Here is a 116,007-nt window from a genome sequence, read left to right on the forward strand (position 1 = left end):
CACGTCGAGGACGCGCGTTTTGCTGACAAAACGCACGCTTTTGACGTGTCAGTGTGCAATCAGACGCCCGAGCAGGCGTTTATGAATACTTTGGCTTGCCATAAGTATAAACCAGACTTTACGCGTGCGGTGTGAAACCGGCGTCAGGAGGTGAATGAATCATTTCTGTTTCCGCTAGGCTACAGACTGCATAGCCTTGGGCGTATTCCAAACGTCTTTTTTGCGCCCTTGAAGGGAACTTTGGGAAGGGGATGCCATTTGTAGGGATGTTCCAAACGAAAGTGAACAACTGAATCCCTTCACGAAGGGCCCTTCCAGAAGTCCGTTAGCGAAGGGAACATGCCATGGTCACTTCACTGAAGTGATTTCCGTTTGTGATCTTTAGGAGATCTTGCGATGCATTTTAAAGCAAAGTTGGGGTTGTTTCATTTTAATGTAATACAAAAAAATTTAATTGACATTTTTAATGCCTAATACAAAATATTTTTCATCAGTGATAGATAGCCTATAATTTAAGACGGTAGTGTAAGCAAGTTTAGTTAGAAAAAGTTTAATAGTAGCCTAAATAAGACGCAATTAGGCAATATTATAATAATAATAAATATTTATTTGCAACAACTGATGGAGTGCTGAATGCTGACTCGGGAGGAGAACTAACAGACTGCAAAGCAATGAATTAATCATTTGGTGTTGGTTGCTTGATAGTTTATATAATGTGATCAGTGTTTGCGTAAATATATGTGTTGGGGAATTTGGATATTAACATGTAACATTTTAATTATATTCTGCTGAAATGAACGAAATGACTTGGAAAAAGGATTCGTTCATTTTGCTGAACGAGATTCAAAGATCCGAGTCAGTAAAATGATCCGAACTCCCCGTCATACAAGAAGTATACAATATTCTGACCAATCACCGTAGAGTGCGCTGTGAATAGGACCAGAACCGTAGGACTTCGCCTCAAAGAAAACGGCGCGAAGTTGGCACTTGGGAGCGATACCAATTTCACTTTTATAGGGGGATTCGTAAGCGCTGTACTGTTATTGACGTACACTTGTAAAACGAATGCAAACTTAATGAGGAAATTTTTATATTGTGTAGCGTTAAATAGGTACACATTTCGCTTAGGACAGTCATCCAACAGGTTTTGTTTTCTTAAAGAAACCCCATGCAGTGCTGACGAATGAAATCGCCCAGAAGAAGGAAATGTGGAGATCTCAAACAGAAGATCAAAATATGTATACAGGATCTCATTATTGTTCATAATTATCACAAGAACGCGTTTATTAATCGTTATTGTTCCCCTCTGAGTGAGTCGGTAAGTTCTAAATAGATAATAGTTTTGAAAAATGTGTACGAAGCTAGTTGAGTTAGTTTAAGCTTCAGATTAAACGAATAAAAAACTGTTCCCTTGTAACGTTACTACGAAAACATGTTTGGACATAGATTTATTGGCGAGTTATTTGTTTCGTAAATATATAAACTCGAGTTAAGTTACAGTTTTGTTGTCAGTGCAGGTGTGTTTTGAAAAAAAAACGTGACCACAATGTCTCAAGTGACCCTTTTGGAAGAGGTCTCTCAGTGGAACCAGGAGACCTGTCAACAAGAGCTCAAAACGGTCCTGCCCAAACTAGTTATATCCTTTCCTGACTTCCTTCACAAATTCATTTCACTTGTAGTTTAAGGCAATGTGTGAAAGTACATATACTTGTATTTGATTGTTTAGGACTACCTTAGTGTCATTTATGTAACCAAGCGAGTAAGATCGGCCTTGACACTTAAACGCCATGCATCATGACACTGACAGCTGGGAAGAGCACACAAGTAAGTCTGAGCTGTCATTAATACGCAATTGTTTTAGACCTGGGGCCAGTTCCATAAACTTAGCCACCATGTTAAGACTGTGTCTCAAGAACTAGTTTGACCAACTAGCAGTTAGCAAGGGTTATGACCAGTTTTGAAGAAAAAAAATTAGATGATTAACTTTTTAAGACTAGTCTAAACAGTTTATGCAACTGGCCCCTGGTATGTCTCTGGTGGACCTCCAAACATAAGCTTCTTTATGTATGATATATATTAACCTCTGTTCTAAGTTAATTTTGAGGAATATCTAAGCAAATAAGTTAAAGCAAAAGTGCAAAATAGGAGACCACATGATAAATTTAATTAAATTATCTTCAATAGGCTCTTGTTTTTAAATTGTGGAAGCTTTCATTGCCTTTCTCAGTAAATGTTTTATTTTTATTACCTACTTTGTTGATTTTTTATTTTTTTAAATCTCCACAGATATTCTTCAAATAATCACAAGCAGGTTCCTCCCTCATCTTTCTTTACCTGAATTAGAGACGGGGTGTTTCTCCACTGTCTTGCCCAAGGTTTGAGATTTAAATGTCGGTTTTATAGTTAGGCTGAGCATTTGTTTCTTTTTGAGTACTTTATAGCTCATTTAAATAAGTACTTGAGTACTCAAGGTATCATCATGATAATGAAACAGTTTTTAAAAAACCATACTGTTGATGGCAATAATATATATATATTTTTAAATTACATCGCTGTAATTAATAATACTTTTTAAAAAAATGCAACAGCTGTAAGGAATAAGGTTGTTTCATACAACACAGTTGTAATGAATTATGTCAGATGTTGCATGTGCTAAAGCTGAAAAGTGATTAAACACCGGTTAAAAATGAAGCTTCTGAAAATATTCTATAGCCTGAAATATTTAACAGGAAGCCTGTTTATATGTGTTGTCATGTATGATCCACAGGTGGTAAAAGTGTTTGCCAGTCTTCTGGAAGAAATCAGCAAGCAAATTGGAGGCCTCTCTAGTCAGAACACAGAGCTGCATGTGTTTTTGAGAAATATTTTGAAGGTCTGAATATGGAATATTGAAATTGAAATCAAAATTTCTTCATTTGCTGGTCAAAGTGATTTCTGCTGTTGTGTTTTTGCCAGCTGATGGTCCAGACACTGGAGTCTCTCTCTGGCTGTGTGCGTCGTGTCTGTTCCTTTGAAGAGTCTGTCTCATTTGATGCCATTCGCTCTCTGCCCTCTTGCATTCTCAGTGTCCTAAAGGACACCTTCCAGCACTGCAAGGTACCACATTATTTTTTATATAGTGCACTGGACATATTTTTACACCATCAACTAGGGCTGCTTGATATATTGAATGCGATATTGTGTAGCTTGTCAGTGAACTACGGCTCTGTGTATTAAATGCTGCTCCATTTGAAAACAGGTGATGGAGATTTACTGCTAATCACGGAACCAGCTTTATTGACAAGATGTGCAAGACAGTTGCATGCAATATAACCAGACGATTATATCGATTATTTTTATTATTATTATTAGGATAGTATTATTATCTAATTAATATTTGGGCTTATTTGTCCCATCATATTTCTTTTTACGTGTTTTTGTTTTTTTTACAGTGTTGCGCATTATAGCCAATAGGGTTGTGATGGTGAGGAAAATTTCCCACCAGTTAATCGACGTGTGACAACACCAGTAATACAGGTGTCATGGTGGTTCCCTCTTTTTCTCGCATTCCTTCGGGTTTAAATAACTTGTAAAAGTGCCATGTGCATTTTACTTTCACTTTTAAATTAGCGGCCATTCTGTGTCAATTGCTTGAATTCCATTCAACAACAACAAAATACAACGTAGAACATAGAACTTTTATTAACAAAACGAATAAAAATACACCATGCTATATGCCTAATATAAAATAACAAATAATTTACATAAAGTTAAAATGGGTAGCCTATACAAAACTGAAAATCAGTAAAAACTGTGGAACCAAATAAATAAGAAACGTAGAACCTTTAGAAAAAATTTATTTAGTTACCACTTGTAGTGCACTTGAATCCATCTTTCATATACTAGTTCACTCAAGTGTACTACAAGTGATAACGAAATACATTTTGTTAAAAGCGCATTTTAGTTCATGTTCATGGTGTCCCAAAATAGCACAGTTGAATAATCTTAGTTGATCTTAAATTTATCTTAAGAAGTACTAAAGAATAATTTTTTGTATATTAAGTACAAAATTAGTGCGTGAAAAAATAGAGCACTTTTAAGTACAATATGGAAGTGTACTTTTTTTTTTTTTTTAACCTGGGCATCATGTTATAGGGACTACTGAACAGATATTTAGAAGTTGATTTTAAAATTCAAGGTATTTAAAATAAAAATAAGGCATTGTAAACACTATAAATGTGTCCCACCAGGTAATGAAAAGTTTCACACACACTTGTGGTCTTCATCATCACTTGAACACTTGGGCCAAATACAAGAAATACGTCATACAAGTAGTCAAGTGGTCAAGTGCAAAGACCGCAAGTGTGGGTATTTGAACAAGGCATTTGTAAGTACATAATTAATCAAATTAGCACAATGATATCGTGTATCAGCGATCTCACAGGCTGGCTATAGTACGGTATGACTATGGGGCATATCGCCCAACACTGCTGCTTTAAATGTGTTTGTGAACTGCAATAGTGGTTATGCAGAGAATTTAATTTTCTGTAAATTTCAGTATGATGTTGATGTGTTTATAGGACAGTGAGGTCATGTACAGTGGAAGGCTGTCATTGGTGGGCGATCTGCTTCAGAGCCTGTTTAAAGAGGCCTATTCCTTGCAGAAGGGCTTGATGGAACTGTTGGACAAAATTAACTTGGAGGACACTGCTTCTGAAGAGGAAGTGTCGGATATTATCACAGGTTTGTGGTATCTGTGTGAGCAATCTCAAGTGAAAAGATGGATGCACTTTTCAATAGTTATTTTAAATTTTGTGTTTGGCTTGCAGTGATTCACAGTCTGCTGGACATATGCTCAATCATATCCAGATTGGACATTGCGCTACATGCAAACACATGGAAATTTATCATAAAGTGAGTATAACGTGCATCATGAAACCTTAAATCTGCTTTTAATAGAAACAGATATTTTATGGCAACGTTGCATATGAAGAGGAATTTTATGTGCTGAAGTAAAAAGGAAAGTCTCACTTTTGCTGCATGATTTAAATGCCAGTAACAAGAGTCCAGTTAGAAAATGTTACACGGCCAAAAAAACTTTTTGTCCCAAACTTTAGCCTTAGAAATGATCAGACATTATAAATTGCACAAAATACTTAATTATCTAATCAATCTAAAATCTCTATGAAAAATAATATAAATTTATGTAATGACAGTTTGTGTTTGATTTCAGACAGAGTGTGAAATATCAGTCTCTTGTAGAAGATCGGCTTCGACACACTGACATAGCCTTATCGTTGTGTGAAGACCTATATACATCTGTCCAGAACTGTCTTGAGCTAGCTCAACAGATCCAACAGGCAGGCCTACAGGTAGAATCATCATCAGTTAAATTTTTTAACAAAACTGTGCGTTTTTTTTCTTCTTCCTTCCAGAGATAGTGATTGTTTTGTTTTTATTGGTCTCTGTGGTATTTTCAATCACAATAATGGTGACCTAGAATCATTTATCAGGGACTTTTTGTTGGATATGTAAAAATAATAAACTGTTTTTATATAAAAGGTCAGCTCATATCTGACTTCCTCCTTTTGTTTCTCATAGGAAGTTGTGCACTGTCCAGAATACAAGCTTTTCCAAAAAGCAACAAAGATGTGTAGGTTTTTTGCCAACACATTATTCCACTACACAAAGGTAACTGAAGGGAAAGTGAAAGTTAAAAAAACCTCAAAGACATCAAAACTTGTTAAAATTATTGTAACAGTCTGAAATAGTTATAATGCTCTGTTTTTTGTCATATGATAGGAATTTAAAGCATTTCTTGCCAAGTCATGCTGTCGATTTCACCAGTTGTATCTCCAAATCCACAGGTAAATGAAAGATATATTGCAAGGTCAACATTCATAACATGGGTATTTCAAGTAACATGATTTTAAAATCAATATTTTTCCCCTCTTTGTTTTGTCTATTATGTCTAATTAAGCTTGTGGTTTTTCCCTCCTCAGCAAGTTCCCTCCCTCTGTGTGTGCCCCGTCTGTGCCCTCTGCCCTCAGTGAGGAGTTGAGAGTGGCGGTTCTGGTTCCCATGGATGCCATGCTGACACAGCTGCTCTCCTTCCGACCCTTTGCAGAATCTGTCCTGGAACCAGTTCACCGTGAGCTGCTTCTTGCAAACTATTATAACAACTTCCAGGGTCCTCTTGAACCCTGGAACATTCCTTTAACATTTCCTCCAAAAACGTTGGCTCGTACATTAGATCACCTAACCTGGTCATTGAAGTTTTTGTTCTGTTTGTAATGTGAGTTATGGATCACTGTCTGCAAAATCTCAGGAGGGTGAAAATAATTGTTGATGAATTTCTCTCACGTCAAGGACATAGTTACATAAAAATTCAGAGAGACTGACTGTCCATGACACATTGCTGAGTGTATATCCTGTGCATTTCCAGGTCACTTAAACTGAATTAGTGCTCATGCCCTTTCATTATTACAGGGCAGTTCATCTGACATTGCAAAACATCCAACATAGTAAAAACAAAAATGTATTCCCATAACATTTTCATTGGTTTCCTTTTTTTTAGGTAAATCATTGCCATCTTGTACCAATTCATTCCATTGTTTTAGTACAGTCATGCCTTAGATGTAACTAAATTAAAATGAAAGAAAAAAATAATAAAACTTGACCACAGTTCAAACAAGGTAGCTAATTTTAGATTTTTTTTTTTTTTAAATTGCCAATTAGTTTTTCTTGTTGCTTGTGCATTTTAGAGTGCAGTACAGAGCTTTGTCTACCACAGTGTCTGCTACTGGTGAATGTTCTGGGTAAACTCTCCTCCCAGCCAGAGGAGGTGCTGCGGCTGTGGAGTGATGGCAGCCAGTTTTCGGAGGAAAATCCCAGGTACTTTACACTTGTATAATTTAGCAAGATGAAACTGGCAAACTTGTCAACAGTGATGCAGTTGAGCGTAATTTTGAGTTTTAGTATCATTAATAATACAACATTCCCTGAATTGTCTTTGCATTTATTGATAACGTTGATTGATTTATTGATAGTTTAATTTAGGGCTGTCGCGATTCGTCGATTTTATTCGACTATTCGATTTGTAAAAATCATTTTTTTTACTCTTATCGACTAACCGGCAAAATACCGGAAGTGGCGCATTTCACAGACGAGAATCCATAAAACACATTATTAGACTGTTTTCCAAGGCTGCATGATATAATAAACCCATTTAAAAATCATAATTAAGCATAATTGTGAATTCACAAATGCTATGATTTAATGAAATAATTATATGCTCTTTAATTATTTACATGCATGTAGGTTACGTACGTGCGTCACACAGCGGCTCCGTTCACAGTAGTTCCACAGAAACTGTTAACATTTACATGTGTGGAGCGTCCCAAACTCCATTTCTACATGTTGTTGTGAGTTTGGGTTTATTATAACGTTCATCTGGGAACGCAACGTGCACTGTTTCATCAGATTTGTAAGGTAAATCATTTATAAATCTACGCAAACACAGGAGAATACATCAGTTTCAAAATAAAAGCTCAAACCCTCACTCTGAGTTTACACGTTTTGATGTCCACATATTCATTTAATTACAGTGGCTATAGTATTTCTGTCCTAAAGAAATGGCCAAATATTAAAGGCCTTTGCTGTAATGCATGATGTACATTAGCTCTATTGTTTATAATACATTATGTATTTTAACAGTTTTGTTCAATAAAACCATATGATTTATTGCATTTGATACTTTATTTGAACTAATTATTATTGCCTAATTGCTATTATATATGTATTTTAAGTCATTTTAAAGGCTGTTGTTCACTTGCATCTATTTTTATTACCACAGAAAAATTTATTATAATTATAGGGCCCTATGAAATCCGTTTTATTTCCAATTCAGTTTTTTTCTATACTCTGTTTTAATGGTTAAATCTAAATGTTATTAATCAAAAAGCCTGTCTAAATTTCTGGATTCCATTTTAATGGTTCCATTCAATTTTAATAATCAAAAGTGTCTCCAATTAATTGATTTTTATTTAAAAAAAAAAAAAAAAAAAAGTATTTATTTTATTTTTTTTACATTTTTTTTTTTCAGAAATACTGCACGTTTACATTTTTCTCCTAAATAAATTCTGGTAAATACATTCTTTTAAAACCTCTTAACTGTCACTCACATTTTTGAACATAGATGTGAAAGTGAACTATCCAAACTTAATTTTTTATAATTCATGAACGAAAACATTTTTTAACATGATTTTGATGTTTCATTTCCATGGTAATGCAATGTCTGATTTTAAAATGGTTTTCAAAGGATGAATTTTGAGATTTTAAGTTTTCAATTGAGATATAATTTCTCATGATTTCTAAAGAGTGATAGAGGAAAACTTTTTGTGACAAAGGTCAGAACTCCTGTTATGATTTAGATTTTTCAGGTGCACTCTTGCACACTAATGACAAGTGGGTCCACCGGTTGACCAGTGACAGTTAACAGGTTAAAAAGTGTTTCTTGATTATAATTTTATTATTAGTAGACTAGAACACGTGGATATGTTGTCATTCTTACACTATAATACTGAACTTTGAAAAATGGTGCCTACTTAAATTGAGATTGTTTTCTCTAGGTGCAGCATTTTTGGCTCAAGTACATAATGCCAACAAAATCTGTCTTTCTACAGATGGTCTGTGTTTGAGGCAGTGTTGCAGAGTTTTCGGCGGTGTATGTTGGAGCGTGCCGTGCCGGTGTGGTTGCCGGGGGTAATGCTGCGAGGGCAGGCTCAGGGTAGAGTCAGTCTGCACCAGCATGTGTGCGCGCATATGTGTGCTTGTGTGGCTGCTCTGCCTGCTCAGCACTTCGCTCCATTGGTCAGTGATCCCTTTTGTTAAATTTGTTGAATTCTGATCAAGTGTTATATAACAAAGCTTGTTTTTTTTCTCTCTGGATGATGTGAAAAATAAAATATACTTAAAATCTTTTGTTTTGAAAAGACAAGTTGCATTTGAGCTCGACTTAAATCTTGACATAATTATATTCTTATGCTATTTTTGTGATTACTAAGATGAACATGGTTCTCTCAAAGAAAACATTGAAAGAAGTTATTAATCATTACTTTTAATATTAGCTTTTAAATAAATTTTATTTATGCCCAAAGTGGTGTTAGAAATTGAATGCTGACATTAAATTGTGACAAAAATGTAATCAGAAAAAACATCATATAATCTTGTTGTCCTCTCTGTTTCCTGCTTTCAGGAGCGGTCATTATTAGCCACTGTATTGCAGGCAGAAACGCAGACGGCTGTTTTGGCCACAGATGTCTGGTGCTTCCTGGCACGGTAAGTGCAGATACACACCCATGAGTGTAGACCATCGGACGTCTATGACTACTACTTTCCAGAGCTGTCACAGAGACGCCAAGCTTAAAGAATCAGGGGACATTCCTGTTTTTAATCTTTTTAGAAGTATAAATTTCCAAAGTTTTGTCATCGTGGTTGAGTCATTCAATACTTTCTAAAACGCCCTAAATAATATTGATAACCATGCTATGCTTAGACGTGTCTATACAAGTTGGAAAACGTCTACTGCTCTAAAGAATGCAAGAAAAACATGCTTATATACAATATCAGAGTTGTGTTCTTTCGGTCTCTCTTCAGGTATGGCACAGCCGAGTTGTGTTTTCATCATGTTCTCCTTATTGCTCACCTGGTGAGTGGAATGTGCTGGGAATGTGACCTTTTTTGTGCTCTTGTGGTTTTCTGGAAATCTGTCTGGAATGAGGGACCACAGGGGGCCCTTTTTCTCTCTTACACCCTGACTGAGATGACAGTTGGTGTCAAAATGAGCATGGGGAAGAACACACCTGTCTATCACAACAGTCTTGTGCTATTTTTCTTGTGTGCTTGGTATTCTTGTAAATGTTGTTAAGTGTTAGTGAACAACTTATTCTATGGGTTCTATACACAGTATGCTTATGGATAAACACACACAAAGTTCTCATATGCTTACCAGGTCTGCATTTATTTGATCAAAATTACAGTAAAAACAATCATGTCAACTTAAACTTATTTTTTTAAACAACTAATCAAAGGTTGGTAAGATGTTTTTGAAAAAAGTCTTATGTTTGCCAAGGCTGCATTTATTTAATCAAAAAATGCAGTAAAACAGTAATGCTGAACAGTAATGACTTTTAAAAATATATTTCAAAGTATAATTCCCAGTATTCTTTCATGAATAGGAACTTAAAAAAAGAACACCATTTATTTGAAATAGAAATCTTTTGTATCGTTAAAAATGGTTTTACTGTCTTTTTTTTATCAATGTTTAACACAACATTGTTGTGTGTGAGATCTTTACATTTGATTATTAGAGAAAGTCCAAATACCTTTGTTTTCATTCATACCGTGCAGTTTTGCTTCAAGACTGTATTTTTTCTATTCTGTATCCATACAGTTTAATTTTTCTGTTTTAAAGATACTAAATACTCTTTTGACCCTTTGTAATTCAATTTTTGGAGAGTGTTTAGAATTTCTTTAAGTTCTCTTGGTTTGAACATTATGTCTGAACAAATTTGTAGAAAGTCTCAGGTTTTTGGTAGTTCACTAATTGCTTCCATGACCTGTATTGTTGTTGTACTGTCTAGATAAGGTCATGTCCTGGAGAGGGTTATCAGCTGTTTCACTTGGCCCTGCTGCTTAGACGTTTGCTATTTCTCATGACACCAAAACACCAGGTTAGTTTCTTTTTCTCTACTCCAGATGAAGAAAATGAACAACTCTGCAGAAAAAACTTCCTCAGAACATTGCTGAGTTTGTAATATGGTTTATTTCTGTTCCCACAGTTGTTTTGGTTTTGTAGGTAGCAAAATGGTACATTTAAAAAAAAATTTTTGTGACAGGTGGAGTTTGTGGAGCATTTCCCTCCTGCTCAGGAGGAGAACCTGTGTGTGTGGCGCCACACTCTGCTGAGGTGTCTGTGCACAGAGGCACATATGCGGGTGGAGAAAGAGGTGCTTTCTGGGGCTTCTGTTGTGCTGCAGGAATGGCAGAATAACAGCTACAGGATGGGAGATATACCGAAACTTGTGAGAGAAATAGTGACATTGGCGCCACTGAACACACAAACTTTATACCTAACAGGATGCTTGCTATCTTTTTGAATTACACAAGGACTTGATTTTAAAAACATCAAAAATGCTGGCATATTATAAAAACAACGTCACCACTAACAGTTCATTACCCAAGACATAATTGGGTAATGAAGAGGAAACAGACAGTCTTCGATTAGGGGTGGCTCGATACCACTTTTTCACAAACGATCCCGATCTTATACCAAAAATTAAGTATTGGCCGATACCGATATCCGATACTAGCGCAGTTTTTTTTTTTTTTTTTTCAGTGTAGAATTTCTATACCCCAATGTGTGTTGAACCGATCATCACACAGTCTACTAAATATAGACAACTTTCTTATAAAGAAAAAATAACAAACGAAAAAAATATATAATCATAATCTATGACAAAAATACTATTATAAACTAGGTTAGTGGATAATTCAGTAGCAAAAGTTACTCTAGAAAAATCATGAGTGCACAATAATTTTATAAAATCTAAACTTAGTGAAAAAAAAATATTTTGCGGGGAACAAATAAAAGCGAATAAGTGTTGGACTAAATCTAGTAAAATGTTACACATTGCTCTTTGTATGGATGTAAAATACATTCATGAAAAAAGTTATATTATATATTCAAATATAGGGCCAACTATAAAATTAACAGACATTTCTTTTAAATGTATAGCACAGTAATGAGGCAGCAACATGATAGATTATTAGTTAATTATTAACAGCCTTTCTTGTTCATCTTATCTGTCATTAAAAATGAACTAATAATCTGTCATTGTGCAAAAGTATTATAATACGACAAGCTCCAATATAGAGCGCACAAAGCGCTTATGTGCATCTCCTGCGCAGAATGATGCGCTTGAAGCAACATGGAGTCATAGCGTGCAGCGCTCCGCATAGAAATCTGTTACTTTTAAATCTCAGTTACTGTGTTCGTGAAGAACAATTCATAGTGCTCTCTACTCCAGTGTTGTGATCTAACATGGTAGAAATGAACACGATTTAGATACAAAACGAAATTCCAGCAAGATAAAGTCCTTTTATGCAAAACCATATATCTTTATTTGCAGATCAAGTATAATATTAGGAACATTGAATCATCTTGGAGAGAGTTTCATCGTCTTGACTGTTGTAACTGAACGCGACACGCAGTTTGAATGCTGAATGGAGGATGGACAGACAGCTGCAGCGGAGAGAAGAGTTTAGATGAACTTGACTTAAATATTCATCTGTAGCCTACCTCACATTAAACTGTGGAACGGCTTCAGAACACTTGGAATATAGTGCACAAAAACTTTATGGTGCTCTATGATGTTTTTGTGTCTTTCGTGAGGCTTAACAATAACACAGAATAGTATACGCAGAATATCGGATATGGATCGGTCTCGTCTGACTGATACCACGATCTGGCAGAAAATGCCAGTATTGGAGTGATACCGATACTCTGTGGCGCCTGCAGGTGTACGGCTGTATGCACTGTGCGTACCATGAGCGCTCAGACTGTCCTGGGATTTGCCCCGCAAACATTTCAGTAGTAAATTATAGGCCCGTTTGTCCCGTATTTCTGTCGACTGAACCAGCCATGCCATTAATAATGAATGTATCATTCTTTTGTATGCTAAAGTCAATTTCTGCTTATAAACATTGCGTCAAATAGAAAGAGAAAATCGTGCTACACGCGCTTTCATGAGATCGGATTAGACTACAACAATTAATTTGTAGCCTATTTTACAAATGGGAATACAACGAATTCATGACAATGTTTTACATTCAAGCTACCCGTAACATTTATAGTGAAAAGTTCTTTAAAATCATCTGGAATGCAATGAAGTAATTTTTAAAGCTGTTTTGCTGCATGGATTAAAAATAGGCTAATAAATAATTCACATATCAGACAAAATTGCGTTGCAGAAAATCCTTCAAATTTTAAGGAATTCAGAGCAGAGCAACATAAAAATCAGAAAAAATATAATCAGGCCTGTTTTAGGCTTTTCCTTATTTTTATATTTTAGACGGTGATGAAAAATGACTCGCTATCTCCTCATTGGACTTGCCTTTAGAGAGAAATGCATCTTTACGGATTACATAATGAAAGAGTTTTTGTTTTCGATTTTAATTATTTCATTTTAAAGTAGTAATTTAAAGCTTTCTATAGATATATTTATCATATTTGTGACTCAATTTGTTGAGTTTCGGTTCATCATTGTGAAGCGCCTGTTTTCCTATTTATTTTAGTAAAAGCACAACGTTTTGTTGATATTGTGAATGCACACAAATAACAGTAGACCTTTTACAGTTCCGAATGATTTATTACTCTTACCTTTATAAGCAAAAATTATGGCATATTTGAAGTTGTTTCCACTATCAAGAAAAAAATGCAAGTGACCGCTCTGGCGCCTCCATGTCCTGCAAAGTGCGCTTCAGCTTCCACTCTTGCACCTAGCGCACATTTATATAGTTCAAACATTTAAACTAACATTGTGATATGCTTGAACTGTTTATATCTATTGATTGTATTTTAGGCAAGTCGTAATGATTTGAGAAAGTGATCACTGTCTGCCGCTGGCCGCTTGGTCCTTACTTAAAAAAACAAACAAACAAAAAAAACCTTACATTTAACGAACAAAAAGTGCTCCAAACGTTTTTATAAATTAGCTTTATAAAACACGAAACGAAATATAATCACTTTACCATTACATACTACCGCACTACGCACCCCCCCCCCACCCTGTCTGTGCGTACCCTCGGAAGAAATCCTGCAGGCACCCCTGCCGATGCTGAATATCGGATCGGGGCACACCTAGTTCGATCCACATTCAAAACAATGAATGTGTTTTATGCCTCAGTCTTACCCTGAACAAATCCTGGTGAGGGTTGTTGTAGATTAAAGTTTTGATTATGGACACAAAACAAAACCATGCACTTATACAGTTTGACCATGGGAAACTTTGTTTTTTTTTATTGTTGTTTAAACACTTAAGATTTTATTGTGTTGTAGATTGACGCATCCACAGTATGTGAACTCTATCTGACATCCTGCCTTTTAAAAACCATACTGGCCTTTAAGATAAACGTCTTGCCCAGGCTTGGTTTTAACTTTGTTTCTCCTTGTGATTCAGAACCGTATACTAGGCTGTGTGCTGATGTTGATGGGAGGAAGCAACCTGCAGCCTGAGTGTGTGATAACTTCTGTGAAGATCATCTCTCAGCTGTGGAGTCGCATGAGTAGCAACCAGGTGATCAGATTTCACATATGCATAACTGTTCAAAATTTTGGGGTCAGTACAGGGGACATCAGATGCAAAATTCACTTTTACATGGTTTTTGAACATAAATGTGTGTTGGCAGTGTGTGCACACAACCATCCTATAATGATAAAAAATCCACCTAGTGCTTTTTTTTTTAAATCCCCAAAAATTCTAGGAACGGTCTCAGATCAAGCCATTCACAGATTCTTGGCCCCTCCAATGACTGTTGAGAAACACTGCCATTGACCCGCCCTGAGTGAGCTGCAAACAGTTCACCATTGTTTTGATGCAGGTGTAGACAAGAATGTCTCCTAAGCAGTTGAGGTGTTCTGTTGTTGGATGTAATAATGAACATGGCCGTCGTCATTTATTCCCAACATCTGAGCTGCTGAATACACAGTGGATTGTTTTTGAAGGGAATCCCCCCCCCCCCCATCTACCTAAATGCATTTGTTTGCGCGAATCATTCGTGATCCAGCCTGACCTACAGAAGAAGCTATTTTTTTATTTTATTTTTTTTTAATGAATCTTTGCAAATCACCTTTCCTAGTAATGTGCTAGCTAGCAAGTTCCACGACGAATGCGGCTAAAGTTTACAGTCTCATGAGAATGGCTTGTCACCCCACGGAAGAGAGGGGCGGGGTGAGCAGAGCTTATTAGCATTTAAAGGGACATGCACCGAAACGGCTCGCAGTGAACAGAGCTGTTTTTGTTAAAAAGGGTGGTGTTCTACTCTACCATTGAGAAATTTTAACCAAAGTATGTTGTAGACTTTTCATGAAGACCCTAAAGAATCATACCAACTTGTGGAAAATAGGCATCTGATGTCCCCGAATGTTTTTGAGCAACAAATCAGCATATTAAAACGCTTTCTGAAGTGTCATGTGTCACTGAAAATTCACATTCAAAATTCAAAAAATTGAAAACGGTTATTTTGAATTTAATAATATTACGCAGTATTACTGTTTTTACTGTATTTTTGATCAAACAAACGTAACCTTGGTGAGCATAAGATACTTTTCAGAAACATTTCTTTCTTTCTTAGTCTTACTGACTCCAAACTTTTGAGCAGCACCACTTAAAAGGGTGACATGTTAAAGTAAAGAATCTCATTCACATGTAAGCAGATTAATATTTTTTCCCCACTATTCATCTACTATTAGGTGCAGGTTCATCCTCCTCTCCAGTGCACTGTAAAGTTACTCCTGTCAATATCAGCTGTTCTGATCAAAAGTATAGAGCCACATGTCATTGTTCAGGTGATATTTTAACATTTACTATTTTCTTAGGGCCTTCATTCTATTTCTTTTAAAGCTTTTTAGATCTTAGTTCATTTTGATGCAAGTTGGGTTTTTTTTTGGTTTTTTTTAAACAGGCTGTTTCCTGTTTGAGTGGGTTGACTAGCCAGAAATGCCCTGATGACCTTCTTTTAGCTGCTTTGGAGTTCCTTGCTTCCATGGGAAGAGTGTTTATTTCTCCAAATATTCAGGTAGAAGTGGAATATGAGTGTTAAAAAAAAAAAAAAAAAAAAGAACCTGTAATTAGCTCTCTCATCGGGTCATTTCATTGTGTCTGCATATGTATGACTGCAGTGCCAAGTTTTGCCAAGAATCAGTGGTTTGTTTAATGGTCTCCTGACTCACCCATCCTGGCTGATCCTCCATCATGTCCTGGAGGCCTTTGGCCTCTTTGCAGAGGTGGGAATTTCCCCATATCCCCATTTTTTTAAATTTTTTTTATTAAATAACAGACAATATCTTCAATTGTTAAAGTTGTGTTCGAGTAATTCAAAAGTGAATGTATAAGAAGTTCTTGAAAGAAAAAACTGAGTCAAAATAAATACTAATAATTCTGATTATAAAGGGTGCATTTAATTCAAGTATAGGTGAGTCCTATAATGTAAACCTAAGTGATAATTTTCTCTATCAACTATTTTTTATTATTATATTTATTTGGTAAAAAATAAATCTGAAATCAGATCCCTCTTTATCTGTTTTTAATCAACAGTTTTGTAATCTAGTTCAAATGTCTCTTTTGTAACTTAAGATAACCAACCATGAGGAAGTGATTTCTCAGACATTGACATCAGAGGAGATCAAAACCAAAGTGTTAAACTTCCTCAGTAAGGTATGGAATGAGAGATACGTAGACTTTAAAAAAAAAAAAAAAGTGTAATTGTCTTAAGTGCTCCTTATATCGATTAATGTATCACTTTCTACAGACCGTCTCACACCAGGAGTCTGAGGAAGCAAGACTAGAGCGTCTGAAGGAGTGGAGGAGTATAATAGAGAAACACATTGAGCAAATGGAGCGTGAGACCAGCTCACCTGTACACACACCACTTACTGAGGAGGTGAGTGAGAGGATGGCTTACTTTATTGTCTGAAATACCTAAGGAACAAATTTTTACTAATTCTGCTATTCTTTACCTGTTCAGCCATGTCTGAAGAGGGCAAGACAGGAGACAGAAGTAGAAAAGGAGTATGAGCGATACCTCCAGACAGCAGAAAGTGCCTTGAAAGCCCTGCAGGCAATCGTGGGGCCAGACCACAACCCGTCCCCGCCACAGTGGATCAGAACCAGACTTGAAGTCTTACAGACACTGATAACTCAAATCAACACCACTGCAATAGAGCAGCCGTGACTCAGCTACAACACCTCTACCTATGGCTGCTTTTAACATAATGCTGTCTTTGTTCCATGTCACTACATTTACTAAAGTCACCCAAGATATTTGTATAAAAGTTGTATTTTTTTAAGTTTATATGGAAAAGAGTCACTCCAAAGATCATTACATTTATTAAACTTCATTAAGATGTTTTGTGGATTTTTTTTTTAGTCAGTGGCTTTGTGAGTGATTGACACTGAATACTAAAGTCTAAAGCTCTGCTTTTAATGGTGCATTCACAATGTCATAATTGCTGTAATTTCAAGATTATAGTATATTCAATAATTACAGCTCTGATGTTTCTGAGATCTCCAACTTGATCTCGCAATTGTGGTAATTCCAACATGGCCGGAACACACTATATTAATGCCAACATCCTATTTTGCCAATTAATTTTTTGTGGTTGTTGCTCTTAAAAAAAAGCATGCAGAAATTGAAAATGCTTGTAGTTGATTGTGGAGGGGTGGACTTTAGGCGAACAAAATGATAGGAGAAATTCTGCATACGTAACCAGACATTTTCACTGGAAGATCATGTTTTGGTTAAACACAATGGAGTGAAAAAATATTGTTGACAAGATGTATAAATTGCATTTACAAAAAAAGATGAATTCTCCTCTCATGCCAACTTAACAGATGTAATAAAAAGCCCAATTGCTATTTGGTATGCAAATAAATGCAGTTAAATCTTTTAAATATTACAATGACATCATAGCTGCCTGTTAGTGAACATTCTAAAACCTAATTCACACTGCAGCAGCAATTGCCAGATTACATGAGCATTTGTTGGAAATTATAACATACTGTCCAGACATTCCTGACCTGACAAACACTGATAGAATGTTCAGTTGGTAAAAACAAACACAGACCAACAGGCCTAACACACAGTTCTGAAATCCATCAAACATGTCTGCTGGCCTCAGTTAGTGTCTGTTGATGGCGTGTGACCTAGCCTTAAGCCAATGGGAGATTTTTTTTTAACCAAATTTCATAGTCAATATTAAATCAATTTCACCAAAAACGATTCAAAGCAGGTCAAATACCGTAAAACCATTTTATTTAGTCAGCAGCTGATAATACAAATAAATTATGCCGGGCTCTCACCCAATCTAATGAACAAAATTAGAGTCTATATATTTCTTCTCAAGTTGAGGCTGTCTGTCCTCTAAGGCTCACTGAACAAAAACACAAAATAAAGCTGTATGGCACAAATAAAAACTGACATTAGAAGTGGATGTATTTCCAGGTTATGTATCCCTCCTCAGTGCAACATGACTGAAGGACTTCTAATAGGATTTGGCATGTTTAGGTCCATCATGCCATCTTGAAAAAGCTAAACAAGACAGAACCTTTTTCTGTAGCCAATCAATTTCTATGGCGACAGTAGACTGATTATCCCACTGTACTGGGTGGGGGAATCTTAAAATACACGCTATCTTAAATCGTAGTTACTAAATTTTTATGTTGGTCTTTAGTGATAATATCATGATGGCATAATGTAACAGTGTTCTTGTATTGGAATCTCTCATATGGCTTTCTGTAGAGGACCACACTGATCACCAGGCATTCTCATCTTCCCAGTTGAGGTCATCACCCCATCCTTCTGCCTCCGTCTGTAAAGGCAAACAAAAATACATCTCATCAGTTCATCATATAATTATAAAGCCATGAAACAGACGCTTGGTCACATAGATAAACTTACCTCAGTCAAGTCAGCAGCAGCAAACTTGGTAGTGAGGCTCAGTGTATCTATTGATGGGTCTGATGTTGTGTGTCCCATGATGGGTTCTCTGACCGAGCTCTCCACAGGGAGCAGAAGAGATGAGGAAGACAGCTTTATATCTGGGACCATGTCTGCAAAGAAGTCTAGTTCTGGATCTGGCTCTGGCTTCTTCTTCACTGCAATTGTGAACTCCTCCCCGAGACATCCAGCTTCAGAGCTTTTGATTGTGCTTTTTGGCTTGGGCTCTAATGCTAAACTTGTTTTGCTGGGTTTGAGGGTGTCAGATGTCTGGTTCCAACCGGTGTCCCATGATGAGGTATGGTTATGATCTGGAGCGCTTTTGACACTAGAGTTCAGTTTGAGTGCTTTTGACTGCCTTGAAGATCCGGCGCTAGATTCAGTTGGAGATAACACCTTGCTTTTTGTTGATGTCTTTGGTGCAGAGACTGGTAAAGGAGTCGAGGGTGACTGATCTGAGGTCACTTCTGAGTCCTCAAAGTCATCCCAGGGTTCCTCACTTTCATGCTCATTGTGAGCAGAGTTGCTCTGACCTGGGACATCTGCTGACCGAATGCTAATCTGGACTGACTGGGTCTTGTCCTTTTCTGCTTCCTCTGTGTCACTCCAGTTAGGCCAGTCTTCGTCAGATCTCACCGCTCCGTTAGTTTTCGTGTTGTCTGCAGCTTGTGTGCCCATTCTGTAGCCATTCAACGGGAACGACATCTCGCTGCTAAATACTAGAGAGTTCACTTGATTCAGAAGGGTTGTACATTCAAACACCAAGTAGGGACAAACAAATGCAATTCAAGAAATCTTCAGCCTTTCTCTTCAAATTATTGGTTCAGAAAATATACTGTTAAGAATGGCTTTAAATATCAGTTGTGGCATACCTGCTCTCTCTGCTGTGGTGTGCTGGGCGCTGGTCTTTTCAGTTGCTTGGAAGGAGTACATATTTTCCAAAACCACCTTTTTGTCCTCTGAGCCCTTAGGGAACAGATTTAGGACCTTTGGTGGTTGTGAGACATGGGGATGCGATGGTCCAACAATATGCACAGGTGATGCTGCAGAGGAAAAGAGGTTTGAGATCAGTAAGATTTTTTTAATGGTTGGTTTTAATTAGTGCTGTCAAACGATTAATCGCATACAAAATAAAAGTTTTTGTTTGCATAATATATATGTGTGTGTGTTCTGTGTATATTTATTATGTATATATACACAATGGGGCAAAAAAGTATTTAGTCAGCCACCAATTGTGCAATTTCTCCCACTTAAAAAGATGAGAGAGGCCTGTAATTTTCATCATAGGTATACCTCAACTATGAGAGACAAAATGAGAAAAAAAAATCCAGAAAATCACATTGTAGGATTTTTAAAGAATTAATTGGTAAATTCCTCGGTAAAATAAGTATTTGGTCACCTACAAATAAGCAAGATTTCTGGCTCTCACAGACCTGTAACAACTTCTTTAAGAGGCTCCTCTGTCCTCCACTCGTTACCTGTATTAATGGCATCTGTTTGAACTCGTTATCAGTATAAAAGACACCTGTCCACAACCTCAAACAGTCCAACTCCAAACTCCACCATGGCCAAGACCAAAGAGCTGTCAAAGGACACCAGAAACAAAATTGTAGACCTGCACCAGGCTGGGAAGACTGAATCTGCAGTAGGTAAGCAGCTTGGTGTGAAGAAATCAACTGTGGAAGCAATTATTAGAAAATGGAAGACACACAAGACCACTGATAATCTCCCTCGATCTGGGGCTCCACGCAAGATCTCACCCCGTGGGGTCAAAATAATCACAAGAACTGTGAGCAAAAATCCCAGAACCACACGGGGGGACCTAGTGAATGACCTGCAGAGAGCTGGGACCAAAGTAACAAAGGCTACCATCAGTAACACACTGCGCCGCCAGGGACTCAAATCCTGCAGTGCCAGAAGTGTCCCAGCTTTCCTGTAGCTCAAATAGTAGAGCATGGCGCTAGCAACGCTAAGATCATGGGTTCGATTCCCAGGGAAAGCAAGAGCTGATAAAATGTAAAAACTGTAACTTGAATGCAATGTAAGTCGCTTTGGATAAAAGCGTCTGCTAAATGCATAAATGTAAATGTAATGTAAATGTCCCCCTGCTTAAGCCAGTACATGTCCGGCCCGTCTGAAGTTTGCTAGTGAGCATTGGGAGAATGTCATATGGTCAGATGAAACCAAAATAAAACTTTTTGGTAAAAACTCAACTTGTCGTGTTTGGAGGAGAAAGAATGCTGAGTTGCATCCAAAGAACACCATACCTACTGTGAAGCATGGGGGTGAAAACATCATGTTTTGGGGCTGTTTTTCTGCAAAGGGACCAGGACGACTGATCCGTGTAAACGTAAGAATGAATGGGGCCATGTATCGTGAGATTTTGAGTAAAAACCTCCTTCCATCAGCAAGGGCATTGAAGATGAAACGTGGCTGGGTCTTTCAGCATGACAATGATCCCAAACACACCGCCCGGGCAACGAAGGAGTGGCTTCGTAAGAAGCAGTTCAAGGTCCTGGAGTGGCCTAGCCAGTCTCCAGATCTCAACCCCATCGAAAATCTTTGGAGTCCGTGTTGTCCAGCGACAGCCCCAAAACATTACTGCTCTAGAGGAGATCTGCATGGAGGAATGGGCCAAAATACCAGCAACAGTGTGTGAAAACCTTGTGAAGACTTACAGAAAACGTTTGACCTCTGTCATTGCCAACAAAGGGTATATAAAGTATTGAGATTAAATTTTGTTATTGACCAAATACTTATTTTCCACCATAATTTGCAAATAAATTCTTTAAAAATCCTACAATGTGATTTTCTGGATTTTTTTTTCTCATTTTGTCTCTCATAGTTGAGGTATACCTATGATGAAAATTACAGGCCTCTCTCATCTTTTTAAGTGGGAGAACTTGCACAATTGGTGGCTGACTAAATACTTTTTTGCCCCACTGTAAATACACACACATACAGTATATATTTTGAAAATATTTACATGTACGTACATGTCTATTTATATTCATATAATTTATAATGTGTATATAATATATATAAACAAACTTTTTCTGAAATATATACACATGTATGTGTGTGTATTTATATATACACAAACAGCACACATATGCAAACAAAAACTTTTATTTTGTATGCGATTAATCGCGATTAATCGTTTGACAGCACTAGTTTTAATATATATTTGATCAAAAATGGAAGTAATATTAAGAAATATTACAATTTAAAATAACTGTTTTCTATTTTAATGTATTTGAAAATGTAATTTATTCCTGAGATAGCAACGCTGAATTTTCAGCAGCAGTCTTCAGTGTCACATGATCCTTCAGAAATCATTCTAATATGCTGATTTGATGCTCAAAAAAATATTTCTTACTGTTATCGATTGCTGAAATCAGTTCTGCCGCTTAGTATTTTTGTAAAAACTGTGGTATATTATCCTTCTTTTCTTTGATGAACAGAAATTGTGTTCAAAAGAACAGCGTTTATTTTAAACAGAAATCAATCTGTGAATAAATGTCTTCACATTAGTAGATGATTATAGACAAATAATTATTTGAGTTTAATTTGTTTGTAGTCCGTGTGATTAATTTTAAATATTTGTTTTAATATAGTTTAGTATAGATTTACTTTCTTTCCCTAAGAGAGGAACTGAATGCACTACTAGAAAACAAATATATATCAATTGTATATAAAATGATGCAGCAGCGTCCTCCAGTGGCCTCAAAACATAACATTTACATTCAGTGTTTCCACTAGGTTTATGACTTGGGGGAAGGGGGGGGGGATTTTTCTGGATATCTTTTTAAATGGTCAAATGAAATTTTATTAATCAAAAACCATGTCTAATTAATTAAAATCATGAAACTTAAACAATTTAACATCAATTTATTAAAAGTTTAACAAAAATTACATGTTTAGGGCCCAATTAAATGTTTTATTTTTTCCAACCTTATGTCTTATTGTTACCAAATTCTGTTTTAGCATGTGTAATTATTTGAAAGTATAAAAACAAGTTTCATTTATTCTTACAATAGCCTTATGATTTTTTCCCCCTCAGAAATTCTGTTATGTATTTACATTTTTAAGGCATAAAACATTCATTTAATTTATCTTTTAATTAATGAAAATTAAACAAATCTTATTTTTTGGAAAATAAATGGGATTTAATTAAAACATTGAAGAAATATAGTATGATTATTCCTTAAAAATAAGGTTTTAGTAGTAGTAGTAGTAGTAGTAGTAGTAGTATTACCAAAGACTATAGAATAGACTTTGGTATTACTTACATTCTACTGAACAATAGTAATATATTTCTGCCGCAATGTCTTCAAGTGAAACCGAACTTTTATTTTGACGGCTTGCCGTGAATACCTAACATTTCTGTGTGATATGAGGATAGTTTTACTCAAATGAAATGGTCAAATGCTCATGAAGTGACTCTCAGAGCAGTTTTGGAGATGTTGTTCATGTATTTGTCCTCATTTAGTGAGGCGGCAGAAGTTAGTATCACCACAAGCCTCATGCGCGCTTCTGTATGAATAGTAGACAAAACCGCACGTCTGCGCCACACATTAACACAGCGAAATGCGGAATTCATATTTAAATAGTCGTTTTGCGGCTTAATATTTATAAATACTAGTGGGAGTGTGCTCACTTGTGTGTGTGCGCACGCATCGGGGCGGAACTCCGCTGTGCACGATACAGAGAGCGCGATCATGTAACGTAGAGACCGAAATGGCATGCCGTCGTGTAAATAAGATAAATAACATAAGGCTATTTAGTTTGTTTAATAAAAGAACGAGGTATAGACCTGTTCTATAGGAAAGGTAACTTTAAATGACTTCTGTTGTGATCTGGCGCTCTAGAGAAAATAAAATTCAATAAAATTAACTTGACCTTCAAGGGCCGCCCCCCTAATATAATGGCAGGGGAAACACAGGTTAATACACCAACTTAAGCAGCCTAAATGTTTTTTGTTTTTTAGAAATAGAAATTAATCTCAGTTAAAGTGAAAGTCAATCAAGCTAACTTCTTATTGTCATTAATAACTTTAGTAAAATATGCAGAGAATTAGTATACTCCCTCTCATTATAAAAGTGCATTAACAGACAGTGTCTTACTCTCTGGGGTGACCTCTGTGGACTTGGTGAAGTTTGGTGTAGTCCGTTTAAAGACTTTGGTCCTCTCCCCACCAACAACCACTTGGGCTCCCAGCAACGGGACAAGCACAGCCAAACTCTGTAGTGTCATAGCGACGAGTGAGTCATTTGTATCTCTCATTCCCAGCAAAACCTGCAAGATAAAGTGCGGGAAATAACTGACACAATCCCAGTATCAACTTAAAAACATCCTCACTTTACTCGAAAGAATTCAGTACACAAACATTGTCACAGTACCTGAGGAAGAATCTGATTTTTCAGTTCTTCATGGGGAAAGAACTCAGCATAGATATGAATGTGGGAGAGAAGCACAATCCTGACGTGCTCCTCGTTCACTTTATAGAGCTTAAGGAGCTGAGGAACCACGTATCTCCGATACAAAGACAAAGACAGAAGACACTCCTCACCAGGGCTCACACTCGAGTCTGGATATCAGAAAACAGTCAGTCAACATCGTAACTGAGACCAATGCTACTAAACAAGTGTACAATACGCATCTCCTAAAGCTTTACTGATTAGTTCTACCTTGCTTAGGCCGTAAGAGGTGAGGAAGGAAGCTTTTGACAGCCATGGGCTCAGCAAACACCAAAGAATTAAGAAACTTAGGAGCCAGACGTGTAGCAATTAACTCCTCTGGAAGGTTTTGAACTCGGTCCAAGAGAAACCTACAGAAACACAAGAGTTATTTAAGCATGTCAGCCTTCTAGAGTAATAAAATCATGCATTTGAAAGGGAAACTTGCTTGAAGAATTCATTCTTCTCCTCTTCATTTTTCAGGGTCAAACTCTTCAGAAAATTCATGACATCTAAGAAGTCATTTCTATAAGAATTAAATATTGCAAAGTTTAGGCATTTAAATCATTTAATTATCTTGATAATCTTACTTCAATAGAGGTGAAATTAACATTTGTGAAATTAAATTGATTTCAAAAGAGCACTATTGATCAAAAATTTTTTTACAAAAACATTTTTAAAAGCCAACCTGAAGAACTTGTGAGTCAGCAAACTGCTGAGAGATGGGCGAGACATGGAGTCAGGGGTCAAGAGGCTGGCCTGCAGCATGTCTTTTAGACTCTCCAATAAATCATCTGAGACTGAGAAAAAAAAGTTTGGGTGGAGGAGCACATGGAGGTTATAAAGATGGTGGAGCGGACATGGAAAAATAAATAAAAATGTGGAAGAAACAGGGAATGGAAAAACATTCCACAATTTAGTGAGTGAGACTAAAAGAAAAAAACAAAAGATATCACAAAAACAACAGAGCATATGTTTTCAGTGAGGCCCTATTCCAAAAAACAACAACATAAAAGCCAAAAGGTTGCGTCACCATTACAGTGCACATGTGGATCATTTTGTTCTTTGAAGACATCATAACCTGCCATGAATGGAAAACTTGTACCCGGCATGTAAAATCATTTTGCACGCAGTTGTCAGTCCATTAACAATTATGTCACAATGTCTATGCAGTAAGGGCTTAGCAACTGCCACAACAGGATGAATCCTAGACACACTCAGCCTGCTTTACATGCGTCTGTTGAATTAAGAGTCTTACTAACCATGTCCCGTCAGAAGTGGAAGAAGGGCCTCCACCATCACCCCAAATGAAAAAGCGTCTCGGGAGTGGGCATGCTTGTCGGGAAGAGTTTTGAATCCTTCAAGCTAAAAAAAAAAAACAAACAAAAAAAAACAAAACATTATTATATTGCTGAGACATAATGATCAGGACTGTCGTCAGCCTTTAATTTTGTCCCAGGCCTTGTAAATTCTGGCAACAAATCGGAATATGATTATATATACACACTACCATTCAATTAATGTTTGGGGTTGGAAGGATTTTTATAATGTTTTTGAAAGAAGTCTCTTATGTTCACCAAGGCTGCATTTATTTGATTAAAAATACAGTAAAAACAGTAATATTGTGAAATATTATTACATTTATTTATTATATTTAAACAGCTGTTTTCTATTTTAATATATTTGAAGATGTAATTCGTACAACAGCAAAGTTGAATTTTCATTCTAATATGTGACCCTAGACCACAAAACCAGTCTTAAGTCGCTGGGGTATATTTGTAGCAATAGCCAAAAATACATTGTATGGGTCAAAATTATCGATTTTTCTTTTATGCCAAAAATCATTAGGATATTAAGTAAAGATCATGTTCCATGAAGATATTTTGTAAATTTCTTACCGTAAATGTATCAAAACCTCATTTTTGATTAGTAATATGCATTGCCAAGAACTTCATTTGGACAACTTTAAAGGCGATTCTCTCAATATTTAGATTTGTTTGCACCCTCAGATTGCAGATTTTCAAATAGTTGTAGCTCAGCCAAATATTATCCGATCCTAATAAACCATACATCAATGGAAAGCTTATTTATTCAGCTTTCAGATGATTCATAAATCTCAATTTCGAAAAATTGGCACTTAAGACTGGTTTTGTCGTCCAGAGTTACATATGTTGTTTTGGTACATCTTCTTATTATCAATGTTTTTGCTATTATAAAACAGTTATGCTGCTTTGTTGTACATTTGTTTTCTCAGGATTCTTTGATAAATGGAATGTTTAAAAGATTAGCATTTATTTGAAATAGAAATCTTAGTAACATTATAAATCTTTAATGTCTTTACTGTCAATGCATCCTTGCCGAGTCAAAGTCTTTATTTCTTAAAAAAACACAAATATGGTTCCTACCTTCTCCTCAGGAGGAATGGCACCATTTTCCCTCACATTCTGGATACTTCTGAGAAACTGGAGGAAGTCACACATATATAGAGAGTTACATTACTTAACTTTGTATATATTTGTTATTAAAGGTATTTAATCAATTGTAACAGAACCATGCCATTAAAAATTAATTTTTCTTTAATGTATGTACAAGGTATTAATCAACACTTAAAGCAGTTACGGATGTTACCTCTGGTGTTGCCTCTGAAAACTTGCAGACAGTTTCCATCCCCCCAAGTTTCCAATGGCCATCTTCACTGACAAATACTGAGGATATGCACACATTGTTGTGACTTGATTTGCCCTAAGAGACCAGAGAAAGAGAAATGATTTAGTGTTTAAATATTATTAAAAATATTTAAAACAATTAAATGTCTTACCCTATCATGTAGAAAGACTAGTGCTTGCAGCAGGTCATAGAGGCCTGCGCAGATCTCCTCTGGAGTAAGATTGTCTAGCAGCCGTTTTAATGGTTGAACTGGTTCTGTCACTAAATGTATACCTCCATCCTGCACGGAGCATGACAGGAAGCGAAGAAGACATGGGTGCCTTAATGTCTTCAAATGCTGTAAAGGAGTAATTTGGAAATATAAGTGTGTTTTTTATATATATATAATTTGTATTAAGTGACTTTACTACTATATACAGGTATATTGAGAATTATGAGTAGGTGTGTCCAAACCTTTTACAGGCAATGTATGTCATTGGTGCGGTTACACATCAACTGTTTACTTTTACCTTGGCAGCTTTATTGACTTTATCTTCATTGTCTTGCTTATGCACAAAGACGGAGGCAGGCTTGCCATCCCGGAGGAGGGCAGAGTACATGGTAAGACCAGACGGCAGTGTCAGCAACGGCTCTTCCAGCACACAGCTTGGCAGGGCACTGCTCTCAGCACCCATCCTTACACTGAGGTGTTGTGGTCTGCCTATCACACTGACAGTGAAAAACATAATGAGTATCTGTCTGTACTACAAAAAAACACTTTATACTCCAACAACACTTGCAGAATCACACTGGACAAGCTCTCATCGTCATACATTAGATTTATTTGCTTCGCTTGTTAATTGTTACTCGGTATTCGTGAGAAACTTCGTGAGTTTGTGTGCCGATCTATTCCTTATACAGGACAGCTGTACAGCGAGCAGGCTACCTGTATGGCGATGTCACCTCGCAGGACGCGAATTGCCTAAGAAAACCAGTTTTCCTTTCCAGCAGACACCATTATTGCAAAAAAAACCTCAGCGTTTGCTTTCCGTTAACTTCGACCAAGTCTTTGTGCCGCAGACAAACACTTTAAATTCATTTTTTTTCTACAACAAATCAGTCGATTTGACAGACTGCATCGATTATGGCACGATGCACAACTTCCTGTTCGCAAACGGTAAACACCGGCTCTTCCTGTTATAGATTTGGACGAAACCATCTCGCTTTACAGGGGTGACTCTGTCTCTTAATAACGAAAGGGGAAACATCTTTTAGGACTGCTTTTTTTTTTTTTTTTTTTAGCTCAGCATTTTACGCTCAGCATTCCATTAAAAAAAATTCCATTTTTCACTCGGTTGCATATGAAGGAGGTGTTTAAAGTGCACTGTATACATTTAGTCGACGCGCATCCACCGAAATACTCTCAATGGTTTTCCCCATCGGTGGTGTGAGACAACGCAGGTTGACCAAACTGGACATGAGCGATTTTATTGCTGAATGTTTTTTATTTGCTTATTTGCTTAAACTTATTATTTATAAGTAGTAGTAGAAGTAGTAGTAGTAGTAGTAGTAGTAGTAGTAATAATAATAATAATAATAAATTAAAAAAACTGGTCTGGAAGATAGATTAAGGAAAGAAATAGTAATAAAAGTATGCGTGCAATGTAAACACGATCATTTTTAAATAACCAAAAAAAAAAAAAAAAAAGGAAAATATTTAAATGTAAGGAATGTTTATTAACAATTGCAAATAAATAAATAATCACAAACTTGTCTTTAAATAGTAGGCTAGTAGTTAAATGTCTAAACATATTCATTCTGTCATTTCAAGAATTTTGTTTGATTTTTGTTTTGATATTTATTGCTAGAAAAACAAAATGACATAAATCATGAGCAGCTGAGGAAGAGGGGGGGGGAGACTGGAGGGTTCCCCCTCGGTAAAAAACGGGACCCCTCGCCGGGCCCTTGGAATCGTCCTGCTTTCTAGAAAGCTTTGCTTAAAAGAATTTGAGATTATTTGGATGCTAGAGACGAAAAATGCACCCAGAAAATCCAATTGACAGAAATACATTTCCTAAAAATGTTGACATCGATGTATTTTTATGTCTAAGGTTTATTTCCCCATGTGCACCTGGAAGTTGGAACATTTTAATTGAAATAGTCTGTGATGTCAACCAGCGAACTTTGTAAATGTTCTCGACAGGCACACACAGTGAGGGGGAATGTGCAAGTCTGTTTGCCCATGTGAATCACCGCACCCTTGCAAACGAGACGATTACTAATTCAGCACTGACTGTATAATTGGACCGACAGGGGAACACCAACGCGTTCTGCCTCTATATAAAAGTGAAGATCATTGCAGGTGAAAAAACAGAGGCTCTCTTAGGTGATTCCAACAGTGAACAACCGAGATGGCCACATATCTGTCCTTACTGCTGCTGTTTGCATGTGCCTCCACAGGCTCTTCAGATCCAAGTAAGATCCATCTATCTATCTATCTATCTATCTATCTATCTATCTATCTATCTATCTATCTATCTATCTATATATCTATCATCTGTTTTATTCTGTAAATATAAATCTATCTATCTATAGATAGATCTGTTTTATTCTGTAAATATAAATCTATCTATCTATCTATCTATCTATCTATCTATCTATCTATCTATCTATCTATCTATCTAATCTGTTTTATTCTGTAAATATAACAGTGAACTGTTTTACTTAAAGCATGCACTGATTTGGTGACTGTAAATAATTAACTCATCTCTTGTTGTTTGTCTCTGTGTCTAAATGTACATGAGTTTCTCAACATACTGAATTCTCAGTCAAAGTCTGTTCTCTGTAAAGTAAACACTGTTCTCTGTCCAGATAGCTGTAGGGGTCGTTGTGGAGAAGGCTACTACAGAGGAAGTTTGTGCCAGTGTGACTACGAGTGTCTGAGCTTAAATGAGTGCTGTACAGACTTTGCGCAGTTGTGTACTACAAGTAAGGTTTCATGTGAACTCTCCTCTGGGGCTGTTTCTGTAATATTGGTAGTCTATATTCTTTGTAACAGTCTGTAGAATCATTTTGGTGAGACTGCACTGCTATTCTTTCTGATCACAGAGGACTCATGCAAAGGACGCTGTGGGGAGCCTTTTCATAGGGGCAATCCATGTCACTGTGATATTGACTGTTTCTCATTCAATCAGTGCTGCCCTGATTATGAGAACATGTGCTTGGTGGAAGGTAATAATGTAAACTACAAAGAGTTTTTGTGTGTAGTAGATAAAAGAACTACAGCATATTTGAATCAAATAATACCTAAATAAATTATCATTGATAATGCTGCAAACGCATGTGTGGTTGTAAATAGATTTGCAATAAATTATACTAATTGTATGTTTTGATGTGATTAACACACTGATTGCAAAAATATATTAACAGCATATCGCACTTTGGGGTCAGTAAGATTGATAAGATTTTGCACAATAAGATTTTTGTTTTTGAAAGAAGCCTCTTATGCTCACCAGGCTTCAACGCTTCATTTATTTGATCAAAATACAGTAAGAACAGTAATATTATGAAATATTATTACAATTTAAAATAACTTTTTTTTTCAATAACAGCATTATTACTTCAGTCTACTGTCACATGATTCCTCAGATGAGAATGTTGAAAATGGTTTTGCTGCATAATATTCCTTTTTTTTTTTCATTCGGTGATGAATTAAAAGTTCAAAAGAACAGCATTTATTTGCAATCTTTTCTAACAATGTAGAAGTTGTTACTGTCACTTTTAGACAATTTAATGTATTTAATGCTTCTTTCCAGAATAAAAGTATTAGTTTCTTTAAAAAAAAAACTCATACTGACCCCAAACAATTGAATGGTAGTATTTGTTATTTATTCATTCGAATAATTAACAACAGGAATGTGGAATTAGAGATGTATCCACCCATTTGCATGCATCTAATCTTGCCCTGATTTTACGCTTATATCTCTGTGACTGTCACAGATACTGCCTTAAAACCAAGAAAAACTGCCACCGCAGCTCAAAGGACTGCTAACTTATGCCTAAACATAAAGAATAAAAAATCTACAGGTATAATTACTGTAGCTTTGTCACCAATATCCAAATCAAAGTATCTTTTGCTTCATGTAAATTGATTTTGTAGTAACGGTACTCTTCAAGTAGTGACGTCTTCTTTTTTCTTTTTTTTTTGGTAGAAACCTCTAATGAGGAGATGACCAATGATGAAGGGATGGGAGGTGAGTCTTTCTCTTTGACTCTCTTTATCTTTTTTAGGGCACTTGTTGAAAAGGGAATCATAATCTAGGTTACTTTGACATTTGATTATTTATGACAATAGAGAAAGCAGATGACTACAGCAGACAACATTTTTTATACTTAAGATAATTGCTCATTTGGAAAGACACACCTCAGTTTTAGTCAATATGGTTTTGTGACCACAGGCAAAACCATTGTACTCAGTTGAAATAACTTTGTTTTCTTATGCCGAAGCAGAAGAGTTAACAATCCCTGAGGATGAAAGTGAGTCCACACCTTCTGAGGGCCTTGGTGAGCAATAATAATCATAAGCTTTATTTGTCAAATATGCAAAACACCACAAAAAGCAACATGTTCACAAAGATATGTTGATGATTACAAAATTAAACATTTTATCTTTTATTTTGTTAAACTCATGTCCTAGCAGAGACAATTTTTCATGTGCATTTAGTAGTTTTGTCCTCTACAGATGCAAGCAGCATGCTCCCTGCTGATGAGAACCCAACAGAAGGTCCATCAAGCACAGCACCAACAGAGGGTCCTACTAGCACAGCACCAACAGAAGGTCCATCAAGAACAGAACCAACAGAGGGTCCTACTAGCACAGCACCAACAGAAGGTCCATCAAGCGCAGAACCAACAGAAGGTCCTCCGAGCACAGCACCAACAGAAATTCCATTAAGCGCAGAACCAACAGAGGGTCCGTCAAGTGCAGAACCAACAGAAGGTCCTCCAAGCACAGCACCAACAGAAATTCCATTAAGCGCAGAACCAACAGAGGGTCCGTCAAGTGCAGAACCAACAGAAGGTCCTCCAAGCACAGCACCAACAGAAATTCCATTAAGCGCAGAACCAACAGAGGGTCCGTCAAGTGCAGAACCAACAGAAGGTCCTCCAAGCACAGCACCAACAGAAGTTCCATTAAGCACAGAACCAACAGAAGTTCCATTAAGCGCAGCACCAACAGAGGGTCCTACTAGCACAGCACCAACAGAAGGTCCATCAAGCGCAGAAACAACTGAAGTTCCATCAAGCGCGGAACCAACAGAAGGTCCTCCGAGCACAGCACCAACAGAAGCTCCATTAAACGTAGAACCAACAGAGGGTCCATCAAGCGCAGCACAAACAGAAGGTTCTCCAAGCACAGCACCAACAGAAGGTCCATCAAGCGCAGCACCAACAGAAGGTCCATCAAACTCAGAACCAACAGAAGGTCCTTCAAGCTCAATGCCAACAGAGAGTCCTACTAGCACCGCACCAACAGAAGTTACTTCAAGTGCAGTACCAACAGAACATTCCGTCACTGAAATGACTACCAAGGCACAGAATGAAGACCCAAAGGAATTATCTCACAAGGATCCTAAAGCTACCCCTGTCCCAAAGAAGACGCCATCCGCTCCTGCTCCAGTGAAACCAACAATAAAACCCATTAAACCTAGCATAGACAAGAATGACAAATCCGAACCAAAAGAACCTCTCAAGGATCCTAGTGGCATTGTTCCAGTCAAACCAGCGGAAAAACCTCTTAACCCTAGCTCAGACAAGAATGGCAAAACAGATAGTATTAAAGATTATCAAGCTGGTAAGAGCTTTCATCCTTTATAATTATTGTATATTTATCGTTCATGCTTAATATTTATTATTTTGTTTCCACTAAGAGCCTTCATGCTTCCCCTTCCCATCTGAACACTGCGCCGACACTCTAATGCTAGCATGAATTTTTCAAATTCTAGTTATGCTTTGGTTCTTAAATAATTTTATTACTTTGTTTTTGTAAATAATTAAAATATTTTTTTTTCTTTTGCAGATGATTATGACACTAACCTCTGCAGTGGGCGTCCAGTCAGTGGTTTGACTACTCTCAGAAATGGTACCATTGTGGTGTTCAGAGGTCAGTACCAGATGCACGCTTGCTTTATAGCAACACTTCATTTATTTTGGTTCAAAGCATTTTCTTTTCCATTTTCAGCTGTTAACCGTTAGAACAGTGTACAAGGGGAAAAACACATTTCATTAATCAAAAATTAAAATGGAAAGTTCTAAAGTGTAGGGAACTGTGAAACCAGATGTTATTTGTGAATAAAATGCCACTTTCCCTTTCTTCTCTACAGGACATTATTTTTGGACACTGGACAAACAGAGAAATCCTGATCCTCCTCAGTTAATTAAAAAGGTGTGGGGAATCCCATCTCCCATCGACACGGTTTACACCCGCTGCAACTGCCAGGGCAAAACCTACTTCTTCAAGGTTGATACATAGTCATTAGACAAAACACTTCAATTCACTACAGACTGACAATCACAGAAAATTATAACAGAAGTGGTGCTCGACAACATCTGATATGTCCTGTTTGTGTTTATTTCACAGGGAAGGAACTACTGGAGGTTTGAGAACGGTATGATGGATCCTGGCTTTCCCAAATCCATCAGCCAGGGCTTCGGACAGATTGGCCATATCACAGCTGCTTTATCTATACCAGAGTACAGAAGCAGAAAAGAGTCTGTAATCTTCTTCAAAAGAGGTGAGAACTGAAAGAAAAATGTACATGTACATTCTGTAAGCATACTATGGGTGCCCATTTTTATTAGGTGGGTGTCAGAGTCTGTCGCTCCAAGACTTTCCTCTGTCTTTGACTTTAAAATTGATTTCTGCAGGTGGAATAGCACAAAAGTACACATACCAGGTTACTCCAAACTGTGGGAAAAAGCCAAGAATTCCTGTCTTTACAGTGAGGACGAGAGCCAGACGACAAGCTGGTAAAAAAAATCACAAGTTTTAATAGAAAATAAGTCCATTTCAAACAATACAGCATTACGTTTAAGAGATTTTAATGACAAAATAATAGGAAATTAGATGTAATTAATAATTAGGTATAGGGGAAGGTTGTGTATAGACAAGCATTTGTGCAAACATGCAGATAAGTGAAAATACCATTAATAGTACTTCCTGGAAACAGATGTTTCAACAAGGCCTCAAACGGGACATTTTGTTCCAGGTCAGGCCTAAAAGACCAGATAAGCGACCTTAAACAGTTCAACTGAAACAGACTTCTGAGCATTTTGGTTCATTGTAGGATTTCTTCTTTTCACAGGTGCAGCTCTGGGGCAAGTGATCAGTATCTCAAAGACCTGGAGAGGATTTCCGACCATGGTGACCTCAGCCGTGTCTGTTCCCTCAAGGGTGAAAGAGGGATACAAGTATTACGTATTCTCTCAAAGTGAGTGTTATGTCATTCATTAAATCTGCTACTGGAATCGGTGCCAGCACTCTTTCAGGTTACAGCTAATAAGTTCTCAACCAAGGTGGAGTTTTGTGGATGTCTGAATGTAGCTAAATTTGTCATGGAAAGCATTGCTAATCGCTCAACCAGTATTTTAGTATTATTTATATCCTATTATAGTATTAATATTTTGAATTAGCATTTATTTTATGTATTTCCAAGTTTATACTTAAAAAAAAAATTTTAATTTCTTTCAGTCAGTTGCCAATGCATCATTTTTAATTTTCTTAAATATTTAATCTGATGTTTTACCAAAAATTTATTTTTTTAATTAACAAAAACACTGCTCTCAATGTTGCATTTCTGCTCCTTTCTTTCACAGACAAATATTACAGCATGAAAATGGAAAGAGAAAAACCAGTGATCCTAAAACCTGTTATTGGTCCAAAGGAAAACTCCGCAACCAGCTTCTTTAAATGCCCAGAAACCCAGAAAAACTGAGTCATTCATGTCTTTCCCTCATGCCATATATTGTAAATTTATATTTCTAGTGATGCACTTGTCTTAGGTGCAGTGGAAAACAACATTTCATGGTAAAGCTGCATCTTTGGAGACAGAATTATGGACAAAGAAAGATTTCCTTCAAAACAATTTTATTGTACGGATGTAAAATCATTCAAATAACATTGATGGATTGCTCCGAGCATTAAACTAACAAACAAAACTTACAATACATAGCCTTAAAGCAGAACAAAGGTATGGCTGTGTTCTTTTGGAGAGAATGTGTTGCTCCAGAGCTGCTTCACCTTGCAAAACGTCCCCTCACACCTGTGACGCCATCTACAGCAAGAAAGTCAAGAAAGCTGTCAAATCCACTTGAACATGGCTAAAAACTAAGTGTATGAAAAAATAAAGATATTTGCAACAGTTGCAGAAAATTGTACATATTCTTACCTCTCTTTACAAAGCTCCTAGAACCACGACCACCTGTCCACTGTCTCCCAGATCCCATTCTGACTTTAGGAGGCTGAGAGCTGCTTGTGTCTGAGAGAGAGAGAGAGAGAGAGAGAGAGAGAGAGACACAGTTTGTGAAACCGAAATGAGATATTGGAGGTTAGCGTAATTTTAGTGTTTATTTTTACCTGCAGAACTAGATGAAGGTTCCTGGCTTGTGGAAGGCAGACTGGCCTCATCTGATGGCTGGGCTGGTTCCTCCGCCTCAGTCTGAGACACAGCCTCAAGTGAAGCCTCAGCACTGAAGAAATATTTATCAGACAGAGTTATCGTAATGTACACACATACTACACCTTCTGCTCCATTATGGAGTCCATGATCTCTCAATAAAATAAACTTCTTATGGTACAACAATGGAAGTAAATTGTGATGCCAGTGTCTCATGTGGGTAGATTTAAGGGCTCATTTTTACCTGTCTCCTGCATCCATGAACATGTCGTCTCTATCCTCCACTCCACTCAGGCCTGCAGGAGCACTAAGGCTGGGTGTGGAGGTGCTCACCATGGGCACAGACTGAGAAGCATGCTCAATCGCTTCAGATGCCACAGTTTCTGATAAAATTGTCACTGAATGGATTAAAAAAAAAAAAAAAAAAAAAAATTAACATTGTAAAACAGGGTTGCTGCAGGATTTTTAAGCTCAAATTTAAGACCTGCACAAATAAGATTAATACCATATGAGCAGGGTAGGGCAATGTCTATGGTAAACTATTAAACTGTAAAATTACTGTAAAAAGCATGATTTACAGTTCAGATACAAGTTTTCACAAAAACAAAGTTTTATTAAATAAAATTTATAAAAAAGTTTTATAAAATGATACACTTCACATTTCAGCCTTTTAACCATTTTTAAGAAAATGGATGAGTCTAAAAGTATTAATTATATTAATTTAAACAATTATCAAAAAAACTATTATATCAATTAAATAAAACAAACACATTTTACTCTTTAGATTTTCATAATGAATTATCTTCTTATCGATCCACCAGTTCACATTTACAGCTCTGCATGTTTGCAGGGTAAGAACGGGTCGATTTTTTATATATATATATATATATATATGAAAAAAATTTGGTTACATATTTCAAGAGGGTTACAAACGGGTATGCTTTGGGTTAGGAGTTGGTTAGGACAATAATTAAGTGTATACAATTAAACTACATAATTCCTTAAAAATAATAATATACAGAATTGAATAGCAAGTACTATAAAAAAGTATGAGCCGCTAATACATACAAAAAATAAATAAAATAAAATTTTAAAAACTATAGTGTCCTAGAAATGCGGTCCTTCGGTATTGCATGAATACTCTACTCGCAACAGCCTTATTGAAAATGCACATTCATTCTCTGCCAGCAGGAGGCGCTTTCGGACCTGTTTCCCCGGTAACGCTGTACACAAAGCAGTGCTGCACCAGACTTTGAAACATGCAGCGCTCCTGTTTACTTAATAAAATCATAGACTTTTGAAGTTTAATCATCACATTAAGCTGTATAGCAATTCTGGTCTGTACCCAAATTTAAGACCTCTTGAAATCATAATTAAGACTCTTGTACAATTTAAGACTTTTTAAGGACCCGCGGGAACCCTGTAAAATGGTAGAGGAGAATTAGGTATAAAATGTCATAGTAAAACTAATTTGAAATAGCTTGTCATCGATCTGTGTGTCTCTCTGCCGTTTTGGAGGGGCATTTGAATTCTCAGTAAATGAAATGGCACAAGTGGCCACTGCATAATCCTGCACTTTTCCAAAATTATTTAAAAATTATTTAGACTATTAGGATGCATGGTTTTGTTCGTACCAGGAGCGGCAATCTGTAGTGGGGTTGTGGGCACACTGCGGCCACCTGACTCCTCCTCATGAGCTCCAAGGTAAACAGAACTATCATACATACCTAAACCTGCAGAACACAGCATTAAAAAGCGAACCAACCAACCAACATCTGACAGAAAAAGCAGTTAATGAACAGTCATTAGCCTGAAAAAGAATGTAAGGTAACGTGTGCTACCTTGTGATGGCAGCTGGCCAAGATCTGAGTGAGAAGAGCTGGTCTGTGGGAGATCATCTGAAGGACCGAATCGAAATCGTGACACACCTGCCACCTGTGGAGAACTTCATACAACAGAGAATAAATCAGTCATTTGGTTAAAAAAAAAATTATATATATATATATATATATATATATATATATATATATATATATATATATATATATATATATATATATATATATATATATATATATATATATATATATATATATACACATATGCACACACAACCACAGCAAAGTGTTAAGGCAAAAACACATACTGGATTGCTTCAGCAAATCCATCTGAGCGAGGAGGAGGAAGTGTAGGGGTACTAGGAACCATCCTGTCATCATCCTCATAGAAATGTTGCTGTTGAAAAACCAAGAAAAAAAAAAAAGGATAAAGACACTGAGATCGATTGACAAGCATTCAAGCTCAGATGCAAACACACCACACAAACAAACCAAGAACCAAAAAGCCACTCACTGCACTACTGGCCATTCCAGAAGAAAGCTGGAGACTTCGTCCCACTGACGGCCGTCGAACCGGGAGCCGCTGCAGACACATGCAAGTTATTTTTTTAAACACACATTCCAAGCAATGCCTAACAACAGCAAACTAAGAAAAAGCTCCTCAGTGTATGCCTTTGCTCACACCTGGACTTGAGCAGGGGGTCCCAACTCCTGAGCAGGTGGGGCCAAGATGTTTAGACGAGGTGGAAGAGGATGCTGAGGTCTCCTGGGTGATTGGGGGTGAGGTCGAGGGGCAGAACTGGTGACAGGTGCTTCAAAAACATCCAATGTGATAGTTTCAACTGAGACGTCACAAAGATGAAAGAAAAGGAGAAAGTATTTTAAAACACCAACAACTGACTTCATGAAGCTTGAAAGCCTCAATCCTATTCATTGTAAATATACGGAAAGATCAACACGATGGGTGCTACCGCTACCATACATCCTTTCAGACAGATGGATAGGTCACGCTCACTTACAGCCTTGAGAATCTGCCATGCGTTGGGTGGAGTCTGTCGCTCCAAGACTTTCCTCCGTCTCAGTGCCTGGATCTGTGGGATCAGGGCCCTTGGAAAGGATGGTGTGGAAGAGAGGTAGAGCGGGAATTAGCGGGAAGAACATTTCTATTTAATTTCATGGGCATTACATTTTGATTCATACATAAACAGGGAATGTTTGTCTGAAGCTATTTGAAGCAGAATGGATTTTAATGACTTTGTTATTATCATAAATCATGTGTAAAGGCTGTTGCAACAGCTATTCATAAATACATTGCATAATGGCAAGTTGCAGCTGGATCATTAAAACGGCATGAGACAGCTCACATCGGAAACATGTGCTTTCGTAAACATCTCTGATGCTCAGTCCAAATGTAGGCGTTTATGCTGCACTAAAACCACTCATGTCTACTAGGGTTGGGCAAACTGAATTGAAGAACTGACTCACTTTCAATGCAATGACCGCATCCCAAAGGATGTTTAATTGGAATGATGGGAAAGAGAATTTACTGAACAACACTCCATTGATACCCATTCACATGAAGGAAATTTCATTAGTCCAGCACAAGCTTTGCAACAAAAACCATGCAGAGAACATAATTTTAGACTGATTATCAATCTGTTCAAAAGTATTTAAGAATAATTAGTACTTTTGTTCAATTCTTGATCAGAGTGACAGAAAAGATATTTATAAAGTTAAAAAATATTTCTGTTCTTTTGAACTTTTTTTTTTCCCCCTCAAAGAATAATAGTGTAACATTTCCACAAAAATTTAATTGATAAGAACATGTATAAGAAATGTTTCCTGAGCACAAAATCAGCATATTAAACAGATTTCTGAAAGATCATATGACACTGAAGACATGGGAAATGGCTGCTGAAAATGTAGCTTTGCCATGACAGGAATAAATTACATATAGTAAAATAGAAAAGATCTTAAATTGTAATGTCTCACAATTAGTGTTGTCACAGTACCAAAATTTCAGTATTCGGTACCAATACCAGTGAAAATCCACGATTCTCTGTACCAATTTCGGTACCAAAGCAAAACACAAAAACATGCTAATTAAAAAACATTTTTTATTAATAAAAGTTAAACAAAAATAAACTGTACAAATATCAATGCCATTCTTTATGCTCATTTAAAATTGTTTCAAGGTTTTCCACAAGTAATAAAAGTATGAAAAAAGTTAAACAAGTTTCACCCAAAAGTTTGTCATATTTCTGCTGCCGCTAAAAAACAAATGGTACACTGTTGTCTGTTTTAGGGTTTGTTGGTGCTTCATGATCTTCCTCAGCCTGCAGCTGTAAAAGAAAAATATAATATACTTAAGTAAAGAAATGGGCCGAGTCTGACCAAATGCAACATTAGATTATTGACAACAGCTAAAATATAACATTTCAGTAATTAACAAATGTTAAAAGATAACATGACCTATCAATAAACAACAGTTATATAGCAATTATTCTTCTTGGGGTTAATTTCAAAATTTACTAATACATAAAATCAAAATTCAATCTGTTAAAATTATTTAATGAACAATGAACAAACATGAATGATCAAGTGTTTTAATTAAATAACATTCAAAAACATTCATTAATGTAAAAATATATTGTTCACTCACTGTAATTTGATGATAGATAATATAGTCATGTCAATGAATGGTATCTAATTGTAAAGTCTATAGAGGAGATAAAATTTCACTGTACTTTCTTTTAATCCAAACTGTGTACATATTTAATTTTAAAGGGCTTTCAAAACCTGCTAGAGTTACCCAGCCAAGAATAACAACTAACTAAGTTAGCTATAAAAAAAAAGCCCAGAACTGCTTTTCTGATGGACTGATTTGACATAACACTGTTAACCATTTGTACATTCTCTAACACATATTTTAGATTCACAATTCATTTAAAAGCCTCTGGTGTGCAAACATAGTAAATACCATCATGTTCTCCTGTTTCTTACCCTAATGAAAGTTATAGGAGCATTAAATAGTTAAAGAAACTTGATTCTAATGCTCATTATATTAGCGTTAGCCACGCTTATGCTAACGATTAACTCCGCTATAATGTTTATTCAATCCGACAATCAAATTAAAATATGGAATAATAATCATAACAGAAGATCTAAATATTAAATTGAAACTTACCTGCTTGAACTCTTTCATTTGATCCGGCTGTCGGTCTTTAAAGTGTTTTGTTGAGTTTCTTTTTACTTCTTAAAATTCAAAATACATCTCAGCATTATGTTTGCTACCTCAATTTAAATTCAGGAATTTACATTTTCAGTGGAATTCTTATTGGTGCACATTTCTAGTGTGTACCTCTGTGTCGTCCCCCTCGTAGGCCTCATTGCCATCTCTGCTGCCGCTCCCTTCATTGCTCTCTTCTCCCTCTTCCCCAATACCGCCATCCTCCTCATCGTCATCATCTTCCTCCTCCTCTTCCTCATCCTCCTCCTCGTAATCCTAAAGTGGTAAAAAACTGTTTATAATACGATAGTATTAAACATCACTGAATTTCAGCTGTGGTGAAACTACATACCTGCTCCTCTTCCTCCTCCTCCTCCTCCTCAGACTCCTCTTCATGGTCTCCCTCACTATCTGTGTCACTAACAATGACTATGACATGATGATCAGGCTCCTCCGGGCTTCGATGGGTCTCAGAGGGATGGGGCAGAAGTCGGTCTCCAGGGACAGACTGAGACGGTCCTGGTTCCTCATCCATCTCCTCCAAAGTACCGTAGCTCTCCAACTCCTTCATACAGGTATGAATATAAAACATCCATTTCTATTGGTTTCACACTTCTGCTGTCTGAATACAAACAGGAAGTTCCTATACACATCCTCTTGCCATTACCATAACTTGTCCAGCGTCAGGAGCCTCTTGGCTCTCACCTGGTACAACGCACTCAGCCTCAGTGCTGTCTTCAGCCAACATCTCTTCCTGCAATGTATAATTTTGTTTTGTGTTACGCACTGATTTAATTATTTTTTTAAAGCAAGAAAAAAAGAAAAGATGCATTCTTGACTTACCTCTAGACCTACTCTATGAATGCGAACCCTCTTGCAAATGGGAGTGTCACTAGGCTCATCCTGGGATTGTGTGTCAGCAGACATGCTCTCTTGCTCCTCTTCACGGGGGCGTTTGCTCAAGGCACTACTAGGAGATGCAGACACTATAGGAGGAGGACACATAAGAGATCATCTTTAGAGTGAGGTGCCGTAAACCTGTTAAGCTAATCTGGTTGGGTATACACGATATTACCTGCACTGGCACTGCTTGTGCTAGCGGTGGCACTCCAGATCCCTGTGGATGTAGAAAGAGGCCTGTCTAACTGTGAGTTTGGGAGCATTACAGCAGCTGGAGGTTCCTGATTGGATGGTTCAGCAGGGGGTTGGGTTTGTTGCTGGGTGGGTTGGATGAACGCAGTGGCCTGGCTCTGCTGTTGAACGTTCAGCAGAGGTTGAGCCAGGGTGGTCTGAACATTAGGGCTAGTGGACCGCACTGAACCGCTGGCACTGCCATACACAGTCACATGCTCAAGCGGGCCTTCGGATGACTGCATAGCTGCAAGGTCAAGGGGGAAAGATAAAATTAATTTGTTTGCACATCAGTGTTATTGTTAAGTAAAACTATTAAAATCCTTTTTGCTAAATGAAATGAATCCAAAATTAAACATTGAATTTTTTCTTTTTTTTTTCTTGGCAACTAACCGAAACGGTGAAGTTACTAAAATTACGGAAGTTAAAACTAATAAAAAAAAAAAAAAAAAAAAATAATAATAATTATCTATTATTAATAATAATTAATATCCACTAAATAAAAACTATTAATGCCAAGCACATAAAATTGCAAAAAGTCTAAAAATAAATTCAGAACATTAACAAATACTGAAATTAGCACTATATTTATAATTTTAGTATCATTGATATACTATTGTAGTTGGTAATATTTTAAATAATTTTTTATATTTTCTGTTTTCATTTTAAATGCAAAATTTTAGTGCTAGTTTGTTTTTGCACTATCTATATAGCTTCATAAAGTTTATTTTAAAACTTGAAACAAAAGGTGCTGGAATAAAAAGTTTGTTACATTTTTTCAATCACAAATATTTCATTTAAGTAAATGTTTAATTCAAAAATGTTTTTTATGGTTTAAGTTTTAGTTAAATGATAATAACCCTGGTCAAAATCCCAGCACAACACTTACGCTCTTGGCTCTCCACCTGCGTGGTGGGCATGACTGTGGCGGTGGGTGTAGGGGTGGGCACTGGGGCAGGAGTGATCATGGGTTTAATGCTGGCCCTTGGTGTGGATTTGTTTCCTGGAATGGCTGGAGGCTTGCTGGGGGTTGCTGCCAGTGGCGTGGGCTTTATGTTAGCAGTTGGAGGCTCTGAAGTGCTTGCACTATAAAAGCAACAATGTAGAGAGGCTTGACTTGTAGAGAGGCTATTTTTAAATTTGCCAGATAATGATTACAAGTTAACTGTGTAGGTGAATGTGAAGTGCCCCCTCTAAAAATACTGTACCTTCCTCTTTCTGCCACTGGTGTAGACTTCAGAGAGATCTGTCGCTGTTCTGTTGTCCTTTGCGGTTCCTGGGTCTGAAAACAGAAGAAAATCTATATAAACACTTAAAGCTGCAGTCTGTAGGTTTTGCCTCTTTGTCGCCATCTCTGTTTGAAAACCTGTAATTGCAGTTCCGTGCGGAATTATTTTTATTGCATGGGTTGTACTCTGGCACTGCTCCAGCGCGGATGAATCTCATGTTTTGAAGTGAATGTGTGGCTGTCAGTCATCGCACCAGTGTGAATCCTGTACTTAGTAATCACAGATTCTAGCCTACGTCTTGGAATATATGACCCAAATAAGAATTTTCACCGGATATTGCCATCTGAACAAGTAACAAGTCTGCCATGTTTGTTCTGACCAACTGAGGAAAAAAGCATTACCATAAATCACGCTACCAATGGTGATTAAATCTAACGATTGATTAACTCATAGCACATCAAACCATGCAAATTATTATTATTGTTATACTTAAATGTTAACAACATCAGCATTGCGTGCGTGACTGAGTATAGTGTATTAGCGTGTAGATTTAAAATTTATGTACAGTCTAATCTCTAATTGTCATACCATTCGAATTTCATATTAAGAAATTCTTTTAACCCAAAAAGCAAACTGGTTCGAACTGGTTGTCTTTAAAATACAAATCTTGTGTAATGCCAGGCTATCTGTAATCAGAAGCACATTTAAAACTGGAATATAATTTAATGTCATTCACATGTGTTTCATAAACACATCCTTTCTGGTTTACAATCCGCCATCAAAATGATTTTTTGACATTTAATTATTCCAGCTGCTGTGAGAAAAGGCCAAACAATCTGCCGAGTGCAGGATCCTCACATGCGATAGCATAGCAGCCGGGAAAACTTCTTTATGTTTACAGACGTGACGTAATGACACAGTGCCATGCTCGAATTTCCCGCGAAAACCTACCCGTACCACTCAAATTAGAAAACATTATTATAAGCTAAGCGTTGTGAATCGGGCTAAAGTAAGACGATAGTTTTGAACATTGGCTGGTCGTGTATTTACTCAAATATTGATTTTGGATATTTTTAGCCAAAAAAAAATAAAAAAATAAAAAGTTACAGTCTGCAGCTTTAAACTTGTTCAGCTATAGGTTTGCAACTGCATGACTATGTGGGGTTACCTTGCTGGAGCCCTGCTCCGGAGGCTCATCTCTCTGTTCTCCATGTCTCTCCTGCTGCTCGCGGAGGTCTCGCAGCTCCCTTTCCTGTCTGCTCAGACGCCCCTCATACTGAGACTTTAGTGCACTCACTCGCACTTCCAATTCCTCTTTTTGTTGCTTCAGCTCTTCATTTTCTTTCTGGAGCTGACCTTTTACACCTGGAAGTAGAGGTCAAAGTGTCAAATATCAAAAAGAAAGAGCTAACATGGACCACAAACCTCATTGTCAAAGTAACTAGCAGAGAAAAACTATTAATTTTAAAACAGGGTCAATTCTTACCAGTAAGCTGGCTGATCTTCTGCTTAGCCATTACTATTGCCTTCTTGGTCCTCTCCTCCTTTTCAGTCAGCTGCTGTTTGAGTCGCTCCTCCTGAGATGATTTCTCCTGAAGCTCCTGCCTGAGACGCGTCAGCTCCGCTTGTAGACGAGAGGCCTGTTCCTGTGCATTACGTGCCTCTGTTTCCCGCTCACCTACAGTCTGCAAAGGACAAAAGAAAACTCACACCATGAGAATCATTTTTTCTAAAAGGTACCCAATCATTTTAGTCTGATCTTAAAAAGGGGTCGTATAAAACTTTAAACTAGGCAGTTAACTTACTCTATTGAGATTCTCCAGATGGCCTTCCAGTTCTCTTGTCCTGTTATCTGATTGGTTGAGGGACTCCTTGAGGGCCTGAAGTTCTTGAGCTGATGCCTGCTGTGCCTCTTGATCCTGAGCCGGTGCAGATGCTGCTGCGGCTACCAACTGCACAAAAACCCAAATAAATCAGGCCTCCACTCCAAACACACCTTTGCAATTTCAAACCACTTTCCTAGTCATAAACCCTGACGCACCTTGTCATATTCAACCTTGAGCTCTTCATACTGGGTTTTGTAACGTCGACCAATCTTTTTAACTTGTGTGATGGTTTTTAGTTTCTCCTGGATGTCCAGATTTTTAGCCTCCTGGTCTTTCTTCAGGCTGTCCCTCTCCACCAAAACCTTCCCCAAGTTCTCCCTTAGGTTCTGCACCTGAGACTGCATCATAGTCAAAGAGCCACTGTTCCTGCAGAGAGCAAGAAAAAAACGACATGCATAAAACAGCCAAGACAAGAATGAAAAGATGGTTTTTGCCAGTGAAACTTTGGTGCATCCAATGAAGGTAGAGAACTGCATTAACCTGGAAGCTTCAGCTTTGAGCCGACTAGTCTCCTCGACAAGCTGCTGGATGCGTTTGAGATGCGCTTCCCTCTCAGAGTGCATCCGCTTGTACTCCTCTGGGTCAGTGTCCTTCTGCTGGCTCACCAGGTGCTAAACACCATAAGAAAGTGATGACCCAGTAATTTTCACCAATGACAAATACATAGATTTTGTAGGCAACACCTTAAGATATACACAAACTTCTGACCTGAGTGCGAGCTTTCCAGCGTTTGATATCTTCTTCCAGAAGCTTCTTCTCTGCCTGTAGCATACCACTCTTCTCACTCAGCTCTGCATTGGACTCCTGCATGGGCAAGATGTCTGACTCAAGTTTACGCACCTGTGAAGCAAAAACACAGTTATAATGACTAGAGGTCGACCGATTCATCGGTTTTGCCGATTAATCAGCACCGATAGTTGATTGCCACAACTATCGGTTATCGGCAAAAATCCATGCCGATAGTTTTCCGGTTTGCAACCGTTGCTGGAGTGGCTGAGAAGGGTCCGCTGGCATTATACAGTACGAGAGCGGCCTCTAGAGGCTGAAATCACTGACAGCACGTGTTGTTTATTTTGACATGTGACACTGCGCGCTGCACAGAGCGGGAAACTCCAGACCCACATTTAAATACAGCCGACAGAAAAGCCTGCCGCGGAACAGAGCGCCATTCACATAGTTTTCTATTAAATTACATTATATTTGTCCCAAATTGTTGTGAACGTATATAATGACTTCACCCTAGGCTATAAATTATGTATTGTGCATTTTTCAGCAAAACGTTTGTCTTTCTGTGGCTCTAATAAAGTCTGTATGCTTCATATAGAGAGCTGTAATACAGATCGCGCGTTCTCTTTCCGCTTGCTCTTTTTTTTTTTTTTAAACACCGAACTTCAAACTCATTTATGCCACATTGTTCATTCTTGAAGCAAACTTATTTCCGTTTGGTGATTAAATAAATTGTTTTAGACCGCCACTTGAATTGAACGCAAAGCGTCTGGTGTGTATGTGTGTGTGTGTGATATCTCCGAGTTCTCCTAGACGTAGCGCTGCGCTTTTGCCCGGTGTGTGACTAACTTTTTTTTTTTGGATTAGATAATTATCAAGTGTTAAAAAATAGACGCAAATAAAGTGTGTGAGTACACATACAATATTCCATATGCATGTAATTTTAATGCTATGGCCTTGTGTAGGTATTTAAAGATGGCCATCTTTAAGCATGACTGTTTAAATTAAGTGGTAACACTTAACAATAAGAGTCCATTCATAGTATTAATGAAAACTGTAGAAGTATTGTTCCTTGTTAGAGTGTGTACATTTCAACATTCACTTTTAGCTACTAATAGACTACATTTTTAAATTTTAAAGTTTCTTCTTTTAACATTAGCAAACTATGAAATAACTTTAATGATCAATATAGTAAATAATATTAATATTTTTAGTCATTTACAAAGTATGGTTCAGTACTGTTGCTGCTTTTTTTTTTTTTTTTTTTTTTAAATAGTAAAGCACTAGCTCTCTTTCAGTATCCAATTTGAAAACTATCGGTTGATTAATCAGTATCGGCCAGTGTGGTCCAACCTAGCTATCAGTATCGATAAAATCCACTATTGGTTGACCTGTAATTATGACTACGAGTATGTTATTATCCCCTTTAAGCAAATACATGTTACCTTTTATTCAAATTTTTATGTGTATATCAATTTCTTAAATGTAAAGTAACATACATGCACAATTATGCACATAAAAAAAACTTATACAATATATAATTAAAAACTTGGAGAACAATTTTTTTTTTACAATTTTAAAGTAAAATCAATTAAAATACATTTCATAAAATTTATAAAAATTATCTTAATACACAATCAAGTATTATTTCTTTAAGCAGTATTTTAACTAGCAAATATAACTGTTGATTATATTTTTGGTGGCTTGCCTTGGCTTGAGTATCCTGCAGCTCCTGTTCCAGTTTCTTTTTCTCCTCCCTCAGCATCTTATTGGTCTCCATTAGCACATTCATGGTCTCTGTCTTCTTCATCAGCTCATCATGCTGGGCCAGAGTCTTTGCAGTCACCTTTAAACAAAAATTAAACACAGGCTGAGTAACAGGTAAAGGCAAAAGGAAAATACAGGGCTGGTAACTAAGGCAGTTAACTAGTACAATTGATCAGTAATAAAATAGTATGCATCTGGGTTCTCCAAACTAGGGGTCGACCTATTATCGGCCTGGCCAGTACACTTAAATCAACTCGTGCTATGGACTAGTATCTGTAAACATTAAGCCGCAAAAAGACTATTTAAATATGACTTCTGCATGTTCTGCGTGTCTCTGTATATGTGAATGGCACAGACGCGCGGTTTTGATTAGTACACACACACACTGAATTGCGTGACGCTCACGGTGTTTTCAGCATCTGCCGTCTCACTAAATGAGGACATAAATACACGAACAACATCCCCAGAACTGCTCTGAGAGTCACTTCATGAGCATTTGACCGATTCATTTGAGTAAAACGATCGTCATATCATATAAGCAACAGAAACTTAAGAGGTCCTCATGGCAACCCGTCAAAATAAAAGTTTGGTTTATCTACTAATACTACAACAATTATTACAACTTTTGTTTAAAAGAATAATCACACAATATGCTATTTCTTCCATGTTTTAATTTTAATAGTAAACCCATTTATTTGCCAAAAAATAGTTGAACACTCATTTGATTAAAAGATAAATTAAATAAATGTTTTATGGCTTCATTTGCACTGCACTGTAAATTAAAACTAATGGAAATTACTGTCACATAGGCCGAGATTAGGGCGACAGAAACTGTGACATTTCAATAGGCTATTGAACCAAGTGTGCCTATAACAGGCTATTAGTGTTATAGTTTAATTCAAATAGTTGCGGTCTTCTTTGCAACTTCTACAATGGAGTTATGAAGACAATTTAATTATTTACACTCATTATATACATTGTGCATTTTAAGGTAATCAATTGATGTGCATTAGATGATGAATTGAATAGTCACCTCTCGTAAGTTATGATTTAGTCATCAGAAAATAATTAATGAAGAATTATGAGAGGTTATGCTATTACACATACATTTCTAACATGTAAATTATTGAAGCCTAATACTTAGATTTCCCCAAGCTATTTAGCTGTAGTACAGTATGCATAGGGTTAATCATGAAGCATGCAGTGGCCCCACTTTTAACTCTCTCTTTATATTACCCTTATTGTAGATGGATGCATGGAGGAAGACAAGAGTAAGAAGTGCAACCAACACCAGAGAAGGCAGTTTTTGTCAGAGCCCTTGTTATTCTTAATTTTGACATTAATTTTCATTTTTACACCAGACATATATATCGGTTAACGGTCTACTTGGTCTGTAATAATCGGTATCGGCCCTGAAAAACACATATCGGCCGACCCCTACTCCAAACCAACCTGCATCTTCTCTCTCTCTGCATTCAGACTCTCCTGCACGTCCTTCAGCTCTCTCTCCAGATGTTCCACTCTCAGCCTGTGCCTCAGACTCTCACCCTGGACCACCTCAAACCGAGACTCTGCGATCTCCTTCTCCCGTCGCACAAATCTGCAAACCATGAAGAAATGAGTCTGTCGTGAATAAGGAAACTCTCTACTTGACATTTTCTTTGCAAAATAATAAAATCACTGAAATTGATAGCATATGGGAGAGAAAAAAAAAAAAGACCTTAAGATCTCCAGGAGCTGCTCCTGAGACTTGCCCTCCTCTGTCAGAGAGATGTTGAGTGGACTCTCACTGGTGGCTCGCTGCAGCTGACTGGCCATTTGTCCACTTAGAGTCTGTATCTGCTCATGAAGGAGTGTGTTCTGCTTCTGCAGATCCTCACAGCGAGACTCTAACTTAGACTGCTCCTCCTGATGTGGAGAGAAACAAAATGACTGAAAATGCTATTACTACTTCCATAACAGCAATTTGTTTCACAATTTCTTTACCTTGAGAATTTTCTCTTGCTCCTCCCAAGAGACACGAGCCTCTAGAAGCTGTGCACTGGTGCTCTGAACTTTCTCTTCCAGCTGCTGTCTGAGATGAGCTGCTTGCAGAGTCTGTGCTTTGGCAGCCTGCAGTGCTTCCACATCAGCTGCATGCAGCAACATCTCCCTCTCATACTTATCCTGCGCCTCAGTTGCCATTTTAGCCTGCTCTTGACTGTCCAGGATGGCCTGCTGCTCCTGTGCAGCAGCAACAGCAGCTCTCTCCAGGGCGGTCTGGTGCTCCGCCTGCAGGCTGCTTAGAGATTTTTTCAGCTCGTTCAACTGGGATAAAGGATCAAGAAATACATCAAATTCACAATACTGTGTCAAGCACCTCCTAAACAAGAGATTGATCAAGTTTTAGAAACTAAACTCTGTAAAGGTACTGTCTCCAATATTCATAAAACTATTTTTTCATTAATTATGCAGTCCGGCTCTTCACCCCTCTCTAAAATAAAACAGAATTGGGAATCAGATCTTAATTTTTTTCTCTTTTTTTTTTTTTTCAGACGAGGAATGGTCCAAAGCCCTTTGTCGTGTACATACTTCTATATGTGCTCGTCATTGTCTTATACAGTTTAAGTTGTTGCATAGAGTAGATTGGACAAAGGCCAAATTGTCTAAAATTAACCCTGGTTTTGATCCAACTTGTGATCGGTGTCGACAAGCTCCAGCTACTCTTTATCATACTTTTTGGCTTTGCCCAGCATTGACTTCTTTCTGGTCATCAACTTCCGAATGTTTTAGTTTAGATATTGAACCATGCCCCCTAGTAGCATTATTTGGACTCTTAAATCACAGGTAGGTGAGCTAAACTCTGCAGCAGATTGGCCCTCCAGGGAAAGATTTGAGGAACCCTGGTATATACACACACATACATATATTGTTGGAAGTGTATATGTATGTTGGTGCAAGCTATTTCTCCACCCTTTTTATTTATCTTTATTTGATTTATTTTTTCTTTCCTATGTCCTCAGAATTGTTGTAACTACTTGTATTTACTTATTTTTATTGCCATTTTGTTATTTTTGTTTATTATTATTGTTGTTCTTGGTGCTAGCATTCATAATTGTATTTTGTGTTAGACTCCGAGAGTAAGGACCTTTTGATTAATTTATTTTTGACCTTTGTTAACAGATTGAAACTATTTGGCTTTTAATTTTTTTTGTATCTCTCTGATTGAATGGCATCAATAAAAAAAATTTTAAAAAAAGGAGTTAAAATAGTCACAATACAACTCTATTAGAATGGATAAAAAGAACGTATTATAGAAAATGAACACAGAAATGAACACCCATTCCCACCCTAGTAAACAACAATCTAAACTACTGTGATGGCTAGACTCTGTTTTCAATCTTTCAGATGCCATGAACCCCCAAATATGATCATCCTTATGCAATGGACCCCTATCTTACAATTTAAAAGGCATCTATTTATTTATACTTACAACTTATAGTATAAAATCTTTTCTTTATCTTTTTTTACATTATATTTTTACTACTCACTATAATACTCTACTGTTTGATGCATTTGTTGTTGTTTTTTTAATCAAATTTAATAATTTTGATAAATTTTATTCATTTAGTTTAATCTTTGTGTTTATTTCTTTCTGTCGTTTTTGACTAAAATTTTCCATGGATCCCCTAGAACTCCTTGGTGGCCCCCAAAGAACCCAGATTAAAACCCCAAACTATTTTAGTGCAAGATATCTTGAATAACATTTGTGGACTTTAGGAAAACTTAAAAGAAAGTGTAGAATGTGCTCTTTAAATCAGATCTAGCGAGCAAAGATAGTGAGCAGAGGGAATTCAATACCTCTTGCTCCACAGCAGCAACAACTTTGCTTTTCTCTTCTAGCAAGCTCTGCTTCTCCTTGTCTGCTTCCAGAAGTTTCTGCTCCAGCTGTTTATACTGTTCCTGAGCCGCCTCCACCTGGGTTTGCACAGATGATCGCACCTTCTCAGTTACCTAAAAGTGGAAAGACAAAGGAATTTTTATTTTTTTTAACAAAATAAATAAAAATAGCCAAATTAACTCCATTTACTTCCTTAAAAAATCCATTGTTCATGTTGTCTTTATTTTAATGGAATGTAATGGGTGTTAGAGTAAAGCATATTATAGTGATTTTTAATATGTCACAAACCTGTTTCTCTTTATCCAGGGACTCCTCTAAGCTAAGACTCATGGACTTGTACTGTTCCATGCTTGCAGTAGTGTTCTTCAGTCGTTCAGCCAGCTCTTCTGCCTTGCTCTCAGCCTGCTTCAGCTGGGCACGCAGAGCCTCCATGTCACCTTCAGTGCCCTGCAGGCCTGGAGAGAAAAAACAGCAACAACTTCACAGATAGTCTTTTCCATCAACAATGCTCTGGCCTTTATAGCTAATGAGGTTGAGCAACCAAACATGAACAAATAACTTAAGGAATGTTAGATAAACAAGCAAAACTAAAATATTAGAAGTGCTATGATACAATGAGGGCTTAATCATGAGCAGCCTCTCACCTGTATGTACTGTGGGGGATATCAGCCGGCTCTCCCTGCTACTCATATGCATCTTTAGGTTGTTAAGCTCAAGTTGGGCAGCACTAAGCTGCTCTCTTGTCCTGTGGTACTGGGAAGTCTGTGTTTCCAGCTGCTTCTTAACATCCATCAGCTGCATCTATGATGCAAAGGAACGTTACAGAGAGAAATGAATGAGCCAAAGTACCAAACAGGGGAAATAAGAGCGCGCAAAAGAAATGTGGCCTTTACGTCTTGATTGCGTGCCAGCAGGTGCTTCTGTTCCACCTCATTCTCGAGTCTCTTCTGGAGCTGAGTAATCTCTCGCTCCTGCTTCTCAATCTGAGCAGTCAGCCGCTGTCTGGTCTCTGTCTCAGAGCGCTCTAGAGTTGCCTGGAAAATTTACAGACACAGCAAGTTCTCAAAACATCCTGTTGGGGAGGCTTAGATTGTTTGTTATTTTGTAAAAGCACTTGTCACCTGTATTGATTTGAGGTTGGTCAGCAGCATGTTTTTGCCAAGCTGTTGGGCCTGGAAGGACTCTTTCTCCTGGGTCAGTCTGATCTCCACCATCTTCAACATGTCTCTCTCTTTACGCAGGTTCTCTGCTGCAGACTGAAAGAGAAGACATAGATAATTAATTCAATTTAGACTGAACTCTTGGACTGAACAGAGACACCTGCACTTGAGTGAATGAATCAATTAGACACCTCGGCAATGGAGAGTTTCTCAGCTGCTGCTCGGAGGTCCTGGGTGAGGGTGTGTATGGTCTGTTCACTCTGCTGAATTGCTGCAGCCTGTTTCTGACTCTTCTCATTCAGAGAGGCAATCTCCTTACGGTAGCTCTCCACGTTATCCTGGAGCATCTCATACCTGACATACACACACCACATAAAATAAATTAAGGATTCTATATTTGAGAAAACCATGAGGACCAAAGGAACCATATGGTTGGATACCGTTTGGAGGTGAACTCCAGCTGTGTGGAGATCTTGGTGTTTTCAGAGCGGAGTTCAGTCACTTGATCCTGGAGTTTCTCGCTTTGCTCAGTCAGGGCTTTTTCAGACTCAGTTTTTTCCTTTTTATAGGCCACAAAAACTTCCTGAAGCTGATCAAACACAGGAATAAGTTATATTTTAAAATGTATATCTCCTAATAGACAAAAGTAAATGAAAGAGAGAGAAAAAAAAAAAGTAATTCTTCACAATATTACTGTTTTTACTGAATTAAGCAAATTAATTAATTCTTAAACATTCAGAAACTTCTTTCACAAGCATTTTTATTAATGAAGCTCTTAGTCTCAATGTCAGTGATGGAAAAAATGCTATGAGTGGACAGTCTGCTCTGCCCGGCCTACCTGCTTCAGTGCAGCCTTGGCTTCTACTGAGTCAGTGGATTCTATCACAGTGGCAACCAGTCCTGTAGGGGTGCTCGCAGTGGGTGTGACGGCTGGAGAACGACGGGGGGTGGAGGTCAGCATAAGCTCCTCATTACCAGCACCTGCCACAGTAAGTTTATAAAACTGTTCAATCATCATGAAACTTTCTATTAAGGGGTCTCATAAAACCTGGCAACACAGACTAGAATAACAGACTAAATATAATTACCCTGTGGGAAGGGGACTCCAGTGGCCTGGGTCAGAAGCATGCGGAACATATCCCTTTGTCGTGCCACAGCGTCAACCTTCTGCAGATCCTGAGCTCTCTTTTCCTTTAGCTGCTCCAACTCACGCTGAAGCTCCTCAAGATATTTCTCCACCTCACTCCGTCTAAACAATGAGCATTATGATTTCTCAATCCATATTTAATCTAATATTAGTTTGACAAATCCACTTATCTCTCACACACTCACTTCATGGTGTCTCCCTCCAACTCATCCTTTTCCTTTTCCTCACTGAGGTCTCTGAGTGCCACTAGGAGTCGCTGGTTCTGCTGCTGCAGTTCTTCAACACTGCGGAAGGTGACCAGGTGTTGAGAAATCACCTCTGATGTGCTGCTCACATCCGCAGAACACACCTCATCCTCCTCACGCATCACATGGTTACCACGCGCTTCCTCCAGCTCAATAAGGAGAACCCGCACCTGAGATAGTTATGTTAAAGGAACAGGATTTTAGATTTTTATTTTCTCTCCCGTAAGAGACTGAAGCCTCAGTTGTGCCATCAGGCCTCACCTGTTGAGACATGTCAGCCAGCTGCACCTCAAACCTCTGGTTATCTCTCTCCAACACAGATGCACGTTTGTTGCTTTCATCTGCTTCTCTCTGCAAGCGGTGGAGCTCCTGAAAAAAACAAGAATAATCATTTCTAGATTTGTTATGCAAGTAGCCATTAGGCAGCATGCACTGGCAGTGTGACATGCAATGAGGCGTTGTATTTCTGCAAGACTCTTCGGTCCTCACCGTGACAGCTTGCTCTAATTTAGCAGAGAGACTGGAAACAGACTTCTGAATGCGCTCATACTCCTCTCTCTGTCTCTTCAGGATGGGCGCCTTGGCTTCCATCTCCTGCACAATGTCATCCAGGTACTTGTGCAGTCGTTTGTTCTCTAGTTTCTCTCGTTGTAGCTGTTCTTGGGTCTCAACATAAGCTGTATATATCTACACAAAGTAGAAGGTAGTATATTAAAACTGAAAAAGCTTCTGTGAATATGAACAATGCACTTGCATCACAAATCAGAGTGCAGGTCAGTACCTCTGTAAGTTTCATGCCCGGTTTGATAATTTTGGCAACTGCAGCTGCTGTGGGAGACATTGTGGTCACCTGCTCCTCTGAAAGAATTGAAGAAGTTCCTGGAAAGGGAAAAAGGCATCAAATTGACAAAATACTAGTTTCACATGCTAGACGCTAAGGAAATAAGGTGATGCTAACCTCTGTGTTTGGCATCAGATAGCAGCTCATTTGCATTATCCAGTTCTTTCTCCTGGCTGCTTATTTTCTCTTTCAGTTCAGCGATTTCTTTGTCCTTACAACTCTCCAGCTCTGCCATCTTCACTTCTAGAGCTTTATGTGCTGTTCAGAGTAGACAAGATGTTATCACAGAAATATGTAAATCCACAAAGCATCAGTGTTAGTTTTCTTAAATGGTACTCATGGCTGTCAACATGCATGTGTCTGACCAGGAGAGTGGCTTACCCTCTCCAGCCTCTTTAAGCAGCTTGTGAAGTTCATCAACAGCTCTGCCGAGCTCCTCACTCTTGGCCTCTGCATCAGCTGCAGCTCCCTGTGAATCATCAAAAGAATTTAGAACTACCAAAAATTCTTAGAAATAACATTAAAAATTATACTTGAATGATTATTATAACATTCTGATTTATGCTTCCCTTTAATTATATACTTCAATTCATTAAGTAAATAAATCTTACCTTGTACAAATTTGAGAGTTTGATGTTGGCATTGAGCTCATTACTGAACTTCTCCTCCAAACTGGCTTGCTGTTCCTTTGCCTATAAGCACGACACATGATTATAAAGAATTATGAAACACTATTGAGCTGATGATAACTTCAGCGATGGATTACGATGGCTAACCTCTCTCATCTTGGTGATCATCTCCTCTGCTTGCCTCTGAAGGTTCTCATTGGATGCCTTCAGACTGGAGACCTGATCTTGCAGGTGAGCGATCTACAAAGGTACACAGAGATTACATGGACTAAGAACTTTAACACATTTCAAAGCAGATCAGACAATATTCATTATGACTTAAAATACATAATATAGAAAAAAGTTTGAGCAGTACTTCATCCTCTTTGTTATTAAGGTTGCATTGGAGCTCCAGGATCTCACTGCCTTTCTGCCGGGAAAGAGACAGCAGCTCTTCACTCTTGGCCTTAAGCTCAGTATTCAGCCAGGACACCTGATTCTGGAGTAGTTCTTTCTCCTGCACCATTCGTTTCTCTTTATACTGGAAAATGAACATAGTGCCAGCATATCAAAAATCTGTGTTTAGGGGCCTGGTATAAAACTGCAAGTGTGTTATAAATAAATAAAGAATCTGTGGATGACAAATGCATCAAGATAAATAATTATCTTGGTGCAGATAATGATAAAAGTATCCGATCAATGCATTCCTATGAAAATAGTTTAATTTCATTCAATTTTACCTTGATCGAGACCTCAGTGGCTTCTGACTCATCCAGCTTGAGCTGAAGCTGCATCTTCTCTGAACTGACTTCCACCAATCTATCATTAAGACGCTTCAGGTCCTCTAAAAAATACATAAATAAGAAATGGGAAGAAAACTAGTATATTATACAAAGTCTGGGTTCAGTACAATTTTTTTTTATAAGAAATACACCAAGACTTTTTCAGAAGTGACAAATACATTTCTAACAATACAAAAGATTCATTCCAAATAAATGCTGTTTTATTAAACTTCCTTTTCATCAGCAAACCCTGAAAAAAAGATTTTATGAAGATATTTGGCAGCACAATGACCACTTTTCTTTTTTACTGTATTTTTGTTCAAACAGTATAAGTAAACAAGCTGGTCAAAGCAAAACCTGCAAATTCCAAATAATCTGTGAAAACTTAGTTTTCAATGATCATAAAAGAATGTTTATTAAATACCGCTTTGTTGTTCCATCTCCTGGGATCTTCTTTCCAATGTCCGCACAAGCTCTCGTTTTTCGGCCTCAAGCTCATCTTTGGCTTTGGAAAGTTCGTTCTGTACAAAGGAGGCACAATTTCACCTCTTCAAGACAATTCAAGACCAGACACAGACGTTCTCCTCTATCAAACTGTTATATGATCTGTCAATACCTGATGTGATTCTAGTTTGGTGTATGAAGACACTTGTGCCTTATTTTTCTCTCGTAAGGATTTCAGCTCATCCTCTGTAAAAAAGACGAGTACAAATACAACATTAAAATTTGTTATTTTTAAATCAAATAAGAGGTGTTTGACTCCCACATCCATACCCAGTTTGCAGTACTCTTCTTTCAGTATCTCATGATCTTGAGTCTGGGACACAAACTGAGTCTGACTCTCTGCAAACTTCCTCTCGATGTCAAAATACTGTTGTTCTATATGAGAGAGAGAGAAAAAAACATAATAGAAAGCCTAAAAATCCATACAAACAAGCCAATGGTAATTAATACAAACAGAAAACGTTTTCGGTTAAACTGAAAACTTATTTAATAATTATAACATGTTCACTACATACAGTTTGCAGAACAATACACCCAAGGGGGAAAATAAAGTTTATAAACGATAATGAAACCTAGGCCTCGTTCGTGGCTACAGACAGTTTATCTGTTAAAACAGCAAACCTTACCATTATCCACACGATATTGCTCCTGTTGTGCCTTCAGACAATCAACTTCACACTGCTGTTCAGAAACATACTTCTCTAATTTAGTTAAGACAGTTTTGGGGAGTTTTGATATCTCCGACCGCTCCAATATCTGCTGTAACACAGCCGCCATTTTTTCGGTGTAAAAACCCCGCCTCCTGTGCTTCAAGCGTAAACGTGCTTATTACTATTTCCTGTTACTAAAAACCCGCCCGCCAGGTGGCGCTGAGCGGCTCATGCTTTCGAAATTCATGTTAGAGATATTTGTGCGCTATAACTTTATAATCGTTTAAACGTCTACTGCTCCCAAAAGGTGCATTAATGAAATACAAAGGAAAATCGATCTTGTATGTTCTATAAAATGTTTACATAAAACGCACCTTCTAGTAATCACAAACGACTGTGATTGGTCAAGGCTTACCAGCGATGAAAAAAGTAACGTGAAAACCGCATCTAAAAGTCACAGAAGTAGGTCTGTCTGGAAGGTAATTAAACTTAAACAATGACACTCATAAAGTCACTGAATTAAAAACACAGTTAAGAGTTAAAATAGTACAAATCCTAGTAAAATCAACAGTTAAGGCAAGCAAGCTGATCTAAAATATATTTTTAATGTATTAATTTGAAAGATGTTCCGCGATAATGACACTGATAAACCCCAGATTATGTACATTCATGGAAACAAAACAAAGCTATAAAGTAGGCTATGCTGTATATTCATCAAATGGTAGCTCGGTGCATACAAATAAGTGAACACAAGAGGGAGATGTCGTATCATACATGCACTGATAATTCAAGGTCAATCACATAAACAGTGAGATGGATGGTTGAATAATAGTTTGACGTGTCTTTGTTACATCACAATAGCTTACATATTTTTAATGCGGTAAAATCGACATAAACGTGCTTTTCGTAGCTACTTCTCTCTGTTTGAATTACATTTTTATCTTTTTTTATTCTACTTTCATCACTTTCCACTAATTTGGATGATTATCATGGTAATAAGAATAATGTGTACAGTTATAATTATTCATTTTTTATTTGTAATTATGTTGTTACATAGTTGTTGTTGTTTTTTTGTTGTTGTTTTTGTTTTTGTTTTGTCATTCATACTTCTACGGCCTTATGCTACAGATCCTGTTTTTTTTTTTTTTAAGTTGATAAGAGATAACTGCAACATAGCTATATGTGTTGGTTTTACATTTGTCTCATTTCTACTTGGCTCATCTTATCCCATACAGTCTTGGTATTCATTTGATGGATTCATTTTACCTGCCTTTGCTTTCCCTTTCTTGCTTTTATTCTCTAGCAGTTTTCCATTCCTTAGACCAGTCATAACACATATCAATGTGACCACAGATGAATAATCAATATGGAATTTTCAAATGGAAGCAAAAAACATATAATAGTTGTTAATGCCGTTAGTGGCCCCTTAGGCACTGGATATTATTTACAGTAAGACTGTCTGTATGGAGAGATAGTGTAACCTCGCCTCTCTTTGCTATGCAGCCTTAACCTTGAATCAGCCAAGCAATGCTCTCTCTTTCACCTCTTCAAAAACGTCAACACACTCTAGAAAACAAAGACCCATGGGAATGTCTCAAGACCTCACACACCTCATTTCATGTTTTGAAAATGCTTTGTCTTTTTTCTTACTTGCTTAGTCTATAGGGTCAATGCATTAATAATCACTGCATCAAAAAAGAATTAACGTAAAGTTTTGCTTTTTTAATGATCCGATCAGTGTTTAAGAGCCATTGGTGGTTAAACATGGAGTCTAGTTTCCTGTTTTCAACATCCAAAGGAGTCAATAGTTGACCATGAGTAAGTGCATGTGTGGTAAATGGAAATTTTTATGTGTATGGAATCTTTATTCCGTGATTTATTGTGTTTTTTATCCCCAAATCCTGGTTTCCATAGTGACATATGGGGAAAATAAACTTCACTACTACTTCACCTTTGCGTGACAAAGCTACATAAGATGTTGAGTAAGAAGAGGGTAGGAAGTTTTAAAGTATGTGTTTGTGTGTGTGTGTGTGTGAGTGGTGAATGCTGCTGTACTTTTCACACAAAGCAGTGTTAAAAAGCCCTGTGACCTCATATCCCCTCCATGTCAACCCCTGACCCCACCTCCATCCAGCCCTTCACCTATTCCCATTTACACTTGAAATTCACATCCATCATGTCTGTCCACCCACTACCTCTCCTGTGCCCAACGTCACTCCCAGAAGGCGTTTGCCACCATTATATTCAGAGCTCAGGAAACCCTTCAACGGACACAGTCATTTAGTTTGCCTTTTTTTTCTGGACATTTTGCCTTCTTTGAAACCATATTATACTCTCTTCCATAATTCATAACACATTTGTTTTCTTTCTGGTCCAATTCTACACTGTTTTGTTTTACTGTGTCATTATTTGTTTCATTCACATGCATGATTCGTTTTGTCAGAGGTTGCTCCTGTGGAATTCCTGGGGTTTTGTCTGGGTTAAATTATTGCTTACCTCACAGGCTACTTACACAAAGCTTTAAGTTTTTAATTAGACCACAATGATGATAGAAATACTGCTATATATCATATGTTATCTTGAGGAGCCATCTCTTGTATTATTTTATTTCATCGTTATGTTCAATTTGATTACCATATATTGTACCTTATTGTTTACTATAAAATGGAAGGCGTAAAATGTTTACAAATATTCTTTAATGTATACAAATGTCTAGTATAAGGTACATTAAAGTGTTATTGATTAAAGGCTTTAAAGTGCTTTAAAACTAATAGCAAGAAAAACAATCCTGGATCAGATTAAAAACAACAAATGAATAAAAAAAATTAAAAAACAGATTTTTGACTGTAGTCAGCATCTCTAAATGTTTTTATATTTTCAAAACACTTTCAGCCTTGGCTAACATAATAATAACAGATTAAAATCCCATGAAAGCCTGTAACATATTAGCCACGTAGTTTGCGATTATGTGTTTATTTTTATAGTACAAAACACTTCTTATATTACAATACAACATGACTAAAGTCCTTCCTAAAGATCTCCAAGCTTTATGGTTGGGATTTTACATCAGCTAAATGAAAGAGGTTTTATGTGTGAGATTTCTCTGTGATGTTCCTTGTGAAAAACAGGCGAAAATTAACAGAACTGAACTGTGAACTCAACCGCTAACATCTTGTCACTGTCCAGCAGTGGTCAGTAAATATTTGTTTCAGATCTAAGCACTGCAGTCTAAATGAAAGTGTATTAATTTAGATATTATTAAAATCCATACAAAATATATATGTAATTATGATAATGTAGACATAAGTTAGATCTCAGGCCAGTTGCCTCTACATTAAGACTGTGACTGACCAACTAGCAGTTGATGGAATGAACTTGGACTAATCTATGTTTTTATGTAACCGAATTAAAAACATAATTATGACCAGTCTTAAAGAAAAAATTAATGCCTAACTTGTAAGACTAGTCTAAGCCTTTTATGCAACCGACCTGTTATATACTGTATAATTTTTAATTTTTTTAGTCAAATACTTTTTAACATTTTTATTATATTTTGTTTTTATATTTACATTTTTAATACTACAGAGGACAGCATACTTTTATATATATAGCTCATATATATATATATATATATATATATATATATATATTAATACTTTACTGTCTTACAATACAGTATCCACAGAGTTTTTAATCTGTCTGAGCCATGAACCCGTGACAACTTGTCTTAGGAATTAAGTCCAGACGAGGACTTGGCTGTTTGGGCTACTCCTTCACGCATGCAGAGAGGATGGAGGCAAATGTGGTATCAGGTGCAGATGTTGTCGGAACATGTTCGCGTGAAGCGCAGACGACCTCGTCGCACGATATAGCAAGAGCTCGGCGTGAGACACACAAAACATTACCACAAAATCACCAAACCCTGCAGGCCCTCAGTGGGTGTGCCTGCATGGCTTGGCCCTCAAGAGAAAATATGTTACTCTTAAATTGGTTTGCATGTCTTTTTCAAATATGGAACAGATGAAAAAATTGCTTCACGACCCCACAAGCTGATGCAATTTTGTTGCAATTGCTGTTAAATTTGTTCTGAACTATGGTGAAAACGTTTTGGGTTTTGGGTAAGGTAACAATCAGGGCCAAATTATAGGATTCAAGCATACAGTAATATAGCCTGTATTTATCAGTACTGCATGTTCAAGTTAAATAGGTCATTTAAAATATTTATTCTACAATAGTTTTTCAAAAACACTAATTGTTGGATTAAACTAAATATCCTGCATGATGACAAAGTCTCCACTCAGGGCAGCCCGTATTTTGACAATAAACAAAATAAGATCTTGGATTTAAATCCAGTAATAAGGTTCCAAACTAAGCTGATCAAAAAAAGATCACATACGCCGCTCATAAAAGCATGACAACATGGGCATATAGCTACTTACCGCACTGATTAAGCTTACTGATGACATGATAGAGCTATATTGAACTCTATTTGCTTGTTTGTTGACTCTACACCAGCTATTTCAAAACAACAGCAGATTTTAATCCACTCTAACAAGAGGATATCACTGAAAATCCCTGGCTTCTTTAGTGGCCAGGAACAGTAGCATGTCTTTTGCTGGCTCACTTCTTCATAACCCATGGTTCATCTGGAGTTCAGCTAAATCCTGATCATTGCCCTTACTGTGTGCAACTCAACTCAAAGGAAGATTCTCATAAATACATAATTATAACATGTCAAGTTATAGGAAAATGATTGGGAAAATAAGAATCTATTCTTTTAATATAGAATGGAACTTTTGAACCTGCAGGTCACAGTAAAGTCAGTTGCAGAGATTGTGTTTCAGCAAGTGCTGTCTCGCTTCTCAAACCACATTAAAGGAAGGTGCAAATTCTCTGGAATTTCACTTTATTGCTCTCTTGATTGATTCTGTTCTTCAAATGCTTTCTTCAGGGGTGACATGTAATTTGTGTTCAAGTGGAGCATGTGTATATGTAATCGCTTTTTTAAAACTAAATCTACAGTACAGGCAAGGGAAATGTTCAGTGCTTCCATTTGCATTTATTTATGTATGCCTAAAAATACAGTTTACATAAAATCTCCTGATTTATGCAAAATTCCAGCCAAACCAATTGACAGTAAGACAGCTTGTGCATGCAAACCAAAAGTAGGTTAAAACCATCCCCACCACAAAATCAAATTTTACTCAGGATGCAGCTTATCTTGAACCTCACAAAACTTCTATGCCCCGAAAATCATAAAGGTGATCATGCATAGGTTTAAGGAATAGTTCACCCAAAAAAGAAAATTTGCTGAAATTTTACTCACCCTCGGGTCATCCAAGATGTAGATGAGTCTGTTTCTTTAACAGAACAGATTTGGAGAAATTTAATTTAGCATGTCATCACTTGCTCACCAATGGATCCTCTGCAGTGAATGAGTGCCGTCAGAATGAGAGTCCAAACAGCTAAAAAGAACATCACAATATTCCACAAGTAATCCACACAACTCAATTAATGCCTTGTGAAGTGAAAATCTGCATGTTTGTAATGAACAAATCCATCATTAAGGCATTTTATCTTATAAGTCCTCTATCCATATTGTAATATTGCTTTTTCCAGTGAAAAGTCATCTTTTCTGAATCAGGAGAGACATATTCAGATCAAGTACTGTTTAGCATAAACTGTCAAAAACAGTTCGAAACAAATATGTCTTATGATTATGATGATGTCTTGTGATTTTGATGTGAAAAGACAAGGGATGGATTTTTTTCCCTTGAAGGAAGCATTTTTATGGATTATCAATTCGTATTTTGGCCAGAAGCAATGGTTTAAAGTTAAAATGCCTTGATTTATTTCTTACACACATGTAGCATTTCACTTAAAAAGACACCAATTAACAGACCGCAGTGTGAATTACTGGACTATTGTGATGTTTTTATCAGCTATTTGGACTCTCATTCTGACGGCACCCATTAACTGCAGAGGATTCATTTGTGAGCAAGTGATATAATGCTAAATTTCTCCAAATCTGTTCTAATGAAGAAACAAACTAAATCTTGGATGGGAATAGCGTGAGTATATTTTCATTCATTTTTTATTTTTAGTTTTTTCAAAACTATTCATTTAAGAAAAAACAATCATGGAACATTCTTATTTGCATCATCTCTGGCTACATGCAATCACAATATGTGCATAAGTATTCCACATGACACTAATTCATTCTTATCTATTTCATATTCATGCAGTTGTCTATTTGTTTATATGAGAAAACATGATAGTTGAATATCTCATTATCTTTCTCGGCTTTATTCCATTCCTTGCTGTACTGTACAAAACATTCAATAGTTTTCTCTACTGTGCTCAAAGAGATCTTTACCATGAGCTGCATGTGCACACGGAAGCATCTCATCATGTTAGCTGGAAGAATAATGAAACTTATTCTTGTCATATTCAGAAAAACATTCCTCCCACTCATTTCATCCATTCTTACTCTCTGCCATCTTTCATCACTCCACATCTGCTTCATCCTCATCAGCTCCAGGGCCGCATTCCTTCTCTGGCAGCAGTCCATACTCATTGAGGAATGCCTCTACATCGGTAGCAAAGAACTCCTCGCTGAAATGCTGCGTAACAGCCAGGAAGTTCCCCAGAAGCTCTCCAGCCTTGTACACTAACAAGGCGGGCAGCACGTCATCTGAGAAACGCTCGCCAGCTCCAGTGGCGGCGGCGCTAATGCGGCAGAATTTAACACAGGCATATTCTGAGGCCAGGCAATTCATGCAACTGTTAAGCGCTTCGCACCCCTGCACTCCCTCTTTGAAGATGTGCACCACCACCACTGTGAGCCGGTGCTCCTTCTCAATGACCTCCAGGAAGGCCTCGCCACTGTCAAGGTCGTACACGCCCTCAAATTTGGGCCCGAAGCTCAGGCGCTCGTGCATCTCCTGCATGCACTGCTTGCGGTACTTACGCAGACTTTTCTCATCATCTTCCTTTATCAGCTCATACTCCTGAGCACTCATCTGAGAAGTGAAAAAGAAGCAGGAAAATTCAAAGCTCTTAAGGCCAATGCAGATTTTTGGGAGAGACAAGTGCATTTAAATTTGGAAGTTAATCCATTAAATCATGTTTTAATGTCAAAGACCCAACAGATATGATAACCTCATTTGAGGAACTCCCCTCCTAGCATAAAGTGTAAAAACCCATTTACACGGTGCGAGATAAATATTATGCATGATGTAAAGAAAATATACTGTTTCTGAAATTAAGCAACTGGCTTTTATATGGTCATTGTAATGAATATTTGATAAATGTTTTAACACACAAATCACATTTTATAAAAATATTTGTCACCCCTAAGTAGCCCAAAGGGGATCCCTGGACCTCAGTTTGCAACCTCTAAATTCTTTATGTGTGTGTACAGTATACATGAATCAATTAATTAAAATGACTTACACAATAACTATAGCAATGTTTTAGTATAGTTTGGTGTTAATTACTTATAAGTAATATTATACAAAGAGACTTATCATCCATTTTTAGAATGCACTTTTTACAGCCTAATTTAGAAAAGCATTGTTTGTTTTTTTATTTTAAAATCATGGTCAAATGAGGCAACCTTGCGATTGAATCCACCCACACAGGAGTCTCTGGGTTTGTGGGGGGACGACATCTGTCTAAGCAGCTCTCTCTTGTTGGGAGGCAGAGCCTCTTGGTCCATGCTCTCCAGTTTAAATTTACGCCAGTCATTGATGACACCCTTTGGACCTAGAGATACCATAAGTGAATGAATAGATGAGTGAATTACATCAATACATACACTGTAAAAAAAATAAAAATGATTGCTGCGATTAATCACAACTTAAAATTCAACATTAGAATAAGTAATGATGTTTTGTTTGAAGTTTGTGCTTTACTTAAAATTATAAGTTTAGTTTAGTTAAGTTGGATATTTAAGTTCAACAAATTTAATCTTAACAAATTTAAGTGGTCCCACTTTATATTAGGTGGCCTTAACTACAATGTACTTACATTTAAATTAATAATTTGATACAATGCACTTATTGTGTACATACATGTTTTTACATTGTACTTATATTTTTAAAAATACCTGTATGTAGTTACATCTGTAACTAATTTCTGTAATTACATTTATAATTACTCTGTTGACCCATCCCTTACATCTTAACCCACCCTTAAACCTAAACATACCACCAAACCTGTCCCTAACCTTACCCATATCCCACCTCAAGAGCAGTAAAAGTGTTTTGTAATACAATTAGTACATTGTACTAATTGTTTTTATGTAAGTATATAGTAGTTAAGGCCACCTAATATAAAGTGTGACCATTTAAGTTGTTATAACTAATTGCAGCAAGCCAACCATAAATCAAAAGACAAGCTAGCCTACTGTAGTCAGTTCACTTTCAGCGAAGGATGATACCAGTTCAGTTCATGTCAGACATATTTATAGAAATGTATTTTATCTCTAATTTGACTTATATGGGGGAAATGAGCAAATGTCCAGACACTGATATTGTTTCAAATTTTGTTCAATAATTAAAATTATAACCGGTCCTCACAATTTCCTGGTTCCTATCTCAGGGTTGAATGTGTTTCTTTAATTTCTTCACAAGAACACCAAGCTGGGAAGCTGGCAACCATAACGTAAGGATTCAGGCTTTGACCAACTCCTTTGACCTAAAATAGTTCCTTGAAGAACCCCTGAATTAATTTCAATCATCCAACAAAACATTCATAAGTTCATGCACATGGTTCTCTGATGTTGGTAAATGGTCATGTGGCATGCAGGCAAACAAATAAAAAATGTTATTGTTTTCTAGTAATTTTTTTACGATTTAATTAATTAATTAATTGCTTTTCATCAATTTGCAAACTCCAGTTTTCATTCTGCATGCTCTTAATACATTAGATTACTTTCCCTATATGACCCATTCATTTTAGAGTTTCACAAAACAATAAGAACCATCCTGACCTGTGTGAGTGACAGCCGCTGGTTCCTCATCTACGATTCTGTCAGACATTTTTATTTGTTGATTGTCTGTGGAAAAAGGTCAAATCTTCATCTCACATATATATGTCAAAATAAATAAAATTCTCTTAATGGTTTTAGCAAAAGTAACAAAAGCTGTATCTGTATGTCTCTGAACAACTATCCAGTTTCAAACAAAGAAAAGTAATTTTTTTCATTACTTTTTCAGGAAGGCAAGATACATTCAATCTTCATTTAATTCGAACAAGGTATAGCATCAAAACTTCACTGAAATGTTGGCACGTGGACAGTGTCACTGTACCCGATCGCTCTTTCTTGGAAGACAGGTTTATTAAGAGTAAGAAGATCAGATTACTCCTTGATCCAATTTATTTGCACAAGTGGGCGTCGTCGATACGATGTCATGGAATGACAAATGAACTGTTCTCAAATAATTTACAATATGCATAAATTCCCATTTCAACCCAGATACTTTAAATCGTCTTAAGTCAGTTTAATTGTCATTCTTTTTAATGCACATTTCTTTGATTCTATTTGATTCTACAAGCAATACCATTGCAAATGCATAAAACTTTATTATATAACACTTTAATGCCAACATTAAAATCAACAATGCAGAACATATTTGGTTGCTTTCAGGTCGATCATTAAACTGATCTTTTTCATATGAGGTTGAGACTGAGATCAGATAAAGCTCATGCTGCAGCAGATTAGCAGTTTAATACTAGAGCTCAGAGTCTTTATTTTGCCCCGCTAGCCTCTGGCCTCAAACCTCCTCCACTGTACCTTTCACTGCTCTCAGTAAATCACTGATCGCTAATTGAGATTACAGCTATGATGCAATGCCTCAGCTAAGATGGCAACCAATGAAATCCTATGACAGCTTTGGATGTTGCCTCAGTTTTCTTTGCTTGGTTTGTGCACACAGATTACTCTAACTGTATGCTTATTGTTTGAGAAAAAATACTCTTCTAAAAGCGTGGTATTATGAACAGTCTTCCATTTCAGTTTGCTTCTTGAAAAGTGGTGTTTTACAATTTGTATATTTATAACAAAACAACAATATTTTCTTGCAGTTACGTGATTATGGCTTTGCTTTACTGTTTTTAGCTCCTTTGAGTCTTTATTCGTTTATCAAAATCTTTTTAAATGTTTCTTTCAGTCTGATCTGAATCTTGAAGTCTTGTTGAATCATGCAAAATAATAAACATGGCATGAATGTTTGCATAGTTTTCTGCGATAAATATACCGTAGACAACACTACCGCTATCTACAGTACATCAAAGTATCTGAACAAACCACTTAAAAATGCCAGCTCCAAGGTTTGATTTAGATTCATAGAAACACAGGAATTACTGTCACTTTAGCATGCAAATCAAACCAAAGTAGACTTTGTTTCACGCATTCCATTCGTCTGTAACATCACAGCTCATCAAAAATATAGTCAGGCCTATGATTACATAGGCTTTAGTTAAATAACGCTGCGACTCACTTAAAGCTGTAAAACAGAACGAACAGGAAAAGATGCATTTAAGCATGAAGCTGAATAGACTTTAGGCTTTCGTTAAATAACACTGTGACTCACTTAAAGTTGTAAAACAGAACAAACAGGAAAAGATGCATTTAAGCATGAAGCTGAAATATTCTGTATTTCTGAAACATGTTATATCAAACAGATGCATGCTCACCTTTTTTACGGTCCGAATACGTCCCTTCAGTGAGCTGTTACGTGGTCACTATCACCATTAGCTTGTCCTTCATGCTTTTTTGAGTGTGCATGGGGAGGGCACAAAGAAGCTTTCTTAAGTCAAGACACATTGGACAACTCTGTGCTCCAACACAGAAATAGCACAGGGCACTTAAGAGGATTTAAGTGCAGTAATTAGACACTATTCAGAACACAACCAAAGACAACGGTACCATAGCTGTGAGAGCAGAGTGGTATACAAGATATTGAGGACATGTGGGGAAGACGGGGATAATAGTTGAAAAATGTATGCTAACATGGAAGAAAAAACTTTTGGTTTCTGACAAGCTTCACCAGATCATTTATGCGCAGAGATTTGAGCAGTGTTAAACTGGCTAACAGTAAACAAAATCTTTAGACTGCATGGCTAATGAATAAAGTGTTTTTCTGTGCACAACTTTAAAGTTCAGACTGAGTCAGCATGTAACTCAGCAGCTGGTAAAAAGAATATCACTGGCATCTGATGGATGCCATCACAGGAGTAGATTACATTTTAAAATACAAAGTAGAAAACACTTATTTTAAATTATAATATTTAACAGTATTACTGTATTTTTACTGTATTTTGAGCAGCTTTGGTATGCAAAAGAGACTTCATTCAAAAATATTTTAAAATCTTACCGAACCTTTTTTTGAATGGTAGTGTATATATTTACATTTACATGCTTCAGTTTTTATTGAAATATGCATTGTAGTTACTAAATACTGGAGGAGTGGAGAGATGGATAGATAAATTAGGAGAATCTGGGTAAGGGAAAGAGAGACAGAGACAGCAGCACTGACCGTTCTGGCTCAGTGAATGTAAATGCACAGATGGTACATAAACAGGATTGACCTCATTAGTGTGAAAACACTCATCTTTTCAGCCTAACTATTCCTCGCTGTATCCTTCCTGTGTATATCCTGACAACACAAACACAAAAAAAAAATGATTTACTTAAATTAACCCGTCACTAATATGACACATCATTTTACTGTTCTCAAACACATACACAAACATAAAAAAAAACACATTTTCTCTTTTCATTATTAAAGAACCAGATTGTGTCCATAAACCTAAAATGATATGTACGTTTTCAAATAATGTTTTAATATTTTAAGAATTTAGTCAAATATGCAGATTCAATAAAATATGAAAATTGTGTTGAGGCATTATTTTGAAAAATGACAAGTCATGAATTTACATGTTGCTCAAAAACTTTAAACATTTCAGTCTAAAACAGCTAAGTGATTTTGGCCATAAAAATCTTTCAAATGGGTGAAGAAGAACTGCATATTTCTCATTTATTGGAACCTAATGCTGACTTTCTAGGAAGCTAAAAGTGGAAGTTGTGGTTAGGTTTTTATTATGGTGTAGCATGACAGCATTATGACTTTACACATTGTATGACTCAAGCTTTGTTTTTATAACATTCTTTGAATGTAAACTATATAGTTTATTTCGAAATCCTTACTGGAACTACAGTTTAGAGTTTCTTTAATTTTCCATCCCTTTAGTTTTTGCACTGAATGTCACAATGTTCCATGGAGGTATATGATTTGGAACAACTGTAACTGTCAACACAGAAATAGGATTCTGTGGTGATTTCAATGGTGACACTATATGTACTTGCCTTTCTTTATTTACAGCTGATCAAAGAGTGGTTTGACAAACCTGAGGTGTGGGAGGTGAACTGTCAGTTATTAGTCATGTGAGGTAATAAAAGCGGATTTATTTTTCCTGCTCATAGTTACACACCCATATTGGGATCACCAGCAGGTGAGTGTGCGCCTGCCACCTCCTCTCTGTAGTTCAAACGGATTGTCATTGTAACTGGGTGTGGTGCAAATGTAGGTAAACCCCATTAGGATTCCTATCAGGTATTGCCATGGCACCATCATAACAACAGAGAGTTGTGACCACAGGTTTCAGGTGATACCTACATTTTTTTGCAAAGCTATAGGCTTCTGCTTTTGAATTGATTTTAGAAAAACAAAACATAACAAAAACAAAAATTAAATAAAATAAAAAATAACATACAGTCTGTTCTACACAGAATAGACATTGCATGACATTGCATTCAGTCAGTCACAATTCTTTCCTTAACATGACTCCAGATTAGGGCTGCACGATTATGACATAATTGTCGATTATTCCCTTGAGATTGTAATTGCGATTATTAATAATGATTATTTTGGACAGATTTATGCCATGTTTGAAGGTGCATGCCATATTTTTATATAAAATATATGTTTACGAATAGGCTGAAAACACTCTTCCTGAACTTTTATTGCTTTTCTATAGCATTGAGCCTCAAATGTCAACTATACATTGGTTTGGTTTCTTCTTTAAACAAAAAAGGTAACATTATGCATGGTATAATAATGTTATACTAAAACTAAAAGAAAAAAGAAAAAAATGGTTTACTAAAGCTATATATTTCATTTACAATTAAACAGTCGAAATGTCAAATTACAGTAACATTTTACAGTACAATTGATATTATCAGGGCTCCAGACTAACTTTCGAGAGCAGTGGCACCAGCACCTGATTTGGTAGCACTGAACATGTAATAATAATATTACAAGTTTTGCCTCTTAGAAATGCACATTAGAACAGGAGCCTGAGTTCAGAGTAGCAGGAGCTTGAGTTGGGATGCAGATGTACATTTAACAGTACCATTGTGAAAACTGTAATGGCCTCATCTTTTATACATAACCAAAAGTACAGCACCAGTAAAAAAAAAAAAAAGTAGCCTAACTATATGGTTTCTGTGGGGTTTGCACTGAAAAACAGTAGCCTAAAGACATTCAGTCAATTACAAATCCACATCAACTGATAGAATAATTAACAAAATAACGTAATTATATTCAATTTCTCCTTTAACATATTTAGTATATTAATAATATAATAATACTCAATATGAATATCCTACTTTTCTGCCACCTTACCAGTGTTACTACAGTAAAACTATGGTAAATGTGGGTGATTTGTGGATTGAAACGTCTTCTAACTGGATCGTTGTTGCACTGTTTCTGCATCAGTGTTGATGAGAATCACAGCTCCGATTTATTTGGCTTTAAACTAGTTTAAATTAAAGAGACGTGATTTGTACTGGAGAACTCTGCGCTGAACTCGAGTGCTTCTTACTGGATTTCAGAGCGTTGTTTCGCGCGTGACCGCTGTAATAAACGCATAAACTCTAAACTCGCGCTGCGCTGTTTTGTTTTGAGGCGAGCGGATGAAAGGTCAGTGTGGCGCGCAGTTCAAACGAGTAAAGCTATTTTGTTCCGCTTTTGACGTTTAACATATCTATCTACAGAGTGACAACGACTATCAGTTAGACAAAATGCCTTTTATCCCGTGTGTTTGAGTTTGTTAAACCCCGCTGGAAACACCTCTTAAGCACACAGAATAATGCAAGTGGGCATTTTTAATTGTTTATTTATTTTTGTAATCGCGGCTTTGAACGAATCGTGGCATCCATAATCGTAATCGCGATTAGAAATCCGATTAATTGTGCAGCCCTAGGCTACTCCGGATTAAGGAATATAGCCTACAAATTAATCTCAATATACAGCATGTTGATTACCACAAAATATTATATTGACTAGTCTCCCATTAACATTTTTTCATTTTTGAGCGAGCTATCCCTTTAAAAATGATTAAGTATGTGTTCTCTTTTGAAACAATGAACAGGAAACACTCCCATGGCCTTTCTACACGTATCTACACGCAAACTAAAGGCAGTATGCGCTTCAAAACATAGACTTGTTTTAAGACTATGATGATCCACTTTATGAAAACCACTGACTCAGAGCTTGATGACCACAGTGAAGTTTCTATTTTTTACCTTTCATATGAATGAAATGCATCACAATGACCCACAAAAGATTTAGTTACACCTCTCTGTCCCATCATACGCCCACGGTTCCATTTACAGTGAACAGGAAGTATCAGAAATTCCGAGATTGCTTTAAAGTAAAGTGGCCAGAATTCCTCAAGGGCTTTCATTTCCGCTGGTCAGACTGACATAACACTCATTTATGCACGCTAGTATGTCTGATAATATGCCATGCTTCAGCCATGCTGGCTGAACTCATCTCTACCAGGAAATTATGTGCACTAACTCACCATCTCTCTATTAGTTTTCCATTGCTCATAGACAAGCAGACAAAGATTGATGAAGTGGGGGAAAAACAACCCAGAAAAGGTCAAAAGGGTAAAGAGACTTTGTAGAGCACAGGAAGGGGGTGCAGAAAATGGATATATTAGAACTTTATTGATGAGAAAGTGTTTTATTTTATTTTTGTCTCTGGAACTAATTCAGGCTCCTCTACTAATTTCTGCATTATTATGGTTACAACAAGAGGAAAATATGCATAACATGAACTTTTGAACCATCTGTAGATTTAGTGGTGTAAAATATGCAGATCATGGTTTGAAAGGAGGTGATGCTCTGTGGACATAAAATATTTATAATAATAAATAAAAATTCGATATAATTCCTTTGTTGTCATTGTAGAAATTAATTTCCTTGAATTTCATTCCATTTGAATTCTGAATTACATTTATGTAAATTAATAATAAAATAATAAAAATACATTCTCTTTAGATTTACATTTAGTCATTTCGCAGACACTTTTAGCCAAAGTGACTTTCACACACATATTCAATTGTACATTACACACAACATACAGTAAACATGATTTCTTGATTATGCCTTATATTTTATGAATTTGCTAATTTTATGCAGCTTTCAGTAGATTATATCTTGTTATTATTTTTAAATGTCATCTTTATCAAATAATGAAACAAATGAAAAAGTTTTCTTATGCTTATTCAAAAAAAAAGAAAAAAAAAAGCTCGTACCTTCACTACAATATAATCAGTCACCATTGTGTGTCTGAACACAACCATTCAACTAGGCTATGTGTGGATGTGCACGTGCGTGTATTGTACAATCCCGACCTGTGCCTAATGGGTCTGTGTTTACGCAGGGTACGTGCTATGGCTCTCTCTTTCCACTTCTCATTAAGCGATTTCATTCATTTACTTTCATAGATTACTCGTGCTCATTCATAAGCGTTTTTTTTTCTCTCTCTCTCTCTCTGTGGCCCCCTTTCTCCCACTGCAAGAGAAACAATGACTCACGTAGGTTCTCCTCATAGCCACCAGGTGACAGTACATGCACAGTAACCACTTCCTGTTTGCTCTTAAACTTAAGAACATAAATAATGACACCATAAGTAGTCATTTTTCAGTTATTTGTGACATATACTTATTAGAAAAATACTGTCATTATGTATTCACGCTCATGTTACTCCAAATTCATACTACTTTATTTCTCTACAGCACAAAATCAGAGGTCAAAGAGTTAAATATGTTTATCGCTAGGCCTGAATGTAAGTCGTTATTCACCGAAAATTGACAGCTTGACATCAGCTCTAGCTCTCCTTGGAGAGTTCATAAGAGAACTCGTAAAGTTGGATTCTTTTAGTGAATCGTTTGATCAAGTTCACAAACAACTCTGAATGATTCCTTCATGAATCAGACGATCAAGACCGCGTTGCCATGCGAATATGTGCTTATGTGATTGTGAGTTATAATTGAGCACCGTTTTCGAGCTACATTCTCCATTTCTCAGACCAATTATTCATAACAATACAAATCGAAGAATTCAATTAAATTCACATTGCACGTGTTTTAACAGACAAATTAGGCTATTGTTAGGCAAATTAGTCTTAAAAAGTACGTACATTAGTGATAGGAGAAATTAGAATTGCTTCGCACAATGATTCACTGAAAATGCAACATGAACAGCTCAAACGTGCATAAAGACAAAAGAAGTGTAATCTACAAATCATTAAATACCATTTAATATGAAGTGTCTGTATAATTTGTTATATCATTATTAATTTGCAGTGCTTGTTTTCTGCGTTTTTAGACAAGACTTGCCTATTTATCAACTAACCATTAAAAAGTATGATGTAAAGAAACCTCATTTTCTGACATCACATGATCTGGCCAATTTGATTGGCATTCCGATTAAAAAAAGATTCACAAAGGTGCCTAAGCTTCATAAAGCAGTGTTTAGAGAGTGCCCATCACTACATTCTTTGGACCACCGTTTTGTACTTTTATGGTACTTTTGTGTCCTTTAAACATGAATACTCATTGTCTCCATTCATGGAATGAAAAAGAGAAATTTTGGGTGAACTATTCTTGAACCATCAGTGCTTAAGGGCACAATGGTGACACCTCATGTCTCACCCTGTTTGGGTTTCAAACCTACAACTTTTTAGCTTCCAGCCTAGATCATTAACCAATACCATGCATTATTATAGCATCACTGTCATGAAAGTATGACAACACTTCCAAAATGATGCACTTCAAAAACAGTTGTTTTTCACAGGTGTTTTATGCCTGATTTACCCTCTTCCACCACACCCTCAGGGGAGACATGAGAAAATCCAGCAATTAGACAGCTGTCACCTACACATCTAGAGCTGAGCAATAATATTTCAAAAGGTCAAAACATCCCTGTCATACCCAGCCCTTAATATCATGGTAAGGTCTTACTGCTATTTTTAAAACCAACTAAATGAATAGCTGTAAGTAAAGAAAAGTAAAAAACAAACAAACAAACAAACAAACAAAAACATACATGTATAATATGATTTTTTATGGAATATTGATCTTGAGCCACACCCAGTCACTTTCATTAGTTTATACTTAGTCTCTGATGATCTTAACATGATGAGAAAAATCTTATCACTGAATACAGTGATGTCATGCTTGGATGAGAGCTGTGTGATGTAGGTTCCTGTTTATGTGTACTTGTGTTTACATGAGCACAAATGTGTGTGTGTGTTGACCTTTAAGAAGTCTTCACGACATGTCAGGGTTGTTTTAGTGTTTTGTGCATATCTTTGGTTGTGTTTGCAATGATAAATAAACAAAATAAATCAAATTCGGCCAACCATTTGCTTCAACTTAAAATGTCTTCACGCCACCTGCTAAACATACTGCTATCTCTCCTTAAAGTCTCCTCAAAATGTTTACATAGTCGGGTTAGTCACCCTGTTTACATGGTGTAAACAAGTGAGTTTAACCTGCTTACCTGATCATAGTTCAGTTTTACAGACATAACCAAAAATGACCAACATTTTCAATTAAAGTAAATATGAAATTAGTTGGCTAACTGAATATTGCTATATTATAAGGAGGAGAGCTAAAACTTGAAATATTTACTTTCCAGAATTTGGTTCTGATAACCTCAAATGCTATGCCAATGCTATGTAGGCCTATATTGTTATTTTTTTGCACTTCAACACCTGATATTTAGAGAACATGCCTGTTGTTGACATGCATTTTTATGTGGAAGCTCAAGCTATGACTATGTTAGGATGTATGTTAACCTGTGTATAAGTGTCATGGAAACATTCTCATTCCCTCATACAAACAGAGTGCATGTATCAAGGATGCTAGAGCTATCACTGGGTCTTAAACAAACCTTTCTGTTTCAGGGTTTCCTCTCTATAAATAAGATATTGGTTGTATCAGAGATGCAGTATGTGGGAAATCTCCCAAATTACTCAATTAAGGTTGTGGCACTTTACAGAAGAGGGGACCAAACAGGGTGTGAAACTTTTTTTTTTCATCAGAAATGGTCACTGAAGGGAGTTCAACCTTCAGAAATTGCTGTTTGTCAACTTCAGGAGGCTGAACAAAATATTCTGGCAAATACAGAGTGGGACACATTCTCATAATTTGTTAATGATGTTGTTTTAAAAATATGATTCAAATGGCTGCATATGACAACTTATTCTGGTTACGGGGAATTTAATGAGGGGACGGCTGGGTTCTATCCATTTGTTTTTAACTGGATGGAGGAAGATCTGAATGTAAAGTTGATTTTTAAGAAAGGGACAGGGCTTAAGTGGATTAAATGATTAGAGAAGTTCAGCATACATCACCAGAGAGAAGTCTCATTTTACTGAAAGATCAAGTTATGATATTTTAATTGAGAATTACAAGATCAAAAACAGGATCAATGATCAATTAAAAATATAATATTATTTTACACTGACTTTAAAATTCTGATTTATGATACTTATGTAGAACAACATCACATGTGGGTGCTAGTTTGAGACCAAATGTTGTTTTGTAGTTACAGTTACTGCATATTCCCCATAATTAATTATACTAAGGCCCGGTTTCACATACGGGGCTTAGCTTAAGCCAGGACTAGGCCTTAGTTAAATCAAGATATTTAAGCAACTTTTACAAAAATGCTTAAGAAAACATTAAGGTGTGCATCTTGACACAGAACAATGACCCTGACATATTTTAAGATATGTCATAGCAAGATATTTTCAGTTGAGACAAGCTTTGTCTGTGAAACCGGGGGTAAAACATCTTTGTGTTCAGCTGTAGTTTTACAAAAGCTTGTTTGTGCTTGACGAATGCGGTCAATACAACATGCAGAACTAAGTGTAGGCTATGTGTTGACCTAAAATGAATGTGACATGTTTTTCTCCCAGTGACTTCTCTTCCAAATTGATGTATGAATGAGGATTTCCTTCTCTTTGTTTTAGTTTAGAGATCAACAATTCCAGTTTCAGGTGACTGATCACAAAATTGGAGATACGAGCCAACCGTTAGCAATTAACAACCTGATCTCACAGAATTCCGATCTCACAGAATTCCGTGTAATGTTCACGGACTTAATTAACCCCGAATCTGTGGAGGCATCACGGAATCGCCGAAAATTCCGTGATGTGCTCACAGAAGGCATCAGCCGTGGTCCATGCACGGATTCACTGGTTCAACACCAGCGCTGCATCGGACCACGTAAAAAGAGTGACTCCGATGCAGTTATACTTTCACTGGAGTACCTGACCCCACCCCTACCCTAAACCTACCCAGTTCTGAACAATAATGATGACGATAAATTATCGCGTCGGCATATTGAAAGTGTTGAACCAGTGGATCCGTGCGTGGAGCACGGCTGATGCCTGTCACTGACTTACATTGGTACCACTTCTGTGAGCCCATCACGGATTTTTTTCTGTGAGCCCATCACGGAATTTTCGGCGATTCCGTGATGTCACCACAGATTCGGAGGTTAATTAAATCCGTGAACATTACACGGAATTCTGTGAGATCATGTTGGCAATTAAAGTCATAATCAGATCTGAGTATGTGTGTGTTGGGGTTTGTTGATGTACAATGGTTTGGATGAAAAACCCAGTACGTGAACATTTTAAATTCTAATTAACAGTGTTTTTATTTTCTGTACAGTCATCTAAGGTTCTGAGTTGATCTGCCAGATCTGTTCAATTGTTCCATGAGAACAGACTGCTAACTGCCTGCTAGATGGATTTAAAAAGTCATAACTGATATAAAGGTTTAATACTGATCAGAAATAAAATAAGCAATTTTGATGAAAGATTATTGTTGGATTGAAAGGAATTTTTTATTAATGTGCATATATCTGAATGCACTGATCATCAAAAATGTTATATTTGAGAATACTCTTTATGTTTTCCCATAGTACTCATTTGAAGATGGTGAAGACAGAAGGCTTTTCTGTTATGTTGTTTTTTAGAGATTTGTTAAATTATAGTAAAGTTAAGTCGTGACCAGTGATGGGAATAACGGCGTTATAAATAAAAGGCGTTACTAACGGCGTTATTTTTTTCAGTAACAATAAAACTGACAATAAAATGTGGCGTTACTATATTATATTATTAGAATTTAATTTTTCAGTTCATCTGAATGGATGCGCAGTGTAGCTGTATTTGATGTACCATAAACTCTAGTGTGAAGCGCACACCTCGCCGTCACTTTCTCTCACATACACGCACGCAAAGAAAGATAAAGAGCAAGAGAGTCTTTCATAACATGCAGAATTGACGCGCTACATATAAACGATATTCTTTGTTGTATTTTCCAGTCAAAATAACAGAGTTCCTTTGGAATTCTTCAGCTTTTAAGAACTGCCGGTTTCTCTGGTGGTGGGCGGAACTTATGCGCAAACGACAATCTCATTGGCTGGCGCTCACCTATTATCGTCCCTGTTTTGATTTCAGCAAATCAATTCGAGCGAACGCAGACAACGTGATTAATATTCATGAACCCAGCAGCTCATTAATCCTTAGTGCGTTTTATATTGATGGCAAATATGCATTCATACTTGGTTATTCTAATTACTAAAGTTCTATCATCATATAATATTAAATTATCATAATATTATATTATAATGCTTGACTGACTGATACTAAGTGTCAGTAGATAAATAGTGTAGATTAATGTACAATGTTTTATAATAGTCATTTATTCTCTTTAGTGTCCATTTCATTAATTTAACATATTTAATATTGGGGGCATCCAAAGTTATTTGACATTTGAACATTTTTTTAAAAGTAACGCAATAGTTACTTTCCCTGGTAATTAGTTACTTTTATAATGATGTAACTCAGTTACTAACTCAGTTACTATTTGTGAGAAGTAACTAGTAACTATAACTAATTACTTTTTCAAAGTAACGTGCCCAACACTGGTCGTGATGTATTGTCAAGTATGGTGACCCATACTCGAAATTGGTGCTCTGCATTTAACCCATCCAAGTGCACACACACAGCAGTGAGTAGTGAACAAATACACACACACACACACACACACACACAGTGAACACACACCCGGAGCAGTGGGCAGCCATTTCTCCAGCGCCCGGGGAGCAATTAGGGGTTCGGTGCCTTGCTCAAGGGCACCTTAGTCATGGTATCGAAGGTGGAGAGAGTGCTGCTATGTACAATATATATATATATAGAGAGAGAGAGAGACATGAAAATGACATGACATGAATTTCCCAAGAAAGAGTATGAGGAAAAGGAGTGTCAATGACAACTTTATCACTAATTGCAAAAGAAGCTAGACAGAAACTATCAAGTCAAGTCAAGCGGTCTCTCTTTGTAGTAATGCCTCATACAGGCCTAAAATACTATAACACCTACACACACTCACTGATGCATAGACCACACACACACTTAGTCATATTCCAAATATTTTACAGGTAGTGTTTCATGCCTAGAGGAAAAGAGGCCTTTTAAAATATTAATTCTTGCTGTTGGAAATCGGAAGTCGGATGTCAGGGTTCTTTTCAAAAGATATGCTGTTTATTTAAGACTTAATGCATTCCTTTGAAAATGGTTCATAGCAGTGGTGAAAGGTGTTTGTGACTAATCAAACAGTCATTCAGTTACAGCTGTTAAAAGACTGTAAGTGCTAATAATTCAATACTTCTGTGTACACTGTAAAAAATGACCATGATTTTAACGGTAAAAACTGTGAAAATGCTACGGTAAAAACCTGTTAAATGGTTAATGGTAAGTTCCCCTAATATATATGGTGAAAAACTGTAATAGACATTTCAGACAATTTTACGATAAAATACTGTTTTTGGAAGTGAAGAAGAATGTAAAATTTACAGGGAAAAAAGGTAAATTGACGTTTCCCAGAATTCCCTGCGTTGCATTTCAAATTTGATGTTTCTTCTTAGTTTTTTCTTATCAGTTATGTTTATTAGGGTTGTATGTTACATCTAATGTTGGTAAATGTTTATTGCATATTTCAGTTTAATGAGTCTCACCATGATGGTGTTTAGTGTTTGTGTGAATGACATTGTGCACCTTCTATATATATATCTATATATATTAGTATTGACCTTCTCAGCTTGTGGAAAATCTGCTTGTGGTGAGCTTTGGTTCATCATGTGACTTTCTCATCAGCACCTGATTTTGATGGTTATCAGTGTAGGTACAGAACAGATTTCAGAACTTCAATATGTCGGTATATTAACATTACATCAGTTAAAGAAATGTGGTTTTTAATTGTAAATTTAAGTTAAATCTGTAAACCCTAAAACGTTGCTACCGTATTTTTTACGGTAAAATTCTGGCAACCACAGCTGCCCTCTTTTTTACCGTAAATTTTACGGGATTTTTTTTTTACAGTGTACTAACAAATAACATAATTTCCTTTTACATGCAAACAGACAAGTAAGAAAATTCTGTAGCCGTCTTGTAACCAATCCATTGTGACATTTCTATTTCATGCCATTAATAGATTTCTGGTGCACCTGCCTGAGAAGAATTACATTAACAATACCAGTAGAGTAGATGTTGTAAAATAACAAACATTAACATCTTTAAGTTAAACCTGAGAGTCTTAATAGATTCATTAATTGTGCTATAGGCCTTTCTAATATTGCTGGCATGATGTAGTTCAACAAGAGCTGGAAAGTAGTGATGTGTGATGTGACGTAAAGTGGATGTTGATACAAATGGCAAAAGTGGTTCCTCTACTGATGTTATAAAAAGACTGCCTGGTCTAGAATTAGACACCGACCAGTTGCTCTAGCAGGAAATTTTGAATAGAAAGGTCCATCAGTAGCCTTATATGGTTGTGGATGAACTTAGTGTTAAACTGGGGAGAGGGGGTTGCGATGCTGATGCATCTGGATGTCATACTTAAAAAGCTACATGGACTTTATGACCAGAATGTCTCCAAATGACTTATGGCATATGAAATTACAACTTGCATGGAAAAAAATGTTCAACTAGTAATGGAGGAAGAATTTTTTTTTTTTTTTTACTAAGGAACCCCTAATCTCATTCATGTTTTTTTTTGTTTTTGTTTTTGTTTTTTACTAAGGAACCCCTAATCTCATTCATGTTTTTTTTTGTTTTTGTTTTTGTTTTTTTACTAAGGAACCCCTAATCTCATTCATGTTTTTTTTTTGTTTTTGTTTTTACTAAGGAACCCCTAATCTCATTCATGGGTTTTTTTTTTTTTTTTTGGCTGGGTTTTACCATTCTGACTCCAATATCCTCATTCCTGCAGTTTCTGACTCAGAATGTTAATCTGAAACAAGCTTCAAATAGCACTGCAATCGAAATCTGTACAACTAATTTACTATAAGCAAGGCCTTCTAAAAAGTCATACGACAGCTTTGCATGAATAACTGACTGAAATTTAATTCATTATTCACTGGAATCTTGCGAATTGAAACTTGCCACAGTTAGGAAACAATGTTTTTTTTTTTTTATTGATGTCAATCCTAATTTCTTCAGGCAGCAGTTTATGTATGCACATGCAGAGGACAAGATTTTCAGATTAAAGGACTGAATTTGACCATTTTGTCTCAATAAAAAATTAAAAGAGGAAAGCACCAGGAAAAAAAAAAATTTATAAATGTAATTAAAATGCATTTATTTGGCTATGCAAAATGTCACTGCATTGTTAATAATAATAATAAGAAGAATAATACATTTTATTTGTAACGCACTTTATATTTCAACAAAATCCCAAAGTGCTACAATAAAAAAACACAATCAAGCAAAAGCTCTGCTAAAAAGGTGGGTTTTAAGGCCACATTTAAAAGCATCCAGTGACTGTGGTGTCCTCAGATGGTCCGGGAGAGCATTCCACAGACTGGGAGCAGCTGAGCAGAAGGCCCGATCTCCCATATGGAGCTTGGTCCTTGGGGGTTTCAGAAGATTTGCTGAATCAGAGCGGAGGGAACGTGTAGAGCATTGTGGAAAAAGAAGTTCCTTGAGGTGAGGTGGGGGGGCGTCACCATGGACACACTGGTGGGTAAGGAGGGAAACCTTATACTCAATCCTGTATGAGACAGGGAGCCAATGGAATGATTTAAGGATGGGAGTGATGTGATCATATTTGCGCACCCTCATCAGGATCGTAGCAGCACTGTTCTGAATGTACTGCAGCTTCTGGAGGCCTTTGCCAGGGATCCCGATGAGGAGTGCATTACAATAGTCCAGCCTGGAGGAGACAAAGGCGTGGACCAGCTTTTCTGCATCTCCAAAAGTGAGCATAGTGTGAAGTTTGGCGATGTTCCTCAGGTGGAAAAAAGAGGTCTTACATAGATGTTTGTGATCCTCAAAGGTCAGATGCGAGTTCATTTTAACACCCAGGTTGGTAACTGATGATGAAGGCAAAATATCCTGGCCAGAGAAAGTAATGCTGTTAATGACAAATGTTCGGACCTGGTTTGGAGTGCCGATTAGGATGGCTTCAGTCTTGGAGCTGTTTTGCTGCAAGAAATTGTGCTTCATTCATGCCTTTATCTCCTCCAGGCAGGTAGTCAAAATGGAAGATGGCATGACAGAAGACGGAGTTGAGTTGTTCCTGATGTAGAGTTGAATGTCATCAGCATAGCAATGAAAAGAAATTCCATGGCGGCTGATGATATGATATAAGGGGGAGCATGTAGAGGATAAACATTGTTCAATGTATTTAATTTATTTATTGTTTAATATGTGTTCTTTGTAGAGCATACCACTTATTAATGGCTGAAATGTCAATAAAGCAGAGTAAATTTAAACTTTGCATTGTTAGGTCAAGCACATTTTTGGCAAAGACTGGTTTAATGTGTTTTTATATTCACTATCTTCTGTTGAAAGGACCACACAGACAACAAGGTCTGGAATTTTGTTTGTAAGAGATAATAAATTCTGAGGAAGTTCAGTGTGAACTTCTGTTGTTGTTTTTTTTCATATAAAAAATATAGAATTCTGCCTTCAGTTTCTGTTGTTTTCATGTAAAAAATAAATAAATAAAAAGATAAATATATATATAGAGAGAGAGAGAGAATTATATGTCTGTATGCTTCTAAGATTAATGGAAAGAAGTCTGTAGGACACTTATTGAATGCCAACTTCCTGCTGTAGACAACTTCATTTCTTTTTTTAGCTGTACTAAGAAGTTTAAAGGAAATAGGAAATTAATTAAGCAAAATACTCTTGCTCATAAAACTAAGGAAGCTTGTTTCCAGAAGCTTATAAAATCACAATTCTGATTGTTTTCTTGTAATTCTAAGTTTACATACAGTAATTGTGAGTTTTAAACTCAGAGTTGCAAGAAAAAAGGCAGAATTTGCGGGATATATGCTAAATTCAGAATTGCAAGGGGGGAAAAAGAACTGTGAGATTAAAAAGTCACAACTGCCATTTTAATTAATTGAATTTTTCATCCCAAAACAATCTTCATCTGGACATCAAATTTATTATTAAGACATTATTCATCTTTCTGTAAAATGAGACTGAATTCATCTGTAAGACACAGATGGGCTTGTGTGGCTCAGGTTGCCTGAATAACTTTTTCCTTCTTCCTTCAAAGAAAGTTACATCATTTACAATTTGGGAGATAGCCATGTGTAGATACAAGAACTCTCTCCAATAAACACAGGCATACAGGGAAGTTCCTACTCTGGGTCTTTCTTCACACAAAAGACAAGCAGCGTCTTCTGACCTGATGAGGTACATGAGGCCAGTGACAGATTCTACAAAAGATGTTCTGCATTTTTCTCTCCTTTTATGGTCTGAGAATGTTTAGCCCACAACAGTAAATGGAGGGCCGCAAACAGAGTGGCACAGTGTAGTTTCAGTATTGATGAGTTATTACTCTGTCATCTTGCTCCAGGACCGAACTGAAAGCATTTTTTGTAAGCATTACCTCATATGTGTCAAATGCTGCCATGAAACACATAATGGCATGTGGTGACAGATTTATAGTTTTCCCCGAATATGTTTATCTACGTTTAAAGTCCCCTTTGCTACAGTGTGTGCATGCTAAAATTATAATAGCAAGAGATTCTATTCTGTCATAATTTATAGCTGTATGTAAGCCTTTAAAGTTGAAATTACAGTTTCAGAATTATGCTGATGGTACTGACTTCTGATAAGGCGACAGACTTCTGTTTATTTCCCAAGCTCACCCACAAGCGTCTGATCAACGGTGCGTGTCAACTGGCGCGGATCATGCAAAGCAGAGCGAGTATTTTCGTGATCGCCACATATAGCCTACACGTGATTACAGTTGATTATAGTTTCCGAAAGCCCAAAGTAAAGCAACCCATTCTCACACCCAACTCGTCACATATTGAAGCTTGGTCAGGACCACTTGGCGTCGCTTTTTGACGCTCAAGGTACCCCTTAGCGTCATTTTTCGACTTGCAGGGTCCTCCGTTGCTTTAAATAGGAAACCCTTAGCGTCAATATCCCGACGCCATACTAGGAATTTTATCGTCATAATTAAATTATATATTGGGTAATAACATTGCCATTATTGCATATATGTTGGGGTGTGATTTTTCAATGTAAACAGCCACAACAGTTTTATTTATATTACATTATTTACACATTTATGAGCACATAACCCAACCCCTGCCCCTAAACCTACCATTTGTCAATAAAACGCAAGATATAACAGGCAGATACAACTACCGTCATAATTTATTCAAAAAATATTAATATTCCAAGTCTTCCGAGGCAAAACATTTGATTTGTGAGAGGAATAGACGCGATCGCCGTCTCCGTCCGCCGTCAAGCTCATCCTGCATGCTGTAGTCTGTGAGTGAATTCAAAAAATGCCGCCAGAAGAAGCCTTACGTCAGCCTTGGTTGTGAAATACTATTGGCTCTTGTGTGTCTCGTGACCGATTGCGTTATGCTGTTCTGACAGGCCATTGGCTCTTGTGTGTCTCGTGACCAATTGCGTCAAGCTGCTGGACGGGAGTACGCTTTTGAATGAGATGTGAGCGCGTTAACAGAGCGGGATCATTTTCAGCGATTAAAACCTTGTTTTGCTCTCTTCTTCTCATAAAGACTTCGTATGGCTTCAGAAGACTTGGAATGAAACACGACCTGTTTGTAATGCTTTTATACTGTTTGTTTATGGTCAATTTTTTGCAATAAATACCGGTGACTGCACTTATATTTGCCTGTTACGTGTTTTATGTTGTTCAGAAGTGGGTAGGTTTAGGTGGGTGGGTTAGGTGCTCCAATAAAAGTATAAATGTATATAAAATTATTTATATTTTTTTTTTACAAATGCATGCAAACCATTAAACTAAGACAAACAACTGAAAACAACGGAGGAGAACGTGTTGTCATTCTCCATAAATATCTTGACCTGACGCATAAAGCAAGCATTTGAAAGCAATGGAGTTCCTATTTTGTAATATACTGACGCCTAGGGGCACTTTTGGCGTCTTCATAGTGACGCGAAAGGCGTTTGACCATGCTTCAGTTTTTGACGCCTTGGGAGTGAGAATGGGTTGAGTAAAGATATTGTCAGTTTTATACACTTAAACCCAGCTATAACATCCAAACTGCATTATTTAACACACACACACACACACACACACACACACACACACACACACACACAAATAGCCTAGGGCTGTCAGACGATTAATCGTCATTAATCGCGATTAATCGCATTCAAAATTTTGTTTACATAATATATGAGTGTATACTATATATTTATTATGTAGCCTATCTATAAATACACGCATGCATGTATATTAACAAAAATGTTATATTTATATATAAAACAATTATATTAAATTATCAATTATATAAAACTCATGTCTGCTGTCAACCCAATGCTCTCACCACGCGTGCGTGAAGCTCAGCTCATGCTGTAATGAATTGAAAACGCTCGCCAGAGGATACTTTAGTGAGCCACGTACGAAATTCTGCGAAAAGGGTGAATTGCTTTTATGGCAGGAATAAAAGCGTCTTTCTTTTGTTCCACAAAAGAAATAAAGCCATTCAGTTTTGTTTTGCAATTTTACATTTATTGACAATTTCTACAAATAAATGTTCAGTGTAAGATTGTATTCTTTGTTAAAATGACTGTTCAACAGTGCTTTTTCCTTTGAATCTATTTCTCTCTGCCAAGTTCTCACACTGGAAAGTGACCAGGGATCAAGTCCAACTGCCCCTTAATTTCATCACTTGTCGGATGGCACGTATCTCCTCTTGAGGCTCACAGCCGGCTTTCCCGGCGGCACGTCCCCTGGTTGAAAAAAAAAAAAAAAAAAGCCTGCGTACACTATCAGTCACTGAGGAGACAGTGTGTGCTGAGGCAATGGAAACATGCGCTCCGCAATCTCCCCTTCTGGCTCGCGGTGCCAATTTCATGCCAATTTATCACAGAGAAAGGGAGACTGTCTTTTAGTCCACCCACAGAAGTGAGCTAGTTGGAGCTCATACAGTAAAGCTTTGGAAAATCAGAGCCCCTGCAGGGTCATTGATGACCAGAAGCACAAATGCAAAGTCCTAATAACTTGCACAATTACAGGGCCTAATCGGACACTTCTCGTCAAAAGCTTTACTCATGGCCCGGATCTTTGCGATGCATCTCTTTACTTTGATGTGGTCAGTGGTTTGGTTTTATGAGACCTGACATCTACAGCTGTAGAAACAATGTTAAAAGGGCTGGAGGGGGGCACTTACTAAATAGATCATAAATATCACAAATTAAACCAAACCATGTCCCCATAATGTTGCAGAAAATCTGCGGAAATGATCATATTAGTCTACAGGTTTCATGCATTTCGAATTTTTTTTTTTTAACTTTACTATTATTTTTTGATCCTTTAACATTTGCTGGTTGTTAAATTAAGTGAATTTTCATTAACTGGTTGTATTATCTTGTTTTGTGGACATGTTTTAGAAAATAAGAATATTAAGTGGCCTACTCTGTTTATCTTTTGCTATAGTGAGGTTTGTTCCAATTGATTTACAAAAAACAGTCTTTGTGCCATTAATTGTAATAATCCAGTGAGATTTTTGTATGCACAAGAAGTCTGACAACAGCCAGTGCTGAAATCATTATTTGCTCAACTTAAATCAATTGAGAAATGATTGAAGTATCAATTAATTGTAAATAATTGCATCTGACCTGCCTGAATGAGCTGTAATTTTTAATAATGACTTGAAAATCATTTGAGTTCACTTTGAATTTGGACTATGTTGTAATACACTCAAGATATTTGCATTTTTCACTGTTTGAACAAGTCAGCAACCTCTCCAAATTTCGTTTCTACATGCTGGTTCTAACACATTTGTGTGTGTGAAGATATCACTTCAAGCCATAAAACATTCTCCCTAACAATAATATCACCTGTCATCATGAAGATTATATTTGTTGCCTCGGAATTTGTGTGGATATTTTCTTTTTTATGTTTTATGTGCTCACAATTTAAACCAAATAAAATCGGATAATGTATCTTGATCAATTAAAAGAAAATCGTTTTTTAAAAAGGGACATTAAGAATGCACACACAGAAAACAAGGTAAAAGTATTAGACGTATTGTGATTTATTTCAAAAAGTCATATTTCAGGTATAAAAATAAGCAAATATCAATACTTTTTTAGATAAAACATAAGTGTTCACAAAGACAAAACAGTGTGTGAGATATTTCGTTAGAAAGAAAACTTTTGTTTAGTATTCTGAGATCTTGAGATGTTTCATTACGGAGATTGAAGGAAACAAAGGAAGAAAAAAGGCAGACGGTAAACAAACAACACAAGTTAAACCATTTTAACATTGTAAACAACTAGAAACGTGATTCAAGTAAAATCATGATGACAAACTATTCAGCATTATAGCAGTGCTAAAATCTGAGGTCTAATGTAAACATTTTATACAATACATACAATGTACATATTTAATAAATAGTTAAAAACAAAGCATCAGATTTGTACAAAAACCATTACAAATACAAAAATATGAAATAAAAGATAATTTTCTCAGTACAATAAATAAAATAAATAACCTATAAATAAATAAATAATAAATTACTTTCTTACAGAACACATCTATCAGAGTTCAGATGTCCGTTCTTTCAGTAAAACTGTTGGGTTGACGTTTTGATCGGAGTGGGAAGTACTTGCATTAATGGTGGATGGTACTGAATCTTTTACATTAGGCACGTAGAAGGACGCCATAGGGCAGGACCCTTTGACATTATTGCAAACCAATTTCTGCAGAGAGACAGTATTGACAATCTCAAAGCCCACTTTGCCACCAAAGGTGCTCGGTTTCCAGTACTCGGGGGAACAGATGGGATTTCCCATAAGTCCTTTGAGGGAGTAGGGGGCACCCATTTCCACCATGGTCTCCCCAAAGATGGCGTTGAGCCTGGGCTTCTCAACCAGCAGCCCAGCATAAAGCTCCATAGCATCCACATCCCCGTACAACTCTTCAAGTTCAGCAGCCATCTCCTTTTCTCCTAAAACATAAAACAAGCTCAGTCAACTCAAATTGTTGTCTGAATTACCACTGATTTTACAGTATCTGCGGGCTATGCTTTTAAAATACAGGTGGGCTTAGGTAAAGTTTACATGTGATATTGTAGAAAGCATCCATGTTCAGACCTGATAAATGGAAATATATTAACCCTCACCTGTCATTTCTTCGAAGGATTTGTATGGCTTCATGTTGAAGCGTTTCCTGTAGGCATTGATAGATTGGTAGCGCATTTTCCTGCTGTCTTCAATTGACTTCATGACCACCTTTAACACAGCTGGTGCAACATTACGCCCTCCAGCCACCTGAAGTAAAAGACAAGATTTATAATTCACCAAACCCTCACCAGGGCGGTACCTTGCAACAGTATCTACAACAGGCTAATGCAAAACAAGTCAAACTAAACTTCTTTTTCTTGTCTTAGAATACATGAACGCTTACCCTTCCAGCAATCTGATTGGTGAAGGACTCAACCAAGCTGTTGACGCCATAGTCTGTCAGTATAGATGTATTGAAGAGAAACTGCTTATAATCGTAGACTTCATCCTGGATGTGAAATTCATCAGGCATAAGGGGGTGCCAGTGGTAAAGAGTGTTGAACTCAGAAGAGATCCTGTTCTGGTACTGGAAACGCTCGTTGAAGAGAAGTTCAGGATCAAACTTGAGCTTAAAGTGGTATCCACTGAGATGTTGCACATAATCTTCAATGACAATTTTGATCGTCTCACCTATAGAGTCAGAATATACAAAGGTTAGAACCATGAGAGTTCTTGTAATTGCATTTTGAGGAACAACTATTAATACATCCTTGAACCCATTCTGCAAAATATCCAATTTACATTATATGCTTGTCCAATCTAAATGTCCTTTTGCTATAGGACACTCACCAATAAGGATGAGCCGTGCGGTCTGAAACAGCCTCTCGTCATCCCAGTCAGGATGCTCCTGCTTTAGTATATCACACACTCGGTTGTGCTCACGCAGCCAGATGGTGGCATACATCATGAGTCCGGGAACCAGTCCAAAGGCTTCGTGACCAACGGCAAAGCGATGGGACTCGGGTACATGAGGAGGGTAGTGCATGTCTGCTTGAACCTCACTGACTGTCGGAGGATAAACCTCACCATGCAGAACCTGGTTAAGGCAATGAACATGAATTTTCAGACATGTATGCTTGCAATATGAAAGAGGAACATGAGAAATGAGTAAATAACAAGACAGTAAAAATAGCAAAGTTGCCTAATGGGAAGGGAGGATGAGGTAACTCAGAGTTCAGTGAACTGGAGGTTATTTTAGTTAATTTTGGGGTGGAGACATTCCTTACCTGATATCTCAGCTTGCCGTCCTTGAAAAGTCTCAGCTTGTGTTGGCGTTCAAGGTCCTCTCCGTATATGTGTCCCAAGTCAACCTAAAAACATCAGGCAAAGTCAGTCAGATGCTGCAGTGAATGTGAAGGACTGTTAATAAGTTAGTGTCACTTAAAAATGTCCTATCTATGAGATACACACCCCATGATTCAGGGCTCTTGTGAAGGCTGGACCTTTCTTCATGTCTGTTTTGAAGAACTGATGTGTAAAATGTTGGGCAAAGAAAGCGAACATAAGACTGGTGCGTTGAGGGTCTGGGATGAACTTCCTCCTGACAAGCAGCTTCTCAGCCAGAAGCTTCACGTCTGGCAGCTCTTTCTTTCCTGGTAAAACAAAAGAAGAATTATTGAGAAAAAGACATCCATCGTATATTTACATCTCCAGTTATGAGTGCTAAACTGTTACAATAAACCAGGAGTTCAAGCATTCTGTGCAACTAAGTTATTTTAGCCTCAGTGACTTTACTTAATGGAGATGAATCTCTCAGCAATAATACTGTAAGAATATTATATTTATTTAAGCTTTTCTCGTCCACACACCCAAGGCAAGCAGGCAGGCAGGTTGCGTCCACAAACTTCCTGTCTAGCTGTGATGCCAGAAATGTGAATAGTAAGAAATGTGAAAAAACAGGTCTGAGGACAAAGAGGCTCACCTGCGACTCCCATTGGTGTTGGGCAATCGTGCGGGACAGGAGGCAGTGTGCGAGTGTAGTAGGAGAGATTTGAGTAGGCTTCCCAGCTTTTGTAACCATAGTCAGCATTGAATACAGGGGGGCTCTCAATCAGATGGGCACGAGCTGGTTTAGGAGGAAAAGAAATTTTCAAAAGTCAGTTTTAATTTTGAGTTGCATTTATAATTTACATTATTGCCGTAAAGAAACTTTTAAAGTTACATTTTTCAATAAAATTATTTAAAAGTGTATGAGATACTTCAAGAAATAAAAGCAACACCTATAACAACTTACATGTTAGCACGTATCTCATTATGCCGTTTCTCAAAAACGACATGTTGTTGACAATATTCCACAAGCTTTTGAAGTGTGTGAGAATATAATGCACCGTGTTGGGAGAAGGCTTCAGAGAAATTTTCAACCATGTGAGAAACTCAGCTGTAAAAACGACACCAAAGTAAAAGGTTAGTCAGGTATTGACAGAAAACATGAAGCGAATTCTTTTACAGAAGTCTATGCAGTTTACACTTACGTGTTGTGCAGTTTTGACCGTAATATCCAGTGCGTGTACAGTCACATTCATACGAGTCTGAGCCCAATGCCGTACAGACACCTCGATTCTGACATGGCTGAGAGCAACAGGGGTTGGCTGCATCACCAAAAATATTGATTATTTTAGACAACTTAATTTACATAATTTTGATAATACTAAATAATCATAATAGATGTGAATGCGAAAATGTATAGGCTAAATGAAGAAATGACTTACCTCCTTGGCAAACCATGAACCCCAGGTGCAAAAGAATAAATAATACCAAGCTATTCATTCCAATGGCGTACAGTAGTCGTTCCTCGCCAGTTCAGATCGGAGAATGAATTAACTTTCGAGTGAGAGAGGTGCAGTTATAAGAGCAGCGGAGTGACGCAACATGCTCGACTCTCAAGCTTGAAATGAATTCCTACATGATGACTCATCATTCGCGCATCTACAGCAGTGCAAGAGGATAGACAATGATATAATCGTTTGTTAGTGTGGCGCAGGCCTACCTACTGATTATCGGATTATCGGATGTCATAAACTAGCCTAATATCCCGAAGGCTGACGGGAGATAAGATAACAGACTCGTAGTTTATTTATGTCTTGTCAATTTATCATTTTTTGTCACTTGCCAATAGGAAGCAAAGGAAAACTGTTTCTAATAAACTGTAATAATAATAATAATTTGATACACCCTCTGCTAAGTGATCACATTAGTTGATGGGTTGATAGCCTACGAATTCTTTCTCCGGATCAAACAGAAAATACATTGTAAATCAATTTTATTTAATTTTTTTTTAATTCGAGTCAAATTCTGAAATTAAATACATTTAGATCTTTTCTTTCTATTTTTCGTGGGACGCCTATGTGGTGGTTTAATCCCGAGATTGTAAAAAAAAGGGGAAAAGTCTCATTCAATTAAATTTAAAAGGATAAAAAGGGTAAAGGTTAAAATGTTACCACGAGTCGATTGGAATACACTTTTTATTCACTCTTAAAACACAAAAGCAATACTGTTTAATGATAAGAAAGCAATACTATTTTAAACATTCAATCCATATTAAATAATCATCGTTAAATACATAAAATTTTTTGAAACCAACATGAATAGGCTACACAGGTTACATTTATATAAACGTAACATATGTGTTTTGAACGAGCCTTTTTAAAGATTTATTTTTTATTTTTTATTTTTTTATCATTAATCTTTATAATCCTCGTTTTCTGCGATCACCTGTTTAGATTCATATCGCATAAGAAACTGCCACCTTGTGGCAGAAATGAATGACTCAACCGCACAGTATAGGTCCGCTAGCAAGACAAACCTGTTTTCCTCTTCATCTCTGCTGACTGTTACCTCGGGAGATTGTCAATCATAAAGAAAACATTTGAAACATATAGAAAAAAAGACATTTGGCTTTGTAGCTTTTTCAATCTGTATAATAATGCTTTATAGTGCTTTATAAAAGTGCTTTTTATAGCCCATATAACACATTTAAAGTACTGTACAGTCAAGTAAAGTGTAATCTGCCAGCAATATGAAAAGCAATGCACACAGAGCAGGACAAGGGACGATACTGCTAGACGAAGATGAGACTTTATCATCATAGGAAGCTTGTTGTAGTACCTCCTTTTTTTCCGCTGATAGAAGCGCACTCTCTGCATAGAAGACGACGGATTTTTTCCCCCCCTAGATTTCTGGCTTGGTGTGCACTCCAGCCCAGGGTGAGATGAAAGGTTAATTACTCAGTCTGTTAGTTGTTTACTGCAGGTACGATTTTCGTTCATACATCTCACGTCACGTGAAAATAGCATTGTGAAGCTCGGGGAAAACGTCAGCTCTGTAACAGTTTAAGGGCAACTACATGTTTTAAAAAGTTTCCATTAGTTTCAGAATACGCTGTATAAATGTCAAAAGCACATCTCCGTTCATCTAGGACTTTGGAGTTAAACTACAGGACAGCTGCAGCCTGCAGTAGTGTTGTGATACATAGGCCATATAACGGCACTGTTGACAGATGATCGATCTGTCTCAGATCTTCAGTGTTGAGAATTGCCCTGCAATCGAATAAACCGCTTCTTAGCTAAATCTGAATGTAGATCATGTGCGAGATCGGAGTGTAGCGCGTTGTAGTTTTAGTAATTAAAAAAAACGGATTTGGTGGCAGAGTTTCATTTCACAAAAACGTTTATTAATAACATCCTACTTCAATAAAATAGATCAGTATGTATGTATATGTATCATATATTGACCGTTAATGAGAGTTTCGAGGAACTATCTTATTGATTTGGTTTGTCTTAATGTGTTTTTGTCGTGTCTACGTGACCATGTCCATTCTGCAGTGAAGAGAACGCGCTCTGGCTCAGTGTGAAAATTACACGCACTGATGAGTATCAAAAGCGTCAGTGCATCACTCAAGGTCCAGTCAGGTCAACGACTGCTGTGTATTCGTGCTTTTGTGCCTATGTTTGTATGGATGGGCTGGTTTAGCTAATCAGAGAACCTGACATTCTCCGTTACGCAATTTTAGCTTCCGGATTGCACAATATTAACTCGATAATACATGCAATTTTAATGCTGACTTATAAACACATGCTTACAGTGATTTTTATATAGCCTAACTGTTGTCGTAGTCATTGCAGTTAACCAGTGTAGCTACATGTTACTTTGTGCTCAGTGCGTGTCAGAATGCAGCTCAGACTGTGGAAGTCAGACTTTTAACAGTTTCATCAGTTGATTCACTGCACACTTCCCGTTTTTAATATGCTTATTTTGTCTTCGTTTCAGTCCATCTGTAAAGCCTATCACTATTCCTTCCTTACTCATACACAACACGCACACACACTTGCATCAATGCCCTGCTCATTTGGTTCTTAGTGTAAGGTAAGGCAGATTAAATTTAAACATTTTTGTTGCTATTTAGAATTTGTAATCATTCTTTACAATCCTAACCATGTCTTTAGTAAATATAGTGTTAATTGTATTAGAATAATTATGTCATGTATGTGTGAGTGTTCTTTAGTCTTTGTGTGTTGCATCTTCTTTGTGTGAGTGTATAACCCCAAACCTCTCTTTCCATGTAATTTCATTTTAGTTTTGTCCCTATTCACATAATTAAAAATGCATTTTCATTGTTCATTTGATGTAAAATAATTCTCTAATTTAAGCAAAGAAACAAATCTCTAAAACAATTCTCTAAAAACAAAGAACTCAAAATAAAACAAATTGATTATTAAAAACAAGATATATAACAGAGTTTTGGTAATTTCTAGTGCTGTCAAATGATTAATCGCGATTAATCACATCCCAAATAAAGTTTTGTTTACATTATATATGTATATGTACTGTGTATATTTATGTATATATAAATACACACACATACAGTATATATTTTGAAAATATTTGCATTTATTTATTCATACTCTTATATTATATATAAATATATTTAATATATACGTAATATATACTGGCATGTGTTTGTATTTATATATACACATGATAAATATACACAGTATACACACATATAATATGTAAACTATGTAAAAATGTAAAAAACTTTTATTTTGGATGCGATTAATCACAATTAATCATTTGACAGCACTAGTAATTTCACAGTAAAGTATCCCTGTCATTGAAAAATAGCTCTATTCATTTTATTTTTATTTATTTATATATTTTTTTTCAGTGCATTTAGATATCCAGTGGCATAGACACCTTCTCTGGGAGCAAAGTTCTTTGAGGAATTCTGGATAACTGGCCAGTTTTGTCTAATTTAATGGTGAAGGCACCATGTCTTTCACAGATCATCACATCTTTGTAAGTAGAAAAAAATCTCAGATTTATGCATAAAAATAGCAGTAAAGCCTAAAACAGTAGAGTGTGGCTTTCAAGGTGGTAAGCCAAAACATAAGGCAGTTTGTCAGCACAGATGGTTTAAGAAAACCACTATTTTGGTTTTCCAAGAACTTCTTGTTTTTTTGTTAAGTTTACACGAATGCTGATGTGCATCAGTGGGGATGCCCTGATATAACATTCATAGCCTTTTTTGGACAGGTTTTTTTTGCTCTAGATTGGCCAATGTTGGTTTACAAGTAAAGAGCAAAATTATGTGGACACATTATGTAAACAGAGAAACTATATGCTACTAGCTATACATCAAACTTTGTTTTATGAAGTCAGGCTTCACATAAATTCTCTTAAATATCAAGTTTAAGGGAAATATTTTATGCTTCTGGCTAACCACCTCAAAGTGACAATATATTGGTGTAAAAAATATGTCTTTGTCTCTTTTATTGGCACTTCTGTTTCCCCCTAAATTTAGAGTTAGATGTAAAGATTGCGCATGACTCAGGAGAAATCCAAAATAAACAGTCTTTAATTCAAACTTAAACTCAGAAGAACTCACAACCACAAACACATCAACTAAAGATAATACAGGACAAAGAAACTCAGGAGAACACAGGGCTTAAATGAACAGAGACCAAAGAGATAATTAATCAGACACAGGTGGAAACGAATGAACTAATCAGGGAACACAAGAAAACTAGGTCAAGACAAGTAGAACAGAAAACAAACTGAAAACACCCCAAAACACACTGAACATGTGACAAAGATAGAAATACATTCAAATTTTAAAAGGTAAAAACTGTAATTATTAAGTCCATGAAATATTTTTCTGTATACACTTATCAATGATGATAAAGATTATTATTAGTAGTTTAATTTTAGTAGAAGGGGATGCACTGGCAGCAGTAATGGTGGTAAGCTGAGTGTTCTGTGTATTTTTTAGGTTGAACAGCAAATCTCACACAAACTCATAGTGAAAGTGTTGCGAGCTGAAAATGTCACCAAGGGACCTCTTGGAGACCTGTGTGAGTACTTATTTTCTATAATTTTTAAATATGAAGTTTAGGTACTTCCAGAACAGGCATTGTACTTCACACAGCATAATGCATTGCCTTCATCAGTTTTAAGCTACTAAACTCTAAGGAATGAGACTTGATTTGGGTATTTTACAGAATAAATCATGATTGCATATAACAAACTAACTAAACATGCTTGCAGTGGATACCCCTGACCCATATGTGGAGTTGTTCATCCCCACTTCCCCAGAGAGCAGAAAGAAAACACGACATATAGACAACAACATCAATCCAGAGTGGAATGAGACATTTGAATTCATCCTCGACCCCAACCAAAACGACGTGCTTAAGGTAAAGAGAAACAAAATTAATTTCTGTTCCTAATCCAAACTTAGTTAGCTCTTCTTCAACATTACAGTCACTATAATAATGTAATTTGCTATTCACTACACAACAGAGAAGCAGAAATGATTATAAAAGGTGCAAAAGTACGTTATTTCTGGCCCACTAGTTGCACCAGATGGGTTTCCAAACAGGTTTGCCTTTGTTTACTATTGTTGAAAATATGTAGTTTACTGTAGCTTTAAACTCATGGTATGTCAGGTTACCGCCCCAAAAAAAACAGACCAATGTTATAAACCTCAAAATGTCTCTGCTTATTTAATTGGGATAGGAGAATGTTTTTTAACACTGAATAAATTACACACTTCCTGATTGCAGTACATTGACCTATCATGTTGCTTTAATAAGGCCTTGCTATTTACTCAATGTAGTAATTTGAGCCTTTCTTCAATTCTTTTGTTGATCAGGTTTTTGGAAAGCACTGTTCTTAGTAGTGTACGTACGTACGCACATCAATGATATGGTTTCTGTCTCTTCTTTCCAGCTGACATTAATGGATGCTAACTATGTTGTGGACGAAATGTTGGGTATGGCTTCATATGACATCTCTAAACTTGAAGTTGGACAAACAGTACTGGTGTCATTTCTTATAGGAAAAGTAAGTTTTATCTATTTGAGAAGCACTTTCTTTTTAAGAAAGTTTTTAAAAGGAAAATCAATCCTGTCATTTACTTTTGTAGTACAATAGCTTATATATAGATTATTATATTGTCAATGTAAGAACTCTCCTCTTCTGCTGTTGTCACATTTGTTTCTTTTTTTCTTCTCTCCCTGCCTTCTTCTGTCTTCAATCTGGATTGTGGTAATGTCTGTTATTGTCGTTTCACAGATGACCAAAGTATACTTGGAGCTTTCCTTGGAGGAGTGGTATGTATAATCACAATGAACAAAACTGGCTTCTGTGAGTTGTGAACAATAATATATAACTTTTATAGTTGAAGCACCACAAATCTGATCTTTTTTTTTTCTTCTCTTTTTCACTGTTCTCAGCTCAGCAATAGATCTGAGATTCAATCTGGATCTGTGCCCTAAAGAAAAGCTATATAGACAACACCGGCACGACAGAGTCATGCTGGGCATCAAGAAATTGTTGCACATGGAGGAACCTTCCTCCCTCCCTTCCTCTCCTCATGAGGTACCACTCATTCATTGACTGCTTCCTCCACTGGTCATGAAGGCTCATACAACCCAAATTCTGGAAATGTTGGGACATTTTTTTTTTTTTAAATTTGAATAAAATGAAAACAAAGAATTTCAAATCGCATGAGCCAATTTTTTATTCACAATAGAACATAGATAACAAATTTTTAAACAGAAATTTGACAATTTTATGCACAAAATGAGCTCTTTTCATATTTGATGCCTGCTATAGGTCTCAAAATAGTTGGGACGGGGGCATGTTTACATGTAGTATCTCCTCTTTTTTTTTTTAAAAAACGGTTTGAAGACGTCTGGGCAGAGTTTTGGTGTTGGAATTTGGTCCCATTCTTGCCTGATATAGGTTTCCAGCTGCTGAAGAGTTCGTGGTCATCTTTGATGTATTTTTTAGTGACGCGCCAAATGTTCTCTATAGGTGAAAGATCTGGACTGCAGTCAGGCCAATTCAGCACCCCCGGACTCTTCTACTACGAAGCCATGCTGTTGTAATAGCTGCAGTATGTGGTTTTGCATTGTCCTTCTAAAATACACAAGGCAGTGTTTCCCATACATTGATTTATTTGTGGCGCCCCGCCACCATATCAAAACTGACCACCACATATTTTTTTTCAGAAAGCTTTGACTTGGTAGAATAAATGAGAACTGCATGTTTCAAAATCGAAACACGGTGCGGGTGTTTTGATATCACTATGTTTCTGAAGGAAACCGACTGTCTTCAGAAAATTTTGGATGTCTTTTTCATTTCATCTTGCATGTAATGTTTGAAAAAGCAGTGTTTGTGAGCGGAGCGCTGCTTTGTGTACAGCGTTAGGCCCCAGTTCTGAAAACGCGAGGCGCACCCCACTGCCTTTTTTTGGTGACTTTTAATAAAAGAGCAGTGCGCTGCATTTTTTTTATGTTGCTAGGCAACCACCGAATCAACTCTCCTGTCAGTCTAATCAAAGGATTATAGCACGAGCGCTCTAAAACTGACACATTAGCAAAAACCTTAAATACAGCTCCGGGTGAGCCGCGACAGACACCAAAAGTTTCTCCTGCATCATTGTAGTCTCCGGACTTTCTAAGCAACGGATAAACTTTCGTTACCACAACGGAAGGCCCGCCTCTCCTTTCATTCGATTGGACAATGGAAAAAAACGCGATGACGTAGGGCGCTTTTCCGCTCAGACTTTTTTTTTTTTTCGACTTCAGGCGTTCCTGCAAAAACGCAAGGCTCAGCAGGCGGTGAAAACGCGAGGCGCCAGGGGCACATAAACAGTGCGGGGAAACACTTTACCGGGGAAAGCGCTATTTCTCCGCGCTCTAAAAGCGCCTCCTGCTGGCAGAGAATGAATTTGCATTTATGCCGCCACAAATAGAGTCCAAGTCTGTGGGAAACACTGCAAGGCCTTCCCTGAAATAGACGTTGTTTGGACTGGAGGGGAGCAGATGTTGCTGTAAAACCTTTATATACCTTTCAGCAGTCATAGTGCCTTCCAAAACATGCATGCTGTCCATACCGAATGCACTTATGCACCCCCATACCATCAGAGATGCTGGCTCTCTAAGACATCCCTTTTATAGCTAATCATGTTACAGACCTGATGTCAATTAACTTAATTAGTTGCTAGATGTTCTCCCAGCTGAATCTTTTAAAAAATGTCTTGCTCAGCCCTTTGTTGCCCCATGCCAACTTTGAGACCTATAGCAGGCATCAAATTTGAAATGAGCTCATTTAGTGGATAAAAGTGTAAAATTTCTCAGTTTAAACATTTATGTTCTATTGTGAATAAATATTGGCTCGTGATTTGAGTCTTTTAGTTTTCATTTCATTCAAATTTAAAAAACGTCCCAACATTCAACAAACCGGAATTCAGGTTGTATTTGGAATTAGACTGATTCTAGTTTACTGTGATGTTCTTTTGTCACAGCCACTGTTCTTGCGAGCAAGAGGGGTGTGGTTTCATGAAAAATAGTACAGAGTGTGTTTGCTGCAGATGTAGTATTGGCTCAATGTGAAAATGGACTTAATCTATGACATAATCTATAAATGGACATATCTAAAGAGGAAATGTTAGTTGAGACCTGTCTCATAGGGCTTGTGTATTACAGGATGATTTCATAATCAATAAATAAATAAATGAACCATAGGCGGGAAATGACAAAAGTTAAACTACTTTTGTGCATTTAAAGGATTAGTTCAGTTCCAGAATAAAAATTTTGTGATAATTTACTCACCCCTAAATCATCCAAGATGTTGAGGAAAACAGTACAGGATTTTTCTCCATATAGTGCACTTCAATAGGAGCCAACGGGTTGAAGGTCCAAATTGTTTCAATGCAGCTTCAAAAAGGGCTCTACACAATCCTAGCCGAGGAATAAGGGTCTTATCTAGCAAAACAATCAGTCAGGGAGATAGCACAGTCTAGGCAAAAGTTCAAGGAGACTGCTACTTAAAAACCCTAAGCAGGGGAGCAATCACCGAGCTGGCACATAGCTATCCTCAGGTAATCATATTCTTAGTATAAGGGAAACCGGTCAATTTAGCTCAAATGGAATCATTTATGATTTTATAGGGAATTTGAACAAAATCACTGTTTTGCGGCTGATCACTGAGTCGGCCAGCGATTCACTGAACAACATCAACTCTGCACTGGATATTAAAATCCAAAATATAGTGAAAAGATTATAGCTTAAGATTGCTGCTGTCACTCCAGTTCTTAAAAAGCATGGTCTCGAACCATCTTCCCTAAGTAGCTATAGGCCTATTTCTAACTTATCCTTTCTCTCTAAGATATTAGAAAAAGTTGTTGCCTCCCAGTTACAGACCTACTTAACTGAACACAACCTCTATGAGCCCTTCCAGTCTGGTTTTCGCCCATTGCACAGTACGGAAACAGCCCTGGTTAAGGTTATCAATGATCTTCTTTTAGCTTCTGATTCTGGTGCTCTTAGCACTCTCCTTCTATTAGACCTCAGCTCAGCTTTTGACACTGTTTCTCATGAGATACTCCTTTCACGACTTTCAGAAATTGGAATTACTGGCACAGCCCTTGATTGGTTTTCCTCCTATTTGACTGGGAGGCAACAATTTGTTATATACCAGAATCACAGATCATCTACCAAATTCATCAGCTCTGGTGTACCTCAGGGTTCTGTTTTGGGCCCTCTCCTCTTCACCATTTATATGCTACCTATTGGACAAATAATTAAGCAATATGGGTTTAACTTCCACTGCTACGCAGATGACATTCAGATTTATTTTAGTACACCTTCCACTTCAGTGTTTCCTCCGCCTTCATTAACAAATTGCATCAAGGAACTCAAGCTTTGGCTAGAGGCAAGTTACCTTAGATTTAACTCTAATAAAACTGAGCTAATTCTGATTGGCTCTAAAGCTGTTGTGTCAAAGCATTCTAGTCAACTGCTGGATCTGGATGGTGATCTGATTATGCCCTCCACTAAAGTTTGCAATCTTGGTGTTCTCATTGATTCTACTCTTTCATTCAACGATCATATTGGTAAAGTGGTTAAGACAGCTTTTTCCATCTACGTAATATCTCGTATTCGATCCTCTCTCAGTCAGCAAGATGTTGAAACTGTTATACATGCCTTTGTTACATCCCAATTAGATTATTGTAATTCACTTTTTTGTGGCATCTCAGCTAATAATATCAAACGACTACAGTATGTTCAAAACTCTGCTGCTCGCTTGATTACTCACACTAGAAAGAACGATCACATTGCCCCTATCCTTTATCATCTTCATTGGCTCCCGGTTTCCTTGCGTATAAACTTCAAAATACTAATTCTCACTTATAAAGCCCACCATAACATTGCTCCTCCTTATTTATCTGATCTACTTCTGCCATATGTTCCTGCCCGTTCATTAAGATCTTCTAGTGAGGGATTGTTAGTCACCCCTAAATTTCGTCTGGTGACAATGGGAGCTAGGGCCTTCAGTGTTGTTGCTCCCAGATTGTGGAATGCTCTTCCCAAACCATCCGTCAGGCATCCTCCCTTCTCTCCTTTAAAACCTCTTAAAAAAACATTTTTTTTCTGACTATTACTCTTCACGTCATTGACTGTGAACTGTACCCTGTTATGGATGTTTCTCATCATTCTTTCTGTTTGTAATCTAATCTTGTAAGTGGTTTCTGTATATTACTCAGGGTTGTTTTTTTTTTTTTGTGTATTGATGTCTATTGTCTCTGTTCCTTAAGCCTGATTTGTAAAGCGACCTTGAGTGCTAGAAAGGCGCTATATAAATAAAAATTATTATTAATTATTATTAAAACACTATTAAATAGCACAGTCACAAGATCGGCAGTTTAAGACATTAACTTGTAAGCACAAAACACAAGATACTTCTCTTTTCAATATAAATAAGACTTTATTGGATAAACCTAAGACATGTAAACTAATCTAACACACGCATTCACATATTCACACAAGTTGCAGAAAGAGAGAAAGTGAGTAAAGGATGCGTTTAAGAGAATGAAAATGTGAAATCCCAAGTTTATAGCAATATGTGCAATTGCATGGATCTGAAAAACCATCAATCACTTATTTAACCCTCGCATTGAGTTTCTCAATGAGGCTAAAATTTATATTAAATGCCCCAGCTCAGCAAGAATCTGGAGGTTACTCACGTTGCCTTTGTGTTAAGGGATTCCCTTTTGTCATAGTTCTTGCAGGAAAGGGGGTTTCCTGAGGTTGCTGATTGGCTGACAGTCCAGTGGTCGTTCGTAGTGAAGTCTTGGGAAGCCAATGGTTGGGCGTTGGCTGACGAATGGTTTCGGAGTCAGTTGCTAGTTGAAGTTTGAAGTGGGTGCAGTTGGAGCTGGACTTTGCGGCAAACTTAGAACACGAAACTCAACGGAAAGAAAATAAACTAAAGTAAAATAATAAAGGGATGTAACGAGACTAGGTGGTTTTTCTTCTCATCGTGGTTAAGTAGCAGCTGGCGTGCAGGCCGAAGCACGCTGGAATGGCGCTCAAAGAACACCGAAATTGATGACAAAATGCTAGAAGAGAGGCTAGACTAAAAAGCATGGTTTGATGGTCCTGAGTCCTGACCTGAGCATGGTCCTGAGTTTTTAACCGGGCTTTTGGACACATCCCAAAATGGTGTCTTGACCAATGAGATATTATCTTAGCTCGGGGTGTTGCTCCGTTTCTCCTCCCAATCCATAAATCAACATGTTATCTGGTCAGTCACATGGTCCAAACTTTCCCGCTCTTGGAGAGTATAAGTTTGGACATGATTTCTATAACCAGAATATGATACATTTGACAAAGAATTGATTAATAGAAAAGTTTAAAGCGTGAATTTTCAAACTCATATATACCAAACATGAATATGAACCCTTGAACTATTCAATAGTTATTAAAAAGACACACACAATGAGTGATTAGGACATGATAGTCAAATGTGTGGGTTACATACATATGGAGTTATGCATAGAAATCATTAGTTACTCTTAAGTCTTTTAAAATGATTTTAGGTGCATATGGAAAAGGCAGTTTCTGTGCCATTCTTTGGATGTGAGAATATGTTCTGTGAACAAAGGTCAAAAAGGGTTTAGAAGGAATTTCAGTCTGGTCTTTATCCTGCTGGTTGGGTTGGGATGGGGGGAGTCACACCTTGTTAGCATAAATATGATTTTATGAAAGCATTACCAGTGTTACTTGGTATGCTTTTTATGTTCTTAAAGACACAGTGTAACAGAATTAGTGGTCAGTCCTTTCTTCTATGCTGTGACGCACGTGACCTGAAACAGATTATCAAAAAGAAAAATGTAGTGTGGGGTCTTGGTTAGGGATGTGCATCAGCGATCACGTACTCGATTACTTGGCCGTGACAGCGATGATCGATCATGAAAACGATGATCGTGGGGGGAAAAAAAATTCTGATTGGTTATAGCAGCATTTTGGGCGGCACCCTGGGCTCTGATTGTTTAGCTTGCAACAGAATGGGGTTCAAAGTATAGACATGAGAAGAGAGAGAAGCTTGGCTTTGAAGTCACATAGTGATGTCTGGGTTAGTTACATACACCTCTGATTAATCTAATAGGATTGTGTTGGGATGTTAACATATATTTACATGCAGCTGAATGCACTGCATATTACCAGTATTTATTTTCATGCTCAAATGCAATGCCCGATATTGACTGAGTTATTTGAGACGGACATATTGCTTTTAGATGTTTCTTTTTTTTAAAAATACCGATCCTATAATAATGCAACAGTAATGTTTTTACTTCGTATGGATTCGAAAACATTCAGGCAATTTTAGGAATCACTTGATAATGTAGATGAAAATATAGCACAAATCTGACATAAACATTAATGACATAAGTATTATAATGAGAACTTTATAGAATGTGAAATCTATAGTAAATCCTGTCCTTGCCCGTGTTTCAGCGCGCTGTTTAAAGCGCATCACGGCGGGAGCACACACACACACACACACACACACACACTCTCTCTCTCTCTCTCTCTGTCACACACTATAGCGCGTAACTTAAAGTTCACTGGAATTTCATGAACATAGCATTTTAATGAGAACTTTATAGGATGTGAAATCTTTAGTAAATAGTCATTAAAAAAAAAGAAGTCATTTTTATTTTTAACATTCATTTTCATAACGGCCATTACGGCCATGCCCCGCGTCCGATTACTCGATTAATCGTTTTTTTTTAAACCTACAGATGATCGAAATAAGAAATTGCCAAAAATGCCCATCCCTAGTCTTGGTTCAGTCCCTCAGAGATTGCAGCCGATTGCAAGAAAAGGGCGCTGTTTAAATGATGTCCAGTATATGTCACCAGAGGGGAGTCTGTTGTTTCACTGGAAAAGTCATATTATGACTTATTTTAATTATAAATGTCAAAAAGTGAAAAAAGGAAAAGAATCCATGGATAAATCCTTCATAATCATATCTATAACTGACTTTAAATGCTTCCCAAGGTCATGCAGAAGTGGAGTAATTTAACTCCACATTAAAACATTTTGATTACTTTTGAATTAACTTTAGACAAGTTTTGTATTTTCAGTAACTCTGCAATGATGTGAATATAGCATAAAGTACTGATATCCAAGTTGAAGACAATTTTTTTTTACTGAATTTTTTAGCTCACTACCCCATTGTTAGTATTTTGGTAGCATTCTACTTTGTTACTAATATTTGTGTTTACTTGCATGCAGGTTCCAGTGATTGCTGTGCTGGGCTCAGGGGGAGGTTTCAGGGCAATGGTTGGGTTTTCAGGGGTTATGAAGGCTTTGTATGAGTCTGGAGTTCTGGACTGTGTCACATATATCGCTGGCCTATCTGGATCCACTTGGTATGAGGACATTTAACTAAGCTTTTTTTATCTTTGCATATTCGTCTTTTCACTTCGTACTCAAATAAATGCTCATTTGCTGTTGTTTGTCTCACAGGTACATGTCCGCTTTGTACTCCCACCCAGAGTTCCCCACTAAGGGTCCAGCGCAGATTAACCAGGAGCTGAAGAATCGTGTGAGCAGTAACCCTCTCCGACTACTCCTTCCCAAACACATCACTAACTACGTACATGCCCTCTGGAGCAAGAAGGCCACAGGGCAGCCTGTTACCTTTACAGATATCTTCGGGATGTTGATAGGCGAGACGCTCATTCCCTCTGTAAGTATCTGATGTTTTGAAGGGGTTTCTTTGTTCTTGCATTTCACTTATTCAGAAATACGCAATGCTCATCTGGCAATACAAAGACTCCATTTCTCCTTCTGCTTTCTCAATAGAGGATGGACACCAAGTTGAGTGAGTTGCAGGAAAAGATAAATGAAGCACAGGCTCCTCTACCCTTGTTCACCTGCCTGCATGTAAAACCAGATGTCTCTGAGCTTAAGTTTGCAGGTGAAAAGAGGTTTACTTTTCTGTGGGTTTTTTTTAGAGGTCGACCGATAGTGGATTTTACCGATACCGATAGCTAGGTTGGACCACACTGGCCGATACCGATTAATCAACCGATAGTTTTCAAAATGGATACTGAAAGAGAGCTAGTGCTTTACTATTTTTTTTTAAAAAGCAGCAACAGTACTGAACCATACTTTGTAAATGACTAAAAATATTAATATTATTTACTATATTGATCATTAAAGTTATTTCATAGTTTGCTAATGTTAAAGAAAATGTAAAATTTAAAAATGTAGCCTATTAGTAGCTAATAGTGAATGCTGAAATGAACACACTCTAACAAGGAACAATATCTACAGTTTTCATTATGCTACGACTGGACTCTTATTGTTAAGTGTTACCATTTAATTTCAACAGTCATGCTTAAAGTGTGTGAATACACATACAATATCCATATGCATGTAATTTTAATGCCATGGCCTTGTGTAGGTATTTAAAGATGGCCATCTTTATTTGCTTCTATTTTTTAACACTTGATAATTATCTAATCCAAAAAAAAAAAAAAAAAAGTTAGTCACACACCGGGCAAAAGCGCAGCGCTGCGTCTAGGAGTCAAGTCAAGTCAAGTCACCTTTATTTATATAGCGCTTTTAACAATACAGATTGTGTCAAAGCACTTAACAGCATCAAATTAGAGGATAGAGTGTCAGTAATGTATAATGATAAGATTAAACACTCAATTTTCAGTTAAAGGCATTTCATTATTGAATTCAGAGATGTCATTGTCTAGCTCAGTTTAGTTTAAATATTATCTGTGCAATCAAATCGGCGATAATCGCTAGAAATTAAGTGTCCCCAACTGAGCAAGCCAGAGGCGACAGCAGCAAGGAGAACTCAGAGGTATTACACACACGCACACCTGATGCTTTGCGTTTAAATCAAGTGGCGGTCTAAAACAATTTATTTAATCACCAAACGGACATAAGTTTGCTTCGAGAATGAACAATGTGGCATAAATGAGTTTGAAGTTCGGTGTTTAAAAAAAACCCAGAGCAAGCGGAAAGAGAACGCGCGATCTGCATTACAGCTCTCTATATGAAGCATACAGACTTTATTAGAGCCACAGAAAGACAAACGTTTCGCTGAAAAATGCACAATACATAATTTATAGCATAGGGTGAAGTCATTATGTACATTCACAATGATTTGGGACAAATATAATGTAATTTAATAGAAAACTATGTGAATGGCGCTCTGTTCCGCGGCAGGCTTTTCTGTCGGCTGTATTTAAATGTCGAGTCTGGAGTTTCCCGCTCTGTGCAACGCACAGTGTCACGTGTCAAAATAAACAACACATGCTGTCAGTGATTTCCAGCAGACCCTTCTCAGTCACTCCAGCAACGGTTGAGAACCGGAAAACTATCGGCATGGATTTTTGCCGATAACCGATAGTAGGGGCAATCAACTATCGGTGCCGATTAAACGGCAAAACCGATGAATCGGTCGACCTCTAGTTTTTTTAAACACTATTGATCAATTAAAAAATGGGTCTTTCTTAATATAACAATTTTAACATGTATTTTAGAATTTCTTATTTAGTATCTGTGCGTGCATATTTGTGTTGAAATGTCTGCAATTACAATTTCAAGAGTAGGTTATTATTTTCTTTGACATCAAAAATCCATTTTCATTGTGCCAACTAATTGTGTAGGGTAATATTATACCTTGGAAAATATACAAAAACCATTATCAGCTACATTGTTGTCAGTGTGCTTACTGAATGAATGAAGGGGGATGTCATTTATAGTAGTCTGACTTGTTGAACTGCCTGGGGAGAACCCAATTGCGTCAGCAGATTAGTGTAAGAATGTGAACATGTAAAATTTCTTTTTTTAGTTCAAAGAATACTTGTATTGTTCTTCCAAATCCCTGAAGTGCCACACGTTTAGTTGTTTAAAGGTTTGTCTGTCAGTCTGTAATTGAATATAGGCCATAAACACTCTCCTAATTGTGTTGGAATTGACTGAACAGGTCATGCCTCGTGAGCTGTTGGCAGTTCTTTCTGGTTTGAGAAGTAAAGAATGGAAACATTTTCTATAGACCTTAAGTAAATAAATTAATCTTACCTAAGAGCAGATTTACATCACAAGTGAGCAGATTTTAATGCATATGACTGTTTTAATAGAACATAAATAGACCTTTTTATTATTAGCAGTTTTTTCAGACGTCACACCTGTCACAGGTGTACATGCATCAGTGCAGCTGGAATACATGCAGCTGAATGAAAGCAACTATTCCCAGCAGGCACAAAACAGGCGCACAACGTCATAAGACGTTGATATTTGGTAAAATTTTGGTCACGACGTCGGATGACCAAAATTCAATGTAAATTCAACGTCTAATGTCAATGTTAAATTGATGTTCAATACCGACGTCAGCTGACGTTGAGATTTTGATGTTTTTAGGTTGTGCAACCAAAATCCAACGTTAAGTCAACATCAAATTGACGTCAACCCGATTTTCATTTTCAACCAAAATGCAACGTCTGTCCGACGTCATGTCAACCTGACGTTACATAGATGTCTGTTGCCTGCTGGGTTCAGACACTGAGACATTTAAGGGAATCACCCTCACGTCACGTGTCATTTAGGTACTAAAATAATCCTAGGAGACAGAAAGACATCCGAACCACTCCTACATCCACAATAGACTAAAACTGTGGTAACTGACAATACCTCAGACTTTGACTAGTAATTTTTGTCTGAAAAAGCGTCAGTCAATTTTCTTCAGGCCCACTCACACAAAATGGCTTTTGTGTTTTGACTTTTGAGCATTTCGTTTAGTTGATTCATGCATCTGCCTTTGTCAAAAGTGACATGCATTATCAACATTCTCGGGAAGCTGAATTCTGAAACACTGCTTTCGCACATTGGCAGAAACTATTTGAAATATGCTATTTGTCATTATGTGTCTTGGAACCTAGTGTTGTCTGTTGTCCAAAATTATATTTCACCTCTATGTAATTAGGCCTCCTGTTATTTTTGTAATTGTTACGGTTTATTTGTTGTCATGGGCATGTTTTGCAGATTTCTTTTGGTTGTGAATACATTTCTATTGTGGTTGTGTTTTGATTGGCGTGTTTTAACTGACAGATTGGGTGGAGTTCAGTCCGTATGAGATCGGAATGGCTAAATATGGAACCTTCATGACCCCTGACCTTTTTGGAAGCAAGTTCTTCAGGGGTAATGTGGTCAAGAAGCATGAAGAGAACCCTCTTCACTTCCTCATGGGTACGGAGTCTTCTTTGTTTTCTGGATTTCTCTTAGTAGTAAGTGGAGAATCATGAGAAGAAACTGAAATTGTCAGTGTTCTTATGGAAATAGTGACACCATATAGTTGGAATCTTCACTGTCAGAGTCAAATATCACCTGATTTAAGGGTGTTGGTTCAGTCATTTACAATAATCTCATCCTTACTGTATTGTAATGCAAGAAAAATTAGTGTTGTAATTCAATCGCGCACACTCAATTTATGACTGTGACCATAAAGAAACATTCTTTGAAAGGCGTACTGCCTAGATAAAGTTTCACAGCAGATTTAAAGTTTATTTTTACAACACTGACGTGAAGATCTGCAATGGTATTTGTTTTCTACTGTTTTTGACTCTATATAACCTTTAGCAAAAAGTATTTTTACAATTTTATAACCTTGAAGAATAAAGATGAACATTAAATCGATTTTAAAATAAAGGCTAGATCATATCTCATCCTAATATGAACAAGAAATTGTTTTGAAAAGAAAACAACCTAAATCCTATTCTTAGGACCATTAGGTTAAATTAAATAGTCAAGTACATTTGTAATGCACAATTGTAAGTAACCTACACAAATCAGTAGTATTTTAATTTATATTTTTATACATTCAAATGTATGTATATGTTTACTTTTGATTTTGGGGTGAAATATGGTCAAATAATAAAACCATGTTTTAGTATGTGGGATACAGTGTGTTTGTAAATGTTGGACAGGTGTGTGGGGCAGTGCCTTCTCCATCCTGTTCAACAGAATTTTGGGATTCAATGATGTGCCCAACGGCAGTACCATGGAGGAAGAACTAGGTACGATCACCAGCTTTTTTACGGATCCAAGAACAGTTTTACATTGCCTTTCTACACTTTTTAATGAAAACACATCTGTTTTCATCTGCATGCCACACAAATTTCTATAGATTTGTATAGAATGTAAATGTCCTTCATTCACAAAGTTCTACATATTCTCCTTTCCTTGTGTGTTATATGCATGGTCATGTGTTAATAATGTTCATGTTGTGACAGAGTAGCAGTAGAGGAAGAATATGTTGCAGAATGATGGTGCCTTGTGTGTTTGCATGTCTGACAGTAAGATGGTATGAAACTGTGATGTTATCAGACAGCTAAACCATTGTGCGGTTACTAATGAACTTGTGCTTAAATAAAGCAACAGTTGTGAAGCCCACATTACATGCAAACATCCTGGTACACACACCCATACTGGGATGATCTGAGAGATTGTGATATTCTCAGGCAGACATCTGTCAGAGCTGGTTTACAGTGTCGTTTTGATGCTTGTTTGCAAATTTATTCCACAGAACAGATCAAACCGGAACACATTGTTGGAGAAGATAGTCTAGATAATGATGAAGACTCGCATAAAGGTGAGATTTTACAACATCTACACTACACAGTAAGTAGCTTGGCACAAACATTTTCAAACATTTTAATGCCATGAACCCCCAAAATGAGGAACTTTTTCCAAAAATATAAAGGCAGGTACATATTTGCATGTATAAAACCAGATTTCTACCAAGGAAAAATAAAAAATAGTTTATGTATAAAATATTACAATAATAAATGTCAAATTTATATGTATTAAATCATTTTATGTATGCATGTATGAATTGTATTGTAAAAAATTTCAGTGAGCTTTCTATTTTTCTGGATCCCACAGCGACCCATTAAAATATCAGTGCAAATCCTTAAATATAATGATTTTGGTTTTGTCTTACACCTGCAGAGGACGAATATAAGGCCAGCTGGATGCAGCGCATGGCTAGCTCTCTCTTCAGTGACTCAGTTCTTTTTAAAACAAGAGAAGGCAGAGCAGGAAAAGTACACAACTTCATGTTGGGCTTAAACCTCAACAATGATGTGCCATTTTCCACTTTCACTGAGACCGCCAGTCCCATGGAGGATGAGGTTGATGCAGTCACAGGTAAGAGTTTGTGTTTGTTATGGTCATTTAAGTTTACTGAAAGTGTTGCCTTATATCTTGTTCTTGTCTAATTTTGGATGCTTTCAGACCCATTTGAGTTTGACCGTATCTATGAGCCGTTAGACGTAAAGAGCAAGAAAATTCACGTGGTGGACAGTGGCTTGACCTTTAACCTGCCTTATCCACTGATTCTAAGACCTCAGAGAGGTGTTGACCTCATTATCTCCTTCGACTTTTCTGCCCGACCGAGTGACTCTAGTCCTCCATTTAAGGTTAGTACTCAGGCTAATCAATTCAACATGTTAATTTAGTGTCATCAATTTTTAATAAACAAAGAAAGAAAAAAACAAGCAATTATCTGTATATCAATGTAGCATAAAGAACCTTGTACATGCACAGACAATGTGTATGATATGTATGCACAGACATAGGTTTTGTAAATGATTGTTCCTTTGTAGGAACTTCTGCTAGCTGAGAAATGGGCACGAATGAACAAACTTCCATTTCCCAAGATCGACCCAAAGGTGTTTGATCGGGAGGGGATGAAGGAGTGTTATGTATTTAAGCCCAAACAAGGAGAAAAGAACTGCCCTACTATTATCCATTTTGTCATGGTCAATATTGAATTCAGGACGTTCAAAGCTCCAGGTGTGTGTTCTTTGTTTGTGTTTGTGTTTGTGTTTGCGTCTGTGTACTTGGGGATCTTTTTTTTTTTTTTTTTAATGAAATAGTCAGCTTTGCATATGCAGATTTATAGTCAATTCCGACAAATTCAGGGAATTTGTCCTGTGGTTTTTTTTTTTTTTTTTTTTACATTTGTTTGTGTAGTGAGGATTGTGTTTGACTCTTTAATGAGCTGGCTGATTTACATTCCTGTTTGTAATGCATGAAGTGGGCATGATTCAATACAGTATGAATCTTATGCTTTGAAAAGTTGATTTGGATGTTTTAATAATGAGATGTTTTATACAAAAGTGTGGTGTATTTTAAAGGTGTTCCACGTCAGACGGACAAAGAGAGAGAATTTGCAGACTTTGACATCTTTGATGACCCAGAGACACCCTACTCAACCTTCAATTTTCAATATTCCAATCAAGCCTTCACCCAGCTACATGATCTTATGGAATTCAACACGCTTAACAACATAGCGGTCAGTCCAGCTCAGATACGTTCTGATTTGTTTTGTTTTTTATATTAACATTCCACTTAATTTAGATTGATGGTACTACTTTGTTCTCACAGTTTCAATGGGAAACAATATTTTAAAGAATAATGTTTGTAATGTATTACAGTTAGGTGTAGCTGATATAATTTTTGTGTGGGTTTGTTTGAATCAGTTTCTGAATTCTCAATGTTTCTTTTGCTTCATGTTTAGGCTTGTTTATGCAAGTCAAGTTTTTAAATCCTTTATCACCATTATTATCTAGGTCATCAAAGAAGGGATAAAGGACAGTATCTTGTATAGGAAGGAGACTCCATCTCGCTGCTCTGCCTCTCTTTCTCTCAGTCAAGTACAAAACAAAAAACACCTGAAGAGGGTGTCCAAAGGACAAGCATGCCAATAAGTATGCAGAGTATGATGGCATTCTAGCCACAGGAAGTTTACAGATGTCACACATCTTATCATGGAAACACTTTTTTTTCAACTGAAAACCAACTCCACAAACTGTGAAACCAGATGATCTGGTTTGGTTCCCAGAACATTCTCATGTAGCCTTTTAATAATAAAAAGAGAAGTGGTGAGTGACAATGAAATTACCATTTACAGTCTAATTGTTGACATTAGGTTGTGCAAGTGAATTAGTTTTTCTAGAAATTTCTGTGTTAACTTCTATTAAGATACATAATGTCTATTTAAAGTGCAGCGAGATTTACTTGTCGTTAGTTCACCCAAAAAGACATTTTTGTTATCATTTACTCACCCTTATGTAGTACTTTTTCTAATTCTTCTGCGGAGCATAAAAAAATATTTTGAAGGCCATTGGGGTCCAAAAAACATTGATCTGCATTGTATAGACAAACAAACACTTTTCTAAACATATTCTTTGATGCTCTACAAAAGTCAGGTTTGGAACAACATGTGGGTGAGCAAATGACAACAGAAGTTTTATTTTTGGTTGAACTGTCCTATTCAATATAAAATTATCCTTTGATAATAATCAAATCAATCCCAAGGATGTGACCAAAAGCACCTTTGGGCTTTTGGTGTGCTTGTTTATGTTTTTGGCAACTGCTAAAACAACATCATATGAGTCCTGATTTATGTTTTATGAACTGAGGGAGTGCCTCAACAAAAGAGCACAAAACACCTGTACCTGAGGTACAAAACAAAACATGAAACCATGGCAATGTCACCGCTATCCTGCTTTAGTCAGTTGAACGGGTGTTTATTTTAAGTTATTGCTTAGATGCAAAGAGAGTTTTTATTTTGAGCTGTGTCATTTCCCTTTACCCTTAACCACTATTGTCCATTAGTATCTGAGTGAAAGGGAAAAGAAAAGTAGTTAATCCTCAAACCAACACTTCGATATCAGGATGACATTATGCACCTTTTTCACACAGTACAATGGTAGATCATGACACTGATTTCATAAAATTGACTCCACTATACCTGCTGCACTGTGAAGTTGGTAGATGATATAAACTCATGGAACAGGAATGGCGGTTTAAGATGTAAATGTCCTGCTCTGTCTTACTATAGTGTATTTGAACCTTTTTGCCCCTTTTTTGGGATTATCTTGGGATTTATTGACAAGGTAATCAGCAGTTTGTACATGAAGACTCACTAAGTAGTCATTTAGTATTTATTTGTATAACCATGAATTCTTATGTTAAAAGTGTATGTTTTATTACAACGCATTTGGTATGCATTGTTTACACTTAATATAACATCTTAAGATGGTGATGGAATAATAAATCAGGCTTTAAATATATGAACAATTTTATTATTTTATTTTTTTTGTCCTTATATTGCATTTCAATATCACATTAGCCAAAACCAACATGTTTTGAGACAACATACCTTTGCAAAGGGTTAAGGCATTATTATGTCCTATACAAGAGGATGTGTTTTTAGTTACATTTTAAGCTATATGTTAGAAAAACATCTGAATACTTCAGCAGATTCACATATTCTCAGCACTGATCTACTTTAGTCCCATCTTTCATGATCACTTAAAATCATTCAAAACATACCATAGTAGTAATATTAATGTTCCAATACGTATATGGGCCATTCTACAGAATTGGTTCAAAGTCAGATTTGGAAAAAGTTTAAGGCAACCAGCTTCAGCAGATTTTTGAGTTTTCTCAACCTATTATTGTAGGAGGTTTTGAGTTCTCTCAACTTTTTGTTGTATAAACTTAAAACAAGTTGAGAAAACTCAAAAATCTGCTAAAGCTGGTTGCCTTAAACATTTAAGTTCTCTCAACTTTTGATTTTTTACAGCACTGAAAAAAAAAAAAAATAAAAAGTTGGGCAAACTTAAAACGTTTAAGGCAACCAGCTTTAGCAGATTTTTGAGTTTTCTCAACTTGTTTTAAGTTTATACAACAAAAAGTTGAGAGAACTCAAAAATCTTCTGAAGCTGCTTGCCTTAAACTTTTAAGTTTCCTCAACTTTTTTTTTTTTTTTTTTTACAGTGTTCTTACTGCATAACTCTCAAGGTTTTATTAAGTAAGCATATGTTGTACAACTGAAACCACAGTATATCAGTGTTACAACCATTTTCCCTTCTACACTTCCCAAAAAGCACTTCAGCACACTGTTATAGTGACAATTAGGCCAATAAGAGTTATGGGTCTCTGCAGTCAGAGAACTAAATTAACCAATCTAATGATTGTATGTCTGATAAACTCCATCTGAAAGGTTCCACTGTTCCACACACTCTTAAAATTCTCAAATAATATGTGAGAATCTATTATACACTCCACCACACAAAAATCTGCATTCTCATCTTGAGTTGTACCATGAGTCAATGAAAGTGTTGACATAAATCAATAGCGAGGCAATTAAAACAGCAGATGACCAAACTTTTATAGCCTAACAGACATAGAAACGTGTAGATAAACTGAAGGTTGTTTATATGGACTCATGATGTTTTCTTTTAATGAGAAACGTCATAAGGAATGCCTTGTGTTTATGTATGTCACAGGAGGTCAGCGGTTTGTAATAAGTATGAACCTCCCATTTTAAACATCTGCTGCCTACACTGATGTTATTGCATCACAAACACATTACGTCCTTGAGTCACCTGCACTGAATATAACAGGATTCTAAAACAGACACAACAATTCACTGAATTCCTGGTGTCTTTGAGATTAGTCCTAGTATACGGATGAGTGAGTCTTCGAAAGCTATTTAACCTTTTGTGTGCTGTCCAAAACAACATTGGATAAAGTTTTAACCCTTGGTCTGGGGTAAAAAAAAAAGCTCCTGGGAAAAAAATTCCTGGGACAAATTGTTCCAGGTAATTTCGGTGCAAAAGCGGCTATAGAGTCTGGGAATGTGTCGTCACAGCGGCAATGCATTCTGGGAATTTAGGTCACGGGAGTTACAGCGGAGACTGAGTGGTAGTGAATGTAGACGTTTTATATTATTTAATGTTTATATTATTCTACTTAAGATCGCGTTGCAGTGGTTAAGGCTTATTGTATCATCAATTGCCATATCTCTTTGTCAGTGGAATCTTTCTGCCTCCAGCTAAGCCCCGCCCACAGAAAAACGTCACATTGTTTACTAACAGAAAAAGGTGCTGCGTCCCAATTCGCATACTATCCGTCCTAAATAGTATTCTAAAATAGAATTAGTATGTCCCAAATCACAGTATGTTTAAAAAAGTATGCCAAAGATTCCCGGATGGTCTACTACTTCCGGTTAGAATTCGAAGTACAGATCGAATATTGCCCACAACACATTGCGCAGCGGACGAGGAATCGATCAGAACTACAAACACGCATAAAACGTGTTAAAAAACTACAAACATGGCGGATATGCGAGACCAGTGATAAATAATCAATGTCTAACCTGATTAAAAAATATTAATTTAAAGTTATCCACGTTATATTTCATCTGCAGCAACACTGTGAACTTTTATAACGATACATTTGGTCATTAACTTTTAAAGGCATCATTATGCAAACACATGAGCAGAGTTCTCGGCGTGAAAGACCCGCGATGTGCTGCTTTATTTCTCTCCAGTAGAGTAGGAAATCAAATTAAGCGAAATGTGGATGATGTTAACTGTGATAAGATGATTAACAGGGCAGTTTAAACAGTGACAGGATGCAGTAACTAAGCAACAGAATGTCCGTTAAAGAGGCAGTTATGACGAAGTAGTATGTCCCAAAGCCTGCCTACTATTCTGCTACATACTCAAAAGTATGTACTTTTTCTTCACAAAAAGAGTACATACTTTTAGGGCATAGTATAAGTAGGCGAATTGGGACGCAGCAAGGGTCTATAGAACATTTCTTGATTTCAACGGCTATTCGGCTGTTTAAGGAAGTGACGTCTTTGGTCCTCGGACGTTTCCGGTTAATGTTCGAGCGCATTCAAAACAATGGCGGTAGCCGCTTGATACACAGTAGGATTGCGATAATTTATTTAATCCTGCTGTTTAAATTGTCAAAATTAAAATTGAGATCCTTGTTGGTTGGGTGCTCCCTCTGGGCTGGAACTAACATTCATTTATAAATAATCGGAAATTAAAGGGCTAGCAATACAATTAACTCCATAGCGGAAAGTTTGGGATCATTTGTTCGTACAATGGTTGACATCAGTCCTATGTTTGGTTAAACTGAAGCTAGACAAACAGTGTCACTTACGTACTTATCATGGTTTGTCGCCAAGATGT

General features: G+C 36.9%; 7 protein-coding genes across 27 annotated transcripts; 3 read left to right on the plus strand and 4 right to left on the minus strand.

Annotated features, from left to right (window-relative positions):
• Positions 1 to 967: 967 nt before the first annotated feature.
• On the plus strand, positions 968 to 17,167 carry firrm (fignl1 interacting regulator of recombination and mitosis). 5 transcript variants are annotated; one of them, XM_058755731.1, is made up of 25 exons: positions 970 to 1,318; positions 1,513 to 1,636; positions 1,785 to 1,824; positions 2,287 to 2,375; positions 2,768 to 2,872; positions 2,956 to 3,096; positions 4,560 to 4,722; positions 4,809 to 4,893; positions 5,213 to 5,351; positions 5,581 to 5,670; positions 5,782 to 5,846; positions 5,982 to 6,130; positions 6,744 to 6,873; positions 8,664 to 8,850; positions 9,236 to 9,318; positions 9,637 to 9,688; positions 10,623 to 10,712; positions 10,878 to 11,063; positions 14,220 to 14,336; positions 15,512 to 15,607; positions 15,724 to 15,837; positions 15,941 to 16,045; positions 16,395 to 16,475; positions 16,570 to 16,701; positions 16,786 to 17,167. In XM_058755731.1, exons 2-25 carry the CDS (start codon positions 1,547 to 1,549, stop codon positions 16,990 to 16,992), a joined length of 2,736 nt encoding a protein of 911 aa, XP_058611714.1. In that variant the 5' UTR covers positions 970 to 1,318; positions 1,513 to 1,546; the 3' UTR covers positions 16,993 to 17,167. The 5 variants fall into 5 exon arrangements, with proteins under 5 accessions (XP_058611715.1, XP_058611716.1, XP_058611717.1 ...); XM_058755730.1 differs by having other exon boundaries at positions 1,518 to 1,636; XM_058755732.1 differs by lacking the exon at positions 15,941 to 16,045 and having other exon boundaries at positions 968 to 1,318; positions 1,518 to 1,636.
• An 888-nt stretch (positions 17,168 to 18,055) lies between these two features.
• On the minus strand, positions 18,056 to 28,043 carry scyl3 (SCY1-like, kinase-like 3). 3 transcript variants are annotated; one of them, XM_058755735.1, is made up of 14 exons: positions 27,808 to 28,043; positions 27,392 to 27,590; positions 27,034 to 27,219; positions 26,844 to 26,957; positions 26,621 to 26,677; positions 25,478 to 25,580; positions 24,904 to 25,015; positions 24,664 to 24,741; positions 24,447 to 24,586; positions 24,159 to 24,346; positions 23,883 to 24,054; positions 19,629 to 19,799; positions 18,718 to 19,487; positions 18,056 to 18,628 (listed from the first exon to the last, which is right to left on the minus strand). In XM_058755735.1, the coding sequence occupies exons 2-14, from the start codon at positions 27,554 to 27,556 to the stop codon at positions 18,572 to 18,574; spliced, it is 2,313 nt and encodes a 770-aa protein (XP_058611718.1). In that variant the 5' UTR covers positions 27,557 to 27,590; positions 27,808 to 28,043; the 3' UTR covers positions 18,056 to 18,571. The 3 variants fall into 3 exon arrangements, with proteins under 3 accessions (XP_058611718.1, XP_058611719.1, XP_058611720.1); XM_058755736.1 differs by having other exon boundaries at positions 18,718 to 19,475; positions 27,808 to 28,042; XM_058755737.1 differs by lacking the exon at positions 24,664 to 24,741.
• A 328-nt stretch (positions 28,044 to 28,371) lies between these two features.
• On the plus strand, positions 28,372 to 34,871 carry prg4b (proteoglycan 4b). Of its 4 annotated transcripts, XM_058755520.1 has the most exons (14): positions 28,372 to 28,584; positions 29,065 to 29,336; positions 29,733 to 29,849; positions 29,970 to 30,092; positions 30,861 to 30,947; positions 31,073 to 31,114; positions 31,371 to 31,424; positions 31,603 to 32,715; positions 32,941 to 33,024; positions 33,245 to 33,381; positions 33,502 to 33,655; positions 33,789 to 33,890; positions 34,226 to 34,351; positions 34,737 to 34,871. In XM_058755520.1, exons 2-14 carry the CDS (start codon positions 29,273 to 29,275, stop codon positions 34,853 to 34,855), a joined length of 2,322 nt encoding a protein of 773 aa, XP_058611503.1. In that variant the 5' UTR covers positions 28,372 to 28,584; positions 29,065 to 29,272; the 3' UTR covers positions 34,856 to 34,871. The 4 variants fall into 4 exon arrangements, with proteins under 4 accessions (XP_058611503.1, XP_058611504.1, XP_058611506.1 ...); XM_058755521.1 differs by lacking the exon at positions 28,372 to 28,584 and having other exon boundaries at positions 28,663 to 29,336; positions 31,371 to 31,397; XM_058755523.1 differs by lacking the exons at positions 28,372 to 28,584; positions 30,861 to 30,947 and having other exon boundaries at positions 28,667 to 29,336; positions 31,371 to 31,397.
• A 119-nt stretch (positions 34,872 to 34,990) lies between these two features.
• Positions 34,991 to 57,299, minus strand: tprb (translocated promoter region b, nuclear basket protein). 4 transcript variants are annotated; one of them, XM_058755518.1, is made up of 50 exons: positions 57,136 to 57,299; positions 56,780 to 56,884; positions 56,622 to 56,695; positions 56,430 to 56,526; positions 55,964 to 56,067; positions 55,600 to 55,764; positions 55,392 to 55,484; positions 55,227 to 55,307; positions 54,997 to 55,084; positions 54,733 to 54,873; positions 54,556 to 54,653; positions 54,264 to 54,461; positions 54,036 to 54,143; positions 53,715 to 53,944; positions 53,471 to 53,631; positions 53,221 to 53,363; positions 52,823 to 52,971; positions 52,574 to 52,736; positions 52,344 to 52,478; positions 52,116 to 52,256; positions 51,867 to 52,023; positions 51,511 to 51,677; positions 51,183 to 51,335; positions 49,329 to 49,649; positions 49,063 to 49,250; positions 48,795 to 48,942; positions 47,284 to 47,421; positions 45,558 to 45,689; positions 45,330 to 45,460; positions 45,005 to 45,215; positions 44,769 to 44,915; positions 44,450 to 44,648; positions 44,132 to 44,328; positions 42,943 to 43,016; positions 42,624 to 42,820; positions 41,679 to 41,981; positions 41,447 to 41,589; positions 41,271 to 41,357; positions 40,956 to 41,168; positions 40,736 to 40,879; positions 38,394 to 38,481; positions 38,059 to 38,216; positions 37,889 to 37,957; positions 37,683 to 37,771; positions 37,378 to 37,481; positions 37,171 to 37,269; positions 35,781 to 35,934; positions 35,497 to 35,609; positions 35,309 to 35,398; positions 34,991 to 35,194 (listed from the first exon to the last, which is right to left on the minus strand). In XM_058755518.1, the coding sequence occupies exons 1-50, from the start codon at positions 57,284 to 57,286 to the stop codon at positions 35,157 to 35,159; spliced, it is 7,077 nt and encodes a 2,358-aa protein (XP_058611501.1). In that variant the 5' UTR covers positions 57,287 to 57,299; the 3' UTR covers positions 34,991 to 35,156. The 4 variants fall into 4 exon arrangements, 3 of the variants coding, with proteins under 3 accessions (XP_058611501.1, XP_058611500.1, XP_058611502.1); XM_058755517.1 differs by having other exon boundaries at positions 37,683 to 37,781; positions 37,887 to 37,957; XR_009267544.1 differs by lacking the exons at positions 34,991 to 35,194; positions 35,309 to 35,398; positions 35,497 to 35,609; ... (5 more) ...; positions 38,059 to 38,216; positions 38,394 to 38,481 and adding exons at positions 38,514 to 39,716; positions 40,562 to 40,629.
• Positions 57,300 to 63,235: 5,936 nt separating this feature from the next.
• Positions 63,236 to 77,847, minus strand: pdcb (phosducin b). 5 transcript variants are annotated; one of them, XM_058756172.1, is made up of 7 exons: positions 73,321 to 73,453; positions 68,703 to 68,822; positions 67,861 to 67,934; positions 66,155 to 66,220; positions 65,742 to 65,883; positions 64,778 to 64,926; positions 63,236 to 64,181 (listed from the first exon to the last, which is right to left on the minus strand). In XM_058756172.1, exons 6-7 carry the CDS (start codon positions 64,877 to 64,879, stop codon positions 63,666 to 63,668), a joined length of 618 nt encoding a protein of 205 aa, XP_058612155.1. In that variant the 5' UTR covers positions 64,880 to 64,926; positions 65,742 to 65,883; positions 66,155 to 66,220; positions 67,861 to 67,934; positions 68,703 to 68,822; positions 73,321 to 73,453; the 3' UTR covers positions 63,236 to 63,665. The 5 variants fall into 5 exon arrangements, with proteins under 5 accessions (XP_058612155.1, XP_058612153.1, XP_058612151.1 ...); XM_058756170.1 differs by lacking the exons at positions 65,742 to 65,883; positions 73,321 to 73,453 and adding an exon at positions 77,715 to 77,847; XM_058756168.1 differs by lacking the exon at positions 65,742 to 65,883.
• Positions 77,848 to 87,065: 9,218 nt separating this feature from the next.
• ptgs2b (prostaglandin-endoperoxide synthase 2b) lies at positions 87,066 to 91,075 on the minus strand. The gene is made up of 10 exons (XM_058756167.1): positions 90,836 to 91,075; positions 90,599 to 90,715; positions 90,361 to 90,504; positions 90,049 to 90,192; positions 89,538 to 89,719; positions 89,354 to 89,437; positions 88,917 to 89,163; positions 88,471 to 88,757; positions 88,187 to 88,334; positions 87,066 to 88,012 (listed from the first exon to the last, which is right to left on the minus strand). The coding sequence occupies exons 1-10, from the start codon at positions 90,891 to 90,893 to the stop codon at positions 87,603 to 87,605; spliced, it is 1,821 nt and encodes a 606-aa protein (XP_058612150.1). The 5' UTR covers positions 90,894 to 91,075; the 3' UTR covers positions 87,066 to 87,602.
• Positions 91,076 to 92,179: 1,104 nt separating this feature from the next.
• On the plus strand, positions 92,180 to 113,428 carry pla2g4ab (phospholipase A2, group IVAb (cytosolic, calcium-dependent)). Of its 5 annotated transcripts, none has more exons than XM_058756162.1 (19): positions 92,268 to 92,329; positions 93,393 to 93,488; positions 94,291 to 94,421; positions 95,395 to 95,476; positions 95,670 to 95,818; positions 96,354 to 96,467; positions 96,699 to 96,736; positions 96,860 to 97,004; positions 104,216 to 104,352; positions 104,450 to 104,672; positions 104,789 to 104,903; positions 108,056 to 108,193; positions 108,931 to 109,020; positions 109,530 to 109,595; positions 109,955 to 110,152; positions 110,240 to 110,424; positions 110,611 to 110,800; positions 111,145 to 111,302; positions 111,580 to 113,427. In XM_058756162.1, the coding sequence occupies exons 3-19, from the start codon at positions 94,395 to 94,397 to the stop codon at positions 111,715 to 111,717; spliced, it is 2,193 nt and encodes a 730-aa protein (XP_058612145.1). In that variant the 5' UTR covers positions 92,268 to 92,329; positions 93,393 to 93,488; positions 94,291 to 94,394; the 3' UTR covers positions 111,718 to 113,427. The 5 variants fall into 5 exon arrangements, with proteins under 5 accessions (XP_058612144.1, XP_058612146.1, XP_058612145.1 ...); XM_058756164.1 differs by lacking the exon at positions 92,268 to 92,329 and adding an exon at positions 92,833 to 93,049; XM_058756163.1 differs by lacking the exon at positions 93,393 to 93,488 and having other exon boundaries at positions 92,197 to 92,329.
• Positions 113,429 to 116,007: the final 2,579 nt, after the last annotated feature.

This window comes from Onychostoma macrolepis, chromosome 20, assembly GCF_012432095.1.
Source record: "Onychostoma macrolepis isolate SWU-2019 chromosome 20, ASM1243209v1, whole genome shotgun sequence".
Taxonomy (NCBI): Eukaryota; Metazoa; Chordata; class Actinopteri; order Cypriniformes; family Cyprinidae; genus Onychostoma; species Onychostoma macrolepis.

Bases quoted from the DNA above. Each gene is read 5' to 3' on its own strand.
- scyl3 (XM_058755735.1), bottom strand. From the start codon at position 27,556: ATGGGTGCTGAGAGCAGTGCCCTGCCAAGCTGTGTGCTGGAAGAGCCG. The intron at 27,220-27,391 runs GTAAAAGTAAAC...ACTCCTTTACAG, and splicing joins AAGTCAATAAAGCTGCCAAG to CATTTGAAGACATTAAGGCA. The intron at 19,488-19,628 runs GTATGCCACAAC...TTCTGAATCAAG, and splicing joins CACCACAGCAGAGAGAGCAG to TGAACTCTCTAGTATTTAGC.
- pla2g4ab (XM_058756161.1), top strand. From the start codon at position 92,195: ATGAGACTTTATCATCATAGGAAGCTTGTTGTAGTACCTCCTTTTTTT. The intron at 92,330-95,394 runs GTGAGATGAAAG...TGTATTTTTTAG, and splicing joins GGTGTGCACTCCAGCCCAGG to GTTGAACAGCAAATCTCACA. The intron at 108,194-108,930 runs GTACGGAGTCTT...AATGTTGGACAG, and splicing joins CCCTCTTCACTTCCTCATGG to GTGTGTGGGGCAGTGCCTTC.
- ptgs2b (XM_058756167.1), bottom strand. From the start codon at position 90,893: ATGAATAGCTTGGTATTATTTATTCTTTTGCACCTGGGGTTCATGGTT. The intron at 89,438-89,537 runs GTGTGTATCTCA...TGATGTTTTTAG, and splicing joins CAAGAGCCCTGAATCATGGG to GTTGACTTGGGACACATATA. The intron at 88,335-88,470 runs GTAAGCGTTCAT...CTTTTACTTCAG, and splicing joins CCAATCAGATTGCTGGAAGG to GTGGCTGGAGGGCGTAATGT.
- tprb (XM_058755517.1), bottom strand. From the start codon at position 57,286: ATGGCGGCTGTGTTACAGCAGATATTGGAGCGGTCGGAGATATCAAAA. The intron at 52,257-52,343 runs GTGACAAGTGCT...TAAATTTTCCAG, and splicing joins CCAACCTCAAATCAATACAG to GCAACTCTAGAGCGCTCTGA. The intron at 35,195-35,308 runs GTAAGAATATGT...TTCTTGCTGTAG, and splicing joins TAGGAGCTTTGTAAAGAGAG to ATGGCGTCACAGGTGTGAGG.
- firrm (XM_058755731.1), top strand. From the start codon at position 1,547: ATGTCTCAAGTGACCCTTTTGGAAGAGGTCTCTCAGTGGAACCAGGAG. The intron at 11,064-14,219 runs GTGAGAGAAATA...CTTGTGATTCAG, and splicing joins TGGGAGATATACCGAAACTT to AACCGTATACTAGGCTGTGT. The intron at 16,046-16,394 runs GTGGGAATTTCC...TTGTAACTTAAG, and splicing joins CCTTTGGCCTCTTTGCAGAG to ATAACCAACCATGAGGAAGT.
- pdcb (XM_058756170.1), bottom strand. From the start codon at position 66,203: ATGTCTGACAGAATCGTAGATGAGGAACCAGCGGCTGTCACTCACACA. The intron at 64,927-66,154 runs GTCAGGATGGTT...TGGTATCTCTAG, and splicing joins AGCGGCTGTCACTCACACAG to GTCCAAAGGGTGTCATCAAT. The intron at 64,182-64,777 runs GTTGCCTCATTT...TTCACTTCTCAG, and splicing joins TGGGTGGATTCAATCGCAAG to ATGAGTGCTCAGGAGTATGA.
- prg4b (XM_058755520.1), top strand. From the start codon at position 29,273: ATGGCCACATATCTGTCCTTACTGCTGCTGTTTGCATGTGCCTCCACA. The intron at 33,656-33,788 runs GTGAGAACTGAA...TGATTTCTGCAG, and splicing joins TGTAATCTTCTTCAAAAGAG to GTGGAATAGCACAAAAGTAC. The intron at 34,352-34,736 runs GTGAGTGTTATG...TTTCTTTCACAG, and splicing joins GTATTACGTATTCTCTCAAA to ACAAATATTACAGCATGAAA.